Here is a 140,998-nt window from a genome sequence, read left to right on the forward strand (position 1 = left end):
AAAAATCATTCCGTTTGGATGAGGAAGAGTTCCTATGGTTGAGCTTTTGTTCTTTTGGTCCTTGATTTAATTCTTTCGATCTTTATTGGTCCCTTCTTGCATTAGATGCTTCATTATCATGCATTTATGCATCATGCATCTCTTTATACACATTTGAAAGTTCAATAAGTGTACAAAACACCTTGAACGTTTAGACCCCCAATTTACAAATTACCAATTCAAGCTTAATATCAAACAATTAATGTGTGGAATATGAACATAAGCTTAATACAGAATTGATAAACAATCTAAACCAAATAAAATCACATCCACAGCAAAAATTAAATGGAAAATATTAAGGGAAAAGAGATGCAAATGCAAGGACAACACTCGATGTGTTATTGAAGAGGAAACTGAAGCCTTCAGTGTAAAACCTTTCCGCCGCCCTCCAAGCGGTAAACAATCCACTAAAGAATTTAGTTGGGATACATGAACAACAGAAGACCCTCCAAGCCTAATCTACCCAATGTACCTAAGCCCTCCAAGCTCCTACTCCTACGAGGTTATGTCAAACCTATTTCTTCTTTAACTTGCCGGATTCTTGACCATAGCATTAACCAATATGAAATTGGTCCCTTCTTAACTACTTCCCAAATACCAAATGGCCTCCTCACAGATATGGGTATGGTGAGAAAAGGTTTTGGTAATATACCCCTCAAGGATTTGACAATGGAGAGGAAGAGAGTAAAGGAATTTGAAGAGTCTCTATGTGAAGATTGTGGATGAATCAATCTTATTTTTCTCTAGGGTTTCTCTCTCAAAATTCTCTCTGGAAACTTTCTGAATATCGTGGGTATAAGGGTATATATATAGTAGGGTGAGAAGCAATATGAAATATCAGTTTTTCCCAAACAGGGTGGTCTGGGGACTTGGCCTAGCGACTGGGCTGAGTCACGAGTTCAAGCTGCGAGCTAACGGCCTGGATAGCCTGGGTCTTTTGTCCTGTAGTGCAATAGCTGGCATGACTCTTCAGCTCCCCTGCATGCTCCGCACGTGTGCCAACTTTGGCAGCTTGCCAACTGCGAGTCACCCGCGAGTCCAGCCGCAAGTCTCTGCATCCTTGCACAATCTTAAGCATTTCTTCACACTCTCTCACTCACTACCCTTACATAATTCTCACCTAAATATAGGGTTACTAATTGCTGAAATACAAGCAAATTTGGCACGGAATAAAGCCAACAAGATGGTTGATAAAATTCAACCTTACAATCTCCCCCTTTGGCTATTCCGTGACAAAACCCTAAAACAAATTCTAAACTTAACATGTGAGTTGGGAACAGTTGAACAAAACTCACTCACATCTAACTCTAGAATCTGATAAGCTCTTGAATCATATGAACAAGAATCTCCTGAAACATAATAACACAGTATCATCATTGTATGCAAAAAAACTTGTAATTGCATATGAGATAAGCACAATGCGATAAAGCAAAATGGAATGAGAAATAAATCATGGCTTAACCAAACAGGCAATCACTATAAAATAGTGACCACAATGCTCATTCACACTTGGAATGAACATCTAGACATACAAGCCAATAAGCTCAATGCAAATCATTTGCATGCCCAACATTCAACCAATGCACAATACATAAAGTATAGGCATCTAGGAACAAAATCCTACAAGGGCACAAGAGTGAAAATACTTGAAGAAAATGCCTAACGTTTAGCCAGAAGTATTAGCAACAAAACATAATGGCTGCATAAGCATGGTACAAACCATAAAAGCCTACAAAACATGGAAACAAACCCTAAAAACTTACAAAAGCAACATGGGCACAAACAAAAACATACTGAATAACCACTTTAAATATTAACAAACCAAAGTAACATGAGTGTTTTAAAACAGATCCATGAGTTTAAAACCAAAACAATAACCCAAGAAACACAGCCAGACAAAACCAAGAGTTTATAAAGACAATAGAAGATTATAAGTAAATGACTGATAAACTAGGCTAGCCAAAGTTAGGCAAGCCAAAGTTAGGCAATATGTCTAAAGGTATGCGTGAGTGTATATGACAGATTTCTCCTCTTGAGCACACAACTCCCCCTTTAACTATACACACTTCCCTTTGTGTTGCTCTCCCCCTTTCAATAAGCTCTCCCCCATTTTGGCACGAATAGCTAAAGGCTGTCCTCTAGCTTTTGCTGCATAGCATCTAGCTGATTCCCCATGGTTGTGAGTCGCAATTGAACTTGATTGTTGGTAGAGTAGATAAGTCTTTCAATTCCGGCAATGCGCATATGAAGATTTTCAAACAAAAGACCCAACCTATCAGCTTGAGGACTAGATTGTTCTGGCTAATTACTAGTTGGCTGTAACTCAGGGGTGACAGGAGAGATAGTTGCGATATGCACAGGTGTATCTGACCCATGAGCAGATGTTGTAGTAGGAGACATATGTTCACTCTTTGGTTTTTGAGAGGAGTAACTCTTGCTAGCTTGGAGAGATACCATGGATATTGGTCGAGGACGGTTGATCATTTTTCCATCTGATGGGGGATTGACACCTTCAAGAAGTATGATCTTCATGATAAGACTACAAAACGGAATACATGCTCATGTTACTAATCGAGCCGCAGTCTTCCCAATGGTCTGGAAGATATGGGCACAAATATCAATCAAGGCTCCTGTAATAAGATCACATAGGAATTGCACTCTTCTAAGATTAATGAAAGCAGTGTTGGACAATGGGTAGAGATTGGAGAACATGATCAACTTCAGTGTGGTCAACTCAGGGGCAAATTTTGCAGTGTTTATAGATGTGCCTTTACTAGAGACTTCATGATCAGGCCCAAGAACTTGCAAAATGTCTTGAACCTTTGGAGTTCGATCATCATAAGGGGTGAGGTCCACATTCTCAGGTCTAGTGATGCGAAGGACCTTGGCTATGTAGTTCGAATTGATGGAAAACTCTTTTCCTCTTACCCAGCATTTTAACTCAACTCTAATGTATCTCACATTTGAGAAGAATTCCCTAACCAACTCTTCCATCAGGTCTTCGAAATTCCCAAATAGATTGGCCCAATCTTTAGCTTTAAAGATTCTATGGATAAAAGTTGTCCCCAAAGTGTCAAACTTTACCACTTGTTCCACTATGGGAGTAGCACCTTCAAAAATGCTTGAGTGAGTCTGTGAATCGAGAGGAGTTTTGAACCTCTCACAGTTTGAGTCTTTAGACAACTAAGATGAGAGACGAGTTTGTTTAGCAACAGGAGATGATGAAACATCAGTTACAATCTCTTTTTCTTTCGACGATCAGTGAGACATCTACAAAATAACAAACACACAGCAAAGATCCAAGTGCACAGACACATGACACAAACAAAAACTTGATTAGATTCAAGACAGTCAAAAATTGGAGACTCATTGAAATTCAGACCGAGATAACACTTAAACATAGTACATGAATTCAGTCAGCAGTATGTGAGAATGAGCAACACTGAAGCAATGTATACTAAAACATGTAACAAATGTCCAGCAATGATGAATAAACAATCACAGTTTAGTTCACTGTAAACTATGATCAGTCACAAAGTCACAAATATCTGTCATTGTGACATTCTACCATGAGAATGATATGCACAAAGCAACGCAGTCAAGATAGACATCTAAGAAACAGTTAAGAAAACAAGAGAAGCAAGCACCAAATCACTAGAATCAACAAAACCCCTTTAGCCAACCCAATAGAGTAAACCCATGTATGAACATTGCAAACACACAAACTCAAACAAAATTTCACAAAATGAGGAAATGCATGGAGAAATATGTAAAATTGAGTGAGAAAATAGAAACACATGCCTTTTTCTTTGAAGATTTGAGAATGATATGATTCAAAATGGAAGTTTGTTTGAGAGAGATACGGTGAGTTTGAGAGTGTTCAGGTAAGGAAGGAGATGAACAGTCAGAAATGTTCGAGGAAAAACTGAAAAAGTTTAAAAACTGACCCATTTTGTGCAAAACACGCGATTTTCGCGACTGAAACAATTTGCGTGCAAGTCGCCAGGAGTAGCCACCAAAACACTTGAAAGAAAACTTTTGAAAAAAGTTTTCTAAGTGTTTTTCGTAACTGGAAGTTCCACTCGGGAGAGAGTCGCGAACTAAGCCGCGAAAATCTCTATGTACCTCTCGCGACTAGACCTTCCACCCGCAAACAAGTCGCCAACCTAAGCTGCGAAAAACATGAAATTCCAAATTTTTGAAAAATATTCTAAGTCTTTTTCGTGACTGAAGCATTTACCCGACAATGAGTTGCCAGTGAGTCGCGAAAAATCTCTGTGCTGGACTCGCGACTAGGGTATGCGACTGGTTCTACTTGCAACTGAGTCGCCAAAATAGGGTAATACAATATTTGAAATTTTTGACAATTTTAGCAAAAACAAAATACTTTCCAAAAACAACTAAAACACTCAAAAAACTCTTTGTGATTGATCAACAAAGATTGAGCATGTGAAAACACATTTAGTTAAGTATAATCACACAAATGAATATGGCATTCATTGAAAATAGACAAGTGTGTTGTGTGTGAATTTCAAAAATTAGATAGTCCTTAGTCTAATGTGAAGCTTCAATGATCAATTCAATCAAGGCATACACAACTAGCACTAGATAATGTGATCCATCTCAATTATAGAAATATGTATATATGACCTCCCACAAAGGCTTGAGTACAATATCTTTGAAGCTTTTCATTTGGCTCCATGTTTAACATAACATTTGATCTTTTTGGATCAACACATCTCATTGTGAGATTGATGCCTGAAATTTTTGATATTTCACATTGATGAGTTAGCTTTTGACTTTTTGGCATCATACAATTTTTAATTTTTGGTCGCTTTCCCTTTTTCCTAGTCAAATACTAGTATGTACAACAGGCTTTTGTAGCTCAATATCTCTTTTCATTTGGAGATTTACATTTAGAGAGCTCTTTTAGCGAAAACAATAAAATAAAAAGTGGGAAGATATATAGACATAAGTCTACGCATGTCTCAAGATTAACAAAACCATTTACTAATCATTCATGACAAGGTTGAAGATCTATTTACAACAGTCACATAGATTTCAAGATTTCTCCCACAATAATATGAGTGCATAGGAAACAAGCTATGCTCGAAGATGCACAAAGCCATTTGCACAGAGGTACAAGGTAAAACATATTTTGAGACAAAACACAACAATGTCGATCAATGTTTTTGGATTTACTACTTTTTATGTGGTTTTTGGATTTTTGACACACAGGAAGGAAAAGATTGATTAGAAGCAACAATGTAAAAACAGGAAAAAAAAAATGAAACAAACAAACAATTTTCAATTCTCATAATCAATAAACAAACCAACAGTCACACAACATAGGAAGTATTAATGCATGGACATGTGGTAATGCTTATGCATGAGTACCCTTCATCACCCACATGTCACATGCGTTTGGGGCGATATCCTTATAGGATTGGGTACGAGAGTTAGGACTTTCAAACCTTCTAGTGAAGCTTTCCAAGAAGTTGGTGAATGCACCAATCATCTTCATCACGTCCATCATTCCGGGATCAACATTCGATCTCTTGATGGCTCCACAGCCCAAGTCCTCTTGTCATTTCTTAGCCTTCTTGACCTTTGATCACTAGCATTTCTTAATGCTCTCAGCTTATGACAATTGGGTTGGGTGTGTCCTTGAAGTCCGTAGTGATGACACACATGATTTGTTCTAGGACCTCTTTGCAATCGTGGAAGAGATTTTGCTCTGGCTTCAAATCTGACCTCAGATTGATTACGGGCTTGTTCAATGCCTGCTGGTTAGTTACATTCTTCGTCTTCTCAACATTTGCCTTTTCAACAATAGAGGCAACTACAACCGGCTCTTTGGCCTTCTCAAACTTCACTTCTTTGGAGATGTTCACAGCTGAACTACTTTCTCTGGTGTATCCTAATCCGATTTTGTAGGAGAAGGTCTTTTGAGAGGAAAGGACATCATCAACCTTCTTTCTAGAGACTCGCTCTACCTTGGCATTTACTTGAACCACCTCATGCTCAAGGAATTTTATCTTGGTGTAAGCTTCGGTTAACTTGCCATTTAGCGTCTCACACTTGGACTCCTTATATCTCACTAGAAGACTTTTATAGTCCTCCTCAGCTTTCTTTATCTTTTTCACAGCTGCCTTGGCCACCCTTGCATGTTGTCCTGACTTCTTAAGTAGGGAATTATAGTTCTCTTTAAGACCAGTTGTATCTTCATCTTCTTCAGCATCTGATTCCTTCTACAATTCCCATGAATTCTTTATCATTATGCTCCCCAAGCTCTTCCACAACAAATTCAAGTCCTCTGAAGACTCAACATGAGCAACAATCATGAATGCTGAGAAATTCCCTTCTTCATCACAACTATCCTCCGAATTAGAGGTGGAGGAATCTGAATCACTGAGAGTGGTGGCATACACCTTGCCCTTCGATCTCAGATAATTAGGACATTCCTTTTTGAAATGGCCCTATCCATTACACTCAAAACAAGTGACTCCTTATGTGGATTGGGACTCCTTCCCTTCTCTCCTTTTGAAGTCTTTCTTCTCCTTTTCGATACTCATGAATTTCCCTTTATCACCAAATTTCTCACTGTTCTTGAACTTTAGAAATTTTCAGAAATTCTTTGCAAGGTAGGCAACAACCTTTTCTACTGCATCCTCATCTGATGAACCATGACCTTCTACCCTTTCATTTATTGTCTTAAGAGCCAGTGATTTGCTCTTTCTTTGATTTGGTAATGAAAGTTCATATGTTTGGAGAGAACCAATTAGCTCTTGGACTTTGATTTCATCAAGGTCTTTGCTCTCCTCAATTGCATTCACCTTTACACGGAAGCTCTCCGGCAATGAACGAAGAATTTTTCATACAACTTTCGAGTCCTCCATTTTCTCGCCCAAGTTAAACTTGCCGATGACCACTTCATTTAGCTTACTATAGAAAGAGTCAAAGGACTCATCCTCGCTCATCCTGAGCTCCTCAAACCAGGTAGTCAACATCTATAGCTTTGTGTCCTTAACTTTGTTTGTACCCTCAAAAGTGGTTTCCGAAATCTGCCATGCTTCCTGGGCAACGGTGATATGAGAAATTCGATGGAATTCATCTGGGGACACACCACAAAAAATTGCGTTTAAGTGCTTTACTATTAGCATTTGATGCCGTGAGGGCTGCCTTATCCTAAGTGGATTTGGCTGCCTCTGGCTTTATCCAACCTATTTCAACAGCATCCCAAACAGCCTCATCTATAGAACATAGAAATGCTCTCATCCTTACCTTCCAAAAGGCATAGTTGCTACCATCAAAATATGGTGGAGCATTTAAAGATTGAGACCGGTCCATCTCAATATAGGGTCAAGGATCACACTATGGTAATGAAACCAATAAAGGTGTACCCGCTCTGATACCAAATGAAAGTTCAATAAGTGTATAAAACACCTTGAACATTTAGACCCCCAATTTACAAATTACCAATTCAAGCTTAATATCAAATAATTAATGTTCGGAATACGAACATAAACTTAATACAGAATTGATAAACAATCTAAACCAAATAAAATCACATCCACAGCAGAAATTAAATGGAAAAGATTAAGGGAAGAGAGATGCAAACACAAGAACAACACTCGATGTGTTATCAAAAAGGAAACCGAAGCCCTCGGCGTAAAACCTCTCTGCCGCCCTCCAAGCGGTAAACAATCCACTAAAGAATGTAATTGGGATACATGAACAGCAGAAGACCCTCCAAGCCTAATCTAACCAATGTACCTAAGCCCTTCAAGCTCCTACTCCAAAGAGGTTATGCCAAACCTATTTCTTCTTTAGCTTGTCGGATTCCGCTACTTGACCATAGCATCAACCAATATGAAATTGGTCCCTTCTTAACTGCTTTTCAAACACCAAATGACCTTCTCACAGATATGGGTATGGTGAGAAAAGGTTTTGGTAATGTACCTTTCAAGAATTTGACAATGGAGAGGAAGAGAGTAGAGGAATTTGAAAAGTCTCTATGTGAAGATTGTTGATGAATCAATTTTGTTTTTCTCTAGTGTTTCTCTCTCAAAATTCTCTCTGAAAACTCTCCAAATATCGTGGGTGTAAGGGTATATTTATAGTAGGGTGAGAAGGAATGTGAAAAGTCAGTTTTTCCTAAACAAGGTGGTCTAGCAACTTGGCCTCGCGAATGGGCTGAGTCGCGAGTTTAAGCCGCGAGCTAACGGCCTGGCTAGCCTGGGTCTTTTGTCCTGTGGTGCAACAGCTGGCATGACTCTTCAGCTCCCCTGTATGCTCCACACATGTGCCAACTTTGTTGGCTTGCCAGTCGCGAGTCACCCGCGAGTCTCTGCATCCTTGCACAATTTTGAGCATTTCTTCACACTCTCTCACTCATTAGCCAATTCGGTGGTACCCTATTTTTTTCCTTACAGTTCAATCGTCATAGTAAGCCCTACCAATATCACATCTGACCATAATTTTACATTTAGGCTTATCACTGAGGTCACTTTTTTACTTACTAATAACCGCTTATCACAATAGTAATTTTTTTAAAGTTATTTAAAAATTTAGATCTAAAATCGAAAAAAAAAAAAAAAGCATCCCATGAAATTAGCCCAACCACAATAATTACTCTTGTTCACAAAAAAAATCAGCTGGAATTATCTTGGTTTCTTCCACAAATATTTGAATATACCAATTAACTTCCTATGTATCTCCCTTGGTAGCTTCCATCACATTCAGGGGCATACCTCCTTATAAAATAACATAGTTGAGGTCATTTTCTTGATGTTTATATTTTTATTATTTATATATGATGGTGAACCAAAAATTAGACTATCTCCAATTCGTCCATAGTGTCGTTCAAGATCAGAAAGGTCATCCAAGTGCAAGAAGGTCGTCCAGCATGGAGTCACCTGGACGACCGCCAAACACTTAGAAATTATTGGAGTAAATCTATATCCAAAAGCTTATGATTCGAACCACATTCTACTATTTTGAAGTAGGAGCAAAATTCTTATTCATCGTTCTAACTTTCCACTAAGTTCTTAACTTCTGATGGCAGTTGTAGAAGTTAAGTCTGAACTTTCTAACTTCCATCTACGTTGAGGAAGTTACTAAACAAGTAATCACTTCAAAACTCACTATAAAAGGACTCAGCCATATGAAATCAAAGTAAGTTTTTCACCACTTATAGAGTTGGAATTCCTGAGTTCAAGAGAGAAAACTAACTTAAGCATTGAAGGGTTCTTGGCCAGTTCACCCTGGTCACCTTTGATCTTGTGCTTTTTTCTTTTCAGGCCTTCCAAGTAATCTCAAGCCCATTGAAGCCCGAAGCATTCAGCTTACTAATTTTCTATGCATCATCAATATATACTATAAAACCGAAGATGTATAATCTTATATGCTCTCTAATTGTTCTTATGCAACATCTGCAACTTAATCACAATTGTGTGTTTATTGTGGTGTCTAAGGTTGGAAATAGGGTGACTGTACAATTAGCAAGGTATGCAAAAAATCCAATACAAAGATTGTTGACAATTTTAAAATTTTCAGTAAACACATGAATTGAAACTACAGATCTAGTATGAAATAGTCATCAATCATGACTACTACACTAGGTTATATATTTTTTAGGCATTTTCATTAGATCCACGTGTGCGGAAGTGTCAAATGACTATGTCTGACACGAGTATAACCACCCCAACTAAAGTGTCTATGCAGTTTTGTTTCATAAAATTATTATTATATTTAGACCCATCTAAAACAAAATAAACATCTCAAAAAATTTCTACAATAACAAAAATTACCAATAGAAAAGCTATAAACAATTAAGCACAATTGACTGATTTTACCAAAAACGAACAACCCAGTTCTTTTTAAAAAAATTATCAAAATAATTTTGTCATTGAGAGTTTAGCATATCGACCACAATGATAAGTGTGAGCCTCATTTGAGTCAGCAAAGCCTCCACTAGCTAAGTCTGAGAGAGCCCTAATAGCAATGAAATGTTTTTGTTGTTGAAGACTTATTGGTGCCACAAAGCACTTATCTCTCTCTCTCTCTCTCTCTCTCTCTCTCTCTCTCTCAGGGTTTTGGAAAATTTATACTAACTTGTCATTGTAAAGCCATTGGATATTTGTTCCTATAAAATATTGGAATGTGTAATTTGAACATAATTAGCTGTTAAAAGGTCAATTTTCATCTCTATACTTTGTTCGAATCAGAATGGTGGCAAGTCGGTATATTTTTTGCCGAGCAACTCTGGTTCGAATCCATAACACCTGCAATTTTTTTTTTTTTTTTTTTGAATTTTCAATTTTCAGTCCATAAGCTAAAAGGCCCACAAGATCCTACGCCCAAGAAAAACCCTAGTTCATCCCAAATCTTCTTTGCTTCAATGTCGGTGATAACAACCACCGATTTTCCTCTCTTTCTCTGCCCTTTTGTTCGAAGTCTCCACCGTATCTCGTCACTAAAATATCAGTATGTCTCATCCTTATTCTTTAGTTTTCCATCTAGGTTTTTTGCTGTTTGGCTTTTGTATTGCTGAATTGTTATTAATCTTGTTTTGTTTTTGTTTTCCTTTTGGTTTCGCAGGGCTAGGGATAGACACAGGTGGGGGCTCGGGCCCCCCTAGCCCAATTTTTATTATTTTTAAAGTAGGTTAATTCAAAAAAAAAAAAAAAAGGACTTGGGCCCCCTCTAAAATTGTAAACCATTAACCCAGCGTCCCAGCCGACCAACCCACATGTAAAAAAAAAAAAATTAGTCCAAAAATGTAAACCTAGCAATCTGACCGAAGACTCCAGTCTCTAAAGTCCAAGGAAAAACAAAAGAAAAAAAAAGAAAAGAAAACCTAAGGTTGAGGCAAGACAGAGAGAGTGAGAGGCTTTTCAAAAAAAAAAAAAAAAGATAGAAAGGCAAGAAACTCAGAGTGAGAGAGATTTTGTTGCTGCCCACGCCGTGAATGAAGCTGCCAAAACACGAGGTGAGTGCTTGAAATCTTGTTGTTGCCCACGCCGTGATGTCGCCACCATGCGAGAGCGGCAAGACCCATCTTGCAGACCCACACGACAACCACACCCACCACTCGACACCCACACAACCACACCCACCACGCGACACCCATTTCGTCGCGATGTTGCTGCTGGCTTTAATCTGCTCCAGCCTTCACACTCAAGTATTTAATCTATCCTTCAAAATCTCAGAATCTATGCTTGTGGTGTTTGTGTTTTTACTAATGAGGAATTTGTGGTTGTGTTATTTTTTTTTGGCTTTTTTACTCTGTGACTATCTTACTGATGAGTCTGTGTTTGTCTTTGTGAATTATGACTATGTGCGACTATATTATGTATGAAAGGCCATAAACTGAATGACCCCTTGTGATAGAAATTAATTAATTAATTAGCCAAGTTATTAATTAATCAATTTATCATGCAAAAACATGGTAGCACAAACAAATCACCAATAAACTAATTATGCAGTGGAAAATAAATAACACGGTGATTTTTTTTACGAATGGGGAAAACCTAACGGCAAAAACCCTACTGGGTGATTTTCAGGTCACCACTCCCGAAACTCCACTATTATCACAACAAGCGGTTACAAGTAAAGGAATCCCAAGTACCTTATCAACTTACAGTTGAACCCTTACCCCAATACCTAATTGGACTTGTTCTGTAGTGAAAGTTCCCCTTTCTGATGCACGACTCCTAAGTATGTGACTAACCAATTGCGCGGATCCCAGTATGCGACTTTAATCACCAACTAAGAAGATTGTTGGTTGCAAAGTTCTTTAGTTCATCCACACGATGAAGATCAAGAAGATACTTGGTCACAAAACCCTATGGTGCACATACACAACAACTTCTTCAAGAGAAAGAGATGAACTAGGGCAAGAACTTCGTCTCCAGTCACAATTTGCTTGAACAGATTTTGCTCAATGCTTGTGCAACTTGTGAACTGTTTGATGGCTTTTCAAACAATCCTTTTATATGTCTAGGGTTAGGAGAAAAGAAAGCCAAAAGACATATTCACGAATCCCAAGAAAATCATATCAGAATTCTGAATTTCTTAAACCTCAACAGATAGGAGGTGTCGAGCATCTGTCGAGAAGGTGTTGAGCACACCAGTCTTTGAAACAGCTTTCTTAAGCTTGATAGATGCAGCTGTCGAGTTTTAATGAATTTGCACTATCAACTTGTTTTCTTGGACAGACTTGAAGGCTTTAACACTTAATCTTGAAACATGGTTTCTTGAAGTATTTAAACACATCCTAAATCTACCAAAATACAAGTAAAATGCGTTTTGTCAAAGGATAAGCCAATTACATAAAGTAGTGACATATGTTCCTAACAAGTAAAATACATATGTCCTAACAATATAGATATAAGAGAGAGTAGTGTCTCTAAAGATTAGAGAAAATATCAATGTTTGACTGTTTGTTGTGTGGTAGTTGGGCAATAAAATAAGGACAAGTTATAGGCTCACAGCAAAAGGAAAACTGATTCAACTTTCAAGGAATAAAAATGGTAAAAGTGTTTGTTGGTAGTGCATAATAAGTTCATAGTGTCGGTAGTGGGATTGGGTGACTGGTCAGTGACAGGGAAAAAAAAGAGAGAGGCAAGGATACACAGACAAAAGATAAAAGACAAACATAAATCATATAATATAATATAATAAATTGTCACACAAATTTATTAAAATAATAGTGGAAACTTAGAACATTACAGAGATGTTTACAGTGGATCATGATATAGGAATAATATATTGGTCCTCTTTATTTCTTTTTTCTCTTTTTTATTGAAAATTGTACATCTTTGTTTAGGAATAATATATTGGTCCACATGGATCATGATACGGAGAATGAAGCGAAGGCTGATTTCATTAATGTGGAAAAACATTGGAGCACTGTCCTTGAAAAAGGAATAGATCAATTGACTGATGCCCAAATAACTGGTTTGAAATTCAGTTCCCTAGATGATGGTGGAGAGTTTTATAACACATATGCAAAGTTGGTTGGGTTTAGTATTCGCAAAGATGAGATAAAGCGTAATAAAAATAACATTGTGACCTCTAGAAGATGGGTTTGTGCAAAGGAAGGATTGCAAATTAGGAAAAATGAGGCCAATTTAAATTGCATGCGTGAGAGACCAATAACAAGAAGTGGTTGCAAGGCCGCTTTTCGTATTAGGTTTGAACAAAAGTTAGGTGAATGGGTGGTAGGAGAGTTTAAAAGGGAGCATAATCATAACTTAGTTTCGCAATTCGAGACTCAATTTCTCCATTCGCACAAGACTATTAAGGATTTCGATAAGGCTCAGATTATAGCACTGCATAATGTTGGGGTCAAATCAAATCAAATCATGGATCATATGATCCAACAAGTTGGAGGATACAAGAATATAGGGTTCATTACAAAAGACCTCTACAATCATCTAGTGGCAATTCACAACAACAGTACGCGAGATAGTGATGCTGAATGTGCTTTGGTATATTTACAAGCAAAAGAAGACATGGACTCCTTATTCTTTTTCAATACATTGTTGATGAAGAAAGTTGTTTGGCTAATCTGTTTTGGACAGATTCTCAAAGTCGTTTAGATTATGCATGTTTTGGAGATGTAGTTGCATTTGATACAACATATAAGACAAATGTATACAAAAAACCCCTTGTCATATTGGTAGGAGTCAACCACCACCGGTAGACTATAGTATTTGGTTTTGGACTATTGGTTAATGAGAATGTCAAAACATATACTTGGGTGTTGCAAAATATGCTTGTAGCAATGAACAATAAGACTCCTATTTCAGTTGTGACAGATGGGAACAAAGCAATGAATAAAGCTATTAAAACGGTTTTTCCAAAGTCTCGACATCGTTTATGTTTGTGGCATCTTGAAAGGAATGCTTTTGCAAATCTACATGATAATGAAGTATATGAAAGTTTAATTAGGTGTATGGTATGATATGTTACACCAGATGAATTTGAAGATATGTGGAAGAAAATGGTCGACAATCACAATTTAAATAACCATGAATGGTTGCATGAAATGTATGCGAAAAAAATGAAATGGGCTAAAGCTTACATGAGAGGTCATTTTTTTTCTGGGTGCAGGAGTACACAATGTTGTGAAGCCATGAATGCATTCTTGAATAGATTTATGGATAGGAAGACTAGGCTTTATGAGTTGTTCCAACAAGTTGATAGAGCACTTTCACATATTAGACACAATGAGACAAGGGCAGATTTTTCTTCAAATTATACTGAACCTATTCTGATTACTGGGTTAGCTGAAATAAAGAAACATGCTGCTACTATATTCACAAGGGAGATATTCAGCATGGTTCAAGAAGAATTATTGAATGAACAAAAATTCATTGTGCTTTACTACATAGATAAGGAAGGTTATCGTACGTACACCTTATCTCAGTATGTATCCCCTGACTCAAGATGGGAGGTTGTGTATTGTCAAGTTGATCAATCTATGAAGTGCTCTTGTTTGTTATTCGAGTCGTATGGATATCCTTGTGGGCACCTATTTGCTATTATGAAGGTTGAACATTTGAACCGATTCCACCGAAATGTATAATGAACAGATGGGTGAAAACAGCAGAGTCCGACCTGCCTTGCAAACTTGAATTCCAAATGTCTCCTAATATCATATGTATGGCACGGTTTAGTGCATTGTCTGTCAATTGTAGTCAGATGTGTTACTTTGGTTCAAGAACAACACAAGGCTTCGAAGAATTGAATGTTGAAATAGCAAGGTTAACACGCCGCATGGAAAAACTTTATAATTCAAGTAAAGAAGCTGCTGAAGATGGGATACGCATTGCGTCCAACAAAGCAAACTTAAATGTTTGTGATCTAGCCATTGTCAACACTAAAGGCGACCATGGTAGCACGAGCAACAGCTACAGCCATGCAAAAGTTAGGTGATGCAGCACTTATAAAGATGTTGGACACACAAGGTGCACATGTCCATCTACACATATTCAACAAGGTGTACATGTTGATGGTGACAACATCCCTGAATCCATGAAACATCTAGTTGTTGGCTCACCTGATTTGGAAACACAGTATTATAATTTTCTTTAATAGTGAAATGTTGATGGGATATTTACTAGACAAAATATGAATTTTTTTTTCGGCTGTTAGCATTTTTGGTTAAACTTCATTATTGTTTATTGTTATCACATTGTTAGTTTTTGGAATAGAGTTACTAGATTGGAGTTGGTATTAAGTTCATCTTGTTATCACTGGTTCTTTTTAGTTGCTTGCTTAATGTTTTCTAATATGAAAAACTCTTTTGAGTACTGATCTTAGAAGCAAACCCCGAGTTCTTAGTCATGTGGCTTAATGGTTAGAAATTTTCTGTTTCTAGGTTCTGTTTTTCTTTTTCTTTTTTTTTTCTTTTTTTTTAGCTGATAACCAGAACAATATTCTTATGGAACTATGACATGAACATCTGAGGTAATTGATGTAGTCACTTCCTTTTTGCTTGTCTAATGTTTTCTGTTTTTCATTTCAACTAGTGCTTATATACCTGGAGCACTAGATTTGATGACTGACTTACTTCACAACCTCCAATATAAGACTATGACTCTAATGTTTTTTCATATTCTTGTTTATTTAGTAGTTGTTTCAGCAAAACCCACTTTCAAGCACATTCCTAAGGTATGCTGTTACAGCGTAGTGTTAATAGGTTTGGATATATCAGTCAATGGGTTTAATAGGTTTGTGTTTTCATTCTTTCGTACAATTTTTTTTTTTTTTTTGCTGTTCGTTGTTTGGTAGATATGTCATGTAATTGGGCTCTGGCTGTTTTGAGGCAAGTTTTACCCCTTTGAGCATTTTGGACAGTGTATTTTGATACTCTAATTGTGTATTCTAGGACTAGTACTGTTAGTTTTATATCTATATAGGGATAATTATTTAAGTATCTGGGTAAATTTATTACTTATAGTCTTCAGTTCCATTTTTAGAAGAATATAGATGCTCTCCAAGCAGAACAACTTTCCATTATACTATTGGCTGGTTAATTTTTATGGAGCACAACCCCGTGAAATTTAAGTCATCAATGAATCCACTTTTGCAAGTACTCACCTCTCTCTCTCTCTCTCTCTCTCTAAATGTGTATTTTGCACATATCCAACATGTGTCTTTAAAGGATTTTGCCCTGATAGTGTATATGGTAACTGTGCTTCAAAGCTTGATCTTGTTAATTTTGGCACTCAATAAATGCCTTTGAGTGGTGTGAACCAAGGGAGAAGGCAGCGATGGAAGTGTTGATGGGGAGTAAAAATGGGTTCTTAACGAAAAGGTTGAAAGGTTATTCAACAGATAAGAATAACCCATTAAAACCTAGAGGACTTTCTGGTCTCTCTCCATACTTGCACTTTGGGCAAATATCTGCACAGCGATGTACTTTGGAGGCTTTTAGGGTCAGGAAACTTTTTCCTCAGGTTAGTTGATCTCTTATATATTTTTATGGAATCAGGGTTAGGAAAAATAAGTATGTTTTTTAAAAATTCTTATTTTTGAACTTGTTCTTGGCATCCACAATTGATTGTAGTTTTCCATCACATTTGAATTTTCTTATTTATTTCTTTTTGTTCAGTGGTTAATGGCATCAATGATAGCTTGATCTATCTTCTACCTATTATTCTGAAGGCAGTTGATACATTCTTGGAGGAGTTGATTGTGCCTAGAGAACTTGCCGATAACTTTTGCTTCTACCAGCATCATTATGATTCACTGCAAGGAGCATGGGAATGGGCACGTAAGACCTTGATGGACCATGCTTCTAATGAGCTAGAACATATTTACACGTGAGTCTGTTAGATATTAGCATAGAGATGTGTTATACCATGTTGTGTATGCTAGAGTGGATACGGAAGAGGAAGCATAGAAGAGGAACACTGAGAACACGAGGGTTACGTGGTTCAGCCTTGACGGCTTACATCTATGGAGGAATCCCTTAAGGGCTACATCTTTATTGTATGAGAGTGTAGTACAATAACCTGTGTTACAATGAACCCTAACATGAGTATATATAGACGACTAAACCCTAGACTACTAGTACAAGCAAGAATGGGCTTGGGCCTATTACATTGGGCTAATATGTCTAATATATATCTCTAACACCCTCCCTCAAACTCAAGGCGAAAGCTCGATGAAGGTTTAAGGTTGGATAAGCATGAGAAGATCACTTGGAGATGCCTTGAAGAATGCCTTTAAAGAAACTACAATGAAGAATGTGCCAATTGACTAATTTCGGAGTCTCAAATGTAGAAACGGAGCCCAAAATCGGAATCTACGCGAGAAACTGAACAAGATAGGCCCTTTTGGAAATTTTGACTTTTGGTCAAAGGTCAACGTAAAAAGTCAAAGTCAACTGGTCCAGAGTTAAGGTCAACAGACAAAGTGCTCATGGGTCAGATCCGGGTGGTCCGGGTCGGGTCGGTCCGGGTCAACGGTCAGTTAGGTGACGTGATGCTGACGAGACGACACTGCTGACGTGTCGCTAACGTGGACTAGGGCTAATGTGGAGGTGCTTGCATGGCTGCTGACGTGGAGTGATGACGTCAAATGACATCAGCAATAGTTCTCTGGCGCTGGTAGGAGCGTGCGATATTCAGCGGTGCATGACGGAGAAGCCAGAAACCTAGGTAGCGCGTGGAGGCACGTGCAACATCGGTTGAAAGCCATATTTCTTCCGTAGGCAGATTGGTGGTCGACATGGCCGATAGGGCGGCGCGTGTGGCCAATAGATGAACTACACAATCGGAAATCGTGGAGGTGCGTGGGAAAGATCCGGAAACGTAGGCGGCGCGTGTTGGCGCGTGTGACCTCGTATGATTACCAAATTCTCAGGCCAAGTGGATCGGTGGACGACAAGGCCGTCTTGGCGGCGCGTGTGACTGAGATCTGATCTAGGAGTCGAGAATCTTCGGCGGTGCGTGTGAGAGTTCCAAGAGCCATTGGTCGCGCATGGTGGTGCGTGCAGCTGCCGAAGACAGCCTGCCTCCATTAAAATCATTTCAGCGAACATTTCAAACTATCCTTTGAAGCAAATTGATCCATCTCGTTGATCAGGACGAGTGTGTATGGAGGATGAGGAGAGTCTTAAAGGTGATGAGCATGAGCTTCCCCATGATCAGATGGGGAACCCTGAAGTACCTACTATGGAAATGCAATTCGATGAAGGAGGGGATGCCCCCAAATCCTCTTGACTTGCTGGTATTTTCTTTCCTTTTATTGTAAATATGAATTTGCTTATTTGGAATTGTAGGGGCACTCTTAACCCCACCTTTTGTAGTAATGTTATTGGATTGGCTCGCATTTATTCCCCTACGATTTTGATTCTAATTGAGACTAAAGTAAATGGTGATAGGGCGAAAAGGATTGCCAATAGGTTGCCCTTTGATAGGGCAATATTTGCTAACACAATTGGGTTATCTGGTGGTTTATAGCTCCTCCGGGATAGTTCTCGGATGGAAATAGCTCAGCTTTCATTAACGGAACAGGAAATTCATGCTATGGTCACTCCTAGCTACTCAAATTCTTTGTGCTTGCTGTCTGCAGTCTATGCCAGCTCAATGCTTGTTGAAAGGCGCCTACTTTGGGAAAATTTAATTGCAGTTTCTGAACTCCATTCTCTCCCTTAGGTGATTGCAGGGGACTTTAATGAGGTTCTTATGGGGGAGGATAAATATGGGGGTAGGCCTGTGAACAACAGTCAAGCTCTCTGATTCCAAGATTGCCTTGATACCTATAGGATGATAAATATTGGCTTCTTTGGGACCTGGTTTACCTGGTCCAATCATTGACCTCTAACCCACCTCGTCTAAGAGAGAATTGACAAGGTGTTTGTCAATGCAGAGTGGAATGGTCTATTTCTTGATGCTTTGATTCAACACCTTAAAAGGGCCTATTCTGACCATTGTCCTGTTTCGTTAAGTTTGGAAAGAAATCAGGATATTAGGCTCCCACGCCCATTTAGATTTCAATTGATGTGGCTAACCCACCCTGAGCTCTCGGCTATTGTGAGAGAGGCTTGGTCTAGTCCTACAACCCTCTGTACTGCAACTTCGAAATTTGCAGACAAAGCTAAGGTTTGGAACAAGAATATTTTTGGGAACCTATTTCACCGAAAGAAGAAAATGCTGGCTAGACTCTAGGGAATTCAAACAGCATTGTCCATTAATCCTAATGACTTCCTAGTGGATCTAGAGATAAATTTAAGAGCTAAATTTCAAGAAGTCTCCAAGCTTGAGGAGGAGTTTTGGGCCATGAAATCCCGAATTACCTGGTTGGTGGAAGGGGATAAGAATATAGGATTCTACCATACTTCGGCCTTGGTCCGTTGAAGGAGAAACCGAATCTCTTGTATGAAAGATAAAGCAGGTAATTGGATTAAGGGGGAAAGAGCGATAGCGGAATTGATTCAAAATGGGTATGTTGAATTATTCTCCTCTAGTCACAGCCATGCTATTTGCTCCAACTGAAACCCACCCTTCTGGCATAGTTATCTTTTTGATTCTAAAGTGGAAAAACTTATTCTCCCAGTCTCCAACGATGATATCTCTGTTGGTCTTTGGTCTCTTAAGGCTTTCAAAGCCCTGGGTCTTGACGGCCTTCACATGGGGTTTTTCCATCGCTTATGGTTGTTGGTTGGTGACTTAGTGAGAAAGGAGGTGAAAAATATTTTTTCCTCAGGGAAGATCCCTGAGTACCTGAATCAGACAATCATCACTCTCATTCCCAAATGCAAAAATCCTAAAGCCTTCAATCATAACCGTCCTATCAGTTTATGCAATACGGTTTATAAGATTGTCTCCAAGATTATTGTAGCTAGATTAAGACCTATCCTCTCTGGCTTGGTTTCTCCTCTCCAAACTGCCTTTGTTCCTGGGCAGAAAGGTGTTGACAACACCATTATTGTGCAAGAGATTATCCACTCCATGTTTAGGAAAAGGGGGAGAGGTGGGAGCATGGCAATTAAGATAGACTTGGAAAAAGTATACGACCGTTTGGGGTGTAGTTTCATCAGAGATACTTTAACTCTTTTTAGATTCCTTAGTTGGTTGATCACTCTTATCATGAGTTGTGTTTCTTCGTCCTCCATTTCCATCCTTTTCAATGGAGGTGCCTTGGAACCTTTTCTTCCGTCTAAAGGCATAAGGCAAGGGGATCCCCTTTCCCCATATCTTTTCATTTTTTGTATAGAAGTTTTGGGAGCTCTCATATCTGACAAATGCAATGCCAAGCTTTGGAACCCTATCAAGGCTTCTCGGGGTGGCCCGACTTTCTCTTATCTGTTCTTTGTAGATGACTTAGTATTGTTCGCAAGAGCTGACCGAAAGAACTATTTAGAGAAGTGCTTGATTCCTTTTGCAGCATATTAGGCCAAAAGGTCAGCTAAGAAAAATCCCAAATTTTCTTTTCTCCTAATGTGCCTCCTGATGCAAGAATAGAGATGTGTGATACCCTAGGGTTTCGATCTACTCAATCCCTTGTGAAATACCCAGGGTTTTCGATCAAATACTCGGCAATGCCCTAAGATTTTGGATATATTGTTGAAAGGGTTCAAAGTAGACTAGCCGGATGGAAAGCAACTTTGCTTTCCTTTGTAGGAAGACTCGTCTTGACCCAAGCCCTGACCATCACTATTCCAAATTATGCCATGCAATGTGTTACTCTTCCCACAAAGATTCTAAATAGTGTTGACAGATTGAGCTGCAATTTCCTTTGGGGATCCATAGAGAGCAAGAAGAAAATTCACTTAGTGAATTGGAAGAAAATTGCCAAGCCGAAGAGAGATGGTGGTTTAGGTATCCAAGCTGCGAAGGCGAAGAACATTGCTAATCTTGCTAAGCTGAATTGGTGCCTCCAGTTTGGGCCTTCCTCTTTATGGGCCAAAGTGCTTTACCATAAGTACCGCACTCCTAGGAAAGCCTTTAGTCCCCGCCCCTTCAGTCGGACGTGTTCAACTACTTGGGCTGCAATCCGAAAATGTGAGGCTATTTTTAAAAAAGGTTCTAAATGGATTGTTGGCAAGGACATCCAGCTGTCTTTCTGGTATGACAAATGGTTGGATAGAGGACCCTTTAGGGGGCTGATTGCAGGACCCCTGAACAGGGGGGAAGAGGCCACTACCTTGAAGAAAGTGACTAGTTTCTTAGGTTGGGATTGGTAAGGCCGCTCTTTCTCCTTCCTTGAGAGGATGCTTTCGAAAATCAAGGCCTCTCCCATAACCTTCTCTGCTCAGAACATTGACCATATCACTTGGTCTTCTTCCCCGAGCGGAAATTTTGACATGAAGGAAGCCTACAAGTTAGTTGTTTTGGAGGTGGAAGGAATGTATAATGGCAACTTTGATGGGATTTGGATTTGGAAAGTGCCAACAATCCCAAAAATCAAATGCTTTTTGTGGCAATGCCACCATAATAGCATCCCAATTCGATCCACACTTGCAACTAGAGGGATGCACGTCACTCTGTTGTGCCATATCTATGAGGGAAGCACTGAATCAATTGTGCATGTGCTTAGAGATTGCCGTATTGCCCGAAACCTCTGAACCTCCTTGCTTCCCCCTATGTCTAATGCTTTGTTCTTTGGTTTACACCTGAACAAATGGTTGTGGTTGAATTGTTGCAAGACGAACACTCACTCTTCTTCGGGCATTAGATGGGGAATTATTTTTTTCCTTTGGTGTTTGGACTCTTTGGCTGCATAGGAATGGAGTATTGTTTCGGAATGAGAGAGCCCAGAAAAATTTAAAACCTGATGTTCTTTCTAAAGCTGTGGAGTTTGCTTATATTGGCATCAATGGGAAGCAGGCTATCAATCCCCGAAACATCCAAGTTCGATGGATCAAGCCTCCTCTGAGTTGGTATAAGCTCAACTCAGATGGCTCTTCGCTGGGTAACCCAAGCCAGGTTGGTGGTGGTGGGCTAATCCGCGATGATAAGGGAGATTGGATCAAAGGTTATGTGAGGAACATCGGCCATAACACTAGCATAGATGCGGAATTGTGGGCTGTTCGTGATGGTCTTGGGTTGTGCTCTGCCCTTAAGTTACCTACTGTGATTATTGAACTAGATGCTAAGCTTATTGTGGGCCTTTTGCAGAAAGAGGATGGTTGCCAAAATTGTATTGGTGCCTTAGTTAGTGACTGTAAATCCGAATTAGGGGCCATTCCTATGGTCCAAATTCAGCATTGCTATCAAGAGGTGAATAAATGCGCTGATGCTCTTGCTAGAAGGGGGGCTTTGCTTTCCCAAGATTTTGTTGTTTTCTTAGACCCCCTGGTGGAAGTCTCCTTGTTACTTAGTCTAGATTCTGCTGGGGTGGCTTATGATCGTTGTATTCCTGCTATTTAGTTTTTAATGATATTATCCTTTTCTACCAAAAAAAAAAAAAAAAAGACTTATATTAGGTCCGATTATGAAAGAATTTAAAATGAACATGGTTTTCTTCTAAAACAATTTGAAGGAATCTATTTCTTCAATACACAAATTTATAAGACTATCTACATTTAAAAAGTTATAAAAATAATTAAAAAAATTTATAAAAAAAAAAATTAAAAATATCATATGACTTAAATGTAAGAAAAATAAAAGGAAAAAAATAATATTTGAGATTAAATCAAGTAGACCAAGTGCAAAATGGAAGAGAAAAAAGTTATCGATGGTTGAGAGCCGAGGTGTGGAACTTAATCCACTTTCCTAAGAGTGATTTTGCCCTATTGAATGTAGTTTATCCTTGGTGCAATATGGCTTAAGCGATCACCCCCAAAATTCACCAGTAAGCTTTGGTTGTATGTACTCACATATCAAAGCTTTGAACTCATGTTAATACCCAAAAGAATGAAGGAACTCATGATAGAGATAGAGAAAACATGTTAAGGGAAAGGTTGACAGGAATAACAATACACTAAGGGTCATCAATGGAAGTCGTCTATTGAATACACATTTTAGAATCCGCCTTGATGGAAGTCAGCCATATTTTGAATTCTTGATTGCCTTCAAAAGTTACTAATGATATTAAGGAAATTTTCATGAATTCGGGATGTGCTTGATCATAAAGGAAAGTATCCATTTTATGTGAAAGAAGGGATTGCATAAAAGGGGGGAAAAAGGTGGACCAAAGGGTTAAGCAGATGGTGGCTTTAGGTGAGTTTAATTCTCATTTCTCACCCATTATTTGTTCTAGGGTGGATAAATTTTACACGATCCATGAACCCAACACGACATGACATGACATGAAATTAGTAGGTTATGGATTAAGGCTTAACGGTTTTGTGTCATTTTCAAATTAACACGATTGACCCATTTAATAAATGTGCCGTGTTCGTGTCCAATATATGGAACTCGTTTGACTCATTTCATTAAATGTATCATTTTACCAATATACCCTTCGAAATGCTAGGTATATAAACTTATTTGTTGTTGTGGTTTATTTTCTTTGTCATATTGTAATTGATTATTTGTAATATATATTTTTTTTGAAAATATTGATTATTTGTAATATTGAGAGAATACATACATATATAGTTTTAGTTATATGATTTTTTTTTAATGAGTCATGTGAGAGAATACATACATATATAGTTTTAGTTATATGATTTTTTTTAATGAGTCATGTGACATATTCAAATAATACACATAGATAGTATTTTAAATCACTACCTAGTATCTCTATCAAAAAAAAAAAAAAAATCACTACCTAGTATCTAGTATATTAAAGGAGATAACTCCTAAAATTGTTTGGATCTAAACTTTGTCAAAATTTTTTATAGGGAGATGAAAGACAATTAACAATTTAATTTTTAGTTTTCTAATGAAACCAAAATGCCCTTCAATCATTTCATCCCAACTCAAAAAGCAAAGAGTTTTTGTAACTCAATTGGTTGGCACTTGTGGTGTTTATAAGGGAGACATCCATAGTTCAATTGCCCCTTCCCATTATAAATTATAAATATCAGATTATTAAAAAAAAAAAAAAGAAGAAAAAAAAATCCTCAAATCAACGAATTGAAAAAACAAAACAAAACAAAAACAAAAGAACTACCACACGTCACACAGAAATCACAACTCTTTTACAAATTAGAATAAAACCAACACATATGATTTTATAATAAAAATAAATAAAAACAAAGATAACTTAATTACTTGATGAAAAATGATATGGGATTCTTAAAAATTATGAATCTCACTTAAAAACTGCTCAAAATTGAACAACTAGTTTCCAAAAACCTTAAGGGCCTTGAAATGTGTGCATTGGCTGGCCATGGTTCATGATCTGGGGTTCATTTTGTTACTAGTTCTCTTTGATTTCAGTGGACTTTGTCGTTTGAGGAAATGAAAGAAAGAAAGGAAAGTAGTGAAAGAGACTCTACCCATTGGGTTTAGACATTTTGGGTTAAGTGTGTCTCTATATGTCATATTAACTACTTAATCTCCCCAACATAATCACCACCCTAATTGTAAAATCTTTGTTAATTGCACCACAGAGCTTGATTGACAATTAAAATTAATGAGCATGCTCCACCCTTTTTGAATTTACAACTAGATATTGTCATCAAAGTATAAAGGGACATTAAGTGATTATACTTTTTTTCATGATAGCAGGGATCAAGGATCACACAATAGAAAATAATCCAAACAAGGCGTATCTTAATTTAATACCAATTGGAAAATGCTCTTGCACTCCAAACGCATGGCTTTATACCAATTTTACTGATTATTAGTTTATGGTCCAAGTGACTAATTTAATGGTTTCATCAATAATATAAACAAGGCAGTAATCAAGAAATTAATCACACCAAAACTCATGCAACTAGCACTGCAAGTTGTTTATGGCATGAAAACCTAAAACAGTAAAAACACTTCAGGGTTGCACCCAATTCACCAAATCCACTAAGAAGATATTTGTGATACAAAGTAACTTACAAAACCTTCAATATATAAGTAATTGTTCTTGCATCCGGGCTCCCCACTTCTACTAGCAATAGTCTACACCAATTATTTATCTTCATAGCAATCCAATAACACAGGTTAATTGCTAACTACAAATCCGATCTCTTGGATACTCCATTGTTTGGATTAAACCTCCTCTCAAAGGTTTAGCAATATGCAAAGGTGGAGGTATTTAAGTTGCGATGGTTTTTTTCTCAAGGGTTTGGTAGTCTCTACATTCTTCTACTAATTTTAGGGTTTTTATTTTCATTCATATATGTGTCACAATTGAGGATGGGTTGGCTACAAAAATTATGTGGATAAACTAATTTTGAACTTCCTAGGCGAACTCACTCGATTGAGTTTTGAGTGAGTTTCAGGTGAATTGTTGTGTAACTGAATTTTGAATTATGACAACTTTGCTCAAAGTCTCACCTAACATATTGATTCTTGCTTTAATGAAATTCCTGTTGTAGCACTTTGAACTCTTTCGTTTGAATATAATCTTCAATGACATTATGCAATTTACAATTTAATTAGAAACTCAAATACATGGAAATGTGCAATTACAACTAAAATTTTTGAATCGGAATTTTGCCAACACTAAATATCCTAACACCATCAAAACAAAACAACTCATTTTGTTGTTCAGATATGTTTTTCCACGTGTGAACTATCATCTTACAATATATACGACAATTATTTGCCTTTATTTAGTTTGCCAATCCATAATATATTACAATGCATTCAAAATCTTATATTTAATTGGTGTTCATGACAATAAAATTTTATCAAATAAAACAGTGATAAAAATGAAAAGTAACAGATGCCCTAAGGGTATTAGTTTAGGAAATATTTTTAGAAACTTTTTATGGGAAAAGAAAAAAATTACTATTTTTTTTAATATAGTTTTTCATATTTTCCAAGAAAATAGTATACAGACTTTTATAAAATGGTCTATTAACAAATTCTCTAAAAGCACCCATTAACAGAGCTCATCATATTATTAGTGCAATGTAGTACAAACCAATTCCAAACGAGAGTTGGATGTGACATTTATCATTATGATCGACCTAACTTTAGGGTTTTGCAGTTTGCTAGTTTGATGTTAACCAACTAATGTTTGCTTGTTTGATATCAATGGCCATACATTTATTCATGAAGTACAATAGCTTTTATCTCACAGGAAATCATACAGTAGCACGTAAAGCCTCCTCTAATGCTTTACTGTCAGTAGAAGCAGCTATGTATTTGATAAGAAAGTCTTTGTATAGCAAGGACTTATAAAGCGCTGGGTAGCTTGCGTCAACCAAACTTTTTGCTGGTTCTATAAGTGTTTCATTTGATGGATTAATAAAGTAGGAAGCAGTTGTTCGAGCTACATTTGAATTTGTCACCACTCGATGTTCAGCACCTTTCAGCTTCCCGTTACTGATAATCTACAACTCAATGTGACACAATTCCAAGAACAATAATTAAAAAAGCCATTAAAGAAACTAGTTAATTGCACCCAGAAAAAAATAATAAAAAATGAGATAATTACACTTTGCAGTTTGCATAATAAACCATGAAAACTTGCAATCACCATCCTAATTATAATAAACTTTGTAAATTGCATTGAATAGCTAAATTGACTATATATAGAGATTAAATTCTATAAGAACGTGGTGTAAAACCCATGTTTTACCCCTCCAATCCTAACATGCCACATCATCTTATCATATATTTAAGAATAAACACAATTACACTCAATCAATTCTAATACCCATACATAAATCCAACCAAATTGGGAATCTATCGAGTTGTTATTAGGTGTGGTAAGATATATTGAATTTTAAGTAAAATGCTGATGTAACAATCATTTATTGAATGTTGTAAAACATGAGTTTTACACCCCATCCTTATATAATTTAATCTCTAAAATTAATGATAACTTGAAAGTTACATTTTTTTCCCACTTAATGAACTATAATTTTTATGGTCTATGTGCAAGCACATGTTTGTTAATTTTAACCACCAATCACGTTGCGGGATGTAATTAAAAATAAAAAATAAAAATAGTCACAATTTGGGTGATGATGGTAAGTCTTCATGGTTTGGGGTACAAGTTTAGGTGGTTTTCTACTACTATCCCTAAAAGAAGATTTGATTAATTATTTTTATGATTTTATAAGAGATAAGGTTTTTTTTTTTTTTTTTAGTTACGCTTTAGTAGGCATATTGACAATTTTTTTTTTCATAAAGCGAGTGTGAAATACGTATTAGAATACTATTTGTAACAACCTATGTTCGTATTAGGTTACTATTTGTAACAATCAGAGCTTTTTGCAATCGTGTAGTATCACACCCAATGTAAGAGCCAACAATTGTTTACATAACGCCTTCATAATTCAAATCATTACTGTGAAGTATCACACATCAAATGAACTATCGGCTAATTTTCACTTTTCACTAGTTAAACATCTTATTGTTATGAATGAGCAAGTATCTATTCTATACTATTAATAACAAGATTTTTTATTTGGGTTTCAACATTTTGTGTACTAAAATATCCTCACAAAAATTCTTAAACTCTCTAAAATACTCCTATCTTTTAGTTAAATAATTTTATGTTAAAAAAACACAAACTAGTTAAAATAGTAATTTACCGTTACTAAGTTTTATGTTTTTTCCTTTATCTTCTCAATTTGGCCTAAAATTTATGACACTATTTCTTTCTCATATTTAAACATTATTCTATGTTATTTTACCTCTTTCTTTAAAAAAAAAAAAAATGCGATTATTTATATATTACTTTTAAACATTATAACATTAAATAAAAATAAAAAATAAAAAAGAGCATTATATAGGATAATTACTAGTGTACCCAAAGTACACGCAAATAAATTGTGACTTGTGTGCTATGTGTACCCTAAAGTGTTTGTAATGGTCACCATTCTATTGTATCATATTATATATAATAAAAGTTGGGCTTAAACGTTGTAGTTGCACCAAGTGATGGCACCAAATTGCAGAAATTTTTTTAAATTTTTAGATTTAAAAAAAAAATATATATATATATATATATATATAAGTTTTCTTCAATTATAATTTCTAAGTGGATAAAAACCTTAATTTGATTAAATATATCACTGTATCTAATTATAATTAGGATTTCTAATTAACGTGTTTGTTGTTATCCCATGAAAAAAATAGAATAAAAAAGGTCATAGTTTTATGGATAGAATGAAAAAAAAAATGTTGATATCAACATAATGTTAAAAAAATATTTAAATCGTATTGAAAATAGAATTGTTAATCAATGTGTTATATTACCAAACTAAAAAATAAATAAATAAATAAGTAAATAAATAAAGGTCATATGAAATTATGAATAGAATGAAAGGCAAAAACCAAAATTAAAAAAAAAAACAAAAAAACAAAAAAAAAAAAAAAAAAACAAAACAAAAACAAAAAAAAAAAAAAAAAACAAAACAAAACGTGATTGATCTGTAAGGAAATAGGATATGATTTTTTTTTTTTTTATTAAAACCTAATTATCAAACGTAGAAATTTAAAAACAAAATAAAATAAATACACAAAGAACAAAACTAATTTATCCTAAGAAGTGATAAAACAATAGAAGAAAGGTTGATAAGAACAAATAATTTGTTATATTTATCTAAAAAATCATTGTAATTAAAATAAAATAAAAACCCACAAAAAAGAAGAAGTTGTTATCAACATAACTTTATCCAAAGAAGTTATAAAAGCAACTAAAGAAAAGTACAACTAATTTGTAATAATCTTTTCCAAAAAAAATGTATAGTTTCTCTATCTTAAAATTCTATATCAATTAGGTTATGTTCCATCTACTTTGCATGGGCAAAAATCGTTTATTGTATCCAACGAATCTAAGATAACAGATGTTATGCCATCACGAAAGGTAGGTACAATCTAGATGCAATTTGTAACATTAAGATGGAAAGGTAAGGAAATTTGTGTTATTATTATGTTCGATCTATCACCCTATCACAATCTCAATCCAACAACAAACAACAAAGGTTAGTGATTCTCATACTTATTTTTTTTAGTAGGAATTGAAAGCTAATTATTAGTACTTTTGAAATAGAGTTGTTTTTCATTATGGAGTCAAACATTGTTGTTTTTCATTAGGGAATTGGATCTCTTAAAGGATCGATGAAATTCATGTTCCGTTCGCTTTCTTTTATATAGTTTTAGATATATTATTTTATCTTTATTTCAATTTTGTCATAGGAAACTCTTAAATTGACATTAAATTCAAAGGTTGTATAATATACATTTTTATTTTTAATTTAGTTTAATTTTCTTTCTGATTTATATTTTCAATTTTAGCTATTGGTATATGTTTCATTCCATTTGTTATATGTTGTAATAGTTTTTTCTTAAAATTTATTTTCGATTTTTTCATAGGTCATTCCAAGCAAGCATCCTATAAAATTGTTGAAGACTCCCAAATTGACATACAATTTAAAGGTTGTAATCTATGTTATTCTATTTTTTTAACTTAGATTTTAATTTATTTCTGATTTGTATTTTCAATTTTAGTTATTGCTATATAAATGTTATTTTATATATTTTCTTTTTTTCTTTTTTAGTGTTGTCGTAGAAGATTCCATGGGTTCTAAGATTGTTGAAGACTCTTGACACTCAATCCCAAGGATGTAAAGAAAAAGTTGTATAGGCTTTTAAGGTAGATTCCCATTTTATCTCAATTTTAATATTCGTCCTTTTACTTATTCTTAATATTGGATTTTGAGGTAGATTCCCTTTTTATTTCATTGGTTTTTATTTTTTATTTTTTATAATTCGATAACTACACCAAGACTATTTCTTGGGTTTCATAGAATGCATTATTAACATTTTTTTTTTCTTTGTGACAAGTGTTTACACTGTTTGGTTATTGAAAATTAAAAAAATATTACCAATAATTTACTCTACATAAAACTCTATCATCTAAAATATAAATTCTCTTCAACTGTAATTCTGTTACTAAATGTTTGTGGGAGTTTAAATAAATTTAATTCAATATATATAATAAAATTTATATACTATATACCACACTTGCATGAAGTTATATATATTATAAAATTAATCCATTTTATCATATGGTTCACTTATTATCAATATGATTATAATTTATTTCCATATAAATTTTAAATAAGTCGTGCATTACCCAAGTATAATACAATGTAGAATTTCGACTACATCATCAAGTAGGCTAAGAGTTGTGATACTCAATCAATTCTCTTATATTATATTTTATATATATATATATAGATATAGAAAATGGAATTTTTATTTTTATTTTTTTAATGCTTATACATTTGGATAGCTTATAATTTGTGAATTTTATGTTGATACTGATTTAATGCTTAAATATTAATTAACATGGACATATTATTTTGTTAAATGTTGGTATCAATTTTTATTGTTTAGTTTTATTAGACAATTGGTACTGTTAAAAAGAATTATGAATAAAAATATTTCATTTAATTTATTATTTCTTAAATGCATTATTATATATTGTATTTAATAAGTTATTGACCAAAACCGTTCAACGCATGGGCATCCAACTAGTTTATATGTATACTAAGAGCTTGTGAAAATATATGTACCTGCAACGGATAACCAACGTTAACCACAAAAGCGTTAGGAATGGGTTCTACACCAATCCATTCCTCATCCTTGAAGACTTGAAGCCCGTATACATCACTTTGAAGAAGAATATTAATGAAAACTGGGTCCATATGTTTGCCCAAGCCCAAGGTTAAGCTTGGGTCTGGGCATGGCGGATAGTGATTGACCACCAGTGCTTGATTTCCACCAAGTCCACCAAGGCTGATTCCCAAGCCTTGGGAAATGAACTCCAAAATTCTAAAGCCCAACTTGCTTACTTCAGCTGTATATGGCCCAACAACTTCTCTGAAAAAGGTTTCACATGAAACACAATGATTTTCATTTTTGTTCTTACGACTCTGTTTGTTTTAGATGTTTTCTAAAAAATGAGTCATTTTTTAAAAATTATTTTTTATAAAAATATCTCATTTTTCAATGTTTGGTAGTAACTTTAAATGAATTGAAAAACAATCTCATAACTTTCCTTATTTAGTTTGTTGTGAGATAGAGTTGTTTTCCAAAAAAATTTAATGGAAAACAATGTCTAAAAATAAGTCATATTTTTTATGTTGATCAAAGATAGTTTTCCTTTGACTCATATTTTTTTATGTTATCAAACACTGGAAAACACGGAAAACTATCTTTACACAAGATTTTTCATCGAAACAAATGAAGCGTTATATATGTCCAAGTCACTACATGAAAGAACAAATTTACATGTCTATGACTATGAGAATTTACCGATATCTAGGTGGTTTTTCAGGCCAAAATTGGATGTATTTCTCTAGAGGATTACAATGATGCACCAATCCATCCCTCCAGAAGTGAAACTTTTCAGTTGCATAATTTGGACTGCTTGTGTAGATGTGGCAGCTCTTACTGGGGTCCTTTGAAGTTTCGATTGCCTTGTCCTTGGCAGATAATGCATGAAACTCCTTAAAAACACTCATGGCCTCATCCATTAAGTTGCTAGGGACTCCATGGTTGATCACCTATTAGTTGGTACAAAACATAGCATAACACAAACTTATAAAATATGAAAAAAGTTTGCCAAAAGTGGTTCATATTGTGATCATGTTTGATGCCAAGCATCTAGTAGGAATAAGTAAATCATTGTCTGATAAAATAATAGAAAGAAAAGATGTGGACCTGAAAAAATCCAAACTCTTGGCAAGCTTCCAGAATTTGTTGAATTAAATCTGTTTGATCATGACCCCTAAGATCAATCACTGGAATATTGTTGGCTAGAGGAACAGTGAGCTTCCCTGGTCTTTTTTCCGGTGGGAGTATATATGATTCTGGCAAGGATCGACCATTGCACCAGCTTGAAACAAGGTGCTCCATGACTTGCAACTCAGATCTATAAAGGAAAAGGAATGTCTGGTGTGAAGAGAGTGTCGGCGACCAACAAATTATACAAATCCTCTAAAAGCTTCCACGAGTTGACAAGTAGTTGAAGAAAGATAACATTACATTTTCCTCTTCTGTCGTATTGCACCACAACAAGTGGACCCTGGGCTCTTAAAAATGATACATGTTAATATGTTACCTTTTTAGTATGTATTATAGCACTGAATCATTATTTGCCTTTTGTTAGTTTTGCCAATCCATAATACTTTCTCAAAAAAAAAAAAAAAAAAAAAATCCATAATATGTTACCTTTTAAAGTTACTGAACCATATTACTTAGTAGGCACATTGGGATTTTTTTTTTTTTGGGTGTTAAATTTGTATTATAACACTATTAATTTGTCACAACTTATATAATATTTAAAAAGACTAGTTATAATTAGAGCTTTCAGCTTAGTAATAATCTAAATAACTTAGATTGACTTAATTATTTGGAAACTTCTTAGCTTGCATTGTGCTAGTAATGTAAACCTATAATTACTCTAACTAGATAATGTCCTCGTGCGTGGATGCTTGGTAATTTCATTTAACAATAGTTTTTTTTTTTTTTTTTGAGACCCATATATAATACTCATTTTGTTATATAGTTGTAAGGACAAAAAATTGGATTGGACCCAAAATTGGATTGGGTTCTAGCCCAAGCGGCCCAAACAATAAATTTGTAGAGCGCGGATGAAAGAACTAGATCTACTCCAGAAGAAAAATGATTAAATTTGGTAATATAAGATTGTTAGACATACGTAAGATGAGAAAATCTGTCCTCGGAGTAACTCGAGGAGTTTATATTATATTGTACTTGTTAAATAATAAGATTATACAAGAGTTCGCAGTCTTCTTCTCAAATTACTTGATTTTTTTCGATCCCCTTTTTTAGTACATCTTCCTAGGTTATATACTACAATCTTGGTATCATCCTTACCACACACGTGTAGATTAGATTCGGGGAACTCCTTCCTGTCCCATCCAGCAACTCCTAGAACCATCACCCTATAGCTGTAAGGCTGCTGGATCAATGTTCAAGCATCACTTCCACATTAATGCGGCCAGAGAGTTGGTTGAGAGGCATTTAATGCGGAGATAGCAGCCTTTGAAGATATTTGTTTGCCCTTTTCCTTTTCCTACCCCTTGTCCAACGTCCAACCCTTATTTGTGATGTAATTTTGAAGAAGGTCCATGATGATATGACACTCTTACTGACCTCGGACATTAGATACCGAGATGGCTTTTCTCCTCGGACATTCGTTGGACTTATCTCTTATTATCTCTACTCTTCTCTTTATTCCATTCCCCTTATAATTTCATCTAAACATCCTCGAATGGTCCAATGTCCTCGGATTGGGCCATAGGCTCAATTAGTACAGCCTTAACAGTACCTCCTAATTAAATGGCTCCCACAATAACCCCTCAAAATCTTGCTTTTCGACTCCTCGGGAGAAAATGATGATTTTGACGTCCTCAGCCCTTCTTGTTTAAATTCCTATTCTGTATTCCTGATCTCCTATATGTCTTTTTACCTATTCAAGGCACGCTCCTGACGCTTCGGCGTCTAGAGTGCGCCATCATTAAATTTCAGCAACGCCTTTGTCGCCCACGTTCAATGGTAGGATGTAAATCGTATAGCGGGAGATTTTTCTCGTTTTACGAAAGGGAACTTTCCCGCTTGTAATTTTTGTGTCACTATAAATAGCTTTTCAAATCAATTCTTTTTCTTACTTTCTACAATCACACAATTCTAGAGCTAATACACTGAACCTGTCTCTCTCTTTCATCTCCCTGTGCGTCCGAGGACCCCTTTTCAAACCTGTAAGTCTTCTTAAACCCTTTAGTTTTCATTTTAAACTTGTTAACTTTTCTTCGAAACCTCTTAGAAAAATGGGTAAGTTCAAATACTTAGTCGAGTCCGAGGAGGGTATGAGGAGTTTTAGGGCTAAGTATAGGATCCCACCAACAGTAGGCATGAGGTACACTGCCCAGGGAGAATGGGTCGATGCTAGGAAAACAGGAGAGGTGGTCATTCCCATGATTGTCTTCATAGAGGGTGAGATGACCATTCCCATGGGTATTATTACTAGGAATTATCTTAGATTTTTTAGGCTATCTCCCACACATTGTGCTCCAAATATGTTTAGGGTCTTGGGGAGTATAGAAGCTTTAAACGAGAGAATGAACCTAAACTTGACCCACCACGATGTGAATTAGGTATACAATCTGTATAATTTGAAGAGGCAAGGATATTACCTCAAGTCGAGGTATCCCGAAGTAAGGCTAATCTAGTGCCTCCCCACTTCAAACAAAAATTTAAAGGTGGATTTCCTTATCTTTTCTGGGGAATGGCACGACAGCCTACCCTGTCCAATGGAGGAGGGAGAACCAGGTAAAGGTATAGCCGTAGATTCATGAATTTTGGTTTACATTTATTTTTCGTGTCTCAATATTCTTGTTTCTAATGAAACCCCATTCTAATTCAATGATTTTGCAGACAAGTGTGCTACCAAACCCAAGCTCAACAAAGCAAGCTTGGATAGGATCTTGCAAGTCGAGGTGTACGTGAACGAAGCTGACGGTTAACTCCGAGCAGCTCATTTGATCCTTGGATACACACCCCTCTGGTTCGCGTTCCAAGCCCCTAAATACGTAATCAAAGCTCGCGACTCTCGGCTCCACTGTATCAATGTTGCCTACCAAGGGTTTGTTGTTCTAAAGGGTGTTCCACTCCCTAAAGATACTTCCCGCACCCAACCACTTTTTGTTGCCACTCCTTTAGTAGGAGTATCCTCATCCCAGCTCATTCTCGAGGAAGAGGAAGAAAGAAAAGAAGAAGAAGAAGAAGAAGAAGAATAAAGGAACCCAGAGGAGGTCGTAGATTTGTCAAATTCCTCGGACGAATTCGAGATTTTCAACTAGACTCTACCCCCGAGGACGTTTTTGACGAAATGGGTGTCCAGAGGAAGCCCCAGAAGAGTTTAATGGAGCTGATAGAAAATCAACCTAGAAAAGGTGCATCAGGGAAATCCACACAGTCTCAGATTCTCCCTTCTCTTCCCAAATCTCCTCCTCCTGCTCCTCAACCACTTCAACCTATCAAACCTAAACCTACTGATCCCAAAAGGAAAAAGGAGCAGAAAGGGAAAGAAGTGATTAAGACCGGGAGATCTAGTTCGATCCATGAAGAAGAGGCTCAACGAGCTGCGAAGCAGCAAAAGGTCAGCCACGCATCACAACGGGGCCTGGAGAGGTCGGACACTCAGCCTCTAGAGCCACAAGCTTGGCTTCCGGCACCCATGCATGGCTGGGAGCCCGTAAGGGATGATGCATCACTCAGGGACTTCAACGGGGGTATTGGGTTCCACATTGCCTCGGCTGTGGAGGAGGCCTTGCTGCTTCCAAAAGACACGTCCGACCTGCAGAGCATGAGGAAGAATGAGGTCTTCCTTAATTGTAAAAGATATCTGGGCATGGTATAATGTTAACCCCCCCCCCCCTTTTTTTTACTTATAATTGTTATTTATAGACATATACTTTCTGTTGGCTATGGTATTGATCCTTTTTTTTTTTTAGGCTGTCAAAGCCACTTTCAGGCTTGAGGAAATTACCAATAACTACTACTAGCAGTTGGAAGATGAGAGGAAAAGACGAACGACAGCTGTGCAAACACTTACCATTGCTGAAAATAGCAATGCTGACCTAAAGAAAAAGCTAGCTAAGGAGCAGCAAGCTCGCCACAGTGCTGACTCGGCCTTGGATGACGTGTAGAGGCAAGCCGAGGACTAGAGGAAGTGTCTGCACAAGACAACTGATCAACTGACTGTTGTCAGGGAGCAGATGGCAGCACTCAAAAAACAACTTGAGGAAGCCCAAACGCTGAAAGATCAGGCTGAAAAGTCCAAGGCCGAAGCTGAGAAGGCAAGGATTGAGGCCGAGAAGGCTAGGGACAAGGCCGAGTAGAAGGGTTATGACCTTGGAGTAGCTGAGACCGAGGAAACCCTTAAGGTAGAGGTCCCAACTGTGTGTCGCATTTACTGTGCCCAAAGTTGGGATGAAGCCCTTAACCGAGCTAGGGTTGAGGCTTCTTCTGAGTTGAGGAAACCAGAAAATGTGTTTTACCCTTCTGCAATACGAGCCTCGAACCTTCCTTCTGCTCAAGATGAGGTGGCTTCTACAATTGTTGATCCAAATAAAAAAGTACAGCCTTAGGATCCTCCTCTTCCCAGCCAGCAAGGGCCAACAAAAGAACCCGGTGTTTCCCAAGAAGTACCCTCAGACAAGGCTACAGTTGTTCCGGAGGTAGGAGCAGCTTCCCAAGGCTTTCAGCAAGACTTGGCTTCAACTGTCATGCCCGCTGAAGGAGCCTCCAAAGATAAAGAAGGAACAACTACCTCAGAGGCAGATAACCCAGCAAACAAAACTTCCAAGCTTCAGATCAAGTTGAAGAAATGAGCCTTGCCTTGTAATATAATTATGACTTTTGTAAGGGATTTTGTCCCCCCCTTTTTTTTAGACATATTTTAATGAAGTATGCATTTTTAACCTCTTGAATTCGTTTGAGTTATTATTCATTTCATTTTTATTTTATCTGTTTTGTTACTTTGGTTTTGAGTAGTTTTCATCTTGACTACCCTTTGTTTGTACAAAAGAAAAAACATAGTTCACACATGCTTTTAATTGGCATTTAAAATGGACGATAACCATTGAATCCATAACATTACATAGACATATTTTGAATACATACATATATATATATATATATATATATCTATTCTAACAAGTATAATCTCAAGTAAACATCCAAACGTATATCTATTCTAACAAGTATAATCTCAAGTAAACATCCAAACGTTTGATTAAATAAAGTTAAATCCGGAGCACCTCAGTATGCTCTAAATGATGCTCATAGGCTTATTGAGGTTTATATCTTTACTAGGTGATCACAAACCCTGTGATCCGAGAATGGAAATTAAGGGTTTACTCCCTTTAAGTGCTCAAGTTCGTGTTGAACTAGCATTTTGATAGTACAAGGGTGTATCAATTTCTATTGAACCTGTTTAGTGCTTCAATAGATGTCAGAAGGTATTAATTTCCACTAAGTTTGTGGTCTGAGGAACCTAACATAACTTAATTTCTGTTTAATACTTCAATAGATGTCATAGGGTATTAATTTCAACTAAATTTGTGGTCCGAAGAACCTAACATAACTTAATTTCTGTTTAATACTTCAATGGATGTCATAGAGTATTAATTTCCACTAAGTTTGTGGTTCGAGGAACCTGACATAAATTAATTTCTGTTTAATATTTCAATAGATGTCATAGGGTATTAATTTTCACTAAGTTTGTGGTCCGAGGAACCTGAAATAACTTAGTTTCTATTTAATACTTCAATAGATGTCATAGGGTATTAATTTCTACTAAGTTTGTGGTCCGAGGAACCTGACATAACTTAGTTTCTGTTTAATACTTCAATGGATGTCATAGGGTATTAATTTCCACTAAGTTTGTGGTTCGAGGAACCTGACATAACTTAGTTTCTATTTAATACTTCAATAGATGTCATAGGATATTAATTTCCACTAAGTTTGTGGTCCGAAGAACTTAACATAACTTAATTTCTGTTTAATACTTCAATAGATGTCATAGGGTATTAATTTCAACTAAATTTGTGGTCCGAAGAACCTAACATAACTTAATTTCTGTTTAATACTTCAATGGATGTGATAGGGTATTAATTTCCACTAAGTTTATGGCCCGAGGAACCTGACATAAATTAATTTCTGTTTAATATTTCAATAGATGTCATAGGGTATTAATTTTCACTAAGTTTGTGGTCCGAGGAACCTGAAATAACTTAGTTTCTATTTAATACTTCAATAGATGTCATAGGGTATTAATTTCTACTAAGTTTGTGGTCCGAGGAACCTGACATAACTTAGTTTCTGTTTAATACTTCAATAGATGTCATAGGGTATTAATTTCCACTAAGTTTGTGGTCCGAGGAACCTGACATAACTTAGTTTCTATTTAATACTTCAATAGATGTCATAGGATATTAATTTCCACTAAGTTTGTGGTCCGAAGAACTTAACATAACTTAGTTTCTATTTAATACTTCAATAGATGAGGAAATACATGACATATGATTGGAACAAATTAAAGGGAAATAAATAGGACTATTTTTTATTAATAATAATACCTTTTTAGAATGTTTACATTCCAAGGGTAGAGTACAACTTTTTCATCTAGATCTTCCAAATAGTAGACACCTATTCCTGCCATTGAAGTGATCCGATATGGTCCTTCCAAATTAGGCCCCAATTTTCCCTAGGCTGGATTCTTGGTGGTTCCCAAAACTTTCTTCAGTACCAGATCTCCTACAGCCAAAGGCCTTAGCTTTACATTTGTATCATAACCTTGCTTGAGCTTATGCTGGTAGTAAGCCAGTTGGACCATTGCATTCTCCCTTCGCTCTTCGATCAAATCCGGACTCCTTTCCAACAACCCAACATTACCGCCCGGGGTAAATGCACTAGTTCTCAACATTGGGAAACCAGTTTCCAGATGGATTATGGCCTCGGCTCCATATGTCATTGAGAAAGGGGTCTCTCCTGTTGACCGTCAAGGCGTTGTTCGATACGTCCAAAGGACATGTGGTAATTCCTCCACCCATTTTCCCTTTGCGTCGTCCAACCTCTTTTTAAGTCCATTCACTATAACCTTGTTAACAGCTTAAGCTTGCCCATTCCCTTGAGGATAGGCCGGAGTGGAATATCTATTCTTTATCCCAAGGTCAGAATAGTATTGCCTGAAGGCTTTGCTATCAAACTGAAGGCCATCATCCAAGATAAAGGTGTGGGGAACCCCGAATCGAGTAACGATATTCTTCCAGATAAACCTTTTAACATCTACGTCCTTGATATTAGCCAAAGGTTCAACTTCGACCCATTTAGTGAAATAATCTGTACTGACCAGCAAATACTTTTTATTTTCTAGTGCTTTAGGAAAAGGACCTACATTATCTAAACCCCACTAAGAAAAAGGCCAAGGGCTAGAAAGAGGATTAAGAACTCCTCCAAGCTGGTGGATGTTTGAAACGAATCTCTAACATTGGTCACATTTTCTAACATACTCTTGCGCTTCTTTTTGCATATTTGGCCACCAGTATCCTTAAGTAATAGCCCGATGAGATAGGGATCTTCCCCCCATGTGACATGTAGTTCCTCTAGGAGTGACTTTGATGTCTCGGGATGTACACAAAGCAAATATGGCCTAGAAAAAGAACGTTTATACAACTTTCTGTCATCAGACAACCAAAACCAAGGAACTTTCCTTCGTATTTTCTCAGTTTCTGGTTTCTCCTCAGGCAATATATCCCTTTCGAGGAATAACAGTATAGGGTCCATCCAACTCGACTCCAAATTGACTTGATGGATCTGGAGCATTTCTTTCCTCATTGGGGTGGGAATGCACAAATCCTTGACAATTATTACTCGGGGCAAATTCCGTGCCAAGGAGGTGGCAAGGGTAGCCAAGGAATTTGCATGGGTATTTTCACCTCTGGGGATATGTGACAAATCGAAGGATTCAAATTTCATTTGTACACACCTAACTTGACCCAAATATTCCTGCATTCTTGTATCTCGGGCTTCCAGTTCCATTTTTACCTGGCCCACGATCAGTCTTGAATCTAAGAACATTTTCACTGCCTTTCCACCCATTTTCTGGACCATAGTCATTCCCATCAGCAAAGCTTCATATTCCGCTTCGTTTTTTGTAGTCAAGAATCCCAGCCTCAAGGAGTTTTCAATGATGATCTTTTCGGGGGATACCAGAACTAGCCCCACTACTGCTCCCAATTGGTTTGCTGCTCTGTCCACATATACTTTCCAGGATGAGGTGCCCTGTGTGGAGATTAGGCCAACCGATTTTTCATCCATGCCATGTTGCTTCACCTCTGCTTCTTCTGGAAGTTCAGCAAACTCGGCTACTAGATCGGCGAGGACCTGGCCTTTCACAGAGGTACGAGGCATATATTTGATGTCGAAAGCCCCCAAAATCGTGCCCCATTTAGCAATCCTCCCAGTATAATCCGCACTTCAAAGTATGGACTTGAGTGGTAATTGAGTTAGAATCACCACGGTGTGCACCTGAAAATAATGGGGGAGTTTTCGTGTAACATGTACTACTACCAAGATAGCCTTTTCTAGTGATAAGTACCGCACCTCGACTTCATGAAGTGACTTACTTACGTAATAGACTAGTCTTTGGATGCCACTGTCTTCTTGTATCAGAACAAAACTTACTGCATGAGAGGCTACCGCCAAATATGCAAACAGGACCTCATCCACCTCAGGACTGGACATGATAGGTGGCCAAGATAGGTACTCTTTCAGCTATTGAAATGCTACAACACATTCCTCAGTCCATTCAAATCTTTTCCATTTATGCAGTAAAAGGAAAAAGGGTCTACACCTATCAGCTAACCTAGATATAAATCGGTTCAAAGCAACAGTCATCCTTGTCAGTTTCTACACCTCCTTGGGATTTCAAGGTGCTTGTAAGCCATTAATGGACTTAATCTGATCTGGATTCACCTCAATTCCCCTGTGAGTCACCATGTAGCCCAAGAACTTTCCAGAGCCTACACCAAATGAACACTTTGAAGCATTCAAACATAACTTGTGCTTTCTCGGAATTCAAAAAATGTTCGCAAGACCTCCCACATGCCTAGACACCACTTTGCTCTTTACAACCATATCATCGATATAGACTTCAACGTTCCTGCCCAATTGTGGTAGACCCTCCATCATCCATTGATAAGTAGACCCTCCGTTTTTCAAACCAAAGGGCATCACTTTGTAATGATAGTTTCCAATAGGAGTAACAAAAGTTGTCTTTTCTTGATCATCTAATGCTAATGGTATTTGGTGATATCCTTGGTAGGCATCTAAAAAGCTCATCCGAGGATGACCTACTGTTGCATCCACCAACTGGTCTATCCTAGGCATAGGGAAAGGATCCTTGGGACAAGCCTTATTGAGGTCCGTGAAGTCCACGCACACTTGCCACTTCCCAGTCTTCTTTTTAACCACCACCGTGTTGGCTAACCATTGGTGGTAAAAAACTTCCTTGATAGCCCTAGCCTACTTGAGCTTAGCCACTTCATTTCTAACAGCCTCGGTGTGTTCTTTTGATGGATGCCGAGGTGGCTGTCTCTTCAGAGTGATGGAGGGATTAACATTAAGATGATGACAAATGAAACTCGGGTCTATACCCGGGGCTTCATACACGCTCCATGCGAACACATCAACATTTTCTCTGAGGAATTCAACCAATTGCTCTCTTTCATGCAGAGACAGTTTAACTCCAATCTGAAAGAACTTCTCCGGATCATCACCAACGATTACCCTTTCCAAATCTTCGCATCTCGCCTCGTTGGCTGGTTCGTTGATGGGTAACGCCGGGGTTTCTGATTACTATAAACCATTATCAACGGTGGCCAAGGTCTCCGCCTCAAGCTAATGTTAGATAATCGTTACCAGGCATTGTCGGGTTGCAGCTTGATTTCCTACTATCTCCAAAACCCAGTCTCCGGATGGGTACTTCATCTTCTAGTGTAAAATAGAGGAGACGACCCTTAGGGTATGAAGCCAAGGTCTACCCATAATGACCGTGTAGGGAGAGAAAACATCTACGACTATGAAGTCCACCTCCACCACATCCGTACCGGTTTGCACAGGTAATCTGATCTGACCTTTAGGGATGAACATTTTTCCTTCAAAACTCACCAGAGGAGAACCGTAGGCCGTCAATTTCTTAGGTTTCAAATTTATCCCCCTATACAAGTCAGGGTACATTATGTCAGCAGCATTACCTTGGTCAATCATCACTCTTTTCACGTCGTACCCACCAAATCTCAATGTAACCACAAGAGCATCATTATGGGGCTGTATGGTTCCAACTTTGTCCTTATCTGAAAAAACCCAACACTAATGGGGCGCCCATCTTGGCTTTCTTAGGCATTGAGCTAGACTCCTCAGCTGGAGAACGGGATACCGACATTACCTTGGAAGGGCAAGATCCAGCCCTTCCCAAGGCTACAAAAATAACGTTTATTATGCCAAGGGGGAGTCTTGAAGAAACATCTCCCCAAAGCTCTGAGCCCGCTTGGCTTGCTCGATCATTGGAATGATGCAAGAGTTGCTTCAACTTCCCTTCTCGGACTAACTGGTCCAAATGGTCCCATAAATTTCGGCAATCCTTAGTTGTGTACCCATGATCCTGACGATAGTGGCAATAAAGGTTCTGGTTGCGTCTCATAGGATCTCCTGCCATCTTATTTGGCCATTTGAAGAATGGCTCATTCTTAATCTTCTCTAGTACTTGTTGCACTGGCTCTCGAAACACAGCGTTAACCGCCTGGATATTGGCAGATCCTAACTGCCCAACAAAGTCTTTCCGAGGTCAGTTATTATTGTACCGGTTCGACCTGAAATCCCTCCTTTCCTGAGGGATCACCTTAGCCTTTCCTTTCCCCTGCAGTTGGTCTTCTTCTACCCTTCTGTACTTATCAATCCAATCCATCAATTGGCGTACACTAGTAACAGGTTTACCTGTTAGAGATTTCCTCAAATCATGCTCGGTTGGAAGGCCAGCCTTGAAAGTGTTAATGGTCACATTATCGTACTCTCCTTCTATTTCATTAAACATCTCCCAGTATCTATCCGAATAAGCCTTCAGAATCTCACTCTCCCGCATGGACATAGACAATAAGGATCCTAGAGGTCAAGGAACCCTGCTACAAGTAATTAAGCGAGCGCCAAAAGCCCAAGTGAGTTTCTTGAAGGAGTCGATAGAGTTCACCCTCAAACTGTTGAACCACCTCATCGTCATCGGGCCCAAGCTAGATGAAAGGACCTTACACATCAAGGCCTCATCTTTGGAGTGAACAGTCATCCTTTGACTGAAATGGCTAACGTGTTCTACCGAATCTATCTGACCATTATAAATGGTGAATACGGGTTGATGAAATCGCCGAGGAAGGCTCGCATCCTCTATGTTCCATGTGAAGGGTAATTTAGAAACTTGACTCAGCGCCTTGTTCATGGCATCGTTCCCCAAGCCTTTGCAAGGCGGACTTTTGTACCTACGTCTGTGATAGTGCTCCTCTTCATAGGAAAAGGTCTCGCAGGGCGGAGTTCTGGATCTCCGTCTATAACTAGCACTATCCGTCTCTTCAGAGGACGGTTCGGAGCTGGGTGGTGAATGTCTTCACCAAGCATGACGCAATTCCCTCTTCAACTCGTCGATTTCACGTTGCATGTCTCTGTCATTTTTTGCATGGGAAACATGACTCTTCCTTCGAGATTGACTTTTACTGGTATGAGTTGTGTGCACACTTCCCTCACGACCCCCTCTCCGTTCGAGGCTTCTGCGCGGATTGCCATGCTGGGAACCCCTCGATTCTACTTGATGTAGATCAACATCTACCTGGTGTGGTCCTGCTGCTGCCTGGTATAGACCTGCCTCTTCCATCGTGGACGTTGTAACCGAATCTCCTTTAGACTAGATCAAGCTCTTCCCCACAGACGGCCCCAATTATAAGGACTGAAAATTGGATTGGACCCAAAATAGGATTGGGTTCTAGCCCAAGCGGCCCAAACAATAAATTTGTAGAGCGTGGATGAAAGAACTAGATCTACTCCAGAAGAAAAATGATTAAATTTGGTAATATAAGACTGTTAGACACTCGTAAGATGAGAAAATCTGTTCTCGGAGTAAATTGAGGAGTTTATATTATATTGTACTTGTTAAACAATAAGATTATACAAGAGTTCGCAGTCTTCTTTTCAAATTACTTGATTTTTTCCGATCCCTTTTTTTAGTACATCTTCCCAGGTTATATACTACAATCTTGGTATCATCCCTACCACACACGTGTAGGTTAGATTCGGGGAACTCCTTCCTATCCCATCCAACAACTCCCAGAACCATCAACCAGTAGCTATAAGGTTGCTGAATCAATGTTCAGGCATCACTTCTACATTAATGCGGCCAGAAAGTTGGTTGAGAGGTATTTAATGCGGAGATAGCAGCCTTTGAAGATATTTGTTTGCCCTTTTCCTTTTCCTACCCCTTGTCCAACGTCCAACCCTTATTTGTGATGTAACTTTAAAGAAGGTCCATGATGATATGACACTCTTACTAACCTCGAACACTAGATACCGAGATGGCTTTTCTCCTCGGACATTCGTTGGACTTATCTCTTATTATCTCTACTCTTTTCTTTATTTCGTTCCCCTCATAATTTCATCTGAACATTTTCGGATGGTCCAATGTCCTCGGATTGGGCCATAGGCCCAATTAGTATAGCCTTAATAGTACCTCCTAATTAAATGGCCCCCATAATAGTATTTATAATGTTTCCCATAATATTGTTGAATGCTTTGAAACTTAATTTTTTTTAATTCATATTTTATCATTTTTCCTTATCCTAGAAATAGTTACCAATTGTTGAGTGAGTTTTCTTTATTGATCTATGTATATGATATTAGAATTGCACAGTTATTAGAAATTTCTAGGAGTCTATACCATAATATAAATTTAATATAAAAAAATAAAAAATAAAAAACATCTAGATGCTTTCTCAAAAGAAAAAAAAAAGATCTAAATAAAATGTAGACTTTATTTCTAAAACTGAACATTCCTCAACCACTTCATTCTTATCACCAAATCCCAAGACCCCAATCTTAAATACTTTGTTCATAATCTAAATGAATCAAAATTATTTGAGTACCAACATAAAGAGAACATAATAAAACAAATGAAAATTGGTTAAATATACTTCCATTTATCACTATTTAATTGCCTCTAATAGATAGGGCCATTGTCTAAGTACATATTGGACCTAGGAGCTCATTATCTATATATATATTGGGCATGGGGCCCAATCTGAGGACAAAAGGTCGACCAAGGAGGAGTAAACAATGTCAGGGGCGTCCGTGTTAGTAAAAGAGAAAGATAGTTTTGTTATAAGGGCCTAGAAGGATAGGCCGAGGATGAAGGCCTCCTTCGCTGACCGAAGCTGAGATCTGAAGAGATGGTCTATTGTCTAGGAGAACGTTTCAGGAAATTCTGTTAGTATGGATAAGCATTACAGAAACATAGGACAAGGGGGAGTCCTAAAATATCTAAGGGGAAAGCTGTCACCACCACATTAAATGCTCTGCAACTAACCCTCTAGTCGCATTAATGTGGAGGTGATACCTAAACAGTGGTTTTCAGCCTTACAGCTACTACATATAGACTTCAGGAAGGTGCTGATGGGACAAGTATCAACACCAACCATCTAGCCGACACATGGAGGGTAAAGATAAAAGGAGTGGGAAGCACTAAGAAAAGGGGACCGAAATCAATAGAGAAACACTGTAGCCATTAGGAACCAAATTTGTAATCAAACTTGTAAGAAATATATAAGAACTGATCTCCTCGAACTGTGCCGATGACGATTTTCTTTAGTTTAAATCAATCTATCTTCTTGTTCTTGTCATTTTGAACCTACTTTATCTGTTGTCCAACTCATTTTAGCCTAGTTTTTCAACCCACTCTCTACAAATTCATTGTTTTAGGGTTTTTAGGTTCGAGTCCATCCATCTTTTAAGCTAGGAACTCAAATCCAGTCCTTACAATAAGTATTTATATGTGAAAGATGCATGAGAAAGAACATAAAATTTTTATTCTAAATAAACTCATACTAATTATGTGAAAAAGAATTTTATTATTTTAAAACATTTAAAAATTGGTTTTTGAGTGCATTAATTCTAAAGATCGAAAACTTCAATAATTAAACTTTATCTAATCTAATACTATATATCTAATCTATCTAATATATATATATATATATATATATATAAAAGATGAAGTGTAGCATTTATTGTTGTTACATTCCTATTAAGTCACCTTATCCGCCACGTTATTGACACATCATTAGTCTTTTTCATATTTATTTTTACCTTTAATTTTTTTACAACATTAAATATAAAATAATACTAGCTTTACAAATTAGTTTTAGGCGGTTTTAACTTTACATATTCATCTACTTTAATTTTGATGTTATAACTAAATAATAAATCAATGGAAAATCAAAAAAAAAAATTTGTCTATCTATATTCCTCTTGGGTAGTTTTAACTTTAAATTATATTTTGCCCATTTATCTTCTTTTATTTTTATTCATTTTATTCCCACCCTCTTACTATAAATTTGCCACTCTCTCTCATTCTTTGCATATTTTTCCAATACAAAAAAAGGTTATTTCTCCCCCCCTCTCTCTCTCTCTCTCTCTCTCCCCTCTCAACTTTTTTTTTTTTTTTCATTTTTTGTTGAAATTTTTTATTTTTCTTGCATCTTTACCTTAGATTGATGAATATTATTGACTAATTCATGTGTTCCTTGATGCAAGTATTTTTTTTTATCATTTTCTTTACAACACTAATACTTTTAACGAATGATGTTTGTTGTTGATCTTATTTGAGGAAAATCATATCATAATATGTCAAATTTTGTGTTGCTTTCGGGTTTTAATTTATTTGGAAAACAACAAAATAGTCTAGACAAGCTAATGAAGAATAGTTAGTGCAGATGAAGAACAGTTAGTGCAGATGAAGACAATGGTCTTTGTACAATTTACTTTGACTGTTTGTAATTGTAGGGATGAAGGGCACAAATAAGGATATTGGGCCGTGGGCCGCACTCGAGGACATCAAAGAGCCCGAAGAAAAGTACGTATTAGTGAAGGCAAGTAGATTACTGGGCCGAGAAAGAGGTCTGATCGTAGTAAATAGGTGACGTTGTCCAAGGAGCAACCTCTACTCGGCCAATAGAGTGGAAGCCTAAAGTCCTATCACCCATCAAGTACTTAGCAATGGGCAACCGTGCTTGGGAGGATAAACTTTAGAGAGATGTGAGTCAATAGAGAATTGAGAAATATATGGGAAAAAAGTTACTACCATCGCATTGAATACTTTACATCTAACTAACTGACTGCATTAATGTGGAAGTAATACCTGAACAGTGACTTCCAACCTTACAGTTACCCACAAAGACTTTAGGAAGGTGCTGATGGAATAAGTATCAAGGAGATTAACAATCTGATCTACACATGGAAGGCTAGGATGAAAGAAGGGAAGGGAGTATAAAAGGGGAAGGATTCCATTACAGAGAAGGGGGGTGGGGGGGGGGGGGGGGGGGGGGGGGGAGAAAGATTAGAAAAGAAATTACTGTGTAACCAAGAACTTGAATATTTGTATTAGTCTAAGAGAAATATATAAGAACATACCATCCTCGGACCTAACCAAGGAGTACTTTTCTTTTCAATCCGTTTGGCTTACTCATTCTAACATCAATTAGCCTATTGTGATTTACATTCTAACTCATTGAAAGTTCAATAACTAGCCCACTCTCTAATAAATTTATTGTTTTAGACTCATTGGGCCATTGTCAAAACCTCTTGGGCTGTGGATCAAAACGTGTCCTTACAGTAATTATTTTGTTTAACAAATTAGTAGTGGATTGTTATGTCTTTGCTATATGATGTTCTTAGATGCTTGAGTAATTGCTTTAAGCATTTATGAATATTTTATCTTGTTCTTCATCTTCCTTATCTTATTAGTGTATTCTTTGAGATTTTTAAGAAAACAAATTCAAATTTGTGCTTAAAATTATTTATTTATATATTCATTTTTCAATGTTGGATTAGATGTAACATTAGATTATGACAACATTAACACAATACTTCTTCTTTTTCAAAAAAAAAAAAAAATCTCCACTTTTTTCCCCTTTGAAATTGTACCCTTGGTTTTTTTAAAAGGAAAAAGAGTTACAATCTTTTATTTTTTCCCTTTCTTTTATTTATTTATTTTGAATTGTAGTTTTTTTTTTTTTTAGTTTTATTATTATTTTTAGATACGTTTCTTGGAATTTTTGATTGTATAGTTGAAAAAATTGGGTTTGAAAAAGTTTGTTTAAAACTAAAAAAATAATTTCCAAATTATATATTCTTTTTAATGATATACAAAATATTATAAATAAATTGTATTAAAAATTAATTTCACTAAATTACCTTTGAATTCTTGAGAAAAAATGTATTGTTTTGATTTTGGTACAACAGAAATTATATATGCTAGCATGTAAACCATGTGAACGCATGGATACATTCAAAATCAAATACAATTTATTTTAAATAATTAAAAAAATAGCATATAACATATGCATTAATGCATATGTATAGATACATTTAAAATTAAACACAATTTTTATCATAAAAATATAAATAATTAGTCAAATTTTTTTGAAAAGTAAACGTAATTAATCACATATTAAAATTCTTACCTAAAATTAATACTAATTATAATAATTTATTTTCTAATTTTTAATAAGATAGAATGTATGTTGATTTTTGCTGTGTTTTGATTTTTGCTAACTATATGTGATTTTTATTTTTTATTTTTAATTTTATAGTTCATTAATATTAGATTCTTAGTATTTTGCACTCATTAACTCACTTGACATGAAAATTAAAAATTTTAAGTGGACATATGACACAAACTTAAGTAGAAAATTATGGTGTGGTCCCTACATAAATTTAGACACAAAGCACAAAATTGGATTCTAAATTCTAATTGAGCTTTCTTTAAGTTTTGCCTATTAATATATATATATATATATATATATATATATTACATTCTGTGATTGTTCCTGTGAGGACACTTCCCCAATTAATCGGTGTTTGTCCGCTTTGGAGAGTCAGTCCCTCACGGTTTTGTCCTCGTCCCCGAGTGTAGGAAGGGGGCAGCCAAGGACTTTGTCCTCGCGTACCAACCGCAAGTCCCACATCGGTTAGAGAACCCTCCCACTCATGGTTTATAAGCTTCTGGAGCGACCATGAGTGTACCACTACTACACATGTGTAGTAGTGGTACACTCATGGTCGCTCCAGAAGCTTATAAACCATGAGTGGGAGGGTTCTCTAACCGATGTGGGACTTGCGGTTGGTACGCGAGGACAAAGTCCTTGGCTGCCCCCTTCCTACACTCGGGGACGAGGACAAAACCGTGAGGGACTGGCTCTCCAAAGCGGACAAACACCGATTAACTGGGGAAGTGTCCTCACAGTTCCTATAATAAATGAAAATATGATTATGAATTCATTACTATTTATTAAATTAGTACAAATTGAAAATTAATAATAATGAGACCATCCTAAAAATATTATCACGCGTAATGCGCATGATCCACAACTAGTATACTATATATAAAACCAGAAGTCTTGTCCTCCAATTAAGGTTGTTTTGCCACATAGGGAAAAAAGCCATCTAATTTTTTTTTTTTTTTTTTAAGAAACATTATACTGTTTCAGCAACACTAAACTAACTAGTTAAAACCTAAAATACGTTGAAAAGGCTTGATATGGTGATAATAGAGAAAGAGACATAGTTCCTTTTATTTTTCTCAATTCGATTTCTTTTTTGTTTGTTTTCTTGGAATTTTTTTAAAGTTTTTGTTTGACTAATGAGGATCTGAATCGCAATTGTTTTTTTCCTTTTGGGTTTAGGGATTTGATATTGCTTTTGAGGGTTATGAATTGGTTTGGTTTATAAAATTTGAGATTGTTATTTTCTATTGATTATATATGGCGACAAAATTTGTTGAAGTTCGAATTCTGTTTTGTTTAACACTAAGAGGGTAGTTGTTAACAGATTTTCTTTGTATCGTCGCAACTTTTTCGAGATTATGAGTTTCTTCTTCTTCTTCCTTTTTTTTGCAATTGAAAATTTGGATAGTGAAATTTAAATATTTCGTGGGTTTCATCAATTAGGGTTAGGATTAAGATTCGACATCATTTTTAAGGGTTATGACTTATGACTTGGTTTGGTTTTAGAATTTGAGATTCCCATCTACTATTGACTATGCATTTTATTTGTTGCAGGTGGAATTCTCTTTTGTTAAATATTGTGGCATGACGGTTGTTGTTTTGTTTTTAGATTTTATTTGTATCATTGCAGCTTTTTTGGAATTGTGGATTCGGGATGCACTGCAACTTTTTATTTTTTCTTTTGCGATTAAAAAGTTGGATTCAATGTCCCTTTTATGGGTTATGTATTGGTTTGGTTTTAGAATTTGAGATTCCCATGTACTATTGATTATGCATTATCATTTGACTAATATTTTTCTGACTTTTTGTTTCATAAACCTGTAACCATTTTTTTCTTTTAAAGTTTTTGGTTGTAATAAAATTGTCTCTGATCTCATAGTTTAATTCATTGTAATTTGTAGGAATGGTAGATTTGGTATTTTGAAATTGTCATGCAAGTTTTAGTTCGATGTGATTCATTGTGGTTCATAGGAATAGCAGGTTTGCTATTTGAAATTGTCGTGTAAGTTTTAATTGCTTAAAGTCAGAATCTTTTTTTTAGTCTCTCATAGAAGGGAAATACACACATGAAGTGATTTGAAGATACTAGTTTTTAAAATTTTTAGGAGATATTAGACACTATATGCTTAAATATACTACATTATTTAATTTTAAATGTATGCCGTAGAAGTGTGATGACTAAGTTTGTGTTAGATGCAAAGTTCTTTAATATGTAAAATGATTCTGTGCATTGCGCAGGTTAAACATTAGTTAAAATAAAAAGTTTTTATTTGTCAAAATTTAAATATATATTATCTTTAAAACAAATACCATCAATTATTCAAACTCAATAATTGGTAATAAGAGATAGTTGAAAAAGAAATCTGGAGTTCAATTCCCACCTATTTTTGGTGTCTTGTTTGATAATAAAGAGCAAAATTATTAAAAACAGATAACATAAGTTGAAACTCTATAATTAATAAAATGATTTCATATACCCATGTTGGTACCGTATGTGACTGCCTCTCTATATATAGTATTAATATAAATATATATATATATATATTTATTTATTTATTTATATTGTAAACTACGTATTTGGTTTCTATTTTTTACATCATATTTCAATTTGGTCCCTAATTTTTCAATTGTGTCAATTTGGTTCCTAACCTTTCAGTATCGTATCAATTTAGTCTCTGCCGTTATCTTTAGATGGAAAAATCCGATGTGTCAAACATAATAATAAATTATTAATTTACCCGTCACATCAATCGTCAACTGTGCAACCACAACATATTAAAATATTTAAAAATAAATAAATAAATTGTAGTTGTCATGGAGACTGGGCTTGGGCAAAAAAATTAAAATCCCTCTCTCTCACGTACGCTCATCCCTTGGTCTCAACGGAAATCCAATTGGCGGCTGGTGACTAATTTCAATGGGGATCTTATGATTCCTTTTCTTATAAAGTGGCATAAACTTTTTTTTTTTTTTTGAGAAATAATTACAACATGCTGCTAACCCTGCAATTCGAACCCCTTTCCCCCTAGACTCCCAAGCATTTTGTGCATGGGGAGATGTCAATTCAGTTACAAGGCCTTTGGCTAAAGTAGCATAAACTTTTTTTTTTTTTTTTGAGAAAGAAAGTAGCATAAACTTAATACATAGAAGTGTATGGCAAAATTTTGCTTTAAAAAAAAAAAAAAAAAAAAAAAAAAAAAGTAGTGTATGGCAAAACAAAAAGGTATGATTATTATAAAAAAGTTACAAAGAGGACTTATTAATTTTCTGACACTTCACTAAGCCCAATGAAGTTACAATTAAAAAAATTACAAGATTATTATAGATTCGTTTTTCTTTTTTTCTTTTTTTAACACTTCACTAAGCCCAATGAACACGAGATTATCTCCTTGATAACTATATTACATTGATTTCAATTAGTTCTTTGGATTGTTTGTGATCTTCTATTGGAATCGAGCCCCTTATTTATACTAGGAAGTCTCAAAGGTGATTGTCATTCCATGTGTTGCTTTATCATGGGGCTTTAAGACACTTTCTAAACTGAAACAGATGTTCTTAACTTTCAGTAATTGCTTTAAATTTTACTGTAACGATACAGTTATGGTACCAAAAGCTTGAGTTAATAATTAGTGTTGAAATATTGAGAGAATTTGGTAAATAGCTTGCAATTGTCAAAATTTAACGATTTCTTCTCTCTCTCTCTCTCTTCTTTCTTTTTTTTTTTTTTTTTTTTTTTTTTTTTTTTTTTTTTTTTTTTTTTTTAATATAAGATAGAAATTCTACTCTAACTTAATTTAAGTATATATGTATGTGAAACTCATTCTTGAAGACTTGAATCCCGACCCTTATCCCCACACCCCACAAGTATCTATTCTTATAAAGTGACCACCGCACTAAGGGTGCACTGTGATAATACAATGATTCCACGTACCCAAGATGTAAAATCACCCGAAAACTTCTGTCTCTTTCTCTCTCTCTCTAATGTGGGTTTGAACTTGAATTGAAAGGACAAAATTTAGTTTCAAAAATGGTTATAATATAAGATTACAACCTTACTCAATAAAACAAACATTACTACATATTTTGAAAATCTAATAATTGAATTACATGTTCATTTCACTCTCAATACACATGCCAAATTTTGTGTTAATTGGATATTATTTACTATATGATCTATAAGTTTATATTTTATATATAATTTTAAATTACAAAAATTTGCAATTTAAACAATTTATTGATGACATAGCTATTAATTTTTAATTTTCTAGAAATTTTGCAAGTATGAAGTACATAAGGTTATAGTTTAAGGTTACTACCAATTTTGTCAAAATTTACTTCCAATAAAAAAATATTGAATAAGGTTGTAGTTTAAGAGTATAACTAATTTTGTAACTAAATTTTGTCCAAATTGAAATTAAATGAAAATTATAGCATGGATGACTTAAAAGCACTGGTTTATGAAATATTTTTAAAATTTTTTAATTAAAAATGAAAAAAAGCAATGACTTTTTTTACGCATGTACCTCCACGTTAGTTTTTATTTATTTATTTATTTATTTTATAAGAAAGTTTACTGATTTTATTAAACAGGGCAGACCCAAATTAAATCTAAATCACATATTTCTCTAAAATCCAAAATCCCTAACGGTGTGGACGGCAGTGCATTCTCCTTCCAGCAACGCTCTTCTGACAGCACCTTCAAATGAACAGCCACAAAAAACCCAAAAAAACAGACATAAGCATAAAAGAACAAACAATTAATAAGTCCTCATTCGGCTTAGTGAAGTGTCAGAAAATTAATAAGTCCTCTTGTAACTTTTTTATAATAATCTTTCCAATAAAATAAACTTTATTTAATCGATCGTCAAGTGGGAGATAGGAATCATTACCAAGAACCCTATAGACCACCATTCAAAGACCCAAAACCAAATGCTATCCCCTTTCCAGGTCAAGTAAGGTATGATCAGTTAATGGACTCATTCAAACAAACGTATGGTTCTAGTTTATGAAGGCATGCAAGACCTTTGTATTGGCAAACTTACCCTGCTGAGTGGATAGATAGGGAAGCGGAATTTCCTAGGAAGTTACAAGATTCCAAATTTATCACATTTTAAGGCGATGAAGATAAAATCGCTATGGAAAATATTTCGAGGTTCACAATTCAGTGTGATGAATTGTCAAATAATGACTACTGTGCTTCAAATGTTTCCCGATTCCTTTACAGTACCCCCCTTCCCCCCACTCAAAAATCAATTAGCAGTTGGGTTGAAAAGGAAGAGAAATTCCAAACCCACTTTGCCCCCAAGGATTTAGGTGTATCAATGGAAGATTTGGTATATTAAAACAATGGGCAGATGAGACTGCCGAAGAGTTCATCATGAGGTTTTAAAAGGCTAAAATGAGATGTCAAACTACATTTCCAGAGGCATAATATGTTAAATAGCAGTAGATTGCCTAGACTTCAAATTAAGAAAGAAGTTCGAAGGAAGAACTTCCTTTAATTTGTATGAATTATCCGAAAGAGCCTCTAGACACAGGGACGGACCCAGGTACAAGGCAAAGGGGGCCCGAGCCCCCCCTGGGCCCAAAAAAAAATTTTTTTAGCAAGTAAAATTTTTCCAAAATAAAAAAATAGGGGCTTGGGCCCCCCTGAAATTTTTGATCCGGCCCCCCTTCCCCTAGCCCATCATCCGGCATGAACCCTCCTTCCCCTAGCCCATCATCCGGCCAGCTCAGAGCAGAGCAGAGCCCATAAGGCCATAACCCATGTCAATCCACAACCAAAAAAAAAAAAAAAAAAAAAAAAAAAAAGAGAGAAAAAATCTCAGCCTCAGCAGTCCAAAACCAAACGGAGAAAGCAAAAACCAAAGGAAAAAAAAAGAAAGGAAAGTGAGAGACCGAGAGGCGAGAGCTACGAGCGAGAGTGCGAGACGGAGAGAGACAGAGAGGCAGCGGTGTCGCCGTGATGCCGTGACGAAGAGAGACAGAGAGCGAGAGAGTCCCTGAGTGCGAACCCAGCTTCGAGCGAGACCCACGCCGGCGAGAGCGAGACCCACGCCGCCACGCGAGACGAGATCCACTTGCCGCTGCTGCCTCTGGTTGCCGTTTCCCGATCTGCCCAGCCCAGCTTCGAGCATTCACAGAATCACAGTTTACAGAATCACAGGTATTTACTCTTTAACTCTTATCTTTTCCTTCAAATTTCAAAACCTTGTGAATCTGTGATCTGAGATTCTGAGAATTAAAGAAACTGTGCAGCTGTGCTTGTGGTGTTTGAGTGTTTCTTGTTTGTGTTTTTAGTTTTTACTGATAACTGATTTGGTGATTTGGTGCTTGTGTTGTGCTGCGGCTGAACTGAACTGTTTGTGTTTGTGTTTTTTTTTTTTTTTTTTTTTTTTTTTTTGGGTTTTTGGCTTTGTGACTGTGTTTGTGGCTCTTGCTGCCTTGCATTATATAGATAAAAGAAATAGAATGATAGATAGAGTCAGATGCTTTGTTGACCGATAGTTGGAGTGTTGGACATTAGTTGGACATAATAATAGGGAATAGGGAAAAGTGGTGTGGAGTTGCTGTTGGGCAAAGACAAGCGACAGGGGAGAAAACAAAAAAACAAAAAAAGGTAAAGTTAAGAAAAGTTTTTGTTAGTAGTGCTTGACTGTCTGTAGTGGGATTCATTGGATATTTGGGTTAGTGGGTCAGAATTAGGAAGATTAAGACAAGAGACAATACAAAGATACAAAAAACATAAAAGATATAAATAAAGGAAGAGACGACATAGAGACATAAATAAAGGCAGTTTAAACACAAAGATATTAAAGGCAGACAAAAGACAAAAAGAAAAAAAATAAATCATATAATATAAGAAATTATCACACAAATTTAAAAAAATAACGGTAATTCTTATATAATTTTTATTTTATTTGTAGATCATGAAAAAATCAACTACAATGCTTGATTTTTTCAAAAGAAAAGGTTCAACTTCAAATTCTTCTGAAGTCAACGTGGAATTGCCAACAACTAATGTTGCTATTCCAATTCCGGAAAATGCGGATGTTCCAATTCCAGAAAATGCGGATGTTCCAATCTCTCAAACACAATTTCAAAGAATTAACCTTGATTCTTTGGATTATGATCCCGGAACACGCAAACAAATATCTGAATATCATGTTAATCAACGTGATGAAATTCGACAGGCTTACATTAAAAAAGGTCCGCACCAACCTCCTCTAGAGACATTCAAAAAAAGTGGAAAGCAGAATCGTAGTTTTCAAGCTTCTTGGTATAGAAATAATTCAAAATTGCTTGAATATTCTCCTACAACAAATGCAGCTTATTGTCTACCCTGTTTTGTCTTTCATAATCCAAATGTGGTTGTGGGACAAAATACATTTATTGTTGGTGGATTTAGAAATTGGAAAAAGGTTGGGGGCAAAGATTGTTCTTTTCCTATGTTCAAGTTCATATAGGAAAAGATCATAACTCAGCTCATAGAGTTGCTGAGCAAATGTGTAAGGATTTGATGAACCAATCGCAGCATTTGCAAAGAGTAGTTGATCATTTCACTACTGAACAAATTGCAAATAATCGGTTGCAATTGAAGGCCACAATTTTTATTGTGCGATATCTTGCCTTTCAAGCTATAGCTTTTAGAGGTCGAGATGAAAGTTTTAGTTCATTAAATCGTGGGAACTTTCATGAATCATTGGGCATTGTGACTTTTTGGAATGAGAAGGTTGCTGAAATAATAGAAAAAGCTCCAAAAAATGCAACCTACACATCACCTAAGATTCAAAAGGAAATTCTACATGTTTTCTCAGCCAAAGTGAAGAAGGCCATTCGGGAAGAAATTGGTGATGCAAAGTTTTGCATAATGGTTGATGAAGCTCGTGATGAGTCCATGAAAGAGCAAATGGCTGTGGTGTTTAGATATGTTGATGCAGAAGGCTTTGTGAAAGAACGCTTTTTTGGGCTTATTCATGTTGTTGACATTGCAGCTTTGACTCTAAAGAAGGGGATATATTCTTTGTTATCTCAATATTGCTTTGATATATAAAATATTCGAGGGCAAGGATATGATGGAGCAAGCAACATGCGAGGTATGTGGAATGGATTACAAGCTTTGATTTTGAATGATTGCCCATATGCTTACTATATCCATTGTTTTGCACATCGCTTACAATTGGCATTAGTAAAAGCATCAAAACAAGTTGTTCCCATTAGTCATTTTTTTCTTACATTGCTTTTTCTGATCAAAATTGTTAGTGCTTCATGCAAGCGCAATGAGCAATTGAAAGTTGCCAATGCTAATGAAATAGCACGTTTGATTGATCTTGAAGAGCTTGAGACTGGAAGTGGATTTAATCAAATTGGCACTTTACAACGACCTGGAGAAACACGTTGGAGTTCACATTTTAGATCAGTTTCTAGCTTATTAAGGATGTTTAGTTCAACTGTTGAAATTTTACAAAATATAATTGATGGTGCAATTGATGGAGAAAATTGGGCAGAAGGAGAGTCAGCTTATGAAGGTTTAACTTCATTTGAATTTGTTTTCATCTTGCATCTTGAGAAGGAAACTATGGAGATCACTGATAAACTTTATCAAGCTTTGCAAAGCCAATCTCAAGACATTTTAAATGCTATGCATTTAGTTTCATCTACTAAAGCACTTATCCAAAAATTTAGAGATGATGGATGGGATGGCTTACTCACCACTGTGATATCATTTTGTGAGAAGCATCGCATTGATGTCCTGGATATGAATGCTCGTTATGTTGCGAGGCGAGGTCGAGCTCGTAATCAACCAAATAATGTTACAAATGAGCATCATTATCGAGTAAATATTTTTTATGCTACAATAGATTCTCAACTACAGGAACTAAATTATCGGTTTAATGAAGATGCAATGGAGTTGCTTAGGCTTAGCTCAGCTTTAGAACCTCGAGAGGCATTAAAATCTTTCAGAATTAGTGATCTTTGTTTGTTGGTAAAGAATCTCTATCCACAAGATTTCATAGATTATGACAAACAAGTGTTGGAGAAGGAGTTTTATCATTTTGAGCATAATGTAGTCCAAGATCCAGAGTTCAAAAAATTGAAAAGTTTATCTGAGTTGTCTCAATGGTTAGTGAGAACTGGAAATTCAGAACACTACAAACTTGTTTATAGAATGGTGATACTTGTGCTTACTCTTCCAGTTTCTACTGCTACTACAGAGCGAGCATTTTCAGCTATGAAACTTGTCAAAACTGAACTTCGAAACAAAATGGAAGATGACTTTTTGAATGACTCTTTGATGTTATACATTGAAAAGGATATAGCTTTGACATTTAGTTTGGATTCAATAGTAGATGATTTTGAAGATTTGAAAGAGCGTCGAGTTCCCTTTTCATAGATGATTGTATAAAGAAACAATAGTGTTTCGCATCTTTTGTTTTTGTTAGTAGATTGTATCTTAATATATTAAGAAACAATAGTGTTTCGCATCTTTTGTTTTTGTTAGTAGATTGTATCTTAATATACTAAGAAACAATAATTTTTAGGTATTTGTCTTGGTTGATAATTTATTAATACTATATGGATACGTATTTGAAAAAAAAAAATTGCTTATGGCCCCCCCCCCCCCGGCTTAAAATCCTGCGTTCGTCCCTGTCTAGACATGAAAATCTACATAGAGAAGAGATTCAAAAGAAAAATGCCTTGAATGGGACTCGTTACTAAGATCCTAAATATGAGATTGATGTAGCAGAGTTTAGGGGTCAAAAAACTTGTGTGATGCTGCCATTATGTAAAAAGAATGTATCACAACAATGAATGAGGGGAGTAATCGAGAGCCTATGAAAAAAAGAGAAGTAAAATTCATTTCATCCTATCTTATTTATCACCCATTATACAAAAATTCAAACTGATGAAGGAGAGACTGCAAGGGCATAAACAAAACCTGCAGAAGTGGCAGCAAATTCCAAAGACGGGGTCATAGACACAGCCCCTTCCTTAGTTATCGCCGCAGCGAGAAGAATATTCCAGCAAAAGATAAAGCTCCAAACCACCCACTTTCACCAAAGGCATGTTGGCAGGCCTCCTCTCTTCTCCTCCACTACTAGGAGTAGTAGCAAAACTCTCTTCACTTTCTTCTTCACTCTCCTTTGAAACAACACCGACTTACCCTACACCCCCATTGTACTATTAGCCAAATTATTATATTAACAACTCAAACTTCTTTTTCATACCTTCGTTTCCTTTCAAGTGATCAGACCGGCACAAAGTAAAGGAACGTAAAGTGGACGTAATATTGTACATTTCTTCTCATTGCCATTTTCTCCTCTTTTCTTGCCAATTTGGAAGGGGGACAAAATGGTGGCTTGGGTAGAAAACTTCATCCACCCATTTTCTTTCATCCACCTTTTTACTCCTACCAAATAATGGAAAATGACATTTTCCTCTCCTTTTTCCTTCTCCCATTTCACAACCTCTCATTTTTCACCCTCACCAAACATAGCATAAATGACTAGACTGGAAAAGGGTAATTAATTTATATGGCCATCACCTGCTTCTATTATGTCGCCAATCCATAATATATTACAATGTGTTCAAAATCTTATATTCAATTGGTGTTCACGACACTGAAATTTTATCCATAAAAAAGATAATGACAATAATCATAATATTAGTGCAATGTAAAACCAATTTCACTGCACTTAACTTCAGGCTCGTGTAATTGAACAACTGTATTAACTAACTAATGTTTACTTCTTTGATATCAATGGTTATACATTGATAAAGTAAAATAGTTTTTTTTTTTTTTTCTCAAACCACTAATCAGGAGTACTACTTAAAAACTCCTCAAATGCTGTACCGTAGGAGGCAGCAGCTCTGTATTTGATAATAAAGTCTTTGTATGAGAAGGACTTATAGAGTGCAGGATTGCTTGCATCAACCAAAGCTTTTGCTGGTTCTATAAGTGTTTCATAAAAGGGATTAAGAGCGAAGGAAGCAGTTGTCCGAACTAAATTCGAATTTGTCACCACTCGATGTTCAGCACCTTTCAACTTCCCATTGCTAATAATCTACAATTCAATGCAACACAAGTCTAAGAACTATTATTAAGAAACAAGTAAAAGAATAAGGTTTTTTTTTTTTTTTTTGAGAAAAAGATGGTTACTTACATAAAACCACCCTAAACTATGGCATTTACACTTTTCATCCTAAACTACGTAAATTTGCAATCACCACCTTAGTTGTAACAAACTTTGTAAACTGCATCCCCCTTAATTGATTGTTAAAATTAATGATAACAATGCAAGTCACATTGTTTTGCTCTTGTAGTCAGTTAATGTAGTAAATTTTATGGACTACGTGTGACCATTAATTTGAACAGTCAATTACATTGTGGGATGCAATTAAAAAATTTGTGACAATTGGGGTTATGATTGTAAGTATACATATATAGTTTGGCTGCAAAGTGTAGGCACACGAAGTTTAGGGAGGTTTTCTATGACTATCCCTAAAAAAAATGTTTGAGTTTCTTTTTTTTGTTTTTTGTTTTATTTTATTTTATTATATAAGATTCTTTTTCCCCTAGTTACTAAACCATATTAGCAATGTCGAGTTCTATACATATTTTACCACTTAAATTTTTTTTAGTGAAACTCGACATTGCTAATGTCAAGTTTTAATTAAAAATATACATATAACTTGATTTTTAAGATGTCGACTTTTATACAGAACTCGATTTTGAGGATATCGAGTTTTATATAGAACTCGATTTTGTTAAAATAGAATTTAAAAAATGTGAATATTTTACTAAATAATTTCAAAACAGGAATATTATGCTAAATATTTTAAAAAATACGGGCAAAAACCCATTTTCCCCTATAAACTTGAGAAGTGCTTTTTCGGGGGTGGATCGGGAAATGGGTAAAGAGAGTTACTACGAACTTCCAAGAAGGTTCCGCAAATCAATGGAATACAGTAAAATACCACAAATCAATGGACTATCAACTAGTTTTCACTCTTTTTTTTCTTTTCTTTTTTTTTTTTTTTGAGCAATAGTTTTCACTAGTTAAAGGTTACAAATTAATAAGTGCTATATTGTATATAGTTAGAGCTTGTGAAGATATATGTACCTGCATCAGAGCACCTACGGTAACCACAAAAGCGTAAGGAATAGGTTCAACACCAATCCATTTATAGATACATTTAAAATTAAAGCACAATTTTTATCATACAAATATAAATTATTAGTCAAATAATTTTTTTGAAAAGTAAATATAAGTAATCACATATCAAAATTCTTACCTAAATTTAATACTAATTATGATAATTTAATTTCTAATTTTTAATAAGATAGAACGTGTGTTGATGTTTGTTGTGTGGTGATTTTTATTGAGTATGTGTGATTGGATTTTTTTTATTTATTTTATAGTTCATTAATATTAGATTCTTAATATTTTGCACTCATTAATTCTCTTGACACAAAGATTAAAAAACTTAAGTGGACACATGGCACAAACTTAAGTGGATAATTATAGTATGGTCTTCACATAAATTTAGACACATGGCACAAAATTGGATTCTAATTTCAAATTCTAGTTGAACTTTCTCTAAATTTTGCCTATTAATATAATAGGCAAAATGTAATATATATATATATATATATATATAACATTTTGTGATTGTCCCTATAATAAATGAAAATATGATTATGAATTACATTATTATTTATTGAATTAGTACAAATTGAAAAATAATAATAATGAGACCAACCTAAAAATATTATCACGTGCAATGCGTGTGATCCGCGACTAGTATACTGTATATAAAACAGAAGCCTTGTGTTACAATTAAGGTTGTTCTCCTTCTAAAAAAATAAAAAATATATATAAAAATACAATTAAGGTTGTTCTGCCACCTAGGAAAAAAAGCCATCTAAATTATTAAAAAAAAAAATGAAACATTATACTATTTTAGCAAAACTAAAACACCGTTTAATAGCCTCTCAATATAAAAATAAAACTAACCGGTTAAAACTTAAAATATGGTCAAAAGCTTGATACAGTGATAATAGAGAAAGTGACAAAGTTCGTTTTATTTTTCTCAATTCGATTTCTTTTTTGTTTGTTTTCTTGGAATTTTTTTAAAGTTTTTGTTTGACTAATGAGATTCTGAATAGCATTTTTTTTTTTTTTTTTCCTTTTGGGTTTAGGGTTTAGGGATTCGATATCACTTTTGAGGGTTATGAATTGGTTTGGTTTATAAAATTTGAGATTGTTATCTACTATTGATTATATATGGCGACGAAATTCAATGAAGTTGGAATGCTGTTTTGTTTATCAATACAAAGGTTCTTGTTAACAGATTTTCTCTGTATCATCGCAGCTTTTTTGGGATTGTGAGCTTTTTTTTTTTTTTTCCAATTGAAATTTTGGATAGTGAAATTTAAATATTTCATGGGTTTCATCAATTAGGGTTAGGATTAAGATTCGATGTTTTAAGGGTTATGACTAGTGACTTGGTTTGGTTTTAGACTTTGAGATTCCCATCTACTATTGATTATGCATTTTATTTGTTACAGGTGGAATTTTGTTTTGTTTATATACATGGTTTTGAAACCTAGACCATTTAATGAACCGGGAAAGGGAGAGGTTCATGATTTTTGAGGTCAGATCGAGGTTCAATCAAGGTCAAACCGTGATGTGTCATTTAATTTTTTAATATATTTGATACGTAAATTGGTTTATATTTATTAATTTTTCATTCCTAACCAACAACATGTGCATGGTCCAGAAGCATATTTTCATCAATGTAAATATATTGTGGCTTGAGGGTTGTTGTTTTGTATTTAGATTTTAACTGTATCATTGTAGCTTTTTTGGAATTGTGGATTCAGGATGCACTGCAGCTTTTTATTTTTTATTTTGTGATTAAAAAGTTGGATTCAATCCCTTTTAAGAGTAATGTATTGGTTTGGTTTTAGAATTTGAGATTCTCATGTACTATTGATTATGCATTATTATTTTACTAATATTTTTTTACTTTCTGTTTCATAAACCTGTAACCATTTTTTTCTTTTAAACTTTTTGGTTGTAATCAAATTGTCTCTAATCTCATGGTTTAATTCATTGTGATTCGTAGGAATGGTAGATTTGGTATTTGAAATTGTCATGCAAGTTTTAGTTCGGATGTGATTTATTGTGGTTCTTAGGAATAGCAGATCTGCTATTTGTAAGTTTTAATTGCTTATAGTCAGATTCTTTTTTTTAATCTCTCATAGAAGGGAAGTACACACATGAAGTGATTTGAAGAGACCAATTTTTAAAATTTTTAGGGGATATTAGACACTATATGCTTAAATATACTGCATTATTTAAGTTTGAATGTATGCAATAAAAGTATGATAACTAAGTTTATGTTGAATGCATAGTCCGTTAATATTTAAAACGATTCCGTGCATTGCGTGAGTTAGATACTAGTTAAAATAAATAGTTTGTATTTGTCAAAATTTAAATATATTTTATCTTTAAAATGAATACCATCAAATATTCAAACTCAATAATCGGTAATAAGAGATGGTTGAATAAGAGATCTGGAATTCAATCCCCACCTATTTTTGGTGCCTTGTCTGATAATAAATATCAAAATTATTAGAAGCAGATGTCATAAATTCAAACTCTAATAAATAAAATGATTTTACATACCCATTTTGGTATTGTATATGGTTGCCTCTCTCTATATATAGTATTTATAGATTTTTTTTTTTTTTTGGTAAACTATGTATTTGGTCTCTATTTTTTACATCATATTTCAATTTGGTCCCTAACTTTTCAATTGTGTCAATTTGTTCCCTAATCTTTTAATGTCATGTCAATTCAGTCCATGTTGTTATCTCTTTGATGGAAAAATCCAATGTGTCAAACATAATAATAAAGAATTAATTTATCCACCACATCAATTGCCAACTGTGCAACCACAACATATTAAAATATTTAAAAATAAATAAATAAATTGTAGTTGTCATGGAGACTGGGCTTGGGCAAAAAAAGTAAAATCCCTCTCTCTCACGTACGCTCATCCCTTGGTCTCAACGGAAATCCAATTGGTGGCTGGTGACTAATTTCAATGGGGATCTTATGATTCCTTTTCTTATAAAGTGGCTTAAACTTAATACGTAGAAGTGTATGGCAAAATTTTGCTAAAAAAAAAAAAGTGTATGACGAAACAAAATATTATTTTAATCCATAAAATATAGCTCAAAGTTCAATTTTCTACCTAAAAATTATGTACAACTTAGTCTGTCAAGTTTTAAGAACAAGGAAATATATCTCAAAGTCCAATTTTACACCCTTGAGCCCTAACTCTCTCAGCTATAATACGAGGGTAAATTGTTATTTTGGATTTCGGGGGGATGTAGTAGAAACTTGGGGGTTCTTTTGCTTTGAACTTAGAAGCTAAGAGCCTGTTTGGCCAAGGCTTTTTCATCACTCAATTTCCATCACTCAATTTTCATCACTCATCACTCATCACTCAATTTTTCACACTCGTCACTCAATTTTTCACACTCATTTGGCATCATCACCCAATTTCCATCACTCAATATTTTTCACACTATTTGTGGGCCCCATACCTGTCAGCCGGTGCAGCTTTTTCTCTTTTTTTTTCTTTTTTTTTTTTTGTGTTTTTCTGTACCCAACTCACCAAAGTTAAAAATAAAATAAAATAATCCAGAACTGAAGACCGAACAAGTGAAAAAAAAAAAAAAAAAAAAAAAAACCCCAGAACTAAAGACCGAACAAGTGGAAAAAAAAAAGTCAAAATGTGGTCAAAAGTTGTGGTTGTGGGTCCCCTATGTGTGTTTAATTATAATATTGCCATTGAGTTATGAGTTATGGAAACTGAAAACAGTTTTTGGTTGTTTTCAGTTTCCATAACTCATAACTCAAAAATCAGAGAATTGAGTGATGGAAACAGAGTTATCGTTTGGTCAAACAACCTTTTTGCTATGGGTCCCATCATTTTTGAGTTATGAATTATGGAAACTGAGAATTGAGTTATCAAAATATTGAATCCAAACAGGCTCTAAGAGATGCCTTGGGGTTTTTTTTGGCTCTGAACTTGGAAGCCTCCTTGAAAAATATTTTGATGGGAATAGCTGCCTTGGAAACTTTTGAAAATTAGGACTTGCCTCGATACTTTGGTGTTTAATATTTTTGCTACTGGTGACACGTTCTCAATCTGTCATCAATCATACGTTTTAGATGATGATTTCATATAACACTTTTGTTTGGAGCTCAGATTGTTTATGGTTGTTCTTTTATGCTTATGTTTGTTCTTGTGGGTTTTCTGTGGCTGTTCATTTGAAGGTGCTGTCAGAAGAGCGTTGCTAGAAGGAGAATGCACCACCGTCCACACTGTTAAGGATTTTAGATTTTAGAGAAATATGTGATTTAGATTTAATTTGGGTCTGCCCTATTTAATAAAATCAGTAAACTTTCTTATCAAACAAAAAAACAAAAACAAAAAATTATTTGAGTTTTAAAAAAAAAAAAAAAAAAAAAAAAAAAAAAAAAAAAAAACTGACGTGGAGGTACATGCGGAAAAGAAGTCATTGCTTTTTTTTCTTTTTTCATTAAAAATTTCTAAAAATATTTCATAAACTAGTGTTCTTAAGTCATCCATGCTATAATTTTCATTTAATTTCAATTTGGACCTTAAACTACAATTTTATTCAATATCTTTTCATTGGAGGTAAATTTTGAGAAAATTGGTAGTAGCTTTAAGCTACAACCTTATGTGCTCCATGCTTGTAAAATTTCTAGAAAATTAAAGATTAATAGTTATGTCATCAATAAATTATTTAAATTGCAAATTTTTGTAGTTTAAAATTATATATAAAATATAAGCTTATAGATCATATAGTAAATAATATCCAATTGACACAAAATTTGGCATGTGTATTGAGAGCGAAATGAACATGTAATTCAATGATTAGATTTTCAAAATATATAGTAATTTTGTTTTATTGAGTAAGGATGTAATCTTAGGTTATAACCAATTTTGTAACTAAATTTTGTCCTTTCAATTCAAGTTCACACCCACATTTAAGAGAGAGAGAGAGAAGTTTTTGGGTGATTTTACATCTTGGGTACGTGGAATCATTGGATTATCACAGTGTACCCATGGTGCGGTGGTCACTCTACAAATATAAATACTTGTGAGGTGTAGGAGCAGGGGCTGGAGTTCAAGTCTCCAAGAATGAGCTTCACATACATATATATATTTAGATTAAGTTAGAGTAGAATTGTTATCTTGCATTAAAAAAAAAAATCTTTGTATTTATTTATTATTAATTGAATTTGATGGTGTTCATTTAAAAGAAAAGAAATCGTTAAATTTTGACAATTGCGAGCTATTTACCAAATTCTCTCAATATTTCAACACTAATTATTAACTCAAGCTTTTAGTACCATAACTGTATCGTTACAGTAAAATTTAAAGCAATTACTGGAAGTTAAGAACATCTGTTTCAGTTTAGAAAGTGTCTTAAAGCCCCATGGTAAAGCAACACATGGAATGACAATCACCTTTGAGACTTCCTAGTATAAATAAGGGGCTCGATTCCAATAGAAGATCACAAACAATCCAAAGAACTTATTGAAATCAATGTAACATAGTTATCAAGGATGTTAAGAATATAAAGTATGAGAAAGACTGAATAGTCTGTATATTGATGTGTATGTAACAATGTACAATAGAGAGCCTTATATAGGCTAGATATGTGTGCAGTACAAGTAAAAGAAGTAAAGTACAAGTACAGTATACTGGGCTAAGCCCAATGGGCTAAACTAGTACAAACTATACACTAACATCCCCCCTCAAACTCGAGGTGACAAGGAGGAAGCCAACTGGAGTTTGGATATAAGATCTCGAAGACGACCAGGCGGGTGAGTTTTGGTAAAGATATCAGCAGGCTGGTCAGCAGAGGAGATGGAGAATAACTTGAGATTTCCTTTCTTGAGATGCTGGCGAGTGATGTGGCAGTCGATCTCAATATGCTTAGTGCGTTCATGGAAGACATCATTATGAGCAATGTAGATAGCACTACGATTGTCACAATAAAGAGGAGTGGCAGTGGGCTGTGGAGCATCCATGTCATCCAAGAGCCAGCGAAGCCAAACAAGCTCACAAGTGGTGTCGGCAAGGGCACGATACTCAGCCTCAGTACTGGAACGGGAAACCACATCCTGCTTCTTGCTGCGCCACGAGACCAGAGAAGTACCTAACAAGAAACAGAAACCTGTGATAGAGCATCGATTAGTCGAATCACCTGCCCAGTCAGCGTCTGAATAAGCATGAAGCTCGAGAGACGATCGAGAGGAGTAATGCAGACCATGATAAAGTGTGCCTTTGACATAGCGGAGAATCCGAAGAACAGCAGCATAGTGGACAGAACGAGGTGCATCCATGAACTTACTAACTATATCCACGGCATGTGAAATATCCGGACGAGTAACAGTGAGATAGATCAAACTGCCAACCAACTGACGATAACGAGTAGCATCGGATATAAGTTCACCATCCAAGGGTGTGAGCTTTGCATTGTATTACAAAGGAGTGGAAACAGTTTTATTATCGGTGACACTGGCTTTGGAGAGAAGATCAGAAGCATATTTAGCCTGGGAAAGATAGTATCCATCAGAGGATGAGGTAACCTCTAGCCCAAGAAAATAGCTGAGAGTGCCCAAATCTTTCATCTCGAAATGCTGACTAAGGAAGTGCTGAAGAGAGCAGATACCTGCAAAATCATCTCCAGTAATAATCATATCATCAATATAAAGAAGAATAAGAGTGATACCAGCAGAGGATCTTCGAACAAAGAGAGCAGTGTCATGAGGACTCGAAGTGAAACCCTACTGAGCAACAACTGAGCTAAACTTTTCAAACCAAGCTCGAGGAGCCTGCTTGAGGCCATAAAGAGCACGGCGAAGGCGGCAAACTTGATTGCCTGAGTGTGGATAGCCAGGGGGTGGTTGCATGTACACTTCTTCATGGAGGTCTCCATTGAGGAAAGCATTCTTCACATCCATTTGATAAAGAGGCCAACGGTGAACAGCAGCCACAGCAATGAGACATCTAACAGATGCAAGACGAGCAACAGGAGCAAATGTTTCCTCATAGTCAATACCATACTCCTGAGTAAAGCCCTTGGCAACTAGGCGAGCCTTGTATCTTTCAACAGATCCATCAGCCTTGGTCTTGATCTTGTAAACTCACCTACAACCTACTACAGACTGACCAGGAGGCAAATCAACCATATCCCAAGTGTGATTCTTATGAAGGGCATCTAGTTCTTCATTCATAGCTTGCTGCCAAAAAGGGTCAGTATGAGCCTCACGATAGGTGTGAGGTTCATAGAGAGTGGCAAGAGCAAAAGAGCAATGATAATTAGTGAGATAAGGGGGAGGAATGCTTACCCGAGTGGAACGACGAAGTTCAGGACCAATAGAAGACTCAGGAGAGGGTGGTGCCACAGGATCTAAGACAGGCGGATCATATGCCAGAGACAGAACCAGAGATAAGTCGTCTGGAGAGTCAGTCGATGTTGAAGAATCCTCCACAAGTTCAGGATAGAGAGGGAGGAAAAGATCAGTAAAAATGGGAGACTCTGAGGAAGAAGATGCAGGAAAATGCTGAAGACTCGTGAAAGGACGATGTTCCCAAAACTCAACATGACGGGAGATACGAAGGCGATGAGAAATGGGATCATAACAGCGAAAACCTTTTTGGGACACACCATAACCAAGGAAACAACAGAGACGAGTACGAGGTTGGAGCTTTGTTCGTTCATGAGGAGGAAGAGAGACAAAGCAAGCACAACCAAAAACCCGAAGAGAGGAGTAGTCAGGAGTTTGACCATAGAGAAGCTCAAATGGTGATTTGTTGTGTGTAGTTGGTGAAAGAATACGATTAATGGTGTGCACAGCAGTGAGTGCTGCCTCACCCCAAAAGCGTTCACGAAGAGAGGCTGAAATAAGAAGGGTGCGGACAACATCAAGAATGTGACGATGTTTTCGTTCTGCACGACCATTTTGCTGAGAGGTGTAAGGACAAGACCGCTGAGGAAGAGTACCATGTCTGTCTAAAAAGGATAGGGAAGATTTATCATTATATTCTTGGGCATTATCTGATCGAAAGACTTTAACAGTGCGATTGAACTGTGTTTCAATCATTTTATGAAATGTTTGGTAAATAGACACAAGTTCAGACCTATGGTGAAGCAGATAAATCCAAGTATACCCAGAAAAATCATCCACAAATATGACAAAATATTTAGATCCCCCCTCAGTGGGAACAGGTGTAGGACCCCAAATATCAGAATGTATAAGATCAAAAGGGGCAGAAGAAAAGGAGTCACTTTTATTAAAAGGCAATTTTGTTTGTTTGCCAAAATGACAGGAAATACAATCAAATTTTTGAAATTGAACTAAACCTAAATGACCTTGAGAAGCTAACAACTGAAGACGAGATAAGGATGGATGACCAAGACAAGCATGCCATAGATCAAGTGAGGAGGTGGCAGTGGTAGCAGCTGCAGAAACAACTTGTGAAGGAATCTTCAAGTCATGAACCTCAAACATGCGACCAACCTTACGACCTGTCCCAAGTACTTGACTCGTCCGGGGATCCTGCACATCCACACCATGATTAGTAAATAGAAGATCTACACCTAATTTGCAAAGTTGACCAACAGAAAGCAAATTTAGGGATAACTTTGGAATATGAAAAGTGTCACTAAGGGATAAACAAGAAGAAGAGATTGTTCCTTTATGACTAACAGGCATAGGAGTTCCATCAGCAGTGTAAATGGTGATTGGATGTTCTAAGGGTGCCTTATCAGAAAATTGGGATTCATCTGGAGTCATATGGTTACAACATGCAGTATCAAAAAACCAAGGTTGTTTACCTAAGGTGACAGAAAGGGCAGTGGAAGTGCGGGATAAAACCTGTTGAACAACTGCCTCAATATCAGCCGTAGTAAGTGCGGAAGTCAAAGATGGACCTGTAGGAACCGATGGATCTGAAGGACACACAGCAGCTGCCTGAGGAAGAGAAGCTTTATTCTGCTCTTGCACAAATTTCTGTAGCTTACGACGAATAGAAATGTCATGGCCTTTGGCACGGCAAAACTTGCAGTGAGCACCTTTGGAAGACTGAGAGGTGGGTCGTCTAGAGTTTATTTGCGGAGGAGTAGTGAATGCAGCAATGGGAGGTTGTGGTGAGGGTGTAGCCAATACATGATCAGATGATGTCATGTGATAAGTAGGCCGACGATTCTCCTCAGAAATGAGCTCCTTGACTGCAGCATCAAGAGAAGGAGTAGGAGACCGACTAAGCAGAGAAGCTCTAGTAGGCTCAAAGTCCTCACGTAAACTCATCATGAAGTGCATAAATCTATGGCGATCTCGATATTTGACAAAGAGCTCAATATCCTTAGAACACACCAGTGGAGGATCTGCAGCAGAGAGTTGTTCCCACATAGTAGAAGTCTGAGAATAAAAATCAGAAATAGACTGACCTGTCTCTTGGCGCATTTGATAAAGTTTTGATTCAATGTGAAACTCCAAGCTTGAATCATTAGTGCAGTTATAGCAATCGGCCAAAAATTTCCAAGCAGCCTCAGCAGTTTCAAGACGAGGAAGAAGATTATGAATGGAGGGAATAGAGGTATTGATAAACCAAGACAAGATCTTACTCTGAATACTCTCCCATTCCTCTAGACGTTCTTCATAATCATCTGTTGTAGCAGCAGTCTTGGAAGACTCTTCAACATCTGCGGCTTTGGACTTAGGGTTTGGTACTGGCTTAGGAATTGAACCAGTCACATATCGCCACAGTTTACGACCCTTGAGAAAGACAGTCATATTCTGAGACCATGCATGATAGCTAGTAGGACCATCCAACATGATGGTGATAGGACGTATGATATCTCGTTCACTTTGTTGAGCCATAATGAAGAAAATGACAAAAAAGTGAAATGTAGAGACCTCAAATGCAGAAACGGAGCCCAAAATCAGAATCTACGCGAAAAACTGAGCAAGACAGGTCCTATTGAAAAATTTTGACTTGGTCAACGGTCAAAGTCAACGGATGACGTGTGCTAACGTCAGACTAGGGCGTGGGGGCGCGTGGGGGCCTGCTGGACTGGCACGTGTGGCGCGTGAGTGATAGGGGCGGCGCGTGGAGGCGCGTGGCGGAGCATGGAGCGCGTGCTCGTCAGGCAAAAAATTCAGGCGGCGCGTGGGGGCGCGTGTGATGTGTTTTCTGGCCGTTCTTGGTTGGGTTTTGCTCGGGATTGTCTGTTCTGTCACTCAATGCCTTTGCTTTTACAATTGGATGAGCAGAACGATGAGATCCGAGAGTTGCTGGGACTGTGGGCGTGACGGCGATGACTCGCTTCTGGTAGTGGTGACTGGATGAAGGCGAGGGCAGCGGAAGGACGCCGGAGATGTCCACAGGAACCAGAAAGTCAGAGGAATGGCTCTGATACCATGTTAAGAATATAAAGTATGAGAAAGACTGAATAGTTTGTATATTGATGTATATGTAACAATGTACAATAGAGAGCCTTATATAGGCTAGATATGTGTGCAGTACAAGTAAAAGAAGTAAAGTACAAGTATAGTATATTGGGCTAAGCCCAATGGGCTAAACTAGTACAAGCTATACACTAACAAAGGAGATGATCTCGTGTTCATTGGGCTTAGTGAAGTGTCAGAAAATTAATAAGTCCTATTGTAACTTTTTTATAATAATCTTTCCAATAAATAGAATCTATAAGTGTTTTAAATTACTCATGCGGTGGTGTTTGTTATGAGAAGAAAACATCTACAGCCTAAATACTTAAATAAAATTGATGAGAGAGAGGGAGAGAGAGATTACTTGTCTACTAGTCCCAAAAAATTGTAACGTGCATGCAAATGAGCTCATGTCCTCTTTATATAGACATAGACAACCAAAAGGTATCGATTTAAAAGATATAACTCATCGGTAAGAACAAAAGTTTTGATTATAGATTAGATTGGACCCACTATTGGACACACTTTATCTGGGTTTTAACTGGCCCAATATTTCTAACATAAAAAATATAAGCTTGTAACTTTGTGATTTAGCTTGAACATATTTACCTATGTTTGAACCAAGTATTTAGTTGTTAATCTCATTTGATCTTGAGCGTGTTTGCTTCAGCGTTAGGTGTAATAACTTAGGCTTTGAGCTTTTTACTGTGAACTTTCGAATTAGTTTGTTTCGAACAAGTTAGGCATCAATTAATTTATTTGCAATCTGTCTTAGTCTTTTGAAATCCAATGGAATTGGAAAGAAACTTAGAATTGAATCATATAACTTAAGAGACTTGAGTTGAGCAAATTCAGACTAAACAACCCAGAGTTGAACAACCTAGAGTTGAGCAGCCTCGAATGGAGCAACCTGGAATGTACCAATTAGAATTGAACAACCTCAAATTGGGGTTCCTTGAAATGAGATACCTAGGCCACCAAACTTACATAATAATGGTCATGAAAATAGCGACATAGATTTGGCTTTCATGAGAATGCCAAAAATGGCTATGATAGGAATGTCCAAGAAAATGCAAGGGCGAGTTTTGATCGTCAAGAGGGAGATAGGAATCATTACCAAGAACCCTATAGACCACCATTCAAAGACCCAAAACCAAATGCTATACCCTTTCCAGGTCAAGTAAGGTAGGATCAGTTAATGGACTCATACAACCAAACGTAAGGTTCTAGTTTATGAAGGCATTCATGACCTTTGTATTGGAAAACTTACCCTGCTGAGTGGATAGATAGGGAAGCGGAATTTCCTAGGAAGTTACAAGATTCCAAATTTATCACATTTTAAGGCGATGAAGATAAAACTGCTATGGAACATATTTCGAGGTTCACAATTCAGTGTGATGAATTGTCAAATAATGACTACTGTGCTTCAAATGTTTCTCGATTCCTTTACAGTACCCCCCTTCCCCCCCACTCAAAAATCAATTAGCAGTTGGGTTGAAAAGGAAGAGAAATTCCAAACCCACTTTGCCCCCAAGGATTTAGGTGTATCAATGGAAGATTTGGTATATTAAAACAATGGGCAGATGAGACTGCCGAAGAGTTCATCATGAGGTTTTAAAAGGCTAAAATGAGATGTCAAACTACATTTCCAGAGGCATAATATGTTAAATAGCAGTAGATTGCCTAGACTTCAAATTGAGAAAGAAGTTCGAAGGAAGAACTTCCTTTAATCTGTATGAATTATCCGAAAGAGCCTCTAGACATGAAAATCTACATAGAGAAGAGATTCAAAAGAAAAATGCCTTGAATGGGACTCGTTACTAAGATCCTAAATATGAGATTGATGTAGCAGAGTTTAGGGGTCAAAAAACTTGTTTGATGCTGCCATTATGTAAAAAGAATGTATCACAACAATGAATGAGGGGAGTAATCGAGAGCCTATGAAAAAAGGAGAAGTAAAATTCATTTCATCCTATCTTATTTATCACCTATTATACAAAAATTCAAACTGATGAAGGAGAGACTGCAAGGGCATAAACAAAACCTGCAGAAGTGGCAGCAAATTTCAAAGACAGGGTCATAGACACAGCCCCCTCCTTAGTTATCGCCGCAGCGAGAAGAATATTCTAGCAAAAGATAAAGCTCCAAACCACCCACTTTCACCAAAGGCATGTTGGCAGGCCTCCCCTCTTCTCCTCCACTACTAGGAGTAGTAGCAAAACTCTCTTTACTTTCTTCTTCACTCTCCTTTGAAACAACACCGACTTTCCCTACACCCCCATTGTACTATTAGCCAAATTATTATATTAACAACTCAAACTTCTTTTTCATTCCTTCGTTTCCTTTCAAGTGATCAGACCGGCACAAAGTAAGGAACGTAAAGTACACGTAATATTGTACATTTCTTCTCATTGCCATTTTCTCTTCCCTTTTCTTACCAATTTGGAAGGGGGACAAAATGGTGGCTTGGGTAGAAAACTTCATCCACCCATTTTCTTTCCTCTACCTTTTCACTCCAACCAAATAATGAAAAATGACATTTTCCTCTCCCTTTTCCTTCTCCCATTTCACATCCTCTCATTTTTCACCCTCACCAAACATAGCATAAATGACTAGACAGGAAAAGGGAAATTAATTTATATGGCCATCACCTGCTTTTATTATGTCGCCAATCCATAATATATTACAATGTGTTCAAAATCTTTTATTCAATTGGTGTTCACGACACTAAAATTTTATCCATAAAGATAATGACAATAATCATAATATTAGTGCAATGTAAAACCAATTTCACTAACTAATGTTTACATCCTTGATATCAATGGTTATACATTGATAAAGTAAAATAGCTTTTTTTTTTCTCAAACCACTAATCAGGAGTACCACTTAAAAACTCCTCCAATGCTGTACCGTAGGAGGCAGCGGCTCTGTATTTGATCATAAAGTCTTTGTATGAGAAGGACTTACAGAGTGCAGGATTGCTTGCATCAACCAAAGCTTCTGCTGGTTCTATAAGTGTTTCATAAAGGGGATGAAGACCGAAGGTAGCAGTTGTCCGAGCTAAATTCGAATTTGTCACCACTCGATGTACAGCACCTTTCAACTTCCCATTGCTAATAATCTACAACTCAATGCAACACAATTCTAAGAACTATTATTAAGAAACAACTAAAAAAATAAGGTTTTTTTTTTTTTTTGGTTGAGAAAAAGATGGTTACTTACATAAATGTTAAAACCACCCTAAAATATGACACTTACACTTTTCATCATAAATTACGTAAATTTGCAATCACCACCTTAATTGTAACATACTTTGAGGACTTTACCCCCCTTAATTGATTGTTAAAATTAATGATAACAATGCAAGTCACATTGTTTTGCTCTTGTAGTAAGTTAATGTAGTAAATTTTATGGACAATGTGTGATCATTAATTTGAACAGTTAATCAAGTTTTGGGATGCAATTTTTTTTTTATACAAGATAGAATTTCTACTCTAGTCTAATCTAAGTATATATATGTGTGAAGCTCCCTTTTAGAGACTTGAACTCTGACCTTTGCCCTCACATCCTATAAATACTTATATTTGTGGAGTGACCACCACACCAAAGGCGTGCAATGGTGTGGTGTAGGCACACGAAGTTTAGGGTGGTTTTCTATGACTAACCCTTAAAAAATGTTTGAGTTTCTTTTTTTGTTTTTTGTTTTGTTTTATTTTATTTTATGAGATAAATTTTTTTTCCCCTAGTTACTAAAACATATTGCGTAGTAGGCATATTGAGGATTTAAAAAACAATACAAAAAACCAAACAAAAACAAAAACTAGAAAAGATAAAGAAAGAGTTAAATTTGTATTGTAATGGAATACTATTTGTCACAACTTATATGATATCCGAAAAAATTAGTTATAATTTGAGCTTTTTGTAATCATCTAAATAACTTAAATTGACTTAATTAAAATTAATACACAAGTTTGGGTTGGTTTTCTATGACTAACCCTAAAAAATATTGAGTTTCTTTTTTTGTTTTATTTTATTTTATGAGGTAAGATGCGCCCCCCCCCCCCCCCCCGCCGCAAGTTACTGAACCATATTAAGTAGTAAGCACATTGAATATTAAAAAAAAAAAAAAAATCAGAAACAAAAAAAGTAAAGCATGTCTTAAATTTGTATTGTATATAATGCTATTTGTCACAACTTATATGATATCTGATATCTGAAAAGATTAGTTATAATTAGAGCTATTTGTAATTGTGTAAATAACTTAGATTGACTTAATTGATACACAACCAATGTACGACCCAACAATTGTTTACATCAATGTTATGAATTCTATTTCTACTGAGTGAAATGGACGGAAAATCTCATATTGGTATGCAAACTAGAACGGTAACTACTCAATTCCACCTCAGACCAAATTTCAGCCCATTCTGGATTGTTTCAATTAATTTTGGTCAATACCAGCTGAAATTAAAAACCTGGCCAGTATGCATTTTGTGCTGAATCTAGTGATATATATGAGGTTATGAACAGATAAATAAATAAAGCAAAGAACTTAATAAGATGAAGTGAGCCACAATGAAAGAAAGAACTAAACCAAACAATGCGATGTGAGGGAAAGAAGAAAAAAAAATCAAGAATAATGAAGCCTCAAGAGTAGGTGATCATGAGAGGACAAAAGAAATAAGTTGACTATGTGAACTTGTGAAGTGCTTTTACGAGGGTGGATTGGGAAATGGGTAAAGTGAGTTACTAGGAACTTCCAAGAAGGTTTCTTCTTTACAAATACCCCCACATGTTAGTTTTTTTTTTAATTTTTTTAATAATAGAAATTTGTTAATAACAATATGCTCACTTGAGATTTTTCTTTAAAAAAATATATGAAATTCATTATTTTATATAAAAACAATATATATACATATAGCAATAAATTTGAAACTACAAGTAGAAATAGAGTATCAAAATTTTTTGTTATAATGGACAAACTGGAATAAGGTTCAAAATGATATTCATAACATTTGTTTACGTAATGCCTTCATAATTCAAATCATTAGTTGCAAATCTATGCGTTAAGCGTGATAATTTTTTCCCGAGTGATTTCAATATATATATATATATATATATATATATATATTAAACCTTACATAACACTTTTTTTTAAACCTTTACACACACACACACACACATATTATAATGTGAATCTTTACATATATCTTTAAGTAAATTATATATATTCCACTTCATTAGATGCGTAAAACCATAGAGTACTACTTCATGCTGATAGTTGCTAATTAATTTTTTTTTTTTTTAATAATGTCATTTATAACGCTTCTTACCATTATATGTTTACTAACTGATGATTTGCATAATAAAGACGTTAAATGAAAGACAACATCGTTCATTAGATTTTCAAAAAGTAACGGTGTATGAAATATATATATATATATATATATAAGGTTAATGAAATGTCAAAAAAAAGATTTTAAATTTTCTAAATTTATTTTTTATGTAATTTCTATTATTATTGGAGAACATCACTTTTTGTGTTATGATTGGAAATATGGTTTTCATGATTAAAGTTTGATTAGTTTTAAGTTTAAATTTAGTACTATGATTGTATTTAATTTTTTATTATTAATTTAGTGTTTGAAGTGAACGTAACAATTTATTTTTCTACACTCTAAAGTTTTTAATATTCTTTGTGTGGACATCTCTATTTTATTTTTTACTTCTCCTTATAGCCTCTTTACTATCTCTCTCCATTGGCAACCTATCGGTTTCCAAAACTTGATGATGATTCTATGGCATTAAATATGCATTATTAGTTTCTTTATGTTATATTTGGTTTAATATCCTCATTAATTTTTTTATTTAACTATTTCTAAATTGACATTTGTTTTGTATTCCATTTTTCCTTTAATGTATTAGTTGTGAGAATGAGTATTTCCCTAGCATTACTCAACTTTATGAGGATAACTTTATTTATCAAATTTAAGTAAAATATTAAATGTTTAATTTTTTAATATAAAAAAGGAGAGGAAATATAAATAATGTAATGATATGGAGGATGTAGCTAAATTTAAATGTTGAATAAATTAATATGGGAATTGGGAAGAAAAAAAAGTAAAAATAAAAGATATAACAATAAAAACCGAATTATCAAAAGTATACTATGTAATATATAATAATAATTTTTTATATACTATCTTTAATTCTTTATAATGCAATATGATATCATTCAACAATCAAAGTGAACAAAAAAAAAATCACCATAAAACACAAAACTAATTCGCACCAACCTAAAATAAAGTTATAAAAAACACAAAAATTTATCAACCTAAAACAAATATGCAAGAAAAATTAAAAAAATTCACCAAAAAAATGAGAGAGAAATAAATATATATATATATATATATATTTTTTTTTTGTGAGGGAAAATTGTGCATAGAATGGAAGAGTGAATGACAAATTTATGCTAAGAGGATGATAATAAGAAGAAACAAAATAAAAGAAGATAAAGGAAAAGAGAAAGAGTAATATTAAGGTAGGGGTTTGGGGAGATGAAAAGGTAAAGGGAACAAGAAAAGTTGGAGAAAGTGTAAAATATTAAATTTTTTATTTTTTTAAATAAAAAAGATGAGAAAATATAAATAATTTAAAGATATGTAGGATCTCATCTACTTTCAATGTTGAATAAAATAAGACGAGAAGAAGAAAAAAAGCAAAAATAAAGGATGTAACAATAAACACTAAATTATCAAAATCATGCTACGTAATAGAATAATATTATTTTTTATATACTTTCTTTAATTCTTTATAATGCAATAATAGGATAACATTTAACAATCAAAAAAAAAAAAAAAAAAACCTTAAAACACAAAAATAAATCTCATCAACCCAAATTAGAGTTCTAAAATAACACAAAAATTTATCTACCTAAAGCAGAGATGCAAGAAAAATAAAAAGATCCACCAAAAAATTGAGAGAGAGAGAGAGAGAGAGAAAGAGAGAGAGAGAGAGATATAACTTTTTTTTGTGGGGGAAAACTATGCAAAGAATGGAAGGGAGGATGATAAATTTATAGTAAGGAGATGTAAATAAAAAAAAAAAAAAAAGACAAAATAAAAGAAGACAAAGAGAAAGATGAATAGTGATATTACAGTAAAGGGTAGTGGGGAGATAAAATTGTAAGAGAGAGAGAGAGAGAGAGAGAAAGGTTAAAGAATATGTAAATATTAAATAATAAAAAAAGTGAATGTTAAAAAAAAATATAAGAAAATTGGAAAAAAAGAAAAAGAAAAAAGATAATGACATGGACACTAATGTGGTTTAACTCCTGATGATAGCTCTTTACCAGTTGAGTTAATTAAAACTCACCAGCTTTTAGATATATATATATATATATATATATTACAGTAAAGTACCAAAAATCAACGGACTATCAACTAGTTTTCATGTTTTTTTTTTTTTTTTTTTGAGCTATAGTTTTCACTAGTTAAAGGTTACAAATTAAGAAGTAATACTATATTGTATATAGTTAGAGCTTGCGAAGATATATGTACCTGCATCAGAACACCTAAAGTAACCACAAAAGCGTAAGGAATAGGTTCAACACCAATCCATTCCTCATCCTTTAAGACTTCAAGCCCATATACATCACTTTGAAGAAGAATATTAATGACAATAGGGTCTCTATGTTTGCATAAACCCAAGGTTAAACTTGGGTCTGGGCATGGTGGATAGTGATTGACCAACACTACTTGATTTTCACAAAGTTCACTGCTAAAATGATCGGGGTTGAGTCCCAAGCCTTGAGCAATGAACTCCAAAATCCTAAAGACCACCTTCCTTAATTCAGCTGTATATGTCGCAACAACTTCTCTGAAAAAGGTTACATGAAACATCATCATGTTGTTCATTTCTGTTCTTATGTGTATATCAAGCCACTACTTGGAAGGGTAAAAACTAAAAAGCATGAAAGAACAAATTAACATGTCTATGACTATGAGGATTTACCGATATTTAGGTGGCTTTTCAGGCCAAAATTGGATGTATTTCTCTAGAGGATTACAATGGTGGAACAATCCATCCCTCCAGAAGTGATACTTTTCAGTTGCATAATTATGACTGCTTGTATACATGTAGCAGCTCTTATCGGGGTCCTTCGAAGTTTCGATTGCCTTGTCCTCGGCAGATAATGCATGAAACTCCTTAAAAACACCCATGGCCTCATCTATTAAGTTGCTAGGGACTCCATGGTTGATCACCTATTACATGGTACAAATCATAGCATAACACAAATGTATCAAATATGAAAAAAGTTACCAAGCATCACTCGGGAATAAATCATTGTCTGATAAAAGAATAAAAGAAAAGATGTGTGGGTGGAACCTGAAACATTCCAAACTCTTGGCTAGCTTCCAAAATCTGTTGAAGTATATCGGTTTGATCATGAGCCCCAAGATCAACCACTGGAATATTTTTGCCTAGAGGGAGCATCCCTGGTCTATCTTCTGGTGGGAGTATATACGATTCTGGCAAGGATCGATCGTTGTACCAGCTTGAAACAAGGTGCTCCATGGCTTTACAACCCAAATCGCTAAGGAATAAGGAAATGTCTATGATGTGAATTAAGGGAACATCGACCACAAATATATAAGTCAATAAAAAGCTTCAACTAAAAGTTGTTGACTAAAAGAACCATAATACAATGTACACACATTTTTTTTCTTCCTAATGTCACTATCTAAACTATAGAGCATCATTCTATCATATAATATCACGACAAAAAGTATAGGCTCCATTGGTATTCTCTATGATGAAGAATTGTTTAAAGTCTACGAAAAATTATCACTCCATGGGCGCCTTTGGTTTCGTAACCATTATGATTTTTTATTTCATAGATCACATGCCATACTTAAATAATGAAATAAATCCTAATCAAGCATGTGAAAAAGATTTCTATCATTAAATAACAAACTTCAATAATAAAATTTTATTAAAATAAACTTTTCAACTTTTGGTAGATAGCTTGTAGCTGTCAAAACTAAAAGAAATATACCGTGTGATTGTGAATATAAGACAACTTATATCAGGTCCAATTATCAAAGATTTTAAAATGAACAAGGTTTTCTTCTAAATCAGTTTGAAGAAATCTCTTTCTACAATACACAAAAATTTATAAGACTATCTACATTTAAACAAGTTACAAAAATAATTAAAAAATTTTATAAAAAAAATTAAAAATATCATATGACTAAAATGTAAGAAAAATATAAGGAAAAAAAATAATATTTGAGATTAAATCAAGTAGACCAAGTGCAAAATGGAAGAGAAAACTTATCGATGGTTGGGAATTGAGGCATGGAACTTAATCCACTGTCCTAAAAAGTGATTTCACCCTATTAAATGCAGTTTATTCTTGGTGCATTATGGCTACAGAGATCACCCCCAAGATTCACCAGTACGCTTTGGTTCTATGTGCTCATATACCAAAACTTTGAACTCATCTTAATGCCCAAAGGAATGAAGGAACTCGTGATAGAGATAGAGAAAACATGTTAAGGGAAAGGTTGACAGGAATAACAAATTAACAATACACATTTTAGAATCCGCCTTGATGGAAGTCAGCCATATTTTGAATTCTTGATTGCCTCCAAAAGCTACTAATGATATTTAGGAAATTTCCATGAATTCGAGATGTGCTGGATCATAAAGGAAAGTGCCCATTTTTAGGGATGTCAATTCGGGTTAGCATGTCGGGTTCATGTCATGTCGAGGTAGAGGTATTTGACTAAATAGCTCCACCCTAACCCGACCCATTTAATAATCGTGTCATGATCCTTCAACCCTAATCCGACCTGTTAATAAGGCGGGTTGACCTGACCCAACCCATTTGACACGCTTAATAAACGAGTCGTGTTGGGTTTACATGAATGTAACACAACCTATTTCAACCTTCATAATATTAAATATAACATCCATCTAGAAATAATTTTTTTTTTTAACATCCCAAAAAGCAATGCATACACTTCAAATCTTCAACCCACATTCAAAATAATATAGTTCAACAAAAATATAATATTTATTTAGAAATAAGTTCTTTACACTCCAAAAGAAGTGCATATACTTCAACCCGAATTCAAAATCACAAAGTTTAACAAAAATAAAATAACATTGTTCAACAAAAATATAATATCCTTGGAACTTGCCAAGTGCTAAGTATCAATATTGAAAGAATTTGAGCAAACAGTAGACTAATCCTGACTATGACCATGATTATCATCCATAGATTCTTTGTTGATATCCAAATTCATAACATCTTCCACAAGTTCATCCAATTTCATTTGTGCAAGTTCTATACCAAAAAAAAAAAAAAAGTATTAGTAGTTCTAGGGTCTGTAAAGTTTCAATTTCCAATTATATCCCTTGTAAATTTTTGTAATTACTTACTTTTCTTTTAAAATTTAAAATATATGTCGAATATAAAATGTATTTAACAAATCTAAAATAAAATAAATATTTATTTATTATACGATTTAAACGGGTTGTGTTAAGTGGGTCATTTCGGGTGGACACAAATAAATTGGCGTGTCCAACGTGTCTATTGCGGGTTACGTGAGTTGACCCGCTTATGACACGTTTCTTATCGTGTCACTTTCGGGTCAACCCGTTTATGACCTAAACCCATTTATGACCTAAACCCATTAAGGCCCAACCCTAACTCGAAAAAATCCTTGTCGAGTTCGTGTCGTGTTCGCGAGTTGGGTTGAACATTGACACCCCTACCCATTTTATGTGAAATAAGGGAATGCATAAAAGAGAAAAAAGTTGGACCTTTCTTCCCTTGCTAATCAGCTTCAGTCTAAGTGTACGTTTGGCTCCAGCTTAAAAACTCAACTTATTTTACTATTCAGCTTATTTTTGCAACTATTTATGGGCCCCCCACTGCACTTTTTGGTACTGTTTATTAGTCCCACTATACTATTTCAGCTAATTTTTTACCTTTATTTACGGTACTTTCAGCAAAAAAATTTCTGTTTCAACAAAATAAGCGGATTCCAAACTAAATAAGCAGATCCCAAAAAGTTTTTAATTTCAGTTTTAGATGTAATTATTTCCCAAATTTGAAGCTTTTTCCAGTGTAAAAAAGTACATATCGGCGGCTGTTTCAACCATTATGCAATGGGTTGAAGGGAAATTCCTCCAAACACTTTCTTTTTCTTTTTTTGCAGAAAGTAAAATTAATTTCAAACCAGTTTAGAATAAAACATACTTGTATAGTTTTAGTCATATAATTTTTGAATGAGTCATGTGATTATTCAAATAATACACGTAAATAGTATTATAAATCACTACCTAGTGCCTAGTATATTAAAGGAGATGACTCCTAAACTTTGTCCAAATTTTTTATAATACATTTCTTGCAGTATATTCTGGATTTCTTATTGATTCACTATTATTTCAAGTGAACGGCATTAGACATGTGGGACTTGCACACACTGCTGAGATTTTATTCTGCCCATACTACTGCCAACATCCTTTAGCCGCACACACTAGGCATGTGTCGACCTACATTGCACACCTGTGACTTGTCACCTAGAGTTAACTGAAATCAGCATTTAGAAGAAAATTCCAATAGAAATTTTATTACTAAAGTTAGCAAACAGTAAGACAATATGGAACTCCAGGTTCTTTAAATCAAGTCCTAGATTTTTTTTTTTTTAATAGGTTTAAATAGAGTACAGACTTATTATCTTCGTAAGATTCCCTTATTTAGGTCCATTCCAGGCATTACAGTCCAAATCCAGTACATAAAATGGTCAAACTTATTTATAATTAAAAAAAATAAAAATAAAATAAGGACTAGTCTGTCACGTGGGCTGTAGTTCAAACCTAATTCTTTATTCTTTCTTTATCAAGCAACTAGGTAGAAAGTATTTTCAATTCCACATGGGATGGGGTCCAATTTGGTGTTCTTCTGGAAAACTCTAAAAGGCATGCTGACAGTAACATCCATTCTTTTATTAGTTTTGTTTAACAATATGAAACACAAATGTTTTTTTTGGTAAAACATTATCATACTTCTAATTTTATTTTTCCTTCTTTTTGTGTTCTCAAACAGAACCATGAACCATGAACCATGAACAGGTTGTGTTAAAAATAAATAAATAAAACTGAATCAATCTCATATTCTTTTACGACCTTTTGCAACTTACCAATTGACAATCAAAAAACCATAAACTAATAATAATAAGTCAATAGTAGAAATTCCATGGCAAATACTCAAACCATAACAAAATGGAAAATACATAACATTTTATATAAGCTAAAATGTTAGGATTACTTACATGGCAGTGGCCTACTAGAATTTACAACAAAATTACATAATAAAAGAGTCAAGACCTTTTGGTAAGATCACAAAATACATATCAAGGCCTAAAGTCAGCTACAACCAAAAAATGCCACAAAATACATATCACGGCCTAGAATTAGTTACTACCAAAATAAGGTTGGAACAAGATATCACCAACATCATCAACCCAACGAATGACTTGATCTTTGTTTTGCAAGGATTTCCTTTTTGAGTCCATCATAAAAAGCTTTTTGGTCTTCATTCATGCCACTTGTGTCTAGCATCATAATTCTTTCATTCTCTTTCAACTCTTGCAAGCGAACCTTTTCCGCTTTGATACGTATTCTCTCTTTTTCGGCTACACAACCTTCTTCAAGAACTTTCATTTTCTTTTTCAAATATTGCGTTGCAATATCTTGCCCATCATCTTTTCTTTTTCGATTAGCCTTTTCAGCTTTTCTACCTATTGGCCTCTCGAAATCCATAATGCCATCAGCCCCCACTCCTTGATCTATTAAATCTGGAGTTTGAGGCATTTCTTTTCTTGAATCTCCCCTAGGCATAGTAGATGCCCACTTTGGATAATCTTTCAAGATTAGCCAACAATGTTCAAATTGAAAAACGGAACCGTGAATTTCTTTAAACAATTCCTTTGCTTTCTCAATCTAAAAAAAATTAAATAAATATAATATAATTAGTTTCTTCAAACAATTCATTTGTGTTGTAAACCTAAAAAAATTAAAGACCATTGCAAAATTTATACCTTGTCATGAGCCGTGGTTCCACTTTCATTCTTTGCTTCAATTTTAGCTAAGGACCCAACAAATTTAACTGTTTCCCTATTAATTGTTCCCCATCGGGTTGTTAGGGATGCAACACTACGTGTAGAATCAGTCTTTTGGTCCATAAAGTATTTGGCAACTTTACCATAAAATGTTGTTTTATGTTGCTCATTACCATACACAGGATCAACACTGGTATTGAGCCATGCTGCTACAAGCAGCTTATCTTCCTCAACACTGAAGTTGACCCCACGTGCTTGTTTTTTCTTAGAAGTGGCAACTTCATCATTCACTGGAGAATCTTCGACTAACAGGGGACTACTTTCAGATACATCGAAAATTTCATCCTCAAGATTAATATTCCCCCGTACGAGATCAATGAATGATGAATAACTCCTTGAGTCCATGCTCTAAATAGATATGGAGACTGCTTGTTCTGGTTTGTTAATTACAACAAAATATATCATTACTAAACTTTGTCAATGTATCTCTCTAGCAAATTTGCCAAACTCAAAATGTGAGCCCTCATCAAACACATGCACATGAAGTAATAAGAAATAATTCCCACAGCATGGACTCAAAATGTATCTTAAAAAATTCTTTTGCCTAAACATGAAGTAATTCCCACAGCATATAATAAGAAATTCTTGTTTTGACTTGTCCTGGCCAGAGCAACAGAGAAGATTGTCGGATAGATTAATTTAGGCAGAACAAATTCATAACATAGCAAACAGCACATATAAACAGAATATAGAGAGAATCAAAACTAGACATTGAAATACCGAGAGAATCACAGAGAAGATGGATGAAATACCTGTACGGTGAGCTATTCCTGTCGTGATTCTCGTGCACAGATTTCACCAGGGCCTCTTTCACGAAACCGGAAGTCCACTCACAAAGTTGTTGCGCCAAGAATTGATTCAAAGAGCAGACCCACAACCAGACCCACAACCAGACCCACAATCAGAAATCGCAACCAAAACGGAGACAAAAACAACCAGAGGACGCCGATAGAACAGAGAGGAAGCGAACCAAAAGGGGAAAAAAAAAACCAGACCCACAACCCAAAGGCCTACGCCCACGCCGATCACAATCCGAAAATAAAATCAGACCCACAACCAAACCCACAATCGGAAATCAATCGTTGGAATCAAGCTCTGTTTTGGCTCCGTTTTGGCTCCGTTGGAATCAACCTTATGCAACCTTTTGGCTCCGTTTTTCATCAATGTGCTGCTAGAATCTTCGGCGGAAGCACAAACATCCCTTTCAGATTTGTGAGCAATCACAACCAAAACGAAGACTCAGAACCAGACCGACGCCGGTAGAACAGAGGACAGAGCGAACCAAAAGGGGAAAAAACAAACCGGATCAGTGATGGTTAGATCAGTGATGGAGATGGACAGAGCGAAACTGATGGTGAGCTGAAGGAGATGGAGCAACGGGTAAGAGGGAAGAAGAAAAAGAATGGGAGAGTGGAGATGGAGATGGAGGCGGTGAGCGAACCAAAAGGGGAAAAAACAAACCGGATCAGTGATGGTTAGATCAGTGATGGAGATGGACAGAGCGAAACTGATGGTGAGCTGAAGGAGATGGAGCAACGGGGAAGAGGGAAGAAGAAAAAGAATAGGAGAGTGGAGATGGAGATGAAGGCGGTGAGCTGAAGGAGAAATGAAAGAGAAATGAGGGTTGAAAGAGAAATAAAAAATAATAAACCAATATACCACAGCCGGTCCGTACCATTGTATATTTGTGATTTTACTGTAGCATGTTGTAAAAAATTTAACATATACAACATCTGATAATTGGGCTTAAAATGGGTTTGGTGTGCTAAATGTGCCAAAAATTTGGCATTTGGCACATTTAGCACATCTGCTGTGGGTGTTCTTACGTACTTTCTCTACAACCAGTATTTCTGTAGATTTTCCTTGAGCAATTTTATCGGCGAATTTGTTGAGCTGTGTTGTATATGTAGCTATGCATGCAGTTCTCATTCACAGTGCTTTTATACTAACACCGACTAATTATGTCCCTAAAGTGGAAGCTACATAGCTATGTTCTCTGGGCATCCTTGGTACTTCCATCTATGCAACCGCATGTAGTATTTTTGGATCCATAAGTTTTAGAGTCTATTTATGATTTGCTTATTTTGCTGAACTGAAAATTTTTTTACTGAAAGTATTGTAAATAAAGTTAAAAGTTAATTGAAATAGTACAGTATAATTTATGAATAGTATTAAAAAATACAGTAAGACTTATGAATAATAGCAAGAATAAGCTAAATAGTAAAATAAGTTGGCTTTTAATTTGGAGCCAAACACACACTTACACAGTTATACACACGTCTTTTTTTTTTTTCCTTCTCGAAGTCACTATCTCAATTCTCAACTTTAGAGCAACACTCTATCATATAAAAATGATATAATATTAATATCACGACAAAAAGTATAGGCTCCATTGGTGAACTCCATGATGAAGAATAGTTTTAAGTCAATGAAAAATTATCACTCCATGCGCACCTTGTTTCGTAACCATTATGATTTTTTTTTCATAGATCACATGCCATACTTAAATAATGAAATATAAATCCTAATCAATCAAGCATGTGAAAAAGATTTCTATCATTAAATAACAAACTTCAAAATAATAAAATTGTATTAAAATAAACTTGTCAACTTTTGTTAGATAGCTTTCTTAATCAAAAAAAATAACAAAACTTTTGTTAGATAGGTTGTAGTTATCATAATTAAAAGATATATATCGGTAGGTCCGAGTATGAAAGAATTTAAAATATACAAGATTATCCTTTAAACTAGTTTGAATGAATCTTCCAATACACAACAATTTATGTTTATTATTTAATCAAGTCACAAAAAAATTGCAAGCTTAGTTAGTAAATATGCATAAGATAATTGTATCTTACGCATACGTACGTATTAATTAAAGAAACTTGCGTCTCTTGAACTATTCTCAAATGTGCGGAATCTTACACGTAATTTTGAGATTAGAAGTACCATGCGGGAGTCTTATGGAACTGATAAATTTTGATTTGTAAAATACGGCTTGTTAAATGTTCCAGATAAAATGTATAATACTTGATGGCTGAACATTGTGCACCCTTGGTGCAATGGTCACTACATAAGTATCCATAAGTATAAGTACTTGTGGGGTGTGGGAAGCAAGATTATGAAAGAATTTAAAATATACAAGATTATCCTTTAAACTAATTTGAATGAATCTTCCAATAGACAACAATTTATAAAACAATTTATGTGTATTATTTAATCAAGTCACAAAAATATTTTAAGCTTAGTTAGTAAATATGCATAAGATAAGTGTATCTTACGCGTACGTACGTATTAATTAAAGAAACTTGCGTCTCTTGAATTGTTCTCAAATGTGCAGAATCTTACATGTGATTTTGAGATTAGAAGTACCATACGGGAGTCTTATGGAACTGATAAATTTTGATTTGTAAAATACGGCTTGTTGAATGTTCCGTATAAAATGTATAATATACTTGATGGCTGACCACTGTGCACCCTCGGTGCGATGGTCACTCCATAAGTATCCATAAGTATAAGTACTTATGGGGTGTGGGGGACAAAGGTCGGAATTCAAATCTTCATGAGAGAATTTCATATACATATACATTTAAATTAGGCTAAAGTAGAATATATCAAAAAAAATTACTTGATGACTGTTAATTTGCATTGACGTAAAAGTTCAAAGCTCAAATGCGTGTATGATACAACTACAGGAAACGTATTCCTATCAAATTCAAGTGTCATTTTTTTTTTCCTTTTTCTCTTTTAATAATAAAAGTGTTATATATAGTATTTATTTTACTTAAAGATAAGTAAATGGTATTTCCGCAAAAATTTTATAACAATTTCCCAACAAATCTTAGGCAACGTGTTACAATTGGTGGGTAAAAAAAATAATATCAATGGAGGGCCCAAATTATAATTAATAATAATTTGTCACATAAAATTTGTTGTAAAAATATTGTAAACCTAACATTACTCTTTCTAATATTATAAACCCAAAATAATAATAATAATAATAATAAATAAATAAATGTTGCGTAAACACACATTCCAATTTTGTTTATTGCTTTAGAGTCTATGCATTATGCTCCCAATGCTAAAATAATCATTGTTTAGATCATAAAAATTGCTAAAATTATTACAAATTTTACTAAAAATTTTATATATATATATATATATATATATATAATATATTGATATGATAATGAATGTAATTGGTTTATTTTAACACAAAAGTAGTGTTCAAATTATTTTTTATCGATGACACATTAATATAAGACTTTTTTTTTTATATATACAAAATGGAAATTTTACTCTAGCCTAATTAATTTAAGTGTATATGTATGTAAAACTTCCTCCTAGAAACTTGAACCTCGACCCTTGTCCCCCACACCCCATAAGCACTTATACTCATGGAAAGACCATCGCGTCAAGGGTACACGGCGGTGATATAGTAAAGTTTGTAGCAAATGTAGTATCACTCTAAAACAAATTTGTTTGTAATGTTGGATTTAATCATATATATGACTAGACGTAAAAGTCATGATACAAATATTATTTTATTTATTTGACAAAAAGGGGGTAAATGTCTCCATTTTTTTTGTTACAATTTTTTAAAGATAAATGTAATAGATTCATATTATACACGTACCATTTTTTCTCCATTTCTGTATTTTTATGCCAAATTTTTTAAACATAATTGTAAGGACTGAATTTGGATTGGACCCAGTATATAATTGGGTTTTTACCCAACAAGCCCAAAAAATGAATTTATAGAGCGTGGGTAAAAGAACTAGTTCTACTCCAGAAGAAAGACAATAAAAGTTGCTGAATTAAGATCATTAAACACAAGTAAAATAAGAAAATATGTCATCGGCACAGCCTAAGGAGCTTATGTTATAATGTCTTGTTGATGAACAAAGTTATAAGAGTTCACAGTATTATTACAAAGATTTCTTGATTTTTCCTGATCCTCCTCCTTTAGGCCACTTTCCCATGCTATATACTACAATCTTGGTATCATCCCTACCATACACATGTAGGTTAAATTCTAGGAACTCCTTCTTGTCTCATCCAACACCACCTAGAACCATCAACTAGTAGCTGTAAGGCTACTTGACCACTATTCAGGTATCACCTCTACAATAATGCGGCTAGAGAGTTAGTTGGGAAACATATAATGTGGAGGTAGCAGCTTTTGAAGATATTTGTTGTCTCCCTTTGCTCATCCCTTATCCAATGTCCGACTTTTAGTTGCGATGCAACCTTGAAGGATGTCTGGGATGATAAGACATTCTTACTGCCTCAGATCTCCATTTCTGAGATGACTTTTCTCCTCGAATGTATTTTGGACTATCACATACAATCTTTGTTTCTTCTTCTTATACCATTCCCATTATAACCTTATTTGACCATCCTCAAATTGGTTGATATCCTCGGATTGTCTGGGATGATAAGACATTCTTACTGACCTCAGATCTCCGTTTCTGAGATGACTTTTCTCCTCGGATGTATTTTGGACTATCACATACAATCTTTATTTCTTCTTCTTATACCATTCCCATTATAACCTTATTTAACCATCCTCGGATTGGTTGATATCCTCGGATTGGGCCATAGGCCCAATTCATACAGTTTTAATAGTACCTTCTAGATGATTGGCCCCCACAATAGGCCCTCAAAATCTTGCTTTTCGACTCCTCGAAAGGAAATGAGGATTTTGATATCCTCAACCCATCCCGTTTATGGTTATGCCCTCCTGAACTCCCAAATGCCTTTTTACCTGCTCAAGGCACACTCCTGACGCTTCGGAGTCCATAGCGTGCCATCATTAAATTTTGGTGGCTCCCTTGTCCCCTACGTTTAATGGCAGGATGTAAATCCAACGATGGAGGATTTTCTAAGGTTTACGAGCGGGAACTTTCCTGCTTGTAACTTTTGCGCCACTAAAAGTAGCTTTTCAAATCAATTCTTTTTCTTACTTTCAATAATCACACAGTCCTAGAGCTCATACACTGAACCTCTCACTCTCTCTCACCTCCCTGTGTGTCTACAAATACTAAAAATTTGTCCGAGGATCTTCTTTTCAAACCTGTAAGTTTCCTTGAATCCTCTTGGTTTTCGTTTCAAACTTGTTAATTTTTCTTCAAAACTTCTTAGAAAATGGGTAAGTTCAAGCGTTTAGTTGAGTCCGAGAAGGGTATGGAAAGATTTAGAGCTAAGTATAGGATCCCACCAATAATGGGCGTGAGATACGCTGCCCAGGGGGAATGGGTAGGTGCTAGGAAAACAGGGGAGGTGGTCATCTCCATGATCGCCTTCATAGAGGGAGGGATGACCATTCCCATGGGCACTATCACTAGGAACTATCTTAGGTTCTTTAAACTATCTCCCACACAGTACTCCCCAAATATGTTTAGGGTATTGGGGAGTATAGAAGCTCTAAACAAAAGAATGAACCTAAATTTGACTCACCATGATGTGAATTAGGTATACAACTTACACCATCTGACGGGACAGGAATATTACCGTAAGTCTAGGTATCCCACAATAAGATTAATCTAGTGCCTCCCCCACATCAAACAAAGGCTTAAATGAAGACTTTTTAATCTTTTCTGGGGAATGGCATAATGGCCTACCCTGTCCGACTAAGGAGGGAGAACCAGGTGGGGGCATAGCCGTAGATTTATGTGTCTTGGATTGTATTTCTCTTTTATTTCCCACTATCCCTGCTTCTGACAAAATTTTCTTCCATTTTAATGATTTTGCAAATAAGTGTTCCACTAAACCCCAGCATGCCTTAGTCAACAAAGAGAGCTTAGATAAAATTTTAATGTCTGAGGTGTACATAAACGAAACCGACGGTCAACTGCGAGCGGGGCACTTAATTCTTGGGTACACACCCATTTCTTTCACATTTCAAGCCCTTAAGTACGTGATAAAAGTCAACGATCCTCGGCTCCACCGTATTAGTGTTGCCTATGAAGGATTCGTTGTTCCAGAGGGTATTCCCATCTACACCCCTTACTCGGCCGCTCTTCATAGCCACCCCTTCAGTAGGAGCATCCTCGTCCCAATTCATCTTGAAGAAGAGGAAGAGGAAGAAGAAAAAGAAGAAAAGTCTAGAGGGGATCGTAGATTTGTCAGATTCCTCAATGGAATTTGAAGTGTTCAACCAAGCTCCGTCTCCTGAGGGTATATTGGTTGACGTTGACTTCCAACATCAAGCAGAAGTCACCACTTTGGACGAGATGGGTATCCAGAGGAAACCCCAAAAGAGTTTGATGGAATTAATAGAATCCCAGCCCGGAAAGGGTGCATCGGGGAAATCCGCATAGCCAAAGCTTCCTCCTTCTTCTCCCAAATCTCTTCTTCCTCTTCTCAGCCGTCTCTGCCATCTAGACCTAATCCTGCTGATCCAAAAAGGAAGAGAGAGCAGAAGGGAAAAGATGTAGTGGATGTTGGAAGGTCTCGTATTGCTCATGAAGACGAGACCGAGAGAGCTGCAAAGCAGCAAAGGACTAGCCATACATCACAAAAAGATGTGGAGAGCGGGGATAATCAGCTTCCAGGGCCTCAGGCTTGGCCTCCAACACCCATGCTAAATGTTGAACCCCTGAGGGATGATGCATCACTCAGGGATTTCAATGGGGGTATTGGATGCCATGTTGCCTCAATTTTGGAGGGGGCTCTATTACTCCCAAACGATATGGCCGAGCTGAGGAACATCAAGAAGAATAGGTTTTCCTCGACCTCAAAAGATATTTGGGCATGGTATAATGCTATCCTTTTTTTTTTTTTTTTTGGTTATTTGTTATGTTACTAACCTTTTTCTTTTAGGCTGTACATGCCACTTTCAGGGTTGAGGAGATAACTAATGCTTGCTATCAGCAGTTGGAGGACGAAAGGAAAAGGCATGTAGCAGCCGTGGAGTCGTTCAACATTGCTGATCAAAGCAATGCAGACTTAAGGAAGAAACTGACCGAGGAGGAAAAGGCCTGGAGGAGTGCTAACTCGGCTCTAGAGAGCGCTGAGAGGCAGGCCGAGGATTAGAGGCAACGCATTTGTGAGGCCAATGACCAGCTGGCTTCTTCCAAAAAGCAAATAGCAGCCCTCAGGAAGAAACTAGAAAAAGCCCAGAAGCTCAAGGATCAAGCTGAAAAATTGAGAGCTGAGGTCGAGAAAGCAAAAATAAAGGCCGAGAAGGCTAGGGACAAGGTTGAACAGCATGGTTACGATGTCGACGTAGCCAAGACCGAGGATACCCTCCGGGCAAAGGTCCCTGCCGTATGTCAAACCTACTGTGCTCAGACTTGGGAGGAAGCTCTAACCGAGCCGGGGTTGAGGCTTCTTCTGAGCTAAGAAAGCCAGAAAACATCTACTTCCCACCAACCATATGAGTCTCAGACCTTCCTTCCACTCAAAGGGAGGTGGCCTCTACAGTTGCTGACCCAGTCGAGGAAGCACAACCTTAGGATCCTCTTCCTCCTAATCAGCAGGAGCAATCAAAGGAACCTGAAGTTTCAAAGGAAACATCCTCGGACAAGGCCGCAGAGATTTCACAAGACAGGGCAACTTCCCAAGGTTTTGAACAGGCCTTAGCTTCAATTACTATGCCTACCGAGGGAGCCCCCAAAGAGAAGGAGAAAATGATTCCTACTGAAACAGATAAACCAACTAACAAAACCTCCAAAGACAAGTTTAAGAAACATTAAATCTTGATTTTGTAATGTAATTATGATTTCTGTAATGGAATTTGTTTTTTCCAAGACATGTTTTAATAAAATATGCATTTTTACCTTCTCAAATTTGTATGAGTTGTTATTTATTTTATCTTTATTTTATTTGTTTTATTGTTTATATTGTATTTCTCTTTTTAAGTAATTTTCATTTTGACTGTCCTTTATTTGAACATAATTATATGCCAAGAAAGTGCAAAGTTGCTTACACAAGAGAAAAACAAAGTTTACACATATTTTTAATTGGTAATCAAAATCAAAGTGGATTGTAACCATTGAATCCGTAGTAATATTAAGACATATTTTGAATCTACCAATTCTAACAAGTTTAACTTCAAGAAAATGTTCTAATATTTGATCAAATAAAGCTAAGTCCATGGCATACTTTAAGTGATGCTCATGGACTTACTGCGGTCTACATCTTTATTAGGTGATAGCAAACCTTGTGATCCGAAAAAGGGATCAAGGGTTTATTTCCTTTAAATGCTTAAGTACATGTTGAACTAGCATTCTAATAGGTACCATAGTGCATTAATTTCCATTAAGTCTGTGGTCCGAGGAGCCTAACATGGCTTAATTTCTGTTTAATACTTCAATAGATGTCAAATGATATTAATTTCTACTAGGTCTATGGTCCAAGAGACCTGAAATGACATAGTTTCTGTTTAATACTTCCATAGATGTCAAAGGGTATTAATTTCCACTAAGTCTGTGGTCCGATGAACTTGACATGACTTAGTTTCTGTTTGATACTTCAATAGATGTCGAAAGGTATTAATTTCCACTAAGTTTGTGGTTCAAGAAACTTGACATGATTTAGTTTCTATTTAATACTTCAATAGATGTCAAAGGGTATTAATTTACACTAAGTTTGTGGTCTAAGGAACCTGACAAGACTTAGTTTCTGTTTAATACTTCAATAGATGTCAAAGGGTATTAATTTCCACTAGTCTGTGGTCCGAGGAACCTGACATGACTTAGTTTTTGTTTAATACTTCAACAGATGGGGGAACACATGATATGTGTTTAGGATGAATTAAAGAAGGACTAAACAGGGCTACTTTTATTAATAATAATACCTCTTTAGGTTGTTTACATTCCAAGGATGGAGTATAGTTTTTTCGTCTAAATCCTCCAAATAGTATGCACCTATTCCTGCCACCGAGCTAATTCAATACGGCCCTTCCCAATTAGGCCCTAATTTTCCCCAAGCTGGAAATGGTGAACGTAGGCTAATGGAATCGTCGAGGAAGACTCGCACCTTCTATATTTCACGTGAAGTGTGACTTAGAAACCTAACTCAATGCCTTGTTCATGGCATCGTTCCCTAGGCTTCTGCGAGGTGGGCTCTTATATCTATGTCTATGGTGATACTCCTCGTCGTAGGAAAAAGTCTTGCTAGGCGGAGTTCTGGATCTCCATCTATAACTAGCACCATCTGTCTCCTCAGAGGACAGCTCAGAGTTAGGCGATGAATGTCTTCACCATGCATGGCACAATTCCCTCTTCAATTCATAGATTTCATGTTGCATGTCCCTATCATTCTTTGCATGGGAAACACAGCTCTTCCCTCGAGATTGGCTTTTACTAGTATGAGCTGTGTGCACACTTTCCTCACGATCTCCTCTCTGTTTGAGGCTCCTAGGTGGATTGCTATGTTGAGAACCCATTGATTCTCCTCGATGTAGATTAGCATCCACCTGGTGTGGTCCTGTCGCTACTTGGTGTGGACCTACTTCTTCTATCTCAAATGTTGTACCCAAATCTCTTTCAGAATAGATCAAGTCCTTCCCACAGATGGTGCCAATTGTAAGGATTAAATTTGGATTGGACCCAATATATGATTGGGTTTTTGCCCAACAAGCCCAAACAATAAATTTATAGAGTGTGGACGAAAGAACTAGTTCTACTCCAAAAGAAAGACAATAAAAGTTGCTGAATTAAGATCATTAAACATAAGTAAAATAAGAAAATCTGTCCTCGGCATGGCTTGAGGAGCTTATGTTATAATGTTTTGTTGATGAAAAAAGTTACAAGAGTTCACAATATTATTACAAAGATTTCTTGATTTTTTCTGATCCTCCTCCTTTAGGCCACCTTCCCATGATATATACTACAATCTTGGTATCATCTCTACCATACACGTGTAGGTTAGATTCTAGGAACTCCTTCTTGTCCCATCCAACACCTCCTAGAACCATTAACTAGTAGCTGTAAGGCTGCTTGACCATTGTTCAGGTATCACCTCCACATTAATGCAGCCAGAGAGTTAGTTGGGAGGCATTTAATGTGAAGGTAGCAGCTTTTGAAGATATTTGTTGCCTCCCTTTACTCATCCCTTATTCAATGTCCGACTCTTAGTTGTGATGCAACCTTGAAGGATGTTTGGGATGATAAGACATTCTTACTAACCTCAGATCTCCGTTTCCAAGATGACTTTTATCCTCGGACGTATTTTGGACTATCACATACAATCTTTATTTCTTCTTCTTATACCATTCCCATTATAACCTTATTTGACCATCCTCGGATTGAGCCATAGGCCCAATTCATACAGTTTTAATATTACCTTCTAGATAATTGGCCCCCACAATAATTTTTTAAAATATACCAAATTATACCTGTCCATATATTTACTGTATTAAACATGTACCATATTTTACTAACTATGATTCCAAGTTTTAGGGAAAAGGTTTAATTTCAAACCAGATTATAAGAAAGCATACATATATAGTTTTAGTCAAATGACTTTTTTAATGAGTCATGTGACTTATTCAAATAATACATATGAATAGTACTATAAAATATAAATCACCACATAGTTTATTGAATGAGATAACTCCTATTCTTGTTAATTTGGAGCTGAATGTTGTCCAAAATTTTTATAGGGAGAAAAAAGAAATTTGACAATTTTAATTTTGTTTTTTCAAATAAGACCAAAATACCATTTACTCATTAATTTCTCCCCAACTCAAAACAAACTCAAATAGCAAAGAGTCTTTGTAGCTCAACTAATGAGCAACTTTTGGTACTTTTAAGAGAGACATTCAGAGTTCAAATCTCCCCCTCCCCCATTATAATTTATAACTATCAAATTATTAAAAATAATTATATAATAATAAATAAATAAAATATTTATTAATAAAAAAAACTCAAATCGAAGAAAAAAAAAAAAAAAAGATAAAACAAACCACTACCACGATACACACGAAATCACAACTTTTTTACAAATTAAAATAAAAGCAGGACATATAATTTTAGAAATATATATATATAAAACCTGATTCCTTGATGAAAGAAATGATATGGGTTCTTAAAAATTGTGAATCTCACTTAGAAACTGCTCAAAATTGAACAATTGTTTTCCAAAAATGACGAGGGCCTTGGAATGGGTGCATTGGATGGCCATGGTTCATGATATACATATTTGGTATTCATTTCATTACCAGTTCTCTTTGATTTCAGTGGACTCTGTCTCCTGAGGAAATGAAAGAAAGAAAGGAACAGAGAGAGAGAGAGATCTAAGATTTACCTTTTGGTTTAAGGGGTTTGGAAATGTTGGTTCTAATGGTGTGGATGGTAATCCCGTTAGGATGGAAATTACCAACACAATAATAGAGAGATAGAGAGATTAATCTACTAATGTCCTGTTTAAAAAAAGCAATTTTTCAAGGAGATATCATTTATAGTTTCATCTTTTCAAAATTACCCTTAAACAAAGTCATAAAATTTTTCCATTTTTTAAAATTTTTTTTAAGTAGTTATTAAAAATTTAAAATACATAGTTACCGGTTGGAATAAACCTATTTTGGATTTTTTTTATTTATTTATTTACAAACTAAGACTTGATTAGAAGGGTTTTCACAGTTAGTGTTGGGTTATTGGGTATTCTCAAAAAATCAAATCAAATCAAACCTAAAAACGTATACTCATAATACAATATAAACACTATTGTCTCGCTTTCAAATTCAATCTTATCATTTAAATGAAATCTAAAAAATTACTCTCCGTTACTACAATGCCTATGTTGAGATTTTTTTTTTTCTTTCTTTTTAAATGCTCCCAAAAATAAATAAGAGCATAATAGGAAAATTAGTAAACTATAGGATTCTAATTTTATAAACAAGACAATATTTTAGGACATTCCAAAATGGAATACAAGACAAACAATTCAAGATGAACGGGGTAACTAACTTAATGTTAAATATAATTTCTATTGAAATGTTGGTGAAGCAACATCATCCACCAAATGGGGGTTATTGCATAAATGAGAGTGCTCCATATTATGGTGTAATCACCCATCACTTTTATACACTAACTTCTTCCACTTGATCACACCATAACTAATGGTGTAGCTGTATTGCCTTATGCCCTTATGCTGATTATCATCTATGTTTTTCATAGATCAACATCAATGTCTGAACGGGGTAAACTGTGTACACATCTTTGTCATGCTCTACTAATCACACCCTTCGTGGTATACTGCATTTTATGTTATGTACTACCTCCAAGCGAGTATTCAAGAAGCTTTTCCTCCAAAGATTTTATCAAAGAAATTTTACTATTTCAGCTATGTTGTGCATGTAGCTATGCAGTGCTCATTCACCTCGCTTTTATGCTTAACACCAACCAATTGTGTCCCCAAAGCAGAAGTTGCAAATTACGTTCTCTAGGCACCTCCGGTCTTTCTGTCCATGCAACCAAATGTAGTATCTCACCTAGGTTTTGGGTGATAATTCATTTTGTTGCGCACATATGTTTTTCAACATGAGAGCTATATCTCACAATATATATGACCATTATCTTTATTTAGTTTGCTAAATCAATTATGTCTTTATTTAGTTTATCAATCCATAATTTATTACATTGCATTCATAATCTTTTTTTTTTCTTTTTTTGAGAGTTTCAACTTATGAGTCCACTTCTGATAATAACTCTTTATCATCAAACCAAAAAATCAATCGATTTTTGATGTAGATAGGAATTGAACCCTAGATCTCCTATTCAACCATTAGAAACTTTACCAATTAAGCTAACTGAAACCCACATTCATAATCTTATATTCTAAAAGCTCAAATTAATGTGAAAACTCTATAGCTTGTTTAAATACCAAATAAAAAATTACGGCTAGGTTGCTTTCACTCTAATGCAATGAACCGATAACACTATTCTAAGCCATATCCATCCGCAATGAATAATAAAATGAAAGTTTAAAGAGTAGGGAAGAGAGATGCAAATACAAGATAACACCAAGTCGTGTTATCGAAGAGAAAACTGAAGAACTTGGCAAAAAACCTCTTTGCGACCCTCCAAGTCAAAATTGATCCACTAGTAAATAAAGTTGAAGTACACGAATAATAAAAGACCTTCCAAGCCTAGTCTACCCCCATGTACTTGAGCCCTCCAAGCTCCTGTTACCAATGGACTTCTCGAAGTCTTGTCTTCACTAGCTTTTTGGATCCTGCAATTCAACCCGAATGCATCCACCGCTAAATGACTCCTTCTAATGTTTCCCAACAGCACCAAAAACTCACTTAATACTTAGATTGAGTGTGGTAAGTGTTTGGACTAAGAACCTCTCAAGGATGTAGAGATGGAGAGGTAGGAGTAGAGGAAAACCAAGAGGAAATGTGTAAATGATTGTGGGTATAACAATCTCTAACTCTCAAGTGTATTCGTTAGGGTTTTTTCTCTAAAAGGCACTCCTTACAATTCGTGGTAATGAGAGTATTTATAGTGTGGGTAAAGAATTTGGTAAAACACTTTATCTTTTTGCCAAACAGAATGTTTCGCAGGTACCCTACGAGATGGCCCTTCTCGCAAAGTACTCACGAACTTGACAACCTAATGTGACTCTTTAGCTTTCAGTCATGTGCTTCACACGTGGTCTTTCGCGGGTTACTCTTCTCGCGAGCTAGTTGTGAACTGCACTGATTCATCTTTGAAGCTTAATTCTTCACCAATCTCTCACACTCATCCCTTACAAATAAACCCACATAAAAACAAGGAAATGATTGAAGAAATTACAATCAAATTTGGCACAGAATTAAAGCCAACAAAGGCCAGTTGAAAATCACAACTTTACATATTCAATTAGTGTTCACGACACTATTTTTTTTAGAAGGTTCATGACACTAAAATTTAATCAGTAAAAAACAAATAAAATAAAATAAAAAGACTGACAATAATCATATTTTATTAGTACAATAGTTGACAAAGACATTCATTATGATGATCCAATTAAGATTTTCCTGTTGATACAAATGGTCATAGATTGATAAAGCACAACAGGTTTTCTCCCCCCCTCTATTCAGTACTACTACTTAAAGCCTCCTCTAATGCTTGAGTGTTGCCAGAGGTAGCTATATATTTGATAAGAAAGTTTTTGTATAGCAAGGACCTATAGAGCGCAGGATTGCTTGCATCAACCAAAGTTTTTGCTGGTTCTATAATTGTTTCATCTAATGGATTAATAAAGAAGGAAGCAGTTGTCCGAGCTAAATTTGAATTTGTCACCACTCGATGTTCAGCACCTTTCAACTTCCCATTACTGATAATCTACAATTCAATGCAGCACAATTTCAAGCGCAATAATTAAGAAACAATAATATTTTTTAAAACAAAAAAGTTCATCACAAAAAAAAAAAAAAAAACATAAACTATGAGGTACTTACACTTTATACCCTAAATTATGAAATCTTGCGTTCACCACCCCAATGGTAACAAACTTGATAATTTGCATCTCATAACTTGAATAGAAAAATTATTAGTTATTCTCGGAGTATCATAAATGCGTCGTCCCTCTTCTCACATAAATGGTGGGTCCTACTAATTAAATTCATAGTAGGACCCACCATTCATGTGAGAAAAGGGACTACGTTTTTATGGTACTCTAGGAGTACACAATAATTTCCCGCTTGAATGAATGTTGAAATTAATGATAGCATGCAAGTTACATGACTCTAAAGAAATAAATTCTATGTTTTGCCTTTATAGTCGGTTCTTGTACTAAATTTTTATGGTCTACGTAACTCGCACAATTTTATTTTTTATTCAGGTATGATTATTAATTTTAATTTTCAATCAGGCTATGGGATGCAATTTGCAAAGTTTGTTACAATTGGGTTGTGATTACAAGTTTTTATAGTTAGGAGTGCAAAGTGTAGTAGGTACCTGAAGTTTAAGGTGGTTTTCTATGACTATATATATATATGGTACTATTTGTTACAATTTATATGATATCCCAAATTAAAAAGACTGCCTACAAATAAAGCTTTCCATAGTCGTGTAAATAACTTAGATTGATTATTGCACAATAATGTATTACCCAACAATTATTTACCTAATGCCTTCATATTTCAAAATCAATGTGGTGAAGTACCACAAATCAAATGGATTATCAACTAATTTTCACAAATTACCACCGCGCACCCTTGGTGCGGTAGTCATTCCACAAGTATAAATGTTTGTGGGGTGTGGAGGGCAAGAGCCGACGTTCAAGTCTCCAGGAGGGAACTTCACACACATATGCACTTAGATTAAGTTAGAGTAGAAATTTTATCTTGTATCCAAAAAAATAAATAAATAATTTTCACAATTTAAACATCTTGCAATTACAAATAAGCTAGTATATCCTTCCCAAAAACAAACCAAGTGCATTATATATGCTAAGAGCTTGTGAAGATATATGTGCGTACCTGCAAAGGATAACCTATGTTAACCACAAAAGCATAAGGAATAGGTTTAACACCAATCCATTCCTCATCCTTGAAGACTTGAAGCCCATATACTTCACTTTGAAGAAGAATATTGATGATGCTAGGGTCTCTATGTTTGCCCTGTCCCAAGGTTAAACTTGGGTCTGGGCATGGTGGATAGTGATTGACTAACAGTCTCGGATTTTCAGCAAGTCCACTGCTAAAATGAACAGGGCTGATTCCCAAGCCTTGGGAAATGAACTCCAAAATTCTAAACCCCAACTTCCTTACTACAGTTGTATATGTCCCAACAATTTCTCTGTAAAAGGTTGCATGAAACATCATGATGTATACATATGAAAAAGGTTCAATAGCATAATAGAACAAGTTTACATGTCTATGACTATGAGGATTTACCGATATCTAGTCGGTTTTTCAGGCCAAAATTGGATGTATTTCTCTTGAGGATTACAAAGGTGTAACAATCCATCCCTCCAAAGGTGGAACTTTTCTTTTGCATAATTTTGACTGCCTGTGTAGACGGAGCAGCTCTTATTGGGGTCCTTTGAGCATTCAAATGTTTTGTCCTTGGCAGACATTGCATGAAACTCCTTAAAAACACTCATGGCATCATCCATTAAGCGGTTAGGGACTCCATGGTTGATCACCTTTTAGTTGAGCCAGAAAATGCTTTCAAGGGTCAATCTAAATATGTTTATAATTTTTAAATTCACAAAATAATACACACACATGTATATACACATTTATTGGTTAAAACATTTATACTTAATATGCTTTATTGGTTAAAACACTTAATATGCTTTAATAAAAAAACAAATATTTTCTTTCCTGCATTTACGTATAATTTTTCTTCAAAATTTTACTCAATTGAAGATTTATTTTTTTATTCAAAATATTACATATTAGAGTATAACAATAGTTTTAAAGAAATTGTACACAATTCAATTAATTTAAAATAAATGCCACTTTTTAAAGAAATAAATGTTAAGGATTACAGAGTAGAAGATGTCCCAAACTTTTAACCTTAAAAATCATACCATATATTCTTCTAATTAACACACACACACACACACATATATATATATATACAATTCCTTTGAATGCAAAATAAAATAGTGTTTGTTTTAAAAAAGAAAAAAATATATACAAAATAGATTTTTTTTACTATTCTTTTTTAATAAATATATGTTTTAGCCTTTAAATACTTAGATGGTTCCACTCTATGCATAATAGAATTTAAGTAGGTCAAAAGTAGTAAACACACTGACTAGTTACTTGTCCCTCTTTTATCTTTAATAATAAAAAAGAATAAATAAATAAAAGTCAAAAAAGGAATTGTAAGCACACAAAAAAATGAGACCCTTTTTTTTCTAAAAATGAAGGGGTAAAATTTTGAACTAATCTAAACATTTATTATAATATATTATATAAAATAAAGGGGGAAGGGGAAAAAGTAGTCAAAAGTTGTTCATGTTTGATGCTAAGAATCCACCAGGAATAAATCATTATCTCAAAGAAAAAAAGATGTGGGTGGAACCTGAAAGAATCCAAAGTCTTGGCTAGCTTCAAAAATTTGTTGAATTATCTGAGTCTGATCATGAACCCCAAGATCAACCACTGGAATATTGTTGCCTACAGGAACATCAATAAGCTTCCCTGGTCTTTGTTCCGGTGGGAATATATACGTTTCTGGCACAGCTCGATCCTTACACCAGCTTGAAACAAGAAGATCCTCCATCACTTACAACTCAGATCTGTAAGGAAGAAAAAGATGTCTATGGTGTGAAGTGAACATCAACCATAAACAACTCATTTATTAAAAAGCTTCCATGTTGAAGTTGTTGACTAAAAGAAAACATTGAAAATTTGGGCAAGCATATATCTTGAACAACTTGCTACTAAAAAAGATTTAATAAAAATAAATGAACAAGTTGCTTGTATCTATTTTAAATCAATCAGTCAATGGTTTATCAAATTAATATATACTAATTAACTAAAATTCAAAGGACTAATTTAATCTACTCTAATTTTCTATCAATTGTCTCAAATCAGATTTCAAATCTACTATTGCATTCAACAACTCCACTTTTTTTTATTAGGAACCCAACAACTCCTCTTTAATACTTTAAGCATGGGGGGGGGGGGGGGGTCCATATAACTTAAAACTTCTTTTGTAGTTGTACTTTGATTATATAATGTGTTATAAATTCAATTTAAAATACTAGTATTACTATTTTCATGTGCGTTCTAATAAATATTACTGTTTATTCCAAAAAAAAAAAAAATTAACCCAACTTTTCTTGAAATACTTATTATTAGTTCAAGTACAAATTGTTAGTTAGCAAAAGTTATAGCAAGTAAATTTTATTTTTTTATTTCAAAAATCATTACACCACATAATCATGGATTCTGCAAACTATTGTAATACTATACAATTGTTTTGAAGGCCAACCACCAATGTCATATATCTTATTTATAAGATTTTTGGTAAAACCATAGAGAAGAGTACTTTGGGTCTATTTGGATAGAACTTATTTTGCTGAAACTGAAAATTGAAAACGGAAAATGCTGTAGAAAAATAATTTCTAAATGTGTGAATAGTATCGTGAGACCCATTTTTAATGAAAAAGTTGTTGAAAAGTGTAATTTGTGGGACCCGTGAACAGTGCACAGGTGCACTGTTCACTGCTAACTTAGTCAAAAGGTGCGACTGAAGCAAAAAAAAAAAAAAAAGAACTGAAAACGCATGAAAACATAAAATGCAGCCATGGACGCAGATCCAAACCGCACCTTCGAATCCTTAAGGATTTTAATCTTCAAACTAGGGTCAGTTAATACCTTTAGAATGCTATGGACTTAACTAGGAAACTCTGTTTCTAAAAAATAAATAAAAAACTAGGAAACTCTTTTAATTTTCTTAATCATATAAAAATTTTATTTTCAATATCTACAAATTGCAATATCGTTTGTCAACGCATTGCAATTGCCCTCAAAGGTTAGAGAATTATAAGCGAGAACTCTTTACTTACAATTTTATATATTTGCTCTTCCAACCCACTATAGTACACATAAATCACTAGGACTGGATTAGTATAATAGTTAAGTCCCTAAGAGCATCCACATCAATGGATGCAAAATCTTGTATAATAGAAAAAGATACCACTTTTACACATTTTGCCTCAAAAATGCTCCACATCAGTGCTTCTAAAAGTGTGTAAAGATGTGTGTATTTATACACTTGCTACAGTAACCGTGTATATTTACACAATTACTATAGCTAGTCCATTTATTATTTTATTAATTTCACGCTTGCACATTTTTTTCTCTCTCTTCTTCATGCACAATGAACTCTGTAACTTCTCCTCTCCTCATCTTCTTTTTCCTCAGATGCACACAAACACACCCACACACAAACACATCCACACAGACAAATCAACACAAAGATACACAAACACACCCACACACAAACCAACCCACATGGACAAACCAACAAAGAGACAGATCAATGCTTGATCAAAACGATCGGTGCTTGTGGAACAATCAATGCTTGACTGGAACAATCGGTACTTGTGGGTCTTGCTTGATCGGAGCTCGTGCGTCTTGCTTGATTGGTGCTTGACCGAGTTTGATCAGAGCTCGTGGGTCTTGCCTAATTGGAGCTCATTGGTCTTGCCTGATCGAAGCTAGGGAGATCTAACCGAGATGGGTCTCGCCTAATCAGATCTAGGGAGATTTGACCGAGAGGGTGTGGATTACACCAAGAGGGAGAGTTGATCAGTGTTCAAAAATGGGTATAGAGATAGGTATAAAGAGAGAGCAACAAATCAGAAAAAATAGGTAGAGAGAGAGCGCGCATATGAAAAGAGGGGTAGTTGAGAGAAATAATAAAAAATTTAGAAAATTGATTATTTAAATAAAATAGATGGTAGAATAGATGGTAGAATAGATGGACTGATGTGGAGTATTTTGAGAAGTGAGTATGTAAAATAAATTAAAAAAAAAAGTAGGTTTTTAGTGTAAAATAGACAAAAAATTATAGTCGAACTGATGCGAATGGTCTAACTTATGGGACCCTTAATTTATTGAACAAATAAGAAAACTTACAGAAGCGAATGGAAGGACTAATAATACTTACTTTTGAAACTTTATAGGACCAAAAGATCTTAATATATAAATTTTTGGGACTAACCATATTTTTTCTCCCCCAAAAAAAATATATATTCAAATAAAAATCAAACGATGCCGTACGTTAGGCAAATTGGCGCGGGTGCCTAAGAGCATTCACATCAATTCTTCTAAATTTTCCGTCTATTTTACACTAAAAAACCTACTTTTTCTATTTTACACTACCACCTATATAAAACACCCACATCAATTCTTCTATTTTACAAGATATTTTAATAAAATAATCACCTTTCTCATTTTTTTTTATTTCTCTCAACTGTCTATCCCTATACGCGCTCTCACTCTCTCTCTTTATTCATTTTTCCAAAACTGAAAGACCCCTCTCTCTATTCAGCAAAAAAAAAAAAAAAAAAAGACCTCTCTCTCTCTCTCTCTCTCTCATTCTTTCCCAAAAACGACGGACCCAGATTACTTCTTCACTGGTCCTTTCTTCACCGGCCGATCCAGATTCTTTCTTCATCAGCTACCCAGATCCTTTCCTCACCGACCGATCCTTTCTTCATCGGCCGATCCTTTCTTCACCGGCTACCCAGATCCTTTCTTTCTAAAAACTACCAACCTAGATCACTTCTTCACCGGGTCCTTTCTTCACTGGCCGATCTAGATCCTTTCTTCATCGGCCGATCTACGAACCAAGCTCCGGCGACGCAGATCCTTTCTTCACCGGCCAATCCACGAACCAAGCTCTGGCGACGCAAATCCTTTCTTCACCGGCCGATCCACGAACCAAGCTCGGTGACCCAGATCCTTTCTTCACCGGTCGATCCACGAACCAAGCTCCGGTGACCCACATCGTTTCTTCACCGGCGACCCATATCTCTCTGTTGGTTTGTCTGTGTGGGTTTGTTTGTGTGTGGGTGTGTTTCTGTGTTGATTTATTTGTGTGGATGTATTTGTGTGCATCTGTGGAAAACAAGATAAGGAGCTGAGGTTGTTGTGCACAAAGAAGAGAGAGAAAAATTGGTGCGAACGGAAATTAGTAAAATAATGTATACACATGCTATAGTGCCCGTGTAAATTTACACGGGTACTGTAGCTCGTTGAAAATTATACATGAGTTTACAAAGACTGATGCAGTGTGTTTTTTGCTCCAAAATGTGTAAAAATGATTAAAATATGTATTTTACACATTTATACACAATTATTCAACAACTGATGTGAATGCTCTAAGGTAATATATAAAACTGAAAGAGAAAGACAGGGAGCATTGTTCTCATAAATTGATTTGGGGCAACGAAGTAACCAAAGCTTTTAGCTCTCATAAAACGACGACGGAGACATCCAAAAAACACTACCTAATAATATTAACTCACTCTCACTTCTTCTTCTTCTTCATCGCTTGGAATTGGAATTCTGCTTTCCTGTTTGTTTCTCGGGAATCCATTTTCCATGGAATCTCCTTCCACCTAGACCAGAAGATTCCGATTCCGAGACATGGAAAACCAAACGCAGTCTCACACCAGCCCCGACTTCTCCTCCGTCTCCACCGACCGTGGCGACGACGACGACGATGACGACTCCGAACTCCAATCCATAACTGGAAAGGTCTAAATCTAATCATACACCACTGCTTGGTTGCCGAGAAAATTTTATCAAAAGAAAGAAAGAAAAAAATGTGAATGATTAGTTTGCTTTGTTTGTTTGTTGCGTTTTCGGTTTTTTTAGGGCATTATGCATCTTTGTTCGGAGCTAATCGAACTAAAGGCGGCCTCGAATGAAGAGTTTCAAAGAAACATCATTTCTAATTATTCAGCCTTTGTTAGGTAACATACTTGAGCCAAATTTGGTTATTCTTCGTTGTTTGATTATGTAGAAACAACAATAAAGAATTCTCAAAGTTTTGGGGTGGACTAAGCATATCATTTCTTCTTTATAATTTGAGGACTGAAAATTTTCTTCCAACACACTATGTGGCGGTTCTTAAGACCATTCACGTGTATTTTTGATGGCATGACCTATTTAATGGTAATGTGACTTATTTAAATTGTTGGCAAAAACAATATTTTGGTCGTTGCATTTTAGGGTCATTATCAATTTAGACTCTGTTATTTTCAATTTCACTCAACGAGATGACAGTAAGATCCAAATTGACTATGAGTTGAAAAAAACAAGGACGAAATGCCAACATGATATTTCCGCCTTTAATAACTCATGTGATTTAATGCACGTGGCTAGTCTTATCAACGGTAATGGGTTGGAAGAAGACTTTGTCTTTGGAGGTTACTATAAGCAAATTGGTGTGACTAGTAAGATGTCAAATGCCACGCTTATCCAGATTTGTTGAACTTGGCTTGCACCATGCGCAATACGTGGGTGCCATACGTTACACTAGGCACCACCACATATGTTTGTTAATATGTAACAAAATTGAGCTAAAAGTTTGTAATAACCATAGCATTAATCATAATTAAATCGTATATGAAGTCATTATAGTTACTTGAATATGATGAATTGAGGTGGTGATTTTTAAGCAAGTATTAGTGAGATATGCTATTTACATGTGCAGAGTATTCGAAGAAGTAGAAGGTGTTGAGAATGAACTTGTGGAACTGAAAAACCATGTCTTGACCCAAAAAAAGCTCGTGAAGGAACTAGTAGATGGCATCTATCTAGAATTTTTATCGGAAGATACAATAGAATCGATTATAGAAGAACCTGCTTGCATTGATTCACCTCAGCCAAGTGAGTTAGATGCTCTCATTAATGATGTTTCAGAAACCCTGGATCTTCTCCTATCAGAAAACAAGATAGATGAAGCTCTGGACATTATGGACTTGGAGGATGAAAATTTTCAGAGGCTGAAGTTCGAAGGAAATACTCCATCAGATGTTTTAATGTAATATAACTCTGCAATTTGTGAGAGGAAGGCCATGCTTACACACCAGTTGACGCTGGTGGCTGAAAACCCAAGAATAGCTGCACCAGAACTTCAAATGGCACTAGATGGACTTTGCAGACTTGGAGACAGTCATCTTGCAACTCAATTATTGCTTGAATATTACCATTTACGTATTGCAACTGGAGTACATGATTTGTGGTGTTCAAAAACGTATTTATATGGGATTTACATTAGGGAGCTTGCAAAATTTGTGTTTTCTATGATTTCTCAAGCCTCAAGGAGCTTCATAATGTTACATGGGGAAGCTTTTCCTTATGCTTCAGAACTTATTCAGCGGGCCTGCGAAGAAACCAAAGTATTTGCTGTTTGCTTTAATAAATATGTTAAGTCCATTTCAGAAATAAATGGAAGATTATCCACAGTGGTAGAAGCTGTGCAGTTTGCAATGTTGTTTTGCTCTTTGTTAGAAACTCAGAAATTAGAGTTGTGGCCTCAACTGATCAAGAATATTTGTCCTTGTGTGGAAGAGGTTCTACAAATACATATAGATATCTTGTATCAGGAATAGTAAATGAAGGATGCTCTTCTATGGCTGTTGGGCAACAACCAGAATATTGCTTGCTCACTAGCAGCGGCCATAAGTTTGTAACACTCTTACAGGTTTGTTTTATTTCTTGTTAGTTTAGCTGGAAAAGTAAAGCCAGGAAAGTATACATTATCCCATGCTTGAGTTTAACTTATAAGTAATATAAATACATAACTTATAAGAGTTTCATTTAATACAATTTCATTCTGTTGTTTGTCAATGCCACAGTAGTAATTCTCACCAAGCAATAAAAACTGCCATAGGTTTCAAAGCACACAACTAATATATCTATTGTTCTTGGAAAGACCTGTTAAGTAAATTCCTAAACTGTCAGCTATAATAATGGCTTCAAAGCTATTTTCATTGTTTGCAATTTACTAATTTTCATGAATGCAAGAAGCACTTAATTTATACTTCTGTTTTCTTCAATAAGACCTGAAAGGGGTTTCAAATTCAATACAAAAATTATTACATTCAACCAAACAATCACCTTAGCTGTTAGTTTTTAAAAAAAAAAAAACAAACTTAGCTGTTAGTTCGTTTAGTGTGTTTGGATGAGTTTATTTGGTTTGTTGTACAAAAATACAGTTCTACCTTGTAAAATGTGGTGCTTCAAAAAGTTTCACATTCTATTTTAAGAAGAAAATAAGCTCATCTGAACAAATGCTAATTAGTTACACATAAAGAAGTCAAGGTCATGTTACTGCTTGACTTTTTTCACTGTAAGGATTTGTAATTGTGAAATGACAATTGTTGTTGAATGGGGAGCCAAATATGACCATTTTATATGTATATTAAATGAAACATGCTCTTTTTCTTAGTCATATTTGCTTTATAGGTATGACTTTACTCTTACATATATCCTTTCCTCTCTTCAGGCTATCATAGAGGATGCTTCACCTCTGGTTGCCCTTCAAATGGAAGGTTCAATCCTCAGTGGACTCGTGAACCTTTTTGTGGAATATACTATCATCCTTGAAAGAGCCATCACCTGTGAAAAAATTGCTGCTGAAAAAAATGGTTCAAGAATCAATTTGGCAGAGTCACTGCCCCAACAGGTCTCTATTCTAGCGAATCTATCAACACTAGAGTTCTTCTCTATCATCATTGAAAATATATTTGGGAGCATTAGTCATATCAATTCTGACCCAGTGAGAAGCCATTTAGTTGGTGGTCAACTGGAGGAACTTGATAGTTGTATATTGTTTATTCAAGAGGCTTCCAGTCAGCTCAGAGACTGTTTCTGCCAGAAATTTATACATAGAATAATGTTGCTGGAAACTGGCTCCACAAATACACCAGAAACTTGCATTGATGATCAACATGATCTGATGCCCCCTGTTGCCTTTCACGTAACCCTTTATTTTTGAAGAACATCTATAAAGATCAGCACAATTTCAAAATTAAAACCTCATGAGTAAAAAAATTTATTGAAAAGGACCTGATCAAAAAGTAGACAGCTGTTACCTGTTTCTTTTGAAGAGACACAATTGCTTCTCTACATAATTGCTACTTACATGGTTTTCAATTTTTGGTGTGATATAATCAGGTACTATTCTTAGAACTGAGGAAATTAGAAAAACTTGCTGACGATGGTGTTATTGAAGTTGATTGGTTGATGGAACTTTTGAAGGAACTAATAGAGGCCATATATGTTTGGATATCCAACAATAAAGCAATCTGGGCAACTAGTGAAGAGAATTTTTCTGCCCAACATTCTGACAATTTCAAGAGGGTATATATTTCCCTTTTCTTTTCTTTTTTCTCCCTTTGAGTACTGCTTAGAGAATTCATGGCAGATTTATCTTTTTAAGATTTACGCTTATTTTCATTATATACAATTATTATTCCGAAATTTGTTTGCAGTTTTCTGCATACTCGACTTACTTGACTTCCATTGCCCTCTTTTATCTGCTGATCTGCTTCACCTTCTTGCTTGGATGCTTTGCAAGTTTTGAGCACTTAAACTCACAAATGGCACTTCCTCCTCCCACAAGAATGGGTGGACATCGAGGTTGGGTTCAAAATCAATGGGATGCATGTGTAACTTGCCAATATAAAATATATAAATATATATATATATATTTTTTTTTTTTTTGGATGCACAGAATTTCATGTCCATTAAAGGGTTTCTTCTCCTGAGTATGTGTGATAACAATATCAATCCTTCCCTCACCATTTAAAACCTTTTTCACAGTGATATCCCGGTTGGAGCATCAGGATTTGCTTCTCTTATTAATTGTTCTACCCAATTCTACACCATGAGCTTTTACAACTATAGGTATTCACCCTTGTATTCTTAAAACATAAATCAAACTCTTTCCTCTTTTTAATTCCTACACCCTTGCATTGAACCCTATTTTAAAATTTTTGATGTATGATTAATATCTATGATACTGATACTTAAACGGAATATTTAATTTAAAATTTAGAAGTGGCCAGTGATACCTTTCTAGACATATTTAATATTATGTGTCTTCAATAATCTTTTCGGTGTAAGTCAAAATTTATACTACACAATGAATATGGAGGGAAATGTTGTTTGAACCTTTTTAGGTGAATTTGTAGAACCTCCCTGCTCCCTTGGAGTACAATTTCTCAGAGGTGAGAGACTTTATTTAGAACATTACTCCATTAGCTTCAATTAAATTAAAGCTTGACATCAACTCCTTTTTTCATTTCCTAGTTTCAATATAGTATGATTTAGTTTCATGTTGGAGGCAATCTTGTCACTGTACTATTGAACTTACATGGCTAAACACTAAATGGCTCCCCATGTCTGTCCCTTCCCAATTTTTTGGTTGGCTTGCACGTGAAATTAGCTGGAGAACCTGAGTTTTCTTCAGCCTTATGATGATGTGACGAGGTTTTTTAATCCGTAAGGAAATTTATACTAATCTTTTGCCATGATACCAATTCATCCACTAAAATTATTTCAATAATGTTGTTGTTCCTAGAACAGTTTGTTTTGGACATGTATTTTCTGGAGGAAATCGCAATGCGTGGAGGATATTTCTCCAACAATACCTTGGTTCTTGTAACTTGTATGAGATCAGCCTTTGCCTCAGCTGGACTGAATCCTGATAGGTAGGTGCTGATGCAGTTTGATACTTTACAGTACTTTGTTGAATAATGAAAAGGAGCTCATGAGTTGATTTTATTGTCTTTTTTCCTTTTACTGTAGTTAAAGTCTAATATAATATTTTCAGCCATGACTGTATATGCTTGAACATTCATGCACAGTGCACACACAAATATTACATTCATCGTGCGAGTATATATTATATAGGCTTCCGTTCTGCATTAAGTTATTTGATTTTTAATTTGATTAAGCTCCAACATTTAGGAACATTTCCATCTTTTGTCAAAAACCCCAGTAGTCACTTGTAAATTTATTCAAGATTTCTGTAAGCCAACAAACACTGAGCACACAGCCATATACAGTACTAAACTAGCATTCATGCTGCAATATGAGGTCAGGAATCCATTGGGCTTTATGGACAACTAGAAACTACACCTTTTAAATGATTTTCATTAACTGCTGCCTACTTTGTTATTTCAGTAAGCCAAATTAAGTCCCTAATAAAAGATGGGGTCTTATTTTCTCTTAGCAGAGATGTCAATGAAGATGGATGGGCTATAAACGTTGTTAGCGAAGCAATAACAAAACTCCTAGAGATCGAAAAAAGAATTATGCCTCCAAACAACAATTCTATTGGTATTCGTGAAGAAAAACTGCTTAACCAATCTGACGTAAGACAACAACACTAACAATAGAACAAAAAGATAAACCCTAGGAGTCAGCACCTAAGGATTGCTTGGAGTCAGCACCAAGCAAAATTGGAGTCGGCACTAGTGAAAAGAAAACACACGTTTTTAATAATTCTCAAAAGCTATCTTACAATAATCAGAAAAAGTGCTTAAATAGCTAACAATAAAAGTGCATAAGGAAACCCTAATTATTAAATGCTCGGGCTTGCTTAATCTCAAGCCCAATAACTAATAGGCTCCATCCATAAGATCACAGGTTGAGCCGTCTTCTTTTTGCTCTTCCTCTTATATGTGCGTGTAATTGGGGGCTTGTACCTCGTGTCCGCACCATAATCTGACTATGGAAGTGACTCTTTTCAGGATGATTCTAGGAGTTATTTGAAATTTTGTAGGGACTCGGGGGATGATGAAAGTAGTAAATCAGAAGTTTCTGTTAAAGCAGAAAAAATGATATTGAATACAGAATATAGCCCTTTTGGAGGGTTCTTGGATCTTCGTGAAGAGGAGGATGGTTCTTTTTACGGGAGTGCTATAAATTCAACAGACAGTTTTGTAGAAATTGAAGATAATGTCTCCAGAAAACTGGCTAATGCAGTATATGACGGACCCCAGATCATTGAGAAAACTGATTTACCAGCCACATTATCTTTGGATATTGATGGAAAATATTATAAGGCAAGGACCTTCATTGAGGAGGAGAGTAGTCATCGAGTTAATGTGGCTGAGTCTGTAAGTAACAGGCTAGAAGATGGTGGACGCTTGGGTGTTTCAGGGACTGTGGTTGCTACTGCAGAAGACTGATGAATATGAAAAAGAGGGCATAAATCAGACTGATTCTGTTCTTACAAATGATTGCGACAATGTTCATATTAATGCAGTCAATACTCTCTTCAAGCATAAGGAAATTAACGTAAGAGAAATTGAATGCATGAATTGGGAAACTGAAGGGCATGTTGGGATGGATGATGGTAATGTCAAGCAACAAGTAGAGCAATTCTGATAAATTCAGCATAGACGTTGGGTTGATAAGGACTCCAGCTGAAGTTCTTAATGTTCCATGATTTAGGAGGGACAGGTGAGATGATTTGTTGGTGGTAAGGCAGTTGAGAAGATTTTGGATTTAAAAATCTACCTTTTAGAAATGTGAGTTAAAAAAAGGGTGGTGCAGCAAGTTGCCGGATTTTCTTGCCTCAAATATGTTGCATAAATGAGATTGGTGAAACTCGAAATTAAAGTTGCTTTCCTGTAAAGTAATTTATTTGGTGAGCGAGACTTGACTAGTTAGGTTTTGCGGACTAGTTTTTATCAAACCTAACAAACATTTCAGAATCTTCATTATCTGATATGAATTTTGAAATTGCGCCATCTGCATATAGCAAATGCACTTTCCTAAAAAAAAACATACATACTTCTTTTCTTTTATTGGCTAAATTACTATTTCATTTCCTAAACCATGTTAGTTTCTAAAATTTTGAAACTAGTTCAATCTTACCCTTATATCCATTTGCTAAGGAAGAAGAAGATTGAGATGATTTTGAGGAAGAAAAAAAGGTATATCTGAAGAGACGAACGCTAAAACACAACTCTTTATAACACAAAGGAATATAAATGCAGTTAAACATCTGAGCCAAAAATTAATTTACGAAAGAAATCCATAATAATAAAAACCTCTAAATTTTCAATCTTCATACAATTTCATCAATGGTTGAAAAATTTGAGAGATGGGGATGTTAAACTGCAATTTAAAGGCTTGATTCCTTCTAGATTTGTTTTCATAGAACAGCTGACCATCTCTATTCTCTGATGACAGAAAAAGATCCCAAGTTTGTCAGCACTACAGTGGGAGAGAAAAGTGAGAGAGAGCACAGGGACTCTTTGTGGCTCTAGACACAGAATGTGAGAACTGACCAAAATACAAGATCCCTTTGCATCAAAGCATGAGTATGAAGCAGTAAATTTTGAATCAGTAAGCAGAGTAGGTAGTGCCTCATCCAGGTACATGACAAAGTTGAAATAATAGTACTCCAATTTGTACACAATAACGTATGAGAAAGAGAGCCCAAATATTCACCACATTTTTAATAGTATCCCCATGCAATGCTCGAGGTCATTAATAAAAATGTACAAAATTTGACAGAAAAAGAGAAACCGCTTAGTTTAAGTGAACCATGGGATCTCACTGTCTAATGTGAAAAATAGACATGTCCTTAAAAGGAGAGAAATCATGGACGCAATTGAAGTTGATACATAAAGAAAAATTGAAAAAAGAGGTGGGCATCTATTGCTTTATCAGCGATGAAGAAGCATTATTTTGAGTCACTCAGAAATTAGCACAAATCAAAATTAATCGTATACATTTTCCAAAACCAAAAACAAAAACCAATGCATGCCAACACAGAGTTTTATGCGATATAGGACTAAACTATTTCAAGTAACCTAAACATAGTGCAGAATTTGTTTGTGAAATTCTTCTTTTTCTCCCCTGCTTTTCGTTCACCCCAGTCATTCAAAGAGGATGGGATATTTCAGTAAAAATATGACAAAATGCAGTTGCCTGGCACTGTGCACCTGAGTCCTGACTGAAGAGCCTTCTATTCAACTGCCAAAAATTGTGCTAGAAAAGAGACTGATGCACATGAAGCACATTCAAATGCATGTATAAAATTGGCAATATATCCATGGATAAATACAAAACATTACCAATGATACTCATATTCAAAACAGACCTCATAATCCATATATTCTCCAATCCTGTAACTTCAAATACACTCAATCCTTCTAAGCATGTTTGCATAGGTATAACTGGAAAATGCTACAAAAAGCTTGCGGAACCTGCAGAAATAAACATGGTTCATTGGTAGATTTATCTAGAAATATGTCTAATTAAAAAGATCATAAGTCCTGGATATTTTATGATTAATGAAGATATCAGCTTGACAATCAAAAGCAAGGCAGTACATTTGAGAAAGGAAACAAATAAACAGCGATGACTTTGGTTGAAAACATCTCATGACAAAAAAGGTTTCCTTCTTCTAGTGAAAATACAAGAATAAATACATACCAAACCCACTGGCTTGAGTGTTGTGCCATTGCGAGGAAGCTCTTCTGGGGATGCTCATTTAGCAAGCAATGCATCACTTCACCTGAGTGCTGCATGGCATCTAAAATGGAAAACCAGATATCAACTGGACCAATATACTTGCGTAATATGTTGGTACTGACCTGAGAACAATGAAAAAAAAAACCACATGTATGATATTTTGAGCAAGAAGCCCCAAAGAAGAGTAACCTGTCACTTTAGGTCAAACAAAAGAAGTGTATAAAGTCTTCATCTACAAATTTGCTCAGCAGACTCGTTAGTAATTCTGTATCAAATTGAAAAAATTTTAAACCAACCCATCATGTTGTCTATGAAAAGTTAATAAGGACACAATCATATAAAACTATGGATGCATTCTAATATTTGAATGGAATAATAATTATAATCATCGAAAGCAAGGTATTTAGAACTGTGCAATATCATTATGAATTTTTCAACAACATAAATTGGCAATGTTAATCAAGACGCATCAAACGTTATAATAAAAATAGAACCTTTTTTATTGGTATAATTAAACTAAAACTGAAGAAAAGAAAACGTACAAGTTCCCAAGCCTCAATATTTCCTTGTGGAGTATCGCGCAAGAGCTTGCTGCTTACAAACATAAATAAAGAAATAAATAAATAAATCTCAAAACATATTGTATTTTTGTCATAATAACATAATCATCAAAGCAGCCATACTGTAAATGGTAATTTGCTAATATTCAGTAACTGGCTGAATTCATCTAATGTGGATACATAATTCGCCTCATGCCAATGACATTTATTGAAAATATCCCCTCATTCTGATAGACGTAATGGTTCAAGACCCAGGGAGGGTGTGTGTAAATTACCAATCCCAACCTCATGCTGTAATCATGGTGCAAAATTTTTAGGAAGATTCTTCTCATCAATGTAAAACCTTTGCTACTGATCAAGAAAACTGTGGTTGGTTTGGTTGCTTGGACTCTCAGACTCAAATATACCTCACAGCCCTTACAGGTTTACATTACCAGGTTGTATCATTTGGTTGTGTGGGCTTCAACCAATTTTTGTACAATTTGAGCCAGATGAGATGCATTCCACATGCCAAATTCTAGTTTAAACTGATCAATTTTCAGCACTCACACTACAGTAAAGAAATTCCATTTCCTTTTATTTTTGTAATGACTAGGGTCCAGAACCACAAATGATAGTTGGTATAATACTGCTGCAGACGGACCTGCCGCCTGAGAATTGGAGCAAGAACCACTCTCATGCTCTCAAGCAGCAAGCAGTTGAGCAGGGTGAGCTGCCTTGCTTTCCGCAAGAGATCAGGGCAGAGGTTCCATTGACAGGTAGAACCAGAAAGTGCAATATTTAGGAATACTTTTTTTTTTTTGATAAGTAACAATATTTAGGAATACTAAGTGAATATAAATGCTTGACTCAGTTTAAGACAACTATAACAAGAACATGTAAGTGATCGACTGACTAGATAATAAATAGTAGATGTTATTGCAATCATATAAAGCACAATAAATCCAGCTTAGCAAAAATTTATAACAGCTTCTTCTACATTTTACAACTCTGCTATTAAATCCACAATACAATTTAGACAACTATGTCCAGATATGCATGATTAAAATGGGTAGTGAAACAGACCGGCATAAAAGGTATTTTAGATGCTAGTGCTTGTCAACAATACTAATAGCTATTAAGTTATATGCCAGATGAATGTAAAGGCTAAACATCTTACAGTTATGAAAAGTAGATTTTTATTTATTTTTTATTTTTTTATAAATTATAAAAAGTAGATAAATGTAAATAAATAAATCAAAATTCAACTTACCGTACTCCATAATGCACATCACGATGATTACAATGACCTGAAACACCATATCTATCGAAAGTAATAATCTGCAAAATGCCCACATGAAAAATGAGATCTTAGAGGAGATACCACAAATTTGTGATACAAAACAGAGCCTTTCAAGTTTGTAGCATCGCCCTGAAAAGCCAAGGACTTCAGAACCCCAACACATAAAATTAACAATCCCAGAAACCATAATAGAACTGAAGAAAGGAACTCATCCAAAACAAATAAATAAATAAGAAATGATGAAATGATAATGTTTATCACTATTAGGAAAAACGATCTCACCAAGTCAATGCCATGACTATTAATTTCCCCTTCAATAATCTTAGCCAATAAAGTATGGTTCCAAACCCTGCCAAAACCATCCTAAAAATTACACCTTGTCAAATTATAGCTGCTGCCTCAAATAGCATTTCAAACAATACAAAGATATATACGTTCTTCCATGAACTTATTGGAGTAGAACCTGCAACTCAGGATGGTCCAGAGTCTTCACTTGTTGAAGTGGAACCTGCATGTAAAATTTCACATGTTATAGTTATACAATCAAAATCAATGCCAACAAGAAATTCTGACTACCAACATTCTTTTTGTTTTGATGTTAGTTGGTTTTTTGCTATCTCAGTATCCCCAAGACCAAATGTTCAAAGGATGGTAGAGAGAGAAGGTGTAAATCTTTTACTAGAGTTACAAGAAAAGAATTATGAAGTTATCTGTTATGTGCCTCAACATGAATTATTGGAATGGCAGGGTAAGTTGGCACTAGAAAATAACTTGAATATTAGGCTGACAGGCATGTATAGAGAAGCTTGGGTTTTAGTTGGAAACTTCGTACTAATATTTGTTGTCTTGAATTGGCATTCTAAGTAAATTTCAAATGGTACCTAGCAACTCACCTTGAGAATTGCACAAGCTTGATAGAGCTCTTCTTTTCTTATATTCCCTTTGCCATCTGCATCACCTACAAAATAAATGAAAATAAGTAAAAGAGATATATCCAGTATAGGATACACTGAAAACATCAGTAGAGATGATTCAATGGTGCCCCACGTCAATTGTCTGTAGGAATTATACATGAAACAGTAGTTATAGAGGCTTTACAATTACACCTATTTTTTTGATAATTTGTAGAACAAACTAACAAAACTAAATACCCACATGACAGAGAAAACTAGAATAAAACCAAAACATGGAGTTAACAAGAAAGGGAAAATACTAAAGGGAGACTCTAATTCCACTCAAGCAATAGATTTAGCGAGATTAGTCTAAGACATTGTGGGAAAGCAGGAAGGCATTTCCATGCATAAATTGCAATTCAAACAACATCCATGGTATAATTTACAATCAAGATTGACAGGGTACACTGCAAACATCCCATGGTTAGGATATAAAATCAGCAAGGCTCAAAAAAGTGCCTTTTATAAAGGACATCTTGAACACTAAAGCAGAAATGTTTTAAATAAGAAGGTTGTCTTATCAGCTACAGATGAGAATGCTTCAATACCAACTAAAAGGAAGTCTGTTAGTTTCAAGCTCCTATTTCATCCGCCATGCAAATGCCACGATTTTGAAATAGTGAAATTATTTATTTTTTTTATTCTATACAGATATGGCTGGTGAATTCAAATACCCAAAATAAAGTAGTTACACAAGCACGTGTATCTTGATCTAAAGGACTAATATGAACAAATCTTGTATTGATGAAAGAGTATTACCGATTGATAAGCACAATATGTGCAGATTATGCCCTCTAGAAGTAATGTAGCTTATTGTTGGAGAAAAGAACCTGCAGAAATGTTGTAAAATGTTTCAATGCAACGTAAAATCACATAAACAAGGACAATTCATCAATTCAAACAGCAAAAAACAAAAATTGCAGTATATTAAGTGACTTGGACAACAAAAAGCAAAATTTGTCAGTCAAAATAAATTTTAAAAAAAAAAAAAAAAAATTACCCAACACTTGATCTTTCAAGTAAATGAAATATGCGAAGAAATCAAGAAATCATTACAAATAGTGGTAACATCATCGTTGGTATTTAATTGAAAGCATACATTAATACAACAATATAGCAACGCATTTATTAAAAAAAAAAAAGTAAATCAATCACTAGAGCAGAATTGGAGTTAAAAAATCAAGAATTGAAGAAAGTTTACATAGACTCATCATCTGGGTGAGCAACAACCAGCAAGACATTCCTTTTCTGAAAAGCCCCACCTAGTTTTCATGACAGAAAAAGCATTAACACATAGACTTACTAACCAATCAATATATAGAAAAGAGAAATCAAGCAAATAATGGTTGTGTGAATAACCCACCAGTAGTCAAGAATGAGTTCCGGGAAGGTGAGCTTGATGTATAGAAAATTTTACAGAGAGATGCTACCCAGAGCACTACCAGAGAAGCAACAATCAATACCCATGCCATTTTATTCCCCTCAAAAATTTTCCAAGCGCAATGTTAATTGGACCTTGATCAAATTCAAAGAAATAATAATTTCTTCAACTTTCTTATCAGTGAGGACTTTTGTCAAACACCTCATGGGCACTGAGGAAACTCCTTTCAACACAAACTACGACAACGAAATCCAATCACAAGTCATTTTGCAGAGCTTACAAAATCATTTTCTAAAGTTGTGGCTAAAAAAAATCTATATAAACAAAATTCAAAATATTCGAAAACCCATTACAGAGAACCTACCGTTGAGATGTCTTTGCTATACGGTGACCTATATCCGTTGTAACAGAGGTATATGTAACGAACGGCGGTTGACCCACAAACGGAGATACCGACGGCGAATACCACGAACGGCGGCCGACCCACGATGCCGCAATCTCTCTCTCCCCTCAGTTTCTCTTTGGTGGAATCTGGCTTTTCTCTCTCTACTGCACGTGCGTCTCACATGATTATGCCATTAGTCACTTAAACAGCAGGCAAAACAGTGCCTCTATTTGGCACGTGTGAAGTTGTATTGGTCACTTAGGGCTGTCCAGGCACGACCGAAGCCTGACAACCCGGCCAAACCGCTCAACGCCAACCCAATTTCAGCCCAAACCAAAGGTCAAGTAGGTCGGCGATGAGTTTCTGTTTTCAAGAACTGACACTGGAGAGTTAAGTGGCAGGTTTGCTTCTTCAAAACCCGAGCAACCCGAACCCAACCGAAGCCATATAAAAAATCTGACCAAATCTGCAAAAACAAGCCAGATCCGACAAGATCTCAACTAGATCTGGCGAGATATCAACGAGATCCGGCTAGATCTAGTGGGATTTAGCTAGATCTGGCCAAATTTCAACAATTTTTAGCAAAAAAAAAATGCAGATTCTAGCGATAAAGTGCAAATTCTAAAGACTTTTTCCACATTCTGCGACTTTTTCAAGATTTTGGAACATTTTTCCAGATTCCGGCTACATTTTTTGCAAATTTCGATGACTTTTTTTAGTTCCCAACGTCTAACTGAACTAATCGACGCTCACCCTCACCCAAAACCAACTCGACCGATTGATTCCAACGGTCAATTTCGGGTTCCTTCACCCGACACCAGCAAGTCGAGTCTAAGTTGGGTCCAAAACCGACCCGGCCCAACCCATGGACAGGCCTAGTCACTACCCAAAGTTAAGTTGTCTACCTGTGATTTAAAATTTGACACTTTACAAAGTTTGACCGAAATTTAAGTTGTCTACCTGTGGTTTGAAATCCCATGATGGTGTTTTGCTAGATTCTTTTTGATCTTATATTTTTATGTTTTTTGAGGAAAAAAACATAAAAGTGAAGCAAAATCACATATTTAATGTCCATTTGGGAACAGCTTATTTAACTAAATCTAAAAACTTTTTTTTACTGAAAGTACTATAGATAAAGCTAAAAGGTAGCTGAAATAGTATAGTGAGACCCATAAATAATACAAAAAATATATAATAAGACCCATGAATAATAGCAAAAATAAACTGAATAGTAAAAAAACTGGTTTTTTAAGAATATTAGTATTGGTGATGCTAAAAAACTATATTGCTATCTTAACACCTCCAAATACAAATTTATGGCTACATTGGTGGAGCCAAAGCCAAATAATTTGGCTCCACAGCTACAGTGCACAGCCAAAAGTGGTTGTGCACGGTAGGTCATAGGAAAAAAAAGTATGATTAAATTGTGTGTTCAGACTGCATTATATTAAGTATATTATTTTATTCAAGTGTTCACACTGCTTTGTAGTGAATATATTATTTTATTATGTTATTTATATTATTTTATTGTGTTGAAAGTTAAAATAAAACCACTGATGTTAGGTGTTTTGTAAAGTGAGAAGGTAAGATAGATAAAATAGTTTTTTGTGAAACCATGTTGCTAAATTTATGGCTCCACCAATGTGGATGCTCTAAACAATCCCAAACACACACTTAGTGTCCATTTGGCCAAGATTATTTTTACCAACTTATTTTAGTGTAAGTTTGGATAGAGTAGAAAAGGAAAGCAAACACGCATCTGCTTTTTTTCTGTGGGTCTCATGCACTATTCACTGGACCTGCAAATACAGATTTTAGCAATTTTTTCTTTAAAACTGGGTCCCAAAGCACTATTCACACATTTAAAAATTATTTTACTACAATGTTTTTAGTTTTCAGCAATAAGCGATATCCAAACAGACCCTTACTATTCAACTTATTTTTGCTATTATTCATGGATCTCACTGCACTTTTTGGTACTATTCATAGGTCCTACTGTACTATTTTAGCTAACTTTTATCTTAATCTACCGTACTTTTAACAAAAAATTTTCAATTTCAGCAAAATAAGCAGATTCCAAACGGACCCTTAGCCATGTTTTTAACAAAAGTGGATTAAGGAAATCTAACTGAATTAACGCGTCTGCGTTTTTTCTGTGGATCCCGTGCACTCTTCACAGGACCCATAAGTACAGATTTCAACAAATTTTTCTTTAAAATTAGATCTCACAGCATTATTCACACATTTAAAAATTATTTTGCTACAGTATTTTCAGTTTTCAGTAATAAGCGGTATCCAAACAAACCCTTACAATTCAGCTTATTTTTGCTACTATTCATGGGTCTCACTACACTTTTTGGTATTATTCATGGGTCCTACTGTACTATTTCAGTTAACTTTTACCTTAAGCTATAATACTTTCAACAAAAAATTTTCAATTTCAGCAAAATAAATGGATTCCAAACGGATCCTTAGCCATGTTTTTAACAGAGGTGGATTAAGAAAATCTAACTGAACTAATCTCAGGTGGATAAAGTGTCAAATTTCAAACCACAAGTAGGCAACTTAAATTTTGACCAAACTACAAGCGAGTAAGTTGTAATTTTCCCCATTAATAAATTAGGCAAATAAGTTATTAGGAAAAAAAAAACAAAAAAAAACAAAAAAAACAAAGAACAATTAACAAATGGACACTAACTTTTCGAACAATATTTTTTTTCTAATGTCTCTTTCGTATCTTAGATTTAATTCTGTTGTTCTTAACATATATGATTATGCATTTGTTTTTCACTTTTCCTAACAACTCACAAGCACTCTCGTGAGGGCAAGCACACCTTGGTGTCTCTTATAGATCTCTCTTTCCACTTCCACTTAATCACAATTGACACTCTCTCATTATCTTTTCATCAAGTCATTACCAAAACTCCTCCCAAATTCATGCCTTCTCTAACTTGATTATCGTAAAGTCTACCTCCCATTATCATGCCTCTCATCACTTTCTTTCTCTAGCTCATCTTTGGACCATAAAATTGTGAGCTGGTGTATGAGGAATTTAATTAATAGGTTTTGATTTAGATATGTGGTTATGTTTATGGAGGATATTGGTAATGGGTTATGGTTGATTGGGCAATGGGGACTTTTATGGCATTTTTAGTTTAGGGCATGAACTTGTTTGGGCTTTGTGATGGGGTTTTGGTTGAGGTGTGGCATGGTTTTTTGGTTGTTAGTGATTTGGATACAGTATATGGTGGTTGAGAGTATTAGTTATAATTTGAATTTACCACTGAAATTACTTTTTGCCCACCAATAACAACCCATAAGAACATGCTACTTATGAATTGTTGTGAAAATATTATAGACATAGCATTTCTCATTAAAATAACATAAAACACCCACCCACAAAATTCCAACCACCAATTGCCCAACAAACCACCATAACAACAACCATAACCACCATAGCCTCCCTTAAAGCTTCAATTTTGAGATAAGAATAAAAAGGAGAGAGGGCAAAAAGATAGATGCCTTGGGTTCAATCAGAGAGAGATTAGAGACTATAGAAATGGGTAAGAAATTTGTGAGAGACAGTGAGAATAAAGAGGCTTTGGGTTTAGTTGCAAGATAGAGAAGAAAGGCATTAGGCGAGAGGGTTTGGTTTCAATTGAGAGGGAAAGAGGGAGGCATTAGAGTGAAAGAAACAAAGAAGAGAGAAATAAAAGAGAGAAGATAAAGATAAAAGTGTGAAAGATAATTTTTGAATGAAGAAGAGAGAGACAACGGAATAAAATGAAGTTTTTTAAGTATCACTTGTAGCTACAGTGAACTGCTAGATATTGCAATTCATATTGTTGCTAGTTGGCAAAAAATTATAGACTTAGCAATTGGGATGAAGCATAGGTTTTGGTTGTTTGAGAGATAAAATAAGCCTTCAATGTGAATGCTCTTACTAGTAAGAGTTCATTGTAGCAATTTAACAAAAAGAAAAAGAGTTCACCGTAGCTTAATGCTAAAATTTGTTAGATATAACAATCTGGATGTAGCATGATTTTCATGGTTTAAGGTACTAAAATAGTTTTTGATGATGCATGGAAATTAGTAGGTTGAATACTCCAAACTTTCAAGGTGGTTGGATGACCTGAAAAGGAAGAAAGTAACTATCGAAGGTAACCAGGGTGAGCCGGCCAAGGACTCTGCGACAATTAAGTTAGTTTTCTCTCTAGAACACAGAAATGGTGAGTGTATGAATAGTAAAAACATACCTTGGTTGGATGAGGCTTGGTCATTTTATAGAGAATTTGGAGTGGGTCTACTTGTTGGACGCCACTAACATCATGGGGGATGTGCGGACTTAGTGGGGAATGTGAAGCAAATTTGGGGGAATTCACCCCACGTTCCGAGATGTGAGTTAGTGGGCTAACCATTTGAGATTGTAGAAAACACTCAAAAATTTACTTAGCTTTTATTAGGGTTTGTTTGAATACCGCTTATTTTGCTTAAAATTGAAAACTGAAAACACTGTAATAAAATAATTTTAAAACACGGGTCCCAGTATGAACATGACATGACAAGACAAATTACATCGAAAATAATTTTAAAGTATTACTTCATGACATGGAGCTATCACTGATAGTGAATGGTTGGGTGTTGAGCCAAAAAGTTACTAGAATGAATGGCTGAAATTTACTTTGATTAAAAAATTATATTTGAATGAATGGTTGGTGTTTAGTGTATTTGTGTCGTGGATATATAATAATATAATATTGATTAATACTATTGAATATTCTGTCTATAATGCTGCTTGTGCATTTGTCTTCATTTAAAATGCCAAACACAAACGCAAAACATGCAATTAGTGCAATCCAAACGTACACTTAGTCATCCATACTTGAATATTGTATGGACGACCGTACTTTCCTTGAACAACCAGATCCTTGCTGGACGACCAGTGACCTGCTTGCAAGTCTTTATTTTATGTTTGTGATACATACCTTTATCCTTTTTGAAGGTTGTTTTGGATGTTGCTGATCTTGGACAACCACTATAGACGAAGAATACTTGTTGATCACCATCAGTTCTTCTCCTTCCTTTTTATAGTGGTTTTACAACATTTAATGTGAATGCTCTAAGCCTTTCTCCATATCACACAATTATCACCTATTATCACTTCTTCTTTTTAGATACACGTTACTCTTATTATAATCTAAAAAATTGATTGTTAGTTTTTATTAATATTATTAAATTGACGTTTTGAGCTTAGAGATTGACATATTAATTTAAATTTGGACTTATAATTTTAGGATGCAGCATAATTTATATGGGTTTTGATCAAAATATATATATATATATATATATATATATATTATAAAAAAAGTAAGAAAATTTTATTGTGGTAAATCGTATTGGAATACACCATCCAAATATGGTGGTAGATCTTCTAACTGCAAATTAGTATCTGCAGCTAAAACTGCTCTTCTAGTAAGGGCATGAGCGAGCTTATTCCGTTCCCTCTTAACATGTTTGAAACTAAATAGAAACATAGAACGTTTAAAATTCATAATCTCCTCAATGATGTGCCCAAACATAGTGTTATTTGGCCTTTAACTTGTTTAGGGCCTCAATAACCTTGAATGAGTCCCTCTTACTTCCACTTGGAAAATGTTGATTTCTTGGGCAAAACTAAGAGCTCGACTTACTGTCATGGCCTTAAACAAATCAACAGAGTTTGGGAGGCAAATTTTCTAACTGAGAGCAACAATAATTAGTCCTGCGAAGTCTTGGATGATCACACTTAAATTAGCCATGGTCAAATCTTCGAAGACAACACCATCAAAGTTATCTTAAAGATCCTAGTATTAGGAGGCTTCCATCGAATCTCTTCCTTATGAACTATATTCCTCACACACTGTCTATGCACATCACGAAATTCCCGAAGCAGTTTTGAGGCTCTTTTCACAATGTCCCCTACTTCCCGCGATGGTTTCTTCTCCTTGAGTCTATTCAGTCACTGCCACACACACCAAGCAATCAAGGAGAAGAGTGTAGCAGAGTTGGAGGAGGTTGTCAAGAGGACGAAGGACATTAAAATCTCAAGTTAGAGAAATTTTTGGCCTGAAAAAATCCAAAGCTAGGATTCGATAACCACCCTGATTTAACACAATCACATAACCAAGGGCCATAGATAGTATCTTCTGGAAATCACCACAAATATTGCATTTTTTAGTTGGGATAAAATGCCATGTATGAAGATTCTTTGTTGTGGGAAGAGGCCCATTGCAAGCACGCTAAAGAAAATGCCGATTTTTATTTGGGATAGATAGTTTCCAAATTTCATTCCACAAACTTTTACTTGCTTCAAAATTGGAAGAGCTTGACTGAGTGCATAAAGCCCCAAATGCCAACAATGTATAAGCACTTTTAACTGATTATGAACCATCGGAAGTCAAATGCCAAACTAGTAAATCTGTATTCATACGTGCATTGACTGAGATGCTTTTGATGCACTCGACCTCCCATGGATAGAAGTTTTGATCAATTAACCCTGTGTGCCACTATTTAGTTCTTGAAAAAAACAAGTAACTCACATTATTTAGAGGGAAATCCCTTTAAGGTGATAAAACTTTACCTCCACCTGAATAAGTGAGCTATCGATGCTACCAAATATTAATGGTGCTTCCATCCCTAACCCTCCACCGTGCACCTTTACAAATCACCTCCCTAGCTTGCATAATACTCCTCCAATTGTAAGAGCTTTGAGGATTAATCTCTACATCAAGTATACTCCTTGTAGGAAAGTATTTTGCTTTAAAGACTTTGTGTAACAGAATATCTGTTTCATGGTGCAATTGCCATACCTGCTTCCCCAATAGAGCATTGTTAAACTGCCTTAAATCTCTAAACTCACCTTGAAATGGTACGTTGAAATATTTTGTTCCAATAAATAAACTGGAACAAAGTTTGAAATAATATTCAAAACATTGGAATATATCATGAAGCACAAATTTCTTATCAAGACGAATATTTAATTAAAAAAAAAAAAAAGACCACTCATAAAAGATGGACAGGCTAAAAAAAACGAAGTAGAATTTTGAATTGCTAAACCAAATTTGGTAACTCAAATAAGGTAATTTTTTATAACCAAAATATGCGTGCCTTTTTGTTTCCTTTTTAGTTAATGCAATCCTTAATGGTCCTGTAAGGACCAAATTTACGGTCCAAACCCAAGATGTATGGGATCTTGGCCCAATAAGCCCAGTAAAATAAATTTGTAAAGAATGGATCAAAGAACTAAGCCCTAGTGAGTTGGACAACGGTTAGTACTGAATTAAATAACGATCAAACACAAATAAAAGGTCTTGATATCAATAGACTTTCAGTCCGAGGAGGTCACCTTGTATAAATTGATCACAATTGGATATAAAGACAATTCAGATTACTACAATGTCCTCTCTCCATTTCTCTGATCCTTTTCTTATGGAGGATCTCTCATATTTTATAGCTCCCTTAGGATCATCTTGATCCTACACTTGTTGATCATTTGAGCCCTTACTCGAGTACCTGTCCCATCAGACACCCTCTTTGGCTTTCTGTGAGTTGTGATAGCCAAGGCAGCATTGTTCAGAGGTTTTCTCCACATAAATGCGGCCAGAAAATTAGCTGCAATACATTTAATGCAGTTGTAGTAGCTTTTCCTTAGATATTTTTGGGTTTCATTCCTTCTAGTATGTTCATGAGGCACGTCCCTATCATTGGAGCTTTCTGAAAGGTCATTCTAATTGCTGGAATAGATACTTGAGCTACATTCATCATATTCGAGGAAGAGTTCCTCCTCGGATCACCTTCCATTCGTTCCTTACTTATGAGACTTTAAATTGGAACTCTTAATAACTATTTGTTCCTCCTCGGACCTTTCAATGTCCTGGGACAAAGTCCAAGGCCCAATATATGATCTTAGGCCCTTATCCCTACAATAGCCCCTCAAAATTCCGATTTTTCCCTCTCATCCAAGGAGAAAAAGTGGGGTTTTGATTTTTAAGAGATAAGACCAACTGATTCCTTGATTCACACGTGCGGGAGTGTGGTTTTATGCGCCTCATAATTGCTACTGACGCTTCGTAAACCATGAGGCGTCATTAATTATTCTAGGTGGTGTTATGTTCCCCGCATCCAACAGTGAGGCGCCAATCCAATGGCTAACATTTTTCCTAGAATTTTGAGCGAGAGTATTCCCACTCATTTTCTCCCTCTATATAAAGCCTTGAAAGAACTTATTTTCTTCTTTACTTCACAAATCTTCAAGTGCTCCAAAGAATCCCAACGCTCTAGCCCACAAAATACTCTAAGTTCCTAAGACTCTATAACTCTATTCTTAAGAAATTTTTTGAAAGATCATTTCTAAAGGATCAGGATTAATACACTTACTTTCGTAAGTTTCTGTCTCTTTAAATTCTTCTTCTCCTCCTCGACCAACCCCTCGGCCTTCTTTCTCTTCAAAAAATTTCTTTCACATCTTCTTAGTTTGTTCAAATTGGTAGATTTAAACATCTAGTTGACTCTCCGGCTGGCATGGAGGGCTTTAAGGCCAAATATCACATCCCACAGGGAATAGCTCTATCATATTGTGCCCCAGACCAAATTCATACCAATAGAGAGGTGGGTGAAGTCGTCGTTCCTATGATCGCTTTCATAGAGGGGGGAATGATGCTTCCTATGGGTAGGATAACCAGAGACTACTTGATTAACCACAGACTGACCCTCCATCAGTGCGCCCTTAACCTATTTAGGGTCTTAGGCTGCGTAAACGCTCTCAACGAGCAGATGGGCTTAGGGCTCATGTGGTATGATGTGGTTCACATGTTCGAGTGCCACAAGCTCCAACACGAGATACTATCTCAAGTCCCGGTCCAAGGTCGTTAGGCTGATATCTTGTCTCCCCAAATCTAATAAGGGCATGAAGGATGACTACCTGATTGTCTCCAGGGAGTGGAACGATGATCTTCATTGCCCAACTCAGGCGGGAGAGCCAGGTGGGGTATCTCTAAGATTAGTCCCTTTGGCAGGGGATTTTAGCACTCTTAATTTTTTAGCAAAATTTTTCTTCTTCTCTTTTTTTTTTACACCCTGCCTTAACATTTCGTCTTCTCGGATAATAGTCTCAATTGATCTAACTGTAATCTCCTTCTCGGATACTTTTTGCAGATAAAAACCACATCGCCCCGAGACTAAGTTTTGTCAATGTACCAGCTCTCAACAAGTTGCTAAGGTCTAAAGTATTTATAAGCGAAGACGGACAATTAAGAGCTACTCATTTGATTTTAGATTACGAGCCTTTGTCTCGTCAATTCCAGGACGCGGGAAGGTGATAAGGGCTGGTGACTCTAGGCTGAACCGCATAGACATATCCAAGCCAGGATTTTTGGCTCGAAAAGATCTCCTACCCGTTGAATTGCCTATTCAACGCACTCCTCCTCAAGTAGCTGCTTTGAGAGAGGAGTTAGCCTCTTCTCGTTATACTTTTAATGCTGAGATTGATCAATTCCGCTTCGAGGAGGCAAAAGGAGCACCAGAAAGGCCTGTGGAGCTCTCGGATTCTGAACACGAGTTCAACAGATTCTCTACAGCTCATCCTCCGAAGCTAATTGTCGCTCGGGTTGACACTAGCTTAGAAGTCAAAGAAGAAGGAATGGATTTAAAGCCAAGGTCTGGCTTAAAAGGGTTGCTAGCAAACAGGAACAAATGGTCCACTTCAAAGGAAGTTCCCAAGACCCAAGTTCCTCCCAGTTTTCCTCTTCCTCCTTCTCCTCCACCTACAGACCTCAGACTGAAGGCCATTCTGTACTTGAGGAAAAAAAGGCCAGTTGAAGATCTGGAGGAAGGTGAGGTAGCGCCTCAAAAGGGGGCCAAGCAACAAAAGAAGGCCAAGGATCCCAAGGACAAAAAGGCCAAATCAGTGGAGAGTTGGGATAAAGCTGAAGTACACTGAGAGCAGCGCTTCTAGGCCCCTCGGCTAGAGGTGGAGGGTGCTCCCATTCCTTGGGATGCCACGATCTAGGAATCCCAAAGGGAGTACGCCACCGTCCTCGCTGAGGCCCTAGAGCAACCTCTACTTCTCCTCTAGGGCCTTAGGCGTACTAGGCAACCTGACCTCTTCATGTCATTGAAGAGGGACCTTACCATGGTAAGTCAGTCAATACTCTTCTGAGTTTAATGCCAGGATTCTTATTTGTTCATATGCATATACTTGATCACTCTACTATTGTCATGCAGCTTACTCAGCAGGTTTACGTGGCCAAGGAGTGGATCAGGAACGCTCATGATAAAGTCAAAGCTGAGGCCCACTCTTGCTTTGAAGTTGAGATGGCCCTCGGGGCCCTTAAAGAAGAACATGTCCAATTGTCCGAGAAATTGAAGAAGGCGGACAAGGCTGGCCTAAGTGCCGAGGTAGGCCCAAAAACCACAGAGAGGCAAATGGAGGATTAGTGCCAGAAATTGCATATAACTGAGATAAACCTGGCCACCAAAAAGTAAAACGTTTTGGATCTTAAGGCAGAGCTACACAAAGCCAAGGATGCTGTTCGGGTGGCCAGGGAAACCGCTAAGGCTGCGGTGGCCGCATCCTATGAACTTGGGGTGCTAGACACGGAGACCCGCCTGATAGAGGAGGTGGCTATAGTGTGCAAGGACTACTGCACCGAGTCTTGGGGAGTAGCAATGGACCGGGCAGGAGTCCCAACAAACTCCGAGCTGAGGAGGGTCGAGAGTATCTTCTTCCTAGAGGATATTCGAGAAATTCTGGGTACGGTTCCTCCTTCCGAGCAACTCCCCACCACCCAAGCTCCCCATCCCAATGCTAAAATTTCTAAAGGGGCTGGAGTGAGTGAGGAGGCTCAGCCTCCAATGAAGGCCAACCCCTTCGAGGATGCCCTTACAATCAGGGTTGTGGTCTCCCAAGCCAAGGATGCAAAGACTAAGTCTAAAGTTGGTGATGTCCACTCCGAGGATGCTGATCCCAAGAAAGACCCTCCTCAAGCCAATGCCTAGGATCCTAGATACAACATTTTCTTTTGTAGTTTTTTTTTTTTTTTTTTTTTTTTTTTTTTAACTTTTTGTAATGGCGTTCTACCCTCTGACAATGTATTCCCTCTTTTGTTTAATGAAAAATGTTTTTCTTTTTATCTCTCGTACCTTTACTTTTATGTGCTTCGAAGCTTATGATTGTCATAAATGGTATCGAACTGTTGCTGTGCTAACTTTAATAAAAATTGGAAACAACTATGTATCAGTAACAAAGAGATTTACCCTATGCTTGCACTGTGAAATGACTCATCACTTGTATAAATAATCAAGGTCCTTAATTTAGGATCTATTTGACACTTATAAAGATATCATTGAGCGTTAATTTCACCTAAGTATGTGGTCCAAGAGACCTAACATAATTTAGGATCTGTTTAACACTTATAAAGATATCATTGAGTGTTAATTTCACCTAAGTATTTGGTCTGAGAGACCTAACATAATTTAGGATCTGTTTCACACTTATAAAGATGCCATTGAGTGTTAATTTCACCTAAATATGTGGTCCAAGAGACCTAACATAACTTAGGATCTGTTTAACACTTATAAAGATATCATTGAGTGTTAATTTCACCAAAGCATTTAGTCCGAGGACTCAGGCATGACTAAGATTCTGTTTGAACACTCAAATAGATGTCATAGTGTGTTAATTTTCCCAAAGCATCTGGTTTGAGGATCCAGGAATGACTAAGATTCTGTTTAAGCACTTATAAAAGAATGAATAAAGGAAAGTATAATGTCTTCATACAACAGATGAACATATTGACAAAGAAAACTTTCATTAATAATAATATCTTTTCAGGTTGTTTACATTTCAAGGGTGCGGTATTACATGCTCATTTAAGTCTTCTAGAAAATATGCTCCTATACCAGCCATCGAGGTGATGCGATATGGTCCTTCCCAATTGGGCCCTAGCTTTCCCCACGTTGAGTTCTTCACAGTACCCAGAACTTTTCTCAATACCAAGTCACTAGGCACTAATGGCCTCAGCTTTACCTTGGCATCATAACCTACTTGAGCTTGTGTTGGTAGTGCGTCAACTGAACCATCGCACTTTCTCTTCTTTCTTCAATAAAGTCTAAGCTCTTTTCTAGTAACTCATTGTTGCTACTCAAATTAAATGAGTTGGTCTTTAGCGTTAGGAAGCCAATTTCTAACAGAATAATGGCCTCGGCCCCATAAGTCATTGAAAAGGGAGTCTCCCCCGTTGACTTGTGATGTGTGGTTCGATACGTCCATAGGACATATGGCGGCTCTTCCACCCATTTTTCCTTCGCATCATCCAACCTCTTCTTGAGTCCATGCACTATGACCTTATTAACAACCTCAACTTATCCATTCCCTTGGGGATAAGCTGGTATAGAATATATGTTCGTAATTCCCAAATCACAACAGTATCTTCTGAAAGATTTACTATCAAACTAAAGGCCATTGTCCGAGATGAGGATGCGAGGGATCCCAAACCGAGTAAAAATATTTTTCCAGACAAATTTCTTGGTGTCCAAGTCTCTGATATTCGCTAAGGACTCAGCTTTAACCCATTTAGTAAAGTAGTCTGTGCCGACTAGCAAATGCCTCTTGTTCCCTGCAGGAATGGACCAACGATATCCAAGCCCCATTGAGAAAATGGCCAAGGGCTAGATAGGGGGTTAAGGATTCCTCCTGGTTGATGTATATTTGACGCAAATTTTTGGCATTGATCACATTTTCTCACATATTCTTGCGCTTCTTTCTGCATATTCGGCCACTAATAACCCTGAGTGATGTCTCTGTGAGATAAAGATCTGCCTCCTGTATGGCTTCCACAAATCCCTTCATGTAATTCCTCAAGAAGCAGCTCTGATGCCTTAGGATGAATGCAGAGTAGATACGGCCCAGAAAAAGAGCGCTTGTATAGTTTTTGGTCCTCAGATAGCCAAAAACGAGGCTCCTTTCTCCATATTTTGTCAGCTTCTATTTTATCCTTCGGCAAGATGTCCTCTTTTAGAAATAGTACTATGGGATCCATCCAACTAGGCCCTACTCTGACTTGGTGAACATGAACCACCCTTCTCTTTACCTCTGTGAGTTTGCACAAGTCTTCTACAAGGATAACCCGAGGTAGGCTCTACACCAAAGAGGTTGCAAGCGAGGTTAGGGAATCGGCATGTGTGTTTCCACTTCTAGGGATGTGCAGTAGGCTGAAGGATTCAAATTCTAATTGCAAATGCCTAACTTCACTTAAATAACCTTGCATCCTCTCATCTCTTGTTTCTAGTTCGCCCTTCACCTGGCCGACAACTAGTCTTAAGTCCGAGAACATTTTTACTGACTTTTCTCCCATTCTTTGAACCATGGACATTCCCTCCAGCAAAGTTTCATATTTCGCCTCATTATTTGTGGCTGAAAAGCCCAATCTTAATGATTTCTCAATGGTGAGCTTCTTAGGTGAGATCAGAACTAGCCCCACTCCAGAGCCCCTTTAATTTGCCGCACCATCAACGTATACCTTCTAGAATAAAGGTTCTTGCAAGGAGATTGTGCCAACTGATTTTCCATCCATGTGCTGTGCTTTTGTTACTTTTTCTAGTGAGGGTTCAGCGAACTTGACCACCAGGTCTGCAAGAACTTGGCCCTTAACAGATGTACAAGGCATGTATTTGATATTAAAAGTCTCTAGGATCATGCCCCATTTAGCAATCCTTTTCGTGTAATCAGCGCTTCAAAGTATAGTTTTAAGTGGAAGCTGGGTCAGGATGACAATTGTATGCGCTTGAAAGTAATGGAAGAGCTTTCGTGTGCCATGCATCATTGCCAAGATAGCCTTCTCTAGTGGTAAATAACGAACCTCTGCCTCATGCAGTGATTTGCTCACATAATAAACTAGCCTTTGTACACCACTGTCAACTCGTATCAACACCAAACTTACAGCATGGGGGGCTAAAGCGATATAAGCAAACAGGACCTCGTCTACTTGAGGACTAGACATAATAGGTGGCCAAGATAGATATTCTTTAAGTTGCTGAAAGGCCAAAGCACACTCCTCGGTTCACTCGAATCCCTTCCATTTATTCATCAATAGGAAGAAGGGTCTGCATCTGTCTGCTGGCCGAGAGATAAACCAGTTCAAAGCAGCAATCATTCTAGTTAGCTTCTGAACTTTTTTGGGATTCCGAGGTGGTTGTAGACTGTTTATTACCTTAATCTGATCAAGATTAACCTCGATTCCCTGGTGAGTCACCATAGAGCCTAGAAACTTGCCTGATCCCACACCAAAAGAACACTTAGAAGCGTTAAGGCATAGCTTATGCTTCCTCAAAATTTCAAAAATGTTTCTAAGATCTCTCACATGCTCAAGCACCACCTTACTCTTCACCACCATGTCATTTATATAGACCTCAATATTCTTGCCCAACTGGGGTTCAAACATTTTAGTCATCATCCTTTGATAAGTGGATCCGACATTTTTCAAGTCAAAGTGCATCACCTTGTAATGGTAATTTCCAGTGGGAGTGACAAAAACTGTCTTCTCTTAATCGTTTAGAGCTAGTGGTATTTTATGGTATCCTTGAAAGGCATCTAAAAAACTCATCCGAGGATGGCCTACAGTCGCATCTACCAGCTAGTCTATTCGAGGCATAAGGAAGGGATCTTTTGGGCAAGCCTTGTTTAAATCCGTGAAATCCACACATACTCGCCATTTCCCATTCTTTTTCTTCACTACCACAGTATTGGCCAGCCACTCAGGGTAGAAAACTTCCTTGATAGCCCTTGTCTGCTTAAGCTTTGTCACCTCATCTTTGATAGCATCAAAATGATCTCTGGATGAGCGCTGAAGAGGTTGTTTTTTGAGGATAACAGATGGATTGACATTCAAATGGTGGCAAATAAAGTTTGGGTCCACCCCTAGAGCTTCATAAGCACTTCACGCGAATTCATCCACATTTTTTCTAAGGAACTCAATTAACTCTTCCCTCTCTTGGGGAGGTAGTTGGGAGCTGACCCGAAAAAACTTCTCTGGATCATCGCCAACAATAACCTTTTCTAGATCTTCGCACTTTGCTTCCTCAGTTGATCCATTATCGGGCAATATCGAAGTTTTTGATTGCTATAAGCCCTTTTCATCAGAAGTCGTGGGCTTAGTTTCGAGTCGATGTAAGATGCAGCCACCATGCACTGCCTAGCCATGGACTGATTCCCCACAATCTCTTTAATCTAGCCCTCTGATGGATATTTCACCTTCTGGTGCAGGGTAAAAAAGACGGCTCCTAAGGCATGAAGCCAAGGTCTAGCCACAATAGCTGTGTAGGGTGAGTAAACGTCTACCACAATAAAATCCACTTCCACCACTTCTGAACTGGTCTGTATGGGCAGTCTAATCTGACTTCTTGGAGTAACAGTCTTCCCCTCGAAACTTACTAGAGGGGAATCGTACGCCGTTAGGTCTTCGAGTTTCAAATTCAGCTCCTTGTACAAGTCGGGGTACATTATCTCGACAACATTGCCCTGATCTACCAACACTTTCTTCACATCATATCCCCCTATCTTGAGTGTGACCACCAGAGTACCGTCATGGGGTTGGATGATTTTGGTCTTATCTTTGTTTGAGAAGCCCAAAACCTATAGGGCTTCTTTCCTGACTCTTTTTGGCTCCAAATTGTTGTCCTTGGTAGATAGTTAAGCCACAGACATCACTCTAGAGGGATGAGAACTGATCTTACCAAGAGCAGCAAAGATGACATTGATCATTCCTAGAGAAAGTCTTGAAGAAGCATCCCTCCGGGGATTCGAACCTGTTTGCTCCGCTTAGCCACTGGAATGGTGTAGTAGATGCTTCAACTTCCCTTCTCGGACCAGTTGGTCCAAATGGTCCCACAAATTCTTGCAGTCTTCTTTAGTGTGCCCCTGGTCCTGATGGTATTGGTAATAAAGGCTCTGGTTATGCCTTGTGGGGTTTCCAGCCATCTTGTTCGGCCATTTGAATAACGGCTTGTTCTTAATCTTCTCTAAAGCCTAATGCACCAGTTTCTCGGAATACTGCATTAACTGCCTAGGTGTTGGCAGACCCTGACTGTCCAGTGAAATCTCTCCGAGGTCGGTTATTATTAAATCAATCCATCCTAAAATCCCTCCTCTACTGAGGGATAACCTTTACTTTACCTTTCCCTTGCTGTTAGTCTTCCTCCACCCTCTTGTATTTATCAATCCGGTTCATGAGTCGGATCACATTAGTAATAGGTTTGCCAGTCAAAGACTTCCTTAAATCGTGTTTAGCAGGGAGGCCGACCTTAAAAGTGCTGATAGCCACGTCATCAAAGTCACCATCTATTTCATTATACATCTCCTAGTATCTGTCCGAGTACGTTTTCAAGGTTTCCCCTCCTCGCATGGACAAGGACAGTAGCAAATCCAAGGGTTGAGGTACCTTACTACACGTGATAAAACGAGAGCCAAAGGCTTGGGTGAGTTCCTTAAAGGAGTCTATGGAATTGGCTCTCAGACCATCGAACCATCTCATCGCCACAGGTCCCAAACTGGAAGGAAATACTTTGCACATCAAAGCCTCGTCCTTAGAGTGGACAACCATCCTCTGGTTGAACTAGTTCACATGTTTTACAGGGTCTGTTCGACCATTGTAAATGGTGAACGTGGCTGATGGAACCGCCGAGGAAGTTTTGCCCTTTCTATTTTGCGCGTGAAAGGTGATTTGGAGATTTGATTCAACGCTTTACTCATAGCATTGTTTTCCAAGCCTTTACGAGGCGGGCTCTTGTATTTTTGCCTGTGGTGATGCTCTTCATCGTAAGAGAAAGACTCACTTGGTGGAGTTCTTGACCTTTGCCTATAACTAGCATCCTCTTCATCATTGAAGGAGACGTCAGAATTGGAAGGGGTTCGTTTCCGTTGTGCATTGCGCAGCTTCTTCTTTAAATCGTCAATCTCCCTTTGCATGGCTCTTTCATTCTGTTCTTGAGAGACATGACTCCCAACCCGAGAATGACTTTTACTAGCATGCGTGGTGTGTGCGCTACCTTCTCGATCTCGCTTGCGTTCAAGGTTAAAGAAATTATCCTGTCGCCTAGAACCCATGGATTCTTCTCAATGAGGACCTGATCCTACCATATTTAGACATCGTACTCACCATCACACCAGTTCTCCCCATAGACGGCATCAATTGTAAGGACCAGATTTACGGTCTAAGCCTAAGATGTATGGAATCTTGGCCCAATAAGCCTAGTACAATAAATTTGTAATGAATGGGTCAAAGAACTAAGCCCTAGTGAATTGGACAATGGCTAGTACTAAATTAAATGATAATCAAACACAAATAAAAGGTCTTGATATCGATAGACTTTTAGTCCGAGGAGGTCACCTTGTATAAATTGATCACAACTGGATATAAAGACAATTTAGATTGCTACAATGTCCTCACTCTATTTCTTCAATCCTTTTCTCATGGAGGATCTCTCACATTATATAGCTTCCTTAGGATCATCTTAATCCTACATTTGTTGATCATCTGAGCCCTTACTTGAGTACATGTCCCATCAGACACCCTTTTTAGCTTTCTGTGAGTTGTGATAGCCAATGCAACACTGTTCAGAGGTCTTCTCCACATAAATGCGGCTAGAAAAGTAGTTGCAGTGCATTTAATGCGGTGGTAGCAGCTTTTCCTTAGATATTTTTGGGTTTCCTTCATTCTCGTATGTTCATGAGGCATGTCCCTGTCATTGGAGCTTTCTGGAAGGTCATTCTAATTGCTGGAATAGATACTTGAGCTGCATTCATCATATCCGAGGAGGAATTCCTCCTCGTATCACCTTCCATTCACTCCTTACTTTTAAGACTTTAAATTGGAACCCTTAATAATTATTTGTTCCTCCTCGAACCTTTCAATGTCCTTGGATAAAGCCCAAGTCCCAATATATGATCTTGGGCCCTTATCCCTACAAGTCCCAAATTCTTTTATTAGCAAAAAAAATTAAAAAAATAATGAGTAATGCTATACACACACACACACACACACACATAAACAACACATTTTTTTTTTTTTCATATTTGTTGAATTGTCAAATTTTCATTGAATATTATCTAAACCTACAAGCTACCATTGATATCAAATTTTTCATATTTGTTTGGAGGTGAAATAGAGTGAATGGAAAACTTTGGAGAGAAAAGGGAAAGAAAAACTTTTTTGGAGTGTGTGTGGTTGGGTAGGAAGGAAAAAAAATAAATAGTGAGGCTCAGATGTTTTCTCTCCGGGCCCACCAAAAACTTTTCTTCCGAAAATGAAGGAAAAACTAAAGGGAGAAAATAAGGTTGTTTAGTGGACAAAAATGCCATTGTGCACATGCACATGGGCTTTGTCTATACATTGCTTTTTTTTTTGGTTTTCCTCCTGGGTGTTACCTCCTCTTCCCTCTTCTTCTTATTCTTCTTCCTTTTTTTTTTTCCTTCCCTCGTTACCTCTTCTTTCCTTCGTTTTTATTTTTTTTCATTTAAGTATACGTTGCTCATATTTTTTTTTTTATTTGCTTTATTTTGTGATTTTTTTGGTTGTTTGTCACTTTATTTTTTTTGTTTTAATTAAGCATCATTTTTAACAAAGTTATATGAGTAAATTTATACAATCTCACTTTTTTCATTCTTCTACTTTTTCACTTCCAACCAAACAAAAAGTAAAAAAATTAAAATTTTTTCTATCCTCCCACTATTTTCTATCATTTCACTTTTTCACCCCTTCAACTAAATGGACTTTAAGGAAAAAACTCATATAAATATTGTCCATAAGAGTAATGTTAGAATTAAAATAGTTATTACAAATTTTATCACAACTTACTTACCTAAGAGCAACCATATCAGCTCGTGGAAAAGATTTCGTCTATATTAAACAAAAAACCTATTTTTCTATTTTATACCATCGCTTTTACAAAACACCCACATCAATTTATCTATTTTACAAGACTTTTCAATAAAATATTCATTCTTCATCAATTTTTTATTATTTTCCCTAATAGTTATACTTTTTTAATTTAAACTTATATTTTAAGTAAACTACTAACACTGGTGGCTCGGCCAATGGAGCCGCTTATGGTGGAGGTCTGATGGCCCACCGGATTGGTGTCTTTGACCATTGTACCACCATCACTGGTGGGCCGATTGTTGTAATAGTGGCTCCGATGATCGCCGCCGAATCGATGTCTCCGATCAACAATCATATATATATATTTTTTTTTACCCAACGGTCATAATTTTTATTGTTATATCCACCAGTCATAATTTTGAAATTCAAATGGTAAATTCAAACCTAACTTTAAACCCAATGGTAAATTCAAACCTAAAGGTCATATTTTTTTAACTTTAAACCCAATGGTAAATTCCAACCTAAAGATCATATTTTTTTAACTTTAAACTCAATGGTAAATTCAAACCTAAAGGTCATATTTTTTGACTTTAAACCCAATGGTGAATTCAAACCTAAAGGTCAAAATTTTGAAATTCAAACTTAAGTCACATTCTTGCTCTATAAATATGACCATTTTCTCTCTAATTTCCATCCACTTCTACAAAATTATCTATTCCATTCAGTTTTTGTTCTCTCTTAATGGATTTCCATTATGACATTTGTAGGGTCACAATTTATAGCCCAAGCCCAAAATGTATGGAGTCTTGGTCCAATGAGCCCAATACAATGAATTTGTAGATAATGGGTTAAAGAACTAGGTCCTAATGAGTTGGACAACGGCTAATATTGAATTGCATGATGATCAAACACAAATAAAAAATGCTGATATCAATAAACTTTCAGTCTGAGGAGGTTAAACCTGTATATAATGATCACTCTTGGATATCGAAATGATTTAGATCGCTATATTATATTTTCTCTCTATTTTTTGATCCCCTTCTCATGGAGGGTCTCTTACATTATATAGCCCTTTCTGGGCCATCTTGATCCTACACTTGTTGATCATCTGAGTCCCCAATTGAGTGCCCGTCCCATTAGAAACCCCTTTCAGTCTTCTGTGAGTTGTGGTAGCCAAGGAAGCACTGTCCAGAGGTCTTCTCCACATAAATGCAGCCAAAAAAGTAGTTGCAATGCATTTAATGCGGTGGTAGCAGTTGTTCCTTAGATATTTTGAGTTTCCTTCTTTCTCGTATGTTCATGAGGCACATTCCTATAGCTAGAGCCTTTTGGAGGGTCACTCTAATTGCTAGAATACACACTTGAGCTACATTCGTCGCGTCAAAGGAGGTATTCCTCCTCAGATCACCTTCCATTCATTTTCCATTTATGAGACTTTAAATAGGGATCCCTTAATAACTGTTTGCCTCTCCTCGGACTTGTCAATTGTTCCGAGTGAAGCCCAAAATCCAATATATGATCTTGGACCGTTACCCCTACAATAGCCCCTTAAAATTCTGGTTTTTCCCTCTTATCCGAGGAGGAAAAGTGGGGTTTTGACTTTTAGGGGATAAGACCCACTAATTCTTCGATTCACACGTGTGGGAATGCAGTTTTACACGCCTCATAATTGTCACTGATACTTCGTAGCCCACAAGACGCCATTAATTACTCCAGGTGGCTTTATGTCCCTCGCATCCAATGGTGAGGCGTGAATCCAACGGTTGACATTTTTCCTAGAATTTTGAGCGGGAGTATTCCCACTTACTTTCTCCCTCTATATAAAGCCTTGAGAGAAATCATTTTCCTCTTTTCTTCAGAAACCTTCAAGTGCTCCAGAGAATTCCTGCGCCTCGCCTCACGAAACACTCTAACTTCCTGAGTGTAGTAGTGGTACACATGTGTCTTAGGCTTAAGCTTATAAGGCATGTGTGGGAGGCGTCTCTCCCCGATGTGGGATTGAGCAAATTCGTGACGGTGGCATCGGTCTCCTTGGCCTATTCCTAAATCGAACAATTTCTTTGTTGGGGTCTAAGACAAATCTTCCTCCCACAATAAAAGGCGCCTTTTTGTGGGAGGACTTTCGTCTCGACCCCCAATCATGTATTGTCCTCTTTGGAAATGACGTTAAGCCTTAGTTCTTAAGGATTTGTTCAATCCCACATCGGGGAGAGATGCCTCCCACTCATGCCTTATAAGCCTTTGACCTAAGGATGAGTGTACCACTACTGCACATGTGGGAGGCCAAAGGCTTATAAGGCATGAGTGGGAGGCATCTCTCCCCGATGTGGGATTGAACAAATCCTTGAGGACTAAGAGT

General features: G+C 35.9%; 8 protein-coding genes and 1 pseudogene across 10 annotated transcripts; 3 read left to right on the plus strand and 6 right to left on the minus strand.

The window, feature by feature from the left end:
- Window positions 1-25,978: 25,978 nt before the first annotated feature.
- LOC115959171 (hyoscyamine 6-dioxygenase-like) lies at window positions 25,979-32,104 on the minus strand. The gene is made up of 4 exons (XM_031077483.1): window positions 31,800-32,104; window positions 31,392-31,642; window positions 30,650-30,956; window positions 25,979-26,449 (listed from the first exon to the last, which is right to left on the minus strand). Exons 1-4 carry the CDS (start codon window positions 31,992-31,994, stop codon window positions 26,201-26,203), a joined length of 1,002 nt encoding a protein of 333 aa, XP_030933343.1. The 5' UTR covers window positions 31,995-32,104; the 3' UTR covers window positions 25,979-26,200.
- A 2,888-nt stretch (window positions 32,105-34,992) lies between these two features.
- Window positions 34,993-36,496, plus strand: LOC115961742. The gene is made up of 5 exons (XM_031080669.1): window positions 34,993-35,517; window positions 35,672-35,808; window positions 35,875-36,000; window positions 36,091-36,208; window positions 36,254-36,496. The coding sequence occupies exons 1-5, from the start codon at window positions 34,993-34,995 to the stop codon at window positions 36,494-36,496; spliced, it is 1,149 nt and encodes a 382-aa protein (XP_030936529.1).
- A 6,833-nt stretch (window positions 36,497-43,329) lies between these two features.
- On the plus strand, window positions 43,330-59,212 carry LOC115961743. Its single transcript, XM_031080670.1, has 7 exons — window positions 43,330-43,429; window positions 46,758-46,871; window positions 55,451-55,687; window positions 55,945-56,503; window positions 56,741-56,992; window positions 57,164-57,824; window positions 59,186-59,212. The coding sequence occupies exons 1-7, from the start codon at window positions 43,330-43,332 to the stop codon at window positions 59,210-59,212; spliced, it is 1,950 nt and encodes a 649-aa protein (XP_030936530.1).
- LOC115959479 (2'-deoxymugineic-acid 2'-dioxygenase-like) lies at window positions 58,882-60,659 on the minus strand. Its single transcript, XM_031077896.1, has 2 exons — window positions 60,604-60,659; window positions 58,882-59,544 (listed from the first exon to the last, which is right to left on the minus strand). The coding sequence occupies exons 1-2, from the start codon at window positions 60,607-60,609 to the stop codon at window positions 59,293-59,295; spliced, it is 258 nt and encodes an 85-aa protein (XP_030933756.1). The 5' UTR covers window positions 60,610-60,659; the 3' UTR covers window positions 58,882-59,292.
- A 13,039-nt stretch (window positions 60,660-73,698) lies between these two features.
- On the minus strand, window positions 73,699-79,667 carry LOC115959480 (hyoscyamine 6-dioxygenase-like). Its single transcript, XM_031077897.1, has 4 exons — window positions 79,438-79,667; window positions 79,063-79,313; window positions 78,609-78,927; window positions 73,699-74,170 (listed from the first exon to the last, which is right to left on the minus strand). The coding sequence occupies exons 1-4, from the start codon at window positions 79,624-79,626 to the stop codon at window positions 73,919-73,921; spliced, it is 1,011 nt and encodes a 336-aa protein (XP_030933757.1). The 5' UTR covers window positions 79,627-79,667; the 3' UTR covers window positions 73,699-73,918.
- A 3,725-nt stretch (window positions 79,668-83,392) lies between these two features.
- Window positions 83,393-85,902, minus strand: LOC115962238 (glutathione S-transferase T3-like). Its single transcript, XM_031081139.1, has 3 exons — window positions 84,998-85,902; window positions 84,165-84,619; window positions 83,393-84,066 (listed from the first exon to the last, which is right to left on the minus strand). The coding sequence occupies exons 2-3, from the start codon at window positions 84,588-84,590 to the stop codon at window positions 83,584-83,586; spliced, it is 909 nt and encodes a 302-aa protein (XP_030936999.1). The 5' UTR covers window positions 84,591-84,619; window positions 84,998-85,902; the 3' UTR covers window positions 83,393-83,583.
- Window positions 85,903-99,131: 13,229 nt separating this feature from the next.
- Window positions 99,132-102,557, minus strand: LOC115962160 (hyoscyamine 6-dioxygenase-like). The gene is made up of 4 exons (XM_031081048.1): window positions 102,224-102,557; window positions 101,083-101,333; window positions 100,666-100,984; window positions 99,132-99,526 (listed from the first exon to the last, which is right to left on the minus strand). The coding sequence occupies exons 1-4, from the start codon at window positions 102,422-102,424 to the stop codon at window positions 99,275-99,277; spliced, it is 1,023 nt and encodes a 340-aa protein (XP_030936908.1). The 5' UTR covers window positions 102,425-102,557; the 3' UTR covers window positions 99,132-99,274.
- Window positions 102,558-106,055: 3,498 nt separating this feature from the next.
- LOC115959691 lies at window positions 106,056-114,055 on the plus strand (annotated as a pseudogene). Its single transcript, XR_004084967.1, has 8 exons — window positions 106,056-106,416; window positions 106,537-106,634; window positions 107,378-108,370; window positions 109,175-109,648; window positions 109,846-110,031; window positions 110,163-110,310; window positions 111,254-111,383; window positions 112,460-114,055. The product of XR_004084967.1 is annotated as an exocyst complex component EXO84B-like (transcript).
- A 270-nt stretch (window positions 114,056-114,325) lies between these two features.
- Window positions 114,326-119,918, minus strand: LOC115959692 (N-acetylglucosaminyl-phosphatidylinositol de-N-acetylase). 2 transcript variants are annotated; one of them, XM_031078190.1, is made up of 12 exons: window positions 119,708-119,918; window positions 119,326-119,579; window positions 119,164-119,224; window positions 118,722-118,792; window positions 117,903-117,967; window positions 117,473-117,517; window positions 117,292-117,372; window positions 116,980-117,047; window positions 115,710-115,761; window positions 115,129-115,289; window positions 114,794-114,899; window positions 114,326-114,693 (listed from the first exon to the last, which is right to left on the minus strand). In XM_031078190.1, the coding sequence occupies exons 2-11, from the start codon at window positions 119,432-119,434 to the stop codon at window positions 114,827-114,829; spliced, it is 786 nt and encodes a 261-aa protein (XP_030934050.1). In that variant the 5' UTR covers window positions 119,435-119,579; window positions 119,708-119,918; the 3' UTR covers window positions 114,326-114,693; window positions 114,794-114,826. The 2 variants fall into 2 exon arrangements, with proteins under 2 accessions (XP_030934050.1, XP_030934052.1); XM_031078192.1 differs by having other exon boundaries at window positions 114,326-114,899; window positions 115,710-115,758; window positions 119,708-119,917.
- Window positions 119,919-140,998: the final 21,080 nt, after the last annotated feature.

The sequence above is a fragment of the Quercus lobata genome, chromosome 9 (genome assembly GCF_001633185.2).
Source record: "Quercus lobata isolate SW786 chromosome 9, ValleyOak3.0 Primary Assembly, whole genome shotgun sequence".
Classification (NCBI taxonomy): Eukaryota; Viridiplantae; Streptophyta; class Magnoliopsida; order Fagales; family Fagaceae; genus Quercus; species Quercus lobata.

Bases quoted from the DNA above. Each gene is read 5' to 3' on its own strand.
- LOC115959692 (XM_031078190.1), bottom strand. From the start codon at position 119,434: ATGGCATGGGTATTGATTGTTGCTTCTCTGGTAGTGCTCTGGGTAGCA. The intron at 117,048-117,291 runs GTGAGATCGTTT...GGCATTTTGCAG, and splicing joins ATAGTCATGGCATTGACTTG to ATTATTACTTTCGATAGATA. The intron at 114,900-115,128 runs GTATGTATTTAT...TTATTTCTGCAG, and splicing joins CACTCAAGCCAGTGGGTTTG to GTTCCGCAAGCTTTTTGTAG.
- LOC115961743 (XM_031080670.1), top strand. From the start codon at position 43,330: ATGACGCAATTCCCTCTTCAACTCGTCGATTTCACGTTGCATGTCTCT. The intron at 43,430-46,757 runs GTATGAGTTGTG...TTGTAATTGTAG, and splicing joins TTCGAGATTGACTTTTACTG to GGATGAAGGGCACAAATAAG. The intron at 56,504-56,740 runs GTTATCTCAATA...CAAAATTGTTAG, and splicing joins AAGAAGGGGATATATTCTTT to TGCTTCATGCAAGCGCAATG.
- LOC115959480 (XM_031077897.1), bottom strand. From the start codon at position 79,626: ATGGAGCACCTTGTTTCAAGCTGGTACAACGATCGATCCTTGCCAGAA. The intron at 79,314-79,437 runs GTTCCACCCACA...ACCATGTAATAG, and splicing joins AAGAGTTTGGAATGTTTCAG to GTGATCAACCATGGAGTCCC. The intron at 78,928-79,062 runs GTAAATCCTCAT...AACCTTTTTCAG, and splicing joins GAAAAGCCACCTAAATATCG to AGAAGTTGTTGCGACATATA.
- LOC115959171 (XM_031077483.1), bottom strand. From the start codon at position 31,994: ATGGAGCACCTTGTTTCAAGCTGGTGCAATGGTCGATCCTTGCCAGAA. The intron at 31,643-31,799 runs GTCCACATCTTT...ACCAACTAATAG, and splicing joins AAGAGTTTGGATTTTTTCAG to GTGATCAACCATGGAGTCCC. The intron at 30,957-31,391 runs GTAAATTCTCAT...AACCTTTTTCAG, and splicing joins GAAAAACCACCTAGATATCG to AGAAGTTGTTGGGCCATATA.
- LOC115961742 (XM_031080669.1), top strand. From the start codon at position 34,993: ATGGGTGTCCAGAGGAAGCCCCAGAAGAGTTTAATGGAGCTGATAGAA. The intron at 35,518-35,671 runs GTATAATGTTAA...TACTACTAGCAG, and splicing joins GTAAAAGATATCTGGGCATG to TTGGAAGATGAGAGGAAAAG. The intron at 36,001-36,090 runs GTAGAAGGGTTA...CTGTGCCCAAAG, and splicing joins AAGGCTAGGGACAAGGCCGA to TTGGGATGAAGCCCTTAACC.
- LOC115962160 (XM_031081048.1), bottom strand. From the start codon at position 102,424: ATGGAGGATCTTCTTGTTTCAAGCTGGTGTAAGGATCGAGCTGTGCCA. The intron at 101,334-102,223 runs GTTCCACCCACA...CTCAACTAAAAG, and splicing joins AAGACTTTGGATTCTTTCAG to GTGATCAACCATGGAGTCCC. The intron at 99,527-100,665 runs GTACGCACATAT...ATTGAATTGTAG, and splicing joins ACATAGGTTATCCTTTGCAG to ATTATCAGTAATGGGAAGTT.
- LOC115962238 (XM_031081139.1), bottom strand. From the start codon at position 84,590: ATGGACTCAAGGAGTTATTCATCATTCATTGATCTCGTACGGGGGAAT. The intron at 84,067-84,164 runs GTATAAATTTTG...AATTTTTTTTAG, and splicing joins GAACCACGGCTCATGACAAG to ATTGAGAAAGCAAAGGAATT.